Below are 117,869 nucleotides of genomic sequence, written 5' to 3'. Positions count from 1 at the left end.
GAACTTTTAGGGCATGTATTTGTTTTATAAAATTTATGTATATAGAACCTTTGCACTGGCTGTTCCCTCAAACTTCTATATACAGAATAGAGGTGTCTATGTATATAGAACCTTTGCACTGGTTGTTCTCTCAAACTTCTATATACAGAATAGGGATGTCTATGTATATAGAACCTTTGCACTGGTTGTTCTTTCAAACTTCTGTAAACAGAAGAGGGGGGTCAACGAGTACGCAAGTGCTCGAGTACCGCTCGGTAGTACCGAATATCGATCATACTCGACTTATCGGTGTCATATAAGAATGTTGTTGCTTTCTAATGCTTAGATAAATAAAAAAAAGTATTGAGAGCGCCTCCTATAGATATATGAACAAGAGTATTTTCAAAAGCTTATACTTTTAGTTAATATAAGTCATTCCATTGCCTCTGTAACGTCGTAGCATATGTTTTTCATCAGCAGGACGTTTAGTTACCTAACAAAGTTGAGAAATCGCCTTGTCGTAGTAAAATATGACAAGTAATAAATAAGAACAAAGTCGTTGCACTCTGTGTCGAACCATCAGAAAATAATTGTTGTAATCATCATGCACCCTTTTGTTTATCATTTAATGTTTTTTTTTATGATTTCCCAAATACTGTTGTTTGAATAATTATTTTTCTATAGATATCAATTAATTACTTGATAAGAATACATAATTAATACATGTAGTAATTGAGCTGTTAATTGTGTTATGACATTACTCGAACTATTATCTAGTCCTAGGTAAGAACACATAGAGGTAAGAACACATAGGGTTTTATGTTCATTTTGTGGTTCCATTTTGTAAATATTTTCCAAACGAGTACTCATGAATTGCTCGGTAAATCTAGGAGCAATCGATTTGTAAATCTCAACCGAGTTGACATCTCTTATCAAGAACATTTGGAACAGTGATTGTTCGGTCAGACGCCTGCATATAGAACCTTTAAAGCATGTGGTTGTTCTGTCTGATTACTGTATATAGAACATTTTAGATATTTGACTGTTCTGTTGAACATCTGTTTATAGAATCTTAATATAGTTTGGTTGTTTTGTCAGATATCTGCATTTAAAATCTTGAGAGCATTTGTTGTTCTGTCAGACTTCTGTATATATAACTGTAAGTGCATTTGTTGTTCTTTCAGACTTATGTATTTAGAACCTTGAGAGCATTTGTTGTTCTGTTAGACTACTGCATATAGAACCTTAAAAACATTTGGTTGTTCTGTCAGACTATTGTATACAGAACCTTTTAGATATTTGGCTGTTCTGTTAAACTTCTGTTTATAGAATCATTAAAGTATTTTGTTGTTCTGTTAAACTTCTGTTTATAGAATCATTAAATCATTTTGTTGTTTTGTTAAATTTCTGTATATAGAATCGTTAGTTCATTGGTTGTTCTGTAAGACTTCTGCATATAGAACCTACAAGGAATTAGTTGTTCTGTCAAACTCTATACATAGAAACTTTCGAACATTGGTTGTTATGTCAAACTTTTGTTTATAGAACCTTTAGAGCTTTGGTTGCGTCAGAAAGTATTCTGTACAGAGAATCATTAGAACATTTGGTGTTCTGTCAGACTTCTGTATATACAATTCTTAAAGCATTTGGTTGTTCTGTCGTTCTTCTGTATATAAAAATTTTAGAGCATTTTGGTGTCTATCAAAATTCTGTACAGAACCGTAAGAGCATTGGTTGTTCTGTCAGACTTCTTTGCATGGAAACGTTAGAGAATTGGTTGTTCTGTCAACGTTTTTACATAGAACCTTAAACACATTTGTTTTTTTGCTAACTTTTGTATATAGAACCTTTAAAGCAGTGTTTGTTCTGTAAGATAGCAGTACATAGAACATTTAGAACATTTGATTGTGTTTTCAGACGTCTGTATATAGAAATTTATGAGCGTAAGTTGTTTTGTCAGATTTCTGTTAATTACAAAAGTCTGACAGAACAACTAAATGATCTAAAGGTTCTAATTAAAATCTTTCGAACATTTGGTTGCTAAGACGAACTGCTGTATTCAGAACCTTTAGATGTATAGTTGTCCTGTCAGACTTCTATATATAGAATATTTTAAACACTTGTTTGTTCTGATAAACCTCTGTATTTGTAGATCCTTTAGAGCATACGTTGTTTTACTAAATTAACTCATCATATATACCAGGACTAAATTTTGTATATACGCCAGACGCGAGTTTCGTCTACAAGAGACTCATCAGTGACGCTCGAATCCAAAATAAAGTTCAAAAGGCCAAATAAAGAACGATGTTGAAGAGCATTAAGGACCAAAATTCCTAAAAGTTTTGCCAAATACAGCTAAGGTAATCTATGCCTGAGGTAGAAAAGACTGAGATTTTCAAAAATTCTAAACCTCTGTTTATAGAACATTTATACTATTAGTTGTTCTGTCAGACCTCTGTATACAAAACCTTTAAAACATTTGCGTGTTATTATAACGAATTGCTGTATATAAAACCTTTAAAGCACTCAGTCTGGTTGCTTTGTCGAACTTCTATATACAGAACCTTTAGAGCATTAGTTGTTCAGCCAGAATTCTAAATATAGAACATTGTGAGCATTGGTTGTTCTGTAAAACGTCTGTACATAGAACATTTAGAGCATTCGTTGTTCTGTCAGACTTCTATAAACAAAACATTAGAGCATTTGTCAATCTGTCAGACGTCTGTACAAAGAACCTTTAGACCATTGGTTGTTCGGTCAAACGTCTGTACATAGAACCTTTAGAGCATTGTTTTTATTCTGTCAAAATTCTATTCAAAGAACTCTAACTTAAGAGCATAAGTTCTCTGTCAATTGTGAAATTGACTACAGAGGCAATATGAGATAATTGGTATACAATTAGGCAGGCGGTACCAAAAGAAGGGTATAAGATACCAGAGGGACATAAAAACTCATAGTTCGAAAACAATCTGACAACGCCATGGCTTTAAAAGAAAAAAGACAGACAGACGAATAAAAGTATAGAAAACACAACATAGAATACTAAGACTAAGCAACACGAACGCAATAAAAATAAAAATAAATAAAGTGCTGCGGAAGGGTAAGTAGGTCGTGCTCTACATGTGGCTTCCTTCGTGTTGCTTATGTTATGACAAAGTCGATAAATTGTCTTATTCGGTGGAACATATTTTAATGAAAAATGAACAGGATTGTAGTTACATCATAAGGAACATATCCGGTATCATCTTTTTTGTTGTTAAACTTGTAGAAAATGACACATGCATTCGGAAATTGTCAAACTGATAAGTGGGTTAATTTTATTTTGGATGTATTGAATATTCTTAGATACATGATTTTTTTTAAGCAGTTATTTACTTTAAACAAGCTGGCAGTAACTGCAAGTTCTCCTAGATCTATACTAAGTGAATTATATTTATGAGGATAAATATCATGTTACATGCTATTACATCAATGTCTCAAGTCCAGAAAAGTTTGGGCACCCAAAACCACGATAAACAACACCACATTATGTATATGCCTGTCGATAGTCAGGAACCAGTAATTCCGTGGTTGTTGATTGTTCCTGTGTGTCAAATTTGTTTATCGTTTATTGTTTTGTACATAAACCTGTTAGCTTAACTCAATGTTGAAAATTGTTTTATCTTTGTCCTTTTGTGGCACTGTATGACTATGTGGAACGTATGTTGGTCATTATTGACATCCATATTATGAGCTTTAGTTGTTGAATTTGGTGTCCTTTTATCTGTTACGCTTTGCACGGTATTTGTTTTTTATCGACCATTTTGTTGCATTAATAAGACCAATTAATTCTACGTATTACTTACAAATTATGATTCCTCATTTAGCCAAAAAAAAAAAAAAAAATGCTACTTCTATTTAAAAGAATATTTTTTATCATATAATGAAGAGGTGATTCTGTATTTTTTATTCGTTTTTGTAATCGCAAGACATTACAAAAAACCCACCAAACATCTAATTGAAAAGTACAGACTGCTGAATGAATTTTGATAAAATTGGTACAAATTGAAAATGATTTGAGCATACTCATAATGTGCTGCGGTAACGATATATATTATGTTAGGTCGAGTCTTGAAGCCATTTTATAAATACCGTAGAACTGTAAGAGTACACAAAAATTCCAGCAATCAGATCGATATTGAAATATTTCCAAACATATCATATTTGAATTATTTTTTCATTATTGTCCATGTCTGTTTTAAAGGTTACCAAAAAGCCATTATAAAAATTATTTCTGCATCACAATGTTAGTTAACGTTTAAAGTGATTAAAATTTGTTATCGACAACAAAGTGGGACGAGAGATACCGGACGGAAAAATGAACAATTTGATTTGTTTTATTTTTTATTAAGCCTGCAGGGATTAAAAATTGTTATACAATGTATCATTGAAGTTGTCTGTGTCCCCGATAATTTTACCACGCTAAATTGAAAGTTTATGCACGAAAAAGCAATGTAATGTAATATGCATTATTTAATTTTCATTGTTTGAAAAATTGGCGTGTATGTTTATTTATGTCTTTGCTTTTGAAACGTTCTGCATACTGATATTATATTAGGAGATTTGATAAATCTATGAAAAGGGAATGAATCAGATATACAAATTTGAATTCAATCAAAGTGTTTTAAACCATGCACTAGTCAAGGGTGTGTTGAAAACGAAAGATACGTCGTCATAATATCATGCAAAGGGTTTTTGGGGGAAGGAAAAACGGCAGTGTTTGGGTCTTAAAGTTTGATTGAAACAAAACCGATAGTTTTGAAATAATCATGCGATTTATGCGTATTAATTTGCGCGTTTAATAAGTATTTTAATTGCCGACATGTTCGGAATAATGTATGTTGCATTTGCGGTAATAACATTAGTCTTTTGTTTTAGAAAATAGTTACAGAGACTCAGGGGAATATGCTAGTACTATTGTTCGGTTTATGTACTTAAATTTATTTTAACATAACCGTCTAACAGAAGTATGTGTAAAACTCTCTCTTTTATGTATTTCAAGAACTGTAAATCATTTTATAATTCAAATTTTATGATTTCAATTCTAACATTTTAAAATAGTATTAAAATAAAAATAAAAATCAAGAGGAGATAAAGGTGCTGTTTCTGGCAATCAAAACGAGTATTATTTGAATCAAAAGTAACAAAAAACACACAATTCAGATGTTGCTGGTATTGGTATGAAGGTGCTCGTTTTCTTGAAGGCATTGAAACATTTTGTGAACATTAGTTTAAAAAATTAACAATTGAAGGCGGGTTATCTAAAATTCATAACAAAAAAGTTGCAGCACAAAATAACCTTGTTACCAACTGTTTCTACTCTGCTGGTGGTTTGACTGTAGTACAAATGATGACAAAATATTGTCAATTTACAAAAATTGACAATCTTAAGCAGTGTGATATATGTATTTTTTTAAGTTAATTTAGGAGGAAACAAGTTTTATATGTGAAAAATATAAAATCAGTTATCTTAACATGCAATAACCAGTTTTTGTTTGTTCAAAGTGCATATATCTGACGTTCGGTACAAAAGTCGCCTAGATGAAAACAAAAACTCTGTCGCGCTTTGTTACAGTGACTTAGTTGAATACAAAACGTAAAGTATGTCTCATTGATAATCATACCATATCTTCTTATATACACATTAACAGAAAAACAGAAAAAAAAACCAGAAAAGATGATTCAATTTGTACTATTGTGTGATTGTTGAGTTCGCTGTCAATATGTGGTTATCTTGATAGAACATTATTTATAAAATCGTCATTCAATAATTAGATATTTTCTGTTTCCGTGTCCGTTGATGACAAACATCGAAAGTCACAATTTTTCGCGTTTATCAAAAGTCTGCACCGTAGGAAAATCTACAAAGAGGCTAACATGATAATATAATGTTTACTTTATGCAACTGGCATACAAGTGAGGGGTTTAGCGCTATAAAAACAGTTTCAATACACCAATTTCTACATTTGAAAATGCCTGTATCAAATATAAAAAAAGAAGATGTGGTATGTTTGCCAATGAGACAACTATCCACAAAAGACCAAAATGACACAGACATTAACAACTATAGGTCACCGTACGGCCTTCAATAATGAGCAAAGCCCATACCGCATAGTGATCCATAAAAGGCCCCGATAAGACAATGTAAAACAATTCAAACGAGAAAGCTAACGGCCTTATTTATGTAAAAAAATGAACGAAAAACAAATATGTAACACATAAACAAACGACAACCACTGAAATACAGGCTCCAAGTCAGGAATATGACAGTTGTTGTCCATTCGTTTGATGTGTTTTATCATTTGATTTTGCCATTTGATTAGAAACTTTCTGTTTTGAATATTTCTCAGAGATCAGTTTTTTGTGAGTTTACTTTTTATTCTTATTGTGACTTTAGACTGTCGTAAATTTTGATTAAACAACATTTAATTTTCAGATGAAGAATAAGTCGGTCACTCTAAAAAAAATTAACCATATCTGATATATTGAAGGTCGAAATTTAATGTGGGTTAAGGAAGTTTATCTAAATTTTAGTTATATTGGTATATATTACATGTATCATGTTTGAATAATTAATGATTTTGAAAAAAATATAATTACAAAAGGGAATTTAGATAAATGCTTTACATTTTTAAATGTTTATTTTTGTATGAATAACGTTATATGTGGTTAGCCGAATGCAACTACTTAGAAACAAAGTAGACTTTCATTCTATGTTATATTTAGAGTTTAGATATTGTACTTGGTATATTTACTGCATACAGATGAATTAGTGATTTATTTTAGTTAGAGGAATTCCCATTAACATGACATTTTTGTCATTTGAATAAATTAAAACACAATTTATAAGATTTAGTAAGGGAAGAAAACCCTATAACAGTTTATTTAATGAGTAAATAAGGAAATCATTAAAGCGCGCACGTGATGAATAAAATTTATATCATAAATATAATTTACACTATTTATATACTTTAAACAATTAATATTCGTTACTCTATAAATATACTTTACAAAACATATATACTTTCCACTATTAATATACTTTACTATCAGTGAAAATACACCTACTTCATGTAATTGCAGTAATTCCGAATATATTTATGGCCCAATTTCCCATGTTATAACAGAGATCTTAACATCGTTCAAGACCGAGAGTTAAAATCATTCCTCAGTAAAGGACCTAAATATCGTCCCCCGTCAATTATTAATTGGAATGAGTGTCGTAATATCATCCACGACTCACTCCATACTTACTGTATGAAATGGATAAAACGGGAAAAAGCTGACAAAAAATCTTTGGACTCTTTTTTTAATTCAGTAATGAAGATAGTTGATATACGTATTCAACATTTTAAAGAACATTTTACTATAAACCCTTACAACAATAAACCTATTTCTCGTATCAAACATAAACTAAAAGAACTAGCCAAGGAATTTGTTTTTGTCCCGGCAGATAAAGCTGCTAATAATATTATTATTGTTTGACGTAAATTTTACATTGAGGTTCTGAAAAAGGAAATCACCAATTCATCAACATTCCAACTGACTCCATTTTCAGAAAACGAAATCTGTAACAAACATAAACTTTTAGGCACCGCTTTACAAGCAGAGCCAAATACAATGAAAGTCCCAACTATGTATTGGCTTCCGAAGCTACACAAAACACCTTACAAATATAGATTTATTTCGTCTTCAAGCCATTGTTCAACTACTAAATTGTCTATTCTTCTTACCAGCACACTTGGTACAATTAAAAACCTGATAATAAATTGTTCAAATAAGGCCTTCGAAAATAGTGGAATAAATTACGTTTGGAGTGTCAAGAACTCGTTGGAAGTACTTGATAAATTGCATGCTTATATTGGTGATTTTGAATCTGTTCAAAGTTTTGATTTTTCTACCCTGTATACCACATTGCCTCACATTCTCATTAAGAAAAAATTCACACACCTCATTAAATGGGCATTCAAAAAATCAGAATGTGAATATATATGTTCAAACTCTTTTAGGTCATTTTTTAGTAGCAATAAACAAAAAAACTATGTTAATTGGACATGCTTTGATACTATATATGCCCTTGAATTTTTACTAGATAACATTTTTGTTCGCTTTGGGGATTCCGTATATCGTCAGATTATCAGAATTCCAATGGGGACTAACTGTGCACCACTTATTGCGGACCTGTTTTTGTATTGTTATGAGTTACAATTTATGACAAAAATAAGCAAAGACCCATCGAAACAACATCTGATAAACAAATTTAATAATACTTTTAGATATTTGGATGATATTTTGGCTCTCAATAATGACGACTTCAGTATGTATATTAATGAAATTTATCCTGTTGAACTTACTTTAAAAAAAGCTAATACTAACAATGACCACTGCCCTTTTCTCAATCTTGATATCTATATCACTAATGGAAAGCTGAATACTAAAATTTATGATAAAAGGGATGATTTTTCATTTCCTATCGTTAATTATCCGTTTTTAGATGGTGACGTTCCCTTGTCACCATCTTACGGTGTTTATATATCTCAACTTGTACGATTCGCTCGTGTATGTAACAATGTTTTAGATTTTAACGAGAGAAATTTATGTATTACTGAAAAATTATTACACCAGGGTTTTCGATATCACAAACTAGTCAAAACATTTACTAAATTTTATCATCGGTATAAAGACATTATTCGTAAATATAGCTCAACATGCAGACTTTTAATACGTTCAGGTATTTCACATCCAATTTTTTATGGTAATATTCTTTATAAAGCACAAAGGTGTCAGTATTCACCTCAGAAACTTACAAAACCTTTGAATAGACTTATTAAGAAGGGATATAATTACGATACTGTTGTCAAGTCATTAAAGATTGCATATTTTGGCGTTAATATTGAGTCATTGATAAGGTCTTTGCATCGGAACTAAACACATTTATTCTAAAAACAGTTGTTGGCATGACACGGGTTATGTTCTTCTCATATATGTTATGATGATATGATACTAAACCCCTAACGGGAAGGATTGTGCCTGATGTTCATATGATGAAATCATAATCTTTCAGTCAGTTTAGTTGAAGTCTGGAGCTGGCATGTCAGTTAACTGCTAGTAGTCTGTTGTTATTTATGTATTATTGTCATTTTGTTTATTTTCTTTGGTTACATCTTCTGACATCAGACTCGGATTTCTCTTAAACTAAATTTTAATGTGCGTATTGTTATGCGTTTACTTTACTACATTGGTTAGAGGTATAGGGGGAGGGTTGAGATCTCACAAACATGTTTAACCCCGCCGCATTTTTGCGCCTGTCCCAAGTCAGGAGCCTCTGGCCTTTGTTAGTCTTGTATTATTTTAATTTTAGTTTCTTGTGTACAATTTGGAATAAAATTAACGGTATCAATTTTCTTGCACCAGATGCGCATTTCGACAATACATGTCTCTTCAGTGATGCTCGTGGCCAAAATATTTGTAATCCAAAGCTTATATAAAAGATGAAGAGCTATAATCCAAAAGGTCCAAAAAGTATAGCCAAATCCGTGAAAGGAATCAGAGCTTTGCATGAGGGAGATACATTGGAAATTAGTATGGCGTTCATTATCACTGGACTAGTATATATTTGTTTAGGGGCCAGCTGAAGGACGCCTCCGGGTGCGGGAATTTCTCGCTACATTGAAGACCTGTTGGTGACCCTCTGCTGTTGTTTTTTATTTGGGCGGGTTGTTGTCTCTTTGACACATTCCCCATTTCCATTCTCAATTTTATTTACTCTATTAATATACTTTACTCTATTAATATACTTTAAACAACTAATATTCCTTAAAATATAATTATACTTTACAAAAGTGCTATACCATGTATACTTAAAAAAAGCGCTATAATAGTATAATTGTAACAAGCTTTCTTGAGAATAAAGAATATATTTGTTGTTAAAAATATAGAAATATGAGAATAGGAATGAGCAATATGTCAAAGAGAAAAATAATCCGACCAAAGAGCCAATAAAAACCGAAGGCCATTAACCGGTCTTCAATACATAAATAAAACCGGAAGTAGTTTTCAGCTGGCCCCTACATAAAAATGTGCATTAGTTCATTCAAAATGGATGTCATACCAAAATCCAAAACATATAAATAAATTAAGATAAAAGAACATAGAAGACTAACAATTTATATAATAATCAAATTGTATTATAGGGTTTATAGCTTCATTATATTGAAAATTATGTGTGAGGAATATAAATAGCATTGTCAAAGATAAGAATTCAGCTCACATCGTGTTCTGATATTAAACTATAAAATAAATAACTATTCCAACAAAGAAAAGAAAATAGCATTTAGACATTAAAAAGACAAAGTATATAAGCAGAAATGAAGGGTAAGGATAAAAACATAAACTTCAATACCCTTCCACGTCTTGTCCGTCTTAATGAGACACGTTTCTGCTGTCTATCGAAATGACAAGTTATGACCTTTTCAACTGATATTTAGTTTGTTCATGGTTCGTGCTGTTTTACAACTGCCCCAGGTTAGGAGAGGGTTAAACGCTGACATTCATGTTTAATCATGACACATATTATATGTGCCTGTCTCAGGTCAGAAGCCTGTTATCACTGATTGTCGTTAATTTGTAATTATCGTGTTTAAAAGAAAAGTAATTATAAATAAAAAAAACAATTGTTCAGAGAACAATTGAAGGCCTTCCCACATGAAAGACATTTTGAAAAGAAGCTTGTTTCTTCAGACTGATGCGATAAATAATGGTTTTGATATGCTTGTAAGTAAACTAAAGGAGATCATATGCTACTTCCGGTTAAATAAATGTTACTTTTGGTCTCATATGATAGCTTCTTTTACCATGATTCCAAAGATATATAGTTTCGATATACTTTTGCCTGTAAACCGGGATATAATTGACCACTTCCGGTTCCACTACAAAAACTCACTTCTAGTCTTTAGTGATAAGTCAATGTATTTAAATTAAAAAATATATGGATTCTGAGTACTTTGATGTAAAAAAGTGCAAACATAATTACTTCCGGTTTTCTCAAGGTCACTTCCGATTGTAAATTTTCAAGGTCATATGTCACCTAACCTTTTGTACCAGGTCATATGACTTGATAATAAATTTAATTGAAGTTATAATCAAATAACCTTATATTAAGACATTTCAGGGGCACTAACTCCTAATAGATGCCATTAACTTGTATCAGACCAAATGAAACATATCTTCATTACAATAAAGCAAACACTTTGCATTTGCTCTTTAATGTATATCTTTAAAAGTGTTGGAGAAAATCTCGAAACAAGGAAAAGTCAAAATTTTGAAATTGACCTGGACCTTTGACCTTGACCTCATTTTCTAAGTTAGGACCTAGGTTCCTCAAATAAAAATATTTCAGGGTTATAGGGTTAATAGTTGATGAGTTGAAAACATATACTGAAAAAAATTATACGTAGATAACTCCTATAAAATTTCATCGAATCGCTTCGATCTAAATTAGCCAAAAGTTTCTGAGGATGTAACAAACAATTTATAAAAAGAATTTTGTCGCTATCTTTTTTTGTTACGAAGGAGATGCACACAGATGGTAAACAGTGAATAGGGATATAACTCTTACAAAGAAAATTGTTTGTAAATTTGTAAAACTTAAAAGCGCATAAATGAAGGCAACAGTAGTATACCGTGTTTAAAACTTATAAATCCATGGACAAAAAACAAAATCGGGGTAACAAACTAAAACTGAGGGCAACGCAATAAAAATGAGAGAACAACGACACAACATTAAAATGTAACCCCCCCCCCCCCACACACACACACAGAAACGGACTAAGCATTAGACAAAATCCTATGAGAATAAAAAATATAACATCAAAACCAAATACATAAATTTGGGATGGATAAGTACCGTGACACGTCTTATGGTAATGTGAATTCACACTCAAAAATAAGAGAAAACAAACGACACAACGGAAACACAACGTTAAAATGTAACACACACAGAAACGAACTATAATATAACAATGGCCATATTCCTGACTTGTAACAGATTAGTTGTGGTATGAGTGCCAATGATACTATTTTATATTTAAGTCACAATTTATGAAAATAAACCATTATAGGTTAAAGTACGGTCTTCAACATGGAGCCTTGGCTCACACAGAAAAGTAAGCTTTATTCCATTTTCATGAATAAAGGCGAGAAAATTCAATATTAACTATATTTCAGTTTCCGGTAAAAGGAGTGATTCTTCAATATGAACCATGCTTTTATTTTTTTATTTTTTTTGGTAAAAGAAAGAAATTTAAATTTGAGCTATGTTCCACCATCAATTACTCTCGAGCACTTCTCTTTCAACTTGCACAACTTTTAAAAGGCCTTAATAATTCCTAAATATAATAGATAACGATTCAGTTTGTATTCCTTATTTGGTTTCTAGTTTATGCCCATGTACCTGTTATCTATTACATTATCAATTCTGAAGATTGCTGTGGTGCTTTTTATCGTTTTCATATAGTCCGTCTCTGTTTTATTTTGTCGTTTGTTTTTGTTTCTTTCCAGTGTTTCTGTTGATCTTTTGTTTCTAGCAATATCAAACATATGATTTTTAGGTGGCTTCCAAATGGCCTGACAACCCAGCAGAACCTTTTATATGAATGTGGTGTTTATATTTGTTACCTTTCTGTATAAGGGGTTCAGAAATGTAATCATGCCTGAATTTATCATTCTGTCGCAAGCTACACACTTTATTTTCGTCTACCAACACTGTAAAATTATGTAACAGTTATTGTTAATTTATTCTCGTCCGGATTATGCAAGACACATTTCAACTATATGCTATAACAATACCCAATCAAACAAAACCTGTATTACATTATTGTTGGCGTCTGTTGATCTTTTGAATCACATAAAATAAGGGTCACGGGCTAAATAGATAGTTGTTTCATTAATTATGATACCATATATCTTTCAATATATGTTTGCATACACGCACGGGTGTCAATAAACTCATCATAGATTCCAGAACTAAATTTTAAATTTTATAATACAATTAAATATGAATGCTCGGCGAGACGCGTTTTTCACTTGAGGTCAACACAGGGATGTGTATAAACACATGTGCACGTTGTAAATCACCATTTGTGAAATAGGTATTAGGGACAAAACTTGAACGAAATGATAATCAATATAACATCCTAAGATTTCGTGCAACCAATCATCCACATTACATTTATTGATCAACATTAATATACTCTCCGTCCAAACTTGTTTCGTCTTCTTAATTCTCTACCTATACGTGCTCTACGTAGAACTTGAGGACCACGTCGATAAATGCCTCTAAGATTTCTTGGTAAAATCGTGTAAGTGTCCATCATACCAGCTGACATATGTAATCCTAAATGACAATGAACAAACCACGTTCCTGGATTATCTGCAAACATTTCTACTGTTTCATATGCACCTGGAGCAACACCAATTACATCATCCCGGAAAGATGCTGAGGATGTTTTGATAAAAGTTTGTCCATGAAAATGATTTGAATGCACACCATTGGAATTACCAAATGAGTACGTGTACCATGCAATTGTATCTCCTACTACCATTTCTAGGTTCGGTATGTTAGAAAAAATAAATCCATTTATACTAAACTTATTATTGGATTGTTGGAACATAGGGTCATCCCGATTCATTCTGTTCGGTGCCCGTACTCGTACATTTTCGTCAAAGTAATGGCTGTCAGCTTCATTGAATATCACAAACGCTAACGCAAATTCTCTGTTTGTTTCATCCATTCTGTTGCCATAAACATCCAAAACACCTCTCTTACAAATAAGTAGCGGTCCAATCAAACCGGTTGCAATATCCTTGTGAGGATAAACTGGCGAATTATATGAATATCCAACACAGTTAGGCTCATTTTTACCAGGTCCGGATCGTTCTGGAACTCCCCAGCTGTAAACTTTCACATCTCCTGGTTTTAAACCATTTCGTAAGTCTTTAGACATTTCATTATCAAGTGGTAGATTCTTCAAGTATATTGAATTATCAAAAGAGCCCATATTTTTAAAAACTATTTCAATGACATCGCCAACTGCTGCCTTAATGAATGGTCCAAGTATTCCAAGATGGTTATCTTTTTCTGTACGCTGTATCTGTCTTGAGAATGTTCCATCATAGAATTCCCTATATACAGTCTTTTTATACTGTGTGCCAATGAACATGTCAGTATTACGAACATAAAGATTCCCCGGTCTAAAATATAAAAAAGTCATGTTAAATTAAAATTGATAAAATTGAGAATGGAAATGGGGAATGTGTCAAAGAGACAACAACCCGACCAAATAAAAAACAACAGCAGAGGGTCACCAACAGGTCTTCAGTGTAGCGAGAAATACCCGTACTCGGAGGCGTCATACTTGATAAATATGATAAAACAGATCACAAATATTCGGTGACTGAATAAACCCAAACTTTATGCAAGCGCTGCTATGTCCATGCATGATTGTTTCTCGGTACATAGTCATTGTGTTTTCTTATTAACATTGGGTTTTTCTTATAAGATCTAATATATCAATATGTGTAACCAAAACCAATCAATTATTATACATTTTACATTCTGAATAATTCTTCCCCAGCAGGTATAGTTTCTGGATATCTTCAAATATTAATAAAGTTTTTAATTTAATGCAAATGGAAAGCTTTTTAATCCATTCGTCCATTTCAATACATGATGATATCACCTAACTTACGTGTTTGGATCTCTGAGATCCCCCATTGTCACAATATTTATTTTTCTTGGTGCATAATCCCAGATAACATCCACCGCTGCTATAAAATATCTGCGAATCATAGTCTTCTTAAAGACAGGAACAGGCACAAACAGGGGGCGATTACACGTGTCTACATTATATCTGGTAACCATACCGTCTGTCTGAGATTGTAACTGACCAGCATGGATAAGCCAATTTCCTATAAATACAAATTTTTAAAACAATCAAGTAGTCTACATGCTACACAGAGGCACAAGTGGTCAGTATACTGGAGATTCCTATGGACAACAAGTTTGTTGAATTTGTCAACCAATTGTCGTTATTTTTATGGGGAAAATTGTGCGCCATTTCATGTCGAGCTCTTCTTTTATTGTATTGTATTTCTGATTATTTGATTTCACATTAAGATATATTCAAAGTTGTTGTGAAACTGACTATTTTAGAGGTGTCGCGAATCAGATTTAAATACTGAAAAAGATCCTTCAGAGTACATACAATATAAGACTCTTTCATCTTGTAATAGTATTAAATCATTTGACGTTTCTACCCTTTACATATCTATTCTCAATTTCAAAATAAAAAACAAATTGAAAGAGTTTGTATTGTTTTTTTTTCATAAAAAGGAATGGCCAACGTAGTTTCAAGTATCTTGTCTTAGGAAGGGATAAATCCTACTTTGTAATGAATTACTCCGATTCAAACAGAAAAAGATATGAAACGTGTTTTTCAACATATTATCGGCATTCCAATAGGAACCAAGTGTGCCCCTCTTCTTGCTGAATAGTTCCTTTATATTCATGAGGCTGGCTTCATACAGAAACTTCTTAGGAAGAAAGATAAGAAGTTGGCACTATCAGTTTTAGTTTGTAACCCGGATTTGTTTTTTCTCAATCGATTTGACAATTTTGTGTGATACATTTGAATGTTGTGTCGTTGTTCTCCTCTAATATTTAATGTGTTTCCCTCAGTTTTAGTTTGTTACCCCAATTTTGTTTTTTGTCTATAGATTTATGAGTTTTGAACAGCGGTATACTACTGTTGCCTTTATTAAACAGCGTTATACTACAGTTGCCTCCCTTAACTTCCGCTATATAGATAATGTTCTCTCGCTAAATAATTCATAAATTGTTGACTCATTAAATGGATCTTTCCCATCGAGATAGAGATAAAAGGTACAACGGATATTGCTTATTCTGCCTCATATCTTGACTGACATCTAGAAATTGAACATGAGGGTCGGTTGAAAACAAAACATTATGTAAAAAGATGATTTCAGTTTTCTAATTGTGAACCTTTCATGTCTATGTACAAACATTCAACCTGCGCCTGTATACGTAGTATATATCTCCCAATTGATACGATAGTCCCGGGCTTGTATTCCCTCATGATTTCGTTGATAAAGGCGTGTTGGTCAAGGAAGCAATTCAAAAAAGAGTTCCAAATGTAGTACAGTTGTAATCACGTTTTCGAAAGTTTTACGGACGCCTTTACGAGTTCGTTGTCCGTTATGGAATAACCGTTTCACAGATGATATCGAATATGTTCCTTACAAAGTGTGGGTCGTAAGTACAATCCCCTTCCCTTTTCACGAACGTGACGTACCGAATAAGATTATTTACCAGTAATAACATGATCAACACGACCGGTGCCACATGTGGAGCAAGATCTGCTTACCCTTCCGCAGTATTTGAGATCACCCCCAGTTTTTGATGGGGTTCGTGTTGCTTAGTCTTTAGTTTCCCATGTTGTGTTGTGTACTTTTATATGTTTGTTTGTCTTATTCCCTTGTAGCCATTGTATTGTCAGTTTATTTTAAAAGTTTGACTGGCCCTCTGGTATATTACGATCCTCTTTGATGATGTTCTTTCCATTACTAATTCAAAATGTCCAGATTGGTAAAAAAAAAATATATCCCTTAGAACTAGAAATTGAAGAAATAACAGACACGACATTTTTCCACATATTTTATCTCGAATTTGACATACACGGTCATCGTAGTACACGAATCTTTGACAAACGAGAAGATTTTTTTGTAATTTTCTAATATTTGCTACATATGAAATGGCTCTGTACTTAAAATCATCCTGTTATTGTATTATTGTGGTATGGTGATTTTTATTCTTGTCTTTCATTTTTGCTCATGAATGTACTGTGTCTACATGTATATAAATTTTGTGCATCTTTGTTACATATTTTGTTTTGTTTTTATATTAATTAACACAATGTTGACTGCGTGTCCCTATTTTTGACATTTTTACCTATTAGGTCTGTTTGTTTTGATCACACATCTTTACTTATATAATGGAATTTGATGCGACTGCCGTACAAGTGATAGGTTTAGCTAGCTTTAAAACAATATTTAGTCCACCATTTTCTACTTTCAAAAATGCCTATACCAAGTTAGAAAATGACAGTTGTTATCCCTCCATTGCATTCAGATATCGCAAATCGAATTTATTCGTTTATAGTGTATTAATTTAGTTTTTGTGATTGAGTTAAGCCTGCCAATTGATATTTTAATGTGTGTTGTTCTATGTTAGCATCTGTCCTAAGTCAGGAATCTGATGTACAGTAGTTGTCGTTTGTTTATGTAATTTAAACGTGTTTCTCGTTTCATGTTTTTTGATTTTATATAGATTAGACCATATGTTTTCCCGTTTGAATGGTTTTACACTAGTAATTTTGGGCTCTTTATAGCTTGTTGTTTGGTGTGAGCCAAGGCTCTGTGTTTAAGGCCGTACATTGACCTATAATGGTTTACTTTTTTTAAATTGTTATATGGATGGAGAGTTGTCTCATTGGCACTCACACCACATCTTCTATTTGTTTGACTAGTGACTTTTTGTTTAGAAGTTCCTTCGGAGCTCAGTAATTTTTGTGATTCTACCTTTTGTCCTTAAAACACTTATTAAAGCAATGTCGCCAGACTAATCATGTTGGTACGCATGACTTACAGTTACCATTGCCGTTTTAATCAAAATATTTTGTAGACATTTATGACTTAGGTCGTTGTAGATCATAATCCCTATCCTGCATCATTCTTATGGCTGCAAAATTATTCAAATTTTTGTTGCATTGTCTCAGCAAGATCAAAACGTAAAAAATGTTATCTAGATTTTTGTAGAGATCCAACAAAATGTTTCACGATGAAAAGAAAAAAAATCATAACATACGTTTAATTCTAGAGTCACGAAATTCGTACGACATCAACAATGCAGTATGCCCAAATGTCATAGGTAAGTCACGTTTTGATTTTTTGTAATCAGAATAACAGCATTGTAAGGATGAATAGTTAATAAAGAAGATTGATAATGATTTGATAAAACATAAAATGTGTGTTGCGTTGTTAAAGTCTGTATAGAACTATTTTACCTAGGGGAGAATAAATGAATAGACAAAAAATGATAGATTGGGCAACATAATGTCCGAAATTAACTAATTTAGAATAAGTTAATGAATGAAGTAATACTTATATGGTTAAAATACAAAACCGAATAATTGAAATTGATGAACTGTTCACTAAAATTTATTTTCAGAAAATATCATTTCAACGTATATTTAAAAAAAGTAAATCTAACGGTCTCATTATGAGGGAACCTAAACATATGTGTTTGTATTAGAAACATTACATTACATTAAATTTCTACGGAACCTAATCTTAACTTAGACTTTGTTGAAGAGTTTGAGATTTTGTCCACACTTGCATACTTGGTATCCTCCTGATGTTTATATTTACTGTTTTTTTGTATTATTGTGTAAATTTAACAATTAAGAAAATGATAAAAAAAAAATATGCACAAATAAAACTGCAAACAAATAAAAGACATCAGACATATGCATGAGGAAGATTTCCAATATAACAGAAAGATTTATTAAAAACAATATATGTATTTTCAGGTCATTATTTAAGGAATAACAGTACTGTAGTTGAAGAGTTGCCACCGTCAATAGAAGATTTCACGGTGGCAACTCTTCAACTACAGTACTGTTCTGATTATAATGCATTACAAACAATACGATTAAACTTGATAAAATGTCTAAATTTTACAAATGAAAAAAAATTCGCGAAACTTTATAAATGATTTCGGCGCATAGACGTCATGGGTAAATAGTTATCAGGTACCAGGATTATAATTTAGTACGCCAGACGCGCGTTTCGTCTACATAAGACTCATCAGTGACGCTCATATCAAAAAATATATAAAGCCAAACAAGTACAACGTTGAAGAGCATTGAGGATCCAAAATTACAAAAAGTTGTGCCAAATACATCTAAGGTAATCTATGCCTGGGATAAGAAAATCCTTAGTTTTTCGAAAACTTCAAAGGTTTGTAAACAGAAAATTTATAAAAATGACCTCATTATTGATTTTCATGTCAACACCGAAGTGTTGACTACTGGACTGGTGATACCCTCGTGACGTCATACAAATGAAAACTTACAAACTGGAGGTAAATACGTTACCTAATAAAACTTGCATTAGAATAAAATATTGGCTAATGGGCTTTCAGCAGAATTATCCATATTTTAGTTACATGTATTATAAATTCTTACAGTACAAATTTACTGCACATTTTTACAGTCTCGTTATTATTGTTCATTGCCAAAACATTTGAAAATCCCAACCTAATACATGTTATATACAAATAATTTAATTTTGGATGTAACGCGTCATTTGATTGGCTGACGTTGTTTTGTTATCAGCCCATAGACATAATTTAGTCATGTGACCGACGTCATCAACGTTTTTTATGGTTTTCTACAGTTTAAAATGGAATTTAGAATTGAATTATAAGAAATGACTGTAATATTTGTTCTGTCTATTCAACAATAATGTGGTGCACACTGTTCGCGCGTTATTCAGTGTGCACCAAATATTTTATGTTATTTCTTCATAGACAAAAATATTACAGTCATTCCTTAAATAAGAAAAAAGTTGAGAAAACATAAAAGGACCAAAAGTGAAATGTAAGTTAATCACGGAATCAGGACTATGTATACTATATATACTGTATATATCTATGTAGGTAATATTTGTCAATTATATCTCACATAGCATTTACATATTTTTTAAGATTACATATATGAGATACATGGAATATGTAAATGACCCAGACAACGATTAAAGGTGACGACACCAAATTCAAACTTGATCTGTGTTTTGCGGTAGTAAACATTGTGTATAAATTTTAAGACATTCGGTTAAAGCAAACTAAAGTAAGAGAACGAAAAGAAAGAAATCAACAACTTTTTGTATGAGACTTTACAAATGTTTATCTTGTGCAGTATAACTTAATAAACAGCAGAGTATATAAAGACTACAGTATCCAATAATATAACTGAAATTGGCAAACTAAATGCATATGCTGTAGAATAAGATAACGAGTAAAAGGACAGCTGTCACTGTATGGACAGGACATGCTGATAATTCCGGGGCACCTGGTTGTCGCAGGGTTTGTTCTGCTTTATATTTTATCTTCTATCTTCTAGTGGTTTGCTGACTGTTATATGTTTTGTTTGTAATTTGTCTTTTGAAAAAGGGTCTGTTTAATTGTCTCATAATAATGATTTAAAATTTCCTTTTGAAACTTTTGTCTTACAGTTTGTAATTGCATTTAAGATCAATTAAGCATATTACCTGGATTATCTGGAGTCATATAAGCAGTCTGACTAGTTCCTGGGTATACAGTCACGTGGTCAACCATTCGGCCATCATATTGGACATTGTTTCCTTCAAACACTGGATTCTGGTAATCAAACCTTTCACCAAAACCAAGAACATGCCAGGATACTCGGTCTCGAACACACATGTCAAAACCGCCAATATTGCCGAAAACTCGACCATTTATTGCTGTAACAAACATAATGCATGTTAAAACTATGCATTAATAGAGAAACATACAAACGTGTTAAAAGTAAATATATTTGTAGATAACAATAGATGGATAGCGACCAGACACGACATTTAGAATGTTGGGTCAGATAAAGTTAAGACAGTTACATGTAATCAAATAAGTATACAGTAACAAAAATAATCCTCATTACAGAAAATGTTTTAAATGTGACGCTCTGATGGACGCTGGCTCATTACCGTTATCCCATAATGTTGTTCAGGTCTTAGAATTACTTTCACAGATGCTTGGTGAAAGGGTATACCGTCATTGGGTCATCACAAACGAAAGATAAATAAACAATGAAATAATAATCTTTTTGTTTTGTCCTGTTGTATTTTATTCATTTTCCAGGCTATAGAATATTTTGAATCAAAACGGTACAACGCACCATAGGTATGTTTATAAACAGGATACATAACTTTTAAAGTGTTAACATCTCTAAACATATTTATAAACAGGATACATACCTCTTAAAGGGTTCATAGCTCTAAATATATTTATAAACAAGATACATACCTGTTAAAGTGTTATTATCTCTCAACATATTTATAAACAGGATACATACCTCTTAAAGTGTTCACATCTCTAAACATTGCATTTTCTTGGTCGACCATTTTACCATTCATCATGGCCAAAGATATACTTTGATTGAAGTACCAGCTATCTTGTTCAAACCAATTCATCATAGTTAGGAAAAATTCTTTGTTTATACCACGCTTTAAATTAAATATGAAAATTAAATTTTCTAATTATATTTTCTACTTGTTGATGATTTAACTAGACACTATAACGATACAACAGAAACACTAGAGGTGGGGCTTTATATTTGTTGATGACTTAACTAGACACTTTAACGATACAACAGTACCACTAGAGGTGGGGCTTTATATTTGTTGATGAATTAATTAGACACTATAACGATACTATAGTAACACTAGAGGTGGGGCTTTGTATTTGTTGATGAATTATATAGACTCTACAACGATACAACATTAACACTAGATGTGGGGCTTTATATTTGTTGATGAATTAACTTGACACTATAACGATAAAACAGTACCACTAGATGTGGGGCTTTATATTTGTTGATGAATTAACTAGACATTATAACGATACAACAGTACCACTAGGGGTGGGGCTTTATATTTGTTGAAAATTATATAGACTCTACAACGATACAACATTAACACTAGAGGTGGGGCTTTATATTTGTTGATGAATTATATAGACTCTACAACGATACAACAGATCCACTTGAGGTGGGCCTTTATATTTGTTGATAAATTATATAGACTCTACAACGATACAACATTAACACTAGAGGTGGGGCTTTATATTTGTTGATGAATTATATAGACTCTACAACGATACAACATTAACACTAGAGGTGGAGCTTTATATTTGTTGATGATAAATAAACCCATCATAGATACCAGGACTAAATCAATGATATAGACACTACAACGATACAACAGTACCGCTAGAGGTGGGGCTTTATATGTGTTGATGAATTTTATAGACATTACATCGATACAACAGAAACACTAGAGGTGGGGCTTTATATTTTTTAATGAATTACATAGACATTACAACGATACAACAGAACCACTAGAGGTGGGGCTTTATATGTGTTGATGATTTATATAGACACAATAACGATACAACAGAAACACTTGAGGTGGGGCTTTATATTTGTTGATGAATTACATAGACACTACAACGATACAACAGAAACAGTTGAGCCGGAGCTTTATATTTGTTGATGAATTATATAGACATTACAACGATACAACAGTACCATTAGAGGTGGGGCTTTATATTTGTTGATGAATTACATAGACACTACAACGATACAACAGAACCACTAGAGGTGGGGCTTTATATGTGTTGATGATTTATATAGACACTATAACGATACAATAGAAACACTTGAGGTGGGGCTTTATATGTGTTGATGAATTATATAGACACAATAACGATACAAAAGAAACACTAGAGGTTGGGCTTTAAATTTGTTGATGAATTTTATAGACATTACATCGATACAACAGTACCACTAGAGGTGGGGCTTTATATTTGTTGATGAATTACATAGACACTACAACGATACAACAGAACCACTATATGTGTTGATGAATTTGATAGACATTACAACGATACAACAGAACCACTAGAGGTGGGGCTTTATATGTGTTGATGAATTTTATAGACATTACAACGATACAACAGAACCACTAGAGATGGGGCTTTATATTTGTTGATGAATTACATAGACACTACAACGATACAACAGAACCACTAGAGGTGGGGCTTTATATGTGTTGATGAATTTTATAGACATTACAACGATACAACAGTACTACTAGAGGTGGGGCTTTATATTTGTTGATGAATTTTATAGACATTACAACGATACAAAAGAAACACTTGAGGTGGGGCTTTATATTTGTTGATGAATTATATAGATACATAAACGATACAACAGTACCACTAGAGGTGGGGCTTTATATTTGTTGATGAATTACATAGACACTACAACGATACAAAAGAAACACTTGAGGCGGAGCTTTATATTTGTTGATGAATTATATAGACATTACAACGATACAACAGTACCACTAAAGGTGGGGCTTTATATGTGTTGATAATTTATACAGACACTACAACGATATATACAACAGTACCACTAGAGGTGGGGCTTTATATGTGTTGATGAATTATACAGACACTACAAAAATACAACAGTACCAATAGAGGTGGGGCTTTATATTTGTTGATGAATTATATAGACTCTACAACGATACAACAGAACCACTTGAGGTGGGGCTTTATATTTGTGGATGAATTATATAGACACTACAACGATACAACAGAAACACTAGAAGTGGGGCTTTATATTTGTTGATGAATTATATAGACACTACAACGATACAATGAACCACTAGAGGTGGGGCTTTATATTTGTTGATGAATTATATAGACACTACAACGATACAACAGAACCACTAGAGGTGGGGCTTTATATTTGTTGATGAATTATATAGACATTACAACGATACAACAGAAACACTAGAGGTGGGGCTTTATATTTGTTGATGAATTATATAGACACTACAACGATACAACAGTACCACTAGAGGTGGGGCTTTATATTTGTTGATGAATTTTATAGACACAACAACGATACAACAGTACCACTAGAGGTGGGGCTTTATATGTGTTGATGAATTATATAGACTCTACAACGATATAACAGAACCACTAGAGGTGGGGCTTTATATGTGTTGATGAATTTTATAGACACTACACCGATACAACAGTACCACTAGAGCATGTAGAGGTGGGGTTTATATGTGTTGATGAATTATACAGACACTACAATGATACAATAGTACCACTAAAGGTGGGGCTTTATATGTGTTAATGAATTATACAGACACTACAATGATACAACAGTACTATTAGAGGTGGGGCTTTGTATGTGTTGATGAATTATATAGACACTATAACAATACAACAGTACCACTAGAGGTGGGGCTTTATATGTGTTGATGAATTTTATAGACATTACAACGATACAACAGTACCACTAGAGGTGGGGCTTTATATGTGTTGATAAATTTTATAGACATTACAACGATACAACAGAAACACTAGAGGAGGTGCTTTATATGTGTTGATGAATTATACAGACACTACAATGATACAACAATACCACTAGAGGTGAGGCTTGCTATTTATATTATAAAGACAATATTGTCATAGATCAATACCTCTAGATCCCCTTCTTTCTTATTGTTGAGGAATTATATAGACACTATTTTAAAACACTTTTTTGTCATTAGACATTTGCCTTTTTCTTTCTTGTTGTAGTACATAAACATTTTTTTGTCATTAGACATGGGCATTTATTTTTGTAACAGTTAACAACCAAACACACAACAATTATCAACTTAGTTTCCAAGGACGCCCACTGAATGGTCCCTGACTATCAAAAGACACATTCAAAATGTCGAGATGGTCAACATATAGATGAGTGCCCAGCCCTTACTTAACCAGGGTAAAATGGTTAAACAACACAGCCTGTGTGAACTGTACAAATCAGTTACAAATGGCCTGACTAATCAGATTGACATATAATGAACTAACAAAAAAAACCTAACCCTAACCCATGTTTCCGAGACTCAAAAGAATCAGTATACATCTGATGAAACGTTCAGTGAAAATATGTTGCTAATAGTCTGACAAACACATAACCTTAATAAACAATACTGAACTATAAATATTGGCAGGATGTCGGATTTAACTGCTATAAAACAATATCTTTATCAATGTATAAACATAGATGTATTATGTATAAGGTGATGATAGATGCTGTAATGTTAATGCTCATTATGTTAAAGGCGTTTGTATAATTTGTGTTGTTATCACTGCATAATGCATTAGACGCTTCTATATATGTTGTCTGTTTAAGTGCCACTTTATGTACAAGATGCTTCTATATGATGTCTTATTATTACAGGTTAAATATAGTACGTTGGTTGATTTTGTATTGTTATAACTGCATTATGCTTTAGACGCTTCTATATGTTGTCTTGTTTATATTACCAGTTTTATACAAGATGCTTCCATATGATGTCTAATTGTTATATATAAATTATGGTACGTTGGTAGATTTTGTCTTGCTATTGCTCATTATGTATGAGACGTTGTTTGATGCCGTCGTATTATTGCTCAATATGTTAAGACATTGGTAGAGGGTGTCTTGTTATTACTGGATTATATTAAGACATTGGTAGATAATGTCTTGTTATTGCTGCATTATCTTAAGACATTGGTAGATGGTGTCTTGTTATTACTGGATTATATTAAGACATTGGTAGATGGTGTCTTGTTATTGCTGCATTATCTTAAGACATTGGTAGATGGTGTCTTATTATTGCTGCGCTATGTTTAGACATTGATAGATGATGTCTTGTAAATGTTGTATTATTTCAAGACATTGGTAGATTGTGTCTTGTTATTGCTGCGTTATCTTAAGACATTGGCAGATGGTGTCTTGTTATTTCTGCGTTATGATTAGACATTCGTAGATGGTGTCTTGTTATTACTGGATTATATTAAGACATTGGTAGATGCTGTCTTGTTACTACTGGATTATATTAAGACATTGGTAGATGGTGTCTTGTTATTGCTGCATTATGTTAAAATATTGGTAGATGGTGTCTTGTTATTACTGGATTATATTAAGACATTGGTAGATGGTGTCTTGTTATTGCTGCATTATGTATAAAACGTTGGTAGATGCTATTGTATTATTATTCATTATGTTGAGGCATTGGTAGAAACGTATACTGTCTTGCTATTGTCAATTATATTGAAGACGTTTACAGATGAGTGTACATGTTGTTTGGTTATTGCCTAGCTGCTATAAGACTTTAGTATCTACTGTCTTCTTATTGCACGTTATTTCAGAGTTATTGATAAGTTATTTATCTCGGCGGATCATAAGATATAAAACACGAGCAAGAAATATGACCCTCATTCAATGTCTAATATGTTACATTAGATATATGACACTGACCCAGAAAATGAGCCATAATCCCCTGTAAAAGGTGACTCGGTAGATATATTACACGGACAGGAAATATAGGCCCATATTACATATCCAGAGTAGTGCATAAGATTTCAAGCACCAAGAGAAAATATGTTATACTCACTGACATGGTATGGGTTAAAATAGTTAGTCAGTTAGTGTTTTATTATAAATCAACTATCGTAATTCAAAAAGCCGAAACACAGCCATACTGTTTAATGTTTACTTCATGTATATTCTGAATGCAAAGTATATTTCCTACACTGACATCAACCATGGAGCAATAAGTAAAACGCTACATCATAACTACAGCTGTATTCACATACCCGTGGGTGAACCAGGAGATAAACCGAGTATGTTATAAGTTATATGATATGACAATAGACTTTACTAAGCTTCTTACCTGCCTTCCGTTAGCGTTTAAAGAGCCTGGTTTACATATAAGTAGTGGACCAATCAAACCGGAGTACTGATCCCTAGAATAATCAACAAATGATTGGTAGGTTTCTGTTACACATTGTGGATCTTCTTTTGTTGGTCCATAATCCCATGGTACAGTGAAGATATATCGACGGTGTTGTCCAGGCATTGCAGCAACACCCGTGACTTCACTGCCTGAAAGATTAATGATCAATACGTGTCGAATGTATTTTAATACGGTCAATAAAGATATACATGTCCGCTATATTTCATTTTATTTTAAACTTCATAGGTACGTGTTATTAGAATGCTATTTTGCTAAACGTTTAATTTAGAGATATCTGTCGTATGTATGTAAAGTAAGTAAAGAGTTACCTGTAGATGTATGCCATTTTATGAAACAAAGCAAATACTGCAATTGAAATGGCCAAAACTCAACATAATAATTTAATGGGAATGAGGTGCGAGTATGTTTCAAAAAGGGCATAAAAGATATTATTGAATTACCATTTGTTGTTCTGATTAAAATAATCTAATCATACCAATATATTTTAAATTTGCAAATTAAAGAAAAATCATGATGACTAGTAAATCCAGAAAGTAACAATGCTGATACTGCAGAACCTACTAACATTGGCTTACTCATACTTACAACTAATCTAAAAGTGTTGATGATTAAGGTCATTCAACATTTAACATATATCAGATGATAGTTTAAAGATTAACAAGATATCTCGCTATATTTTAAAAGTTATCAAATGATTATTGGTCAGGTTTGTTTTGTTGATAATAAATTTTTCGGTGCATGTAATCAAATGTCCGTGGATTGGTATGCTTCTATTGTTTAACAAAAAAAAAGAAAATAAAATAAGCTCGAAAGGATTTATTCGAGACGTTACTAAAGTGTTATTGCGTAACATTATAGAAATACCAACTACAGACCAAAAACGGTCCTTGTTCTAAAATATCAGATTATAATTTAACATACATAAAGATTAATTTTCACGAGTATCGGATACAAATATATTTTTGTATGTGTAAACCAGTAAGTTGTCAGCCAGTTATTAGTATAGTGTAAATATTGAGTAGACTGCCAATTCCTAAGCTTGTTTTTTGTCAGGCATTACGTCTAGCATAGCAATTAAGAGTACTCTCGGTTATCAAGGGAAGTTATTTATCATTTATGGGCAGGTAGTCAAGAATACATATTAAATTCACTCCAAATTACTACAGGTATATTTTGTCAGGCGGTTATTCAGACGATTCTGTACTCGTAAGGGTATAATTCATTACGCAGTCAGTGTACAACGGACAGTAAAATACTCTCAATTCTTATGGGTCTAATTTGACAAGTGGTTAGTCTGTCATAATGCATCCTACCAATAAAGAGAAATCATATGAGTATCATTTGTCAGGCAGTAAGTCTATCATGTTTATTCAGAGGACTGCACATCTCAAATGATTTATTTCGTGAGGCAGTTAGTCTTACATGTTTATGTAGAAGATTCTCAATTTGTAAGGGTATAATTCATCAGGTAGCTTGTCTAGAATGGATATCTAAGCACATAATTCGTGCAGTAGCTAATCAATCATAAATATTCAAAAGGCCCCCAATTTCTACAGTTTAAATTCGCCAAACAGTTAGTCTATCAATGATAATAAGACGACTATTAATTCCTAATGGTATAGTTTGTTGAACAGTTAGTCTTTCATATATATTCAACAGACTCCTAATTCATAAAGATCTTTTTCGCAATGCAGTTAGTCTAGTGTGCATATTTAAAATACTCTTATTTCTTAAGGATTCATCAGACTGTATTCTAGTCTTGTATTTCTGAAAATTATTACACCAGGGTTTTCTATATCACAAACTAGTCAAACCATTTAATAAACGTTATAATCGAGACTGGGACATCATTCATACATATAATTCAACATGCAAAGAACTTATACGTTCAGGTATTTCACATCCAATTTTGTTTGGTTACATTCATTACAAAGCACAGAAATATCGGCATGCACCTCAAAAGCTAAAAAAACCTTTAAACAGACTAATTAAGAAAGAATATAGTTACGGTACTGTTGTCAGGTCATTAAAGATTGCATATGTTGGCTTTAATATTGTTTCACTTATAAGGTCTCTACATCGGAAATAAATGCATTTATTCTAAAAACCAGTTTTTTGGCATGATACAGGTTGTGTTCTTCTCATATATTTTATGATAGTATAATACTTAACCCCTAACGGGAGCGATTGCACTTGATATTTATATGTTGAAGACGTAATTTTTCAATCAGTTTAATTAGGTTTGCAGCTGACATGCTAGTAGTCCTTTGTTAATTTGTGTATCATTGTCAATTTGTTTAGTACCTATTGTTACCCATTCGGACATCGTACTCGGACTTCTTTTGAACTGAGTTTTACTGTGTGTATTGTTGTGTGATTGTTTGTTCTACATTGGCTAGAGGTATAGGGGAGGGTTGGGATCTAAAAACGTGTTTAACCCCGTCTCAATTTTATACCCAGTTTGACAACCAGTTCCTTATTAATTATTATATGATAATAAACAGGGCGAAATGGTTATCTAGATTTTGCATACACTAGATTTTATTTCTTTTAAAAACTATGAAAACCAAACAAGTTTTTGTATAGATTTGAAACAAATAGCTTATAAAAATGTATCCAATAAAATTGAAAAAGAAATCTTGGGGTTAGCGAATAGTTTTTAAATGGCATCAAATGCAAAAAAAAACCCAGAATATTCCGAATAATCGACCAAAAACAAAAACAACAAAAAACATGTAATGTGAACATTCATATCTGAAGAAGAGGTTATTCCAAAGTCGTGTATCATACGTTTTTTTTTGTATTTCATTTAAAAACAAGAATGTGTCCATAGTACACGGATGCCCCACTCGTACTATAATTTTCCATGTTCAGTGGACCGTGAAATAGGGGTCAAAACTTTAGTTTGGAATTAAAATAAAAAAGATCATATCATAGGGAACATGTGTAGTAAGTTTCAAGTAGATGTGACTTTAATTTCATCAAAACTACCTTGACCAAAAACTTTAACCTGAACTTCGCACTTTCATTTCCTATGTTCAGTTGACCATGAAATTGGGGTCAAAACTATAATTTGGCATTCAAATTAGAAAGATCTTATCATGGGGAACATGTGTACTAAGTTTCAAGTGGATTGGACTTCAACTTCATCAAAAACTACCTTGACCAAAAACTTTAACCTGAAGTGGGACGAACGTACGAACGGACGAACGAACGAACGAACGGACGAACAAACGGAGGCACAGACAGAAAACATAATGCCCCTCTACTATCGTAGGTGGGGCATAAAAATCATTTAATTTATTTGTTATTGTCCATATCAACACTAAGGTCAAACCGACAATCAATTATAATAAATTAGTGTCAACAGGTAAACTGGACATGGAAACATGGAAACATTGTCATAACTTCGTGTCTTATGAATTACCTTTTACGTTCTCACATACTTATATAACAGAAGAAAAATGTGTTTAATAGATACTTGTCGTTATGATGAGCTATAATTATCATCGTTTATTGTAATGAAACTTACTGTGTCTATCGTTTTTATAAAATGCTCCTTCGTTATCTTTAGTGAATGAAAGACCAAATGGATTAAAGGAATAAGGCCGGCTTGCTTTATTTAAAAGTATAATTTCTAGCATTTCTCCTACTTCAACTCGAACTGGAGGTCCAAGTATCCCCAAATGCTTCTCGTCTTTATTGCGCAGTTTTCGTCTTTGAAATGTTCCGTCTGTATACTCAATAAAAACTGCCTTAACAAAACGGCCCCCAACAGCTCCATCGCTTATGAAGAATCGTTCCTCTATCCTAAAAATATGTTATAGTTTTGATATGTAATAAACTGTTACTGTCAAAACGTCGTCTCAATATAGATAACTATAAAACAAGTACAATGAGTGAATCGATATCATATTCAATTAACAATTCTTTCAGATGTTATGGCAAATAATTATATATTTTCTCGTCAAGGTTGTAAATCATGGAAAAGGGACTTTTATCGTACACACAGTATTTGTGCATTAATGGTCATAAATGTGATCATTAACTACCATAATTATAGGCTGATTTGTTTACAACATGATGTTTGTTATTGTTCATTTTACTCTTGCACAACGCTGAACCAAAATATAACAAATATTCATTGATGAAGATTCAAACAAAAAGAGAAATAACAAAAATACCGAACTCCAAGGAAAATTCCAACTTAAAAAATCTCTTATCAAATTGCGAAATCAAAAGCTAATATATATATTGTTTTCAATTTCAAGCTGGTTATATAACGGGTCGATGGATCATATAATTATGACACAGTACACTACACAGTATAATATATAACCAGTCTAAAAGGGTACACCATCACCAAAAATATCATTAGAATGAACAAATGCTAGATATTTCGGATAACAGATATCCTTCATCAGTATGAATTATGTCAATCTATTCTATTTATAAAACTATCACAATCTTGAATATATATACAAAAAAAAAACAGTTTAAGAGAACATCAGAGACTCTGGTACAATGTTCCAAACACGACACAAAGACTGCAAATGTATGACGAATAAAAATAGTAATTTTCGATATGAACTGGCACAACGTTCTAAAAAAATTATTCTAAAGGTGACAACAGTTAAGATGTTAAAACAACTGTGAGGAAAAACAGTCCGAATAAACAGCCGTGGCCGATAACAAACAACTGTGAGGAAAAACAGTCCCAATAAACAGCCGTGGCCGATAACAAACAATTGGAAATCAATTGTCATCTTTCTGACTTGATACAAGCATTTCCTTAATATAAGAAGCCCCACGAGACATTAGGTTTAACCTCGTTAGTCCGTCACCCAAAATGTAAGACACCCATTTGCCCAACACCTTTACGCCTAATGTGTTGTTTTCCAAACTTTAAGTACGTTATACGTATTCTTTTGAAATATATATATACATATATTAGATATAATAGATGGCAAGGCTCCGTGTTGAAGACAGTACTTTGACCTACAATGGTTTCTTTTGTACAAATTTTGACTTGGATGGAGAGTTGTCTCATTGGCACTCATACAACGTCTTCTTATAATTACATATGTGTAGTGTATAATTTTGGATTCTGATAAAACGTATATCATTTTTATTAGGTTTTACTGTTTATCCAATCGAAGATTAACTCATTATACAACAAACATATGGCAATGTTGAAATTCGAATTCATGATAAACATTACGAAACATGATTTCATAACGACGGTCATAATGTATATCCAAATGCAACCATTGATCGATACTCACATATCAGATATTAACATCCAACCGTTACCAATGATCCGATACTCACAAATTTGAAGTTAACTTCCAACCGCCACCAATGATCCGATAATCACGTAGAGGTTAACTTTCAACCGTTATCAGTGATTTTAAACTCACACATTTGAGGTCAACTTCCAACCGTTACCAGTAATTCGATACACACATACTTGAAGTCAACTTCCAACCGCTACAAATGATCCGATACGCACATACCAGAAGTTAATTTCCATCTGCTGCCAATGATCCGATACTCACATCCCAGATGTTAACTCACAACTTTTACCAGTAATTTAATACTCACATACTTGAGGTCAACTTTCAACAACTACCAGTGATCCGAAACTCACATACCAATGGTCAACTTCCAACCGCTACCAGTGATTCGATACTCACATACTTGAGGTCAACTGCCAACCGTTACCAGTAATTTGATACTCACTTACTCGAAGTCAACTTCAAACCACTTCCAGTGATCCGATACTCACATACCTGAGGTAAACTTCCAACCGTTACCAGTAATTCAATACTCAAATACCTGAGGTCAACTTCCAACCACTACCTGCAGGGATCCGATACTCACATACCAGAAGTTAACTCCCAACCGTTACCAATGATTCGACACTCGCATTCTCGAGGTGACCTACCACTTTTTATCAGTGATTCTACCCCCACATTCTGGAGGTGAAATTTCAGCCGTTACAAATGATTACGTGCTCACAGTCTCGAGATTTATTTGTGTAAATGGTAGATTGTTTGGTATGTTCTTAATAGCGGTTAAAATATGATTATCCCAAAAACTTGTATCCTATTCAATTTTTGACTATATTTGATAAATAGGTGTTCTCTATATAAAACAGTTGAAATGTTTACCATTAAACACTAATATATATCACCCTTCACTAGGTAAGCTTACGTAGATCTTTCAGTTGAACCTTTACCAACTCGTGCCAACACTCTACCAGACGGTCGGTAGTCCCACACAACTTCCTCTACAGCAATGAAATAACGACGTGTTCTTCTTATTATAGTTGGTGGTAGTATTCCTGGTCTTGACACCACATTTACAAAAGCTGCCATTCCATCTATAATATCAAATAAAGTATTATTACTTCATTAATCATATTATTAAGTATCGTGATACTAAAATAGTATTTTATCAATAACATTCGTTTCTATTTCGGATTTGTAAACCCCATATGAATCCTTACGAATTCAGGTTCAGATTTTGCTATACAAGAACATTTTGAAGATATGGTTGTAAACTGTTTGTATTCATAATTTAATTTTTTATTTATTAACTTTTTAATATATTAGATTTGGTATTTTATTACTGTAACAGTTGCATTCTATGAACATTCCACAAAACTTAAGTATGACTCACGATTAAAATGGTAGTTGACTTTACAAAATATCATCCATCTACCAGGGTTTCTGGCTGTCATGTAAAACCCTTCAAACCATGCTATACCAAAAACAACAGCATGCATTCTGAAAAAGTAAGAAGACAATAAAGCAAGCATTAGGTCTGATGGACATAATGAATATGAGAAAAAGAACAAAAGAAATGAAGTTAAAACAGTTCAGAGACATACATAAGTCATTAACGTATAGTACCACAAGGGAACGTTTGCGCGATGCCAACACATTGAAATCAAATAATGTACCACATAAAGTCAAATGATCTTTAAAAAAAACATCCAATAGCGCTATTACAACGGATGATAATTTTATATAGTATCACAAACACAAAAAATGATACCTAAGGGAACGTCCATTGGAGATTCCAATATATAAGAAGTAAATTATGGTCCACATAAAGTCAAACTTTACCGTTACAGAACGTCTTGTAACAGAAAGTGTATACCCAAAGAAAACATCTAGTAACAGTCCTTACACAGTGGAAGGTAATACAATTATAGAAAAAAAAACAAAAAAAAAACAATTGATTTCCTTTGGAACGTCTTAATACAGTTATACATAATATGACAGTTGCTCTTTGCAGCCTGATTTATTGTATGTCGGTGTTTGCTTTTGGTGTAGTTAAGTGGTTCAGTTGTTCTGTTTTTCCGCCTATTAAATTGAGAATGGAAATGGGGAATGTGCAAAAGAGACAACAACCCGACCATAGAAAAAAACAACAGCAGAAGGTCACCAACAGGTCTTCAATGTAGCGAGAAATTCCTGGAGGCGTCCTTCAACTGGCCCTAAATAAATATATACTAGTTCAGTGATAATGAACGCCATACTAATTTCCAAATTGTACACAAGAAACTAAAATTAAAATAATACAAAACTAACAAAGGTCAGAGGCTCCTGACTTGGGACAGGCGCAAAAATGCGGCGGGGTTAAACATGTTTGTGAGATCTCAACCCTCCCCCTATACCTCTAGCCAATGTAGAAAAGTAAACACATAACAATACGCACATGTACATATACATGTAGTTGGTGTGCTTCCATCTGTTTTAGTTTGTTACTAATGTTACTAAGATTTAGTTTTGTTCTTGATCAAATTATGACGTTTGACGGGCAATAAATTATACTATTATAGAATTATAAAATTAGTGTTGCCTTCACTTAACTCAAAATATTTTTCTTTATATGAACATGTACTGACTCACAACTGCACCAAACAAGTATTCACATTAATCTCAAAATATCCACAATTTTATTAATCATGGTAAGAACCTGAAACCAAATAAATAAATATGAATAAAGCCTATAATAGCAAAATGATACCCACGGAAACGTCCAGTTGCTGAACAGTATTTGTTATTGATAATAAACACGTTCTGATAAAACTTCTGATCAAATCAACATAATAAGAAAGAAACATCTTTCTCTATTTGTAGCGATGTTTGCTGGCCTGACCTATCATTATATAAAACACTATATATTAAAGTAACAGACCTTTTACCCTTAAATATCAATGACTGTCCTTGAACACCAAAGACATGCAGTCCTAAGTTCAATCCCATGGCATAAAATGCTACCCGTTCTCCTTCATATACAGGGAAGTCAGGCAAATTTCCATAAATATACCCGTTTATCTAGAAATATTGAAAACAATTAAAGAATTACTGATAATCGAAATAATATAAACATAAATCGAGTCTATTACGATACTGGATTTCATGGTTATCAAGTCAATACATTATCTAGATTCTGACTTTTTGAATTGAGATCAAAACAATTATTTTCTCACTATATAATTTTGATAATAATGTTAACAAAATGTTTGGTTTCAACTGAGGCTTGTATTCCTCAAAGTCAATTCTTAACACAAACTAATTCGTAATTATGTGTACACGTACTGAATCAAAACGTCACCCAACATCGTAATTATGTGTACATGTACTGAATCAAAACGTCACAAAACAAGTATTAATATTAATCTGTAATGTCAACTATATCAAAAATAGGATGCAACAGAAAGAAAATCATAAAATCATTAAAAGGTTTAACAATCCATTTTCCCATAAATATGAGATATTTAAAATTGTACGCTTGGGAATGCAAAAAGTAAAATCTGAAAAATGCTGAACTCTGATGAAAATTCAAAACGAAAATTCCCTTATCAAATGACGAATTATTACGTCAACATATATATTGATTTACGGGTCGAATTCATACAACTTTTTCCAGATATTAATACTTGTAACAACATATTAATTTAAAATATCTAAATGACTGAAAAGCGGTCAAACAGAAAGAATAATAATAATATGATAATATTACAAAAGGTTTGTTGTACTGTTATACAACTGTCACAGGTTAGGGGAGGGTTGGGATCCCGCTAACATGTTTAACCCCGCCACATTATGTTAGTAGGTGCCTGTTCTAAGTCAGAAGCCTGTAATTCAGTGATAGTCGTTTGTTTATGTGTAACATATTTGGTTTATGTTAATTTTTTGTACATAAATAAGGCCGTTAATTTCTCATTTCGGGGGCTTTTTATAGCTGATTATGCGGTGGTATGGGCTTTGCTCATTGTTGAAGGCCGTACGGTGACCTATAGTTGTTAATTTCTGTATCATTTTTGTCTCTTGTGGTGAGTTGTCTCATTTGAAAGCACACCACATCTTCTTTTTTTTTATATTTAAAAGGTATATAAAATTATCTCATCAAAATCAAATATTGACTACAACGTTACATTGTTATGTGTTACAAATTTTTTTATTCTGTTTTTCGAAACTTACCGAATACATTAGCGTGTCCACAATAAAGGCCGCATTTTTCTCGTTGAAAAGTTGTCGACATCTTTGTGGATTTAGACACAGATTTAAGCTCTGGTCTATCAACCAACTATTAGTTTCATTGACTGTGTCAGCATACAGAACAAACTCTCTATCCACATCCTTCCTGGAGTTATCTGGATTCAATATTCCTGTCATATATTTGTCATATGTTAATGCTTACCTAGAGTTATCTTGATCTAATTTTTCTGTTATGTATATGTCACGTGTCAATGTTTTACAGAATGATCACTGAAGTAATTTCGAAAATTTTAATTTACAGGTGTACTTCATGTTTATTAGCATTGGTTTATTGGTTATTAGTATGAAGCGCCAATACCGTATGTTATCTACATAGGCTGTACACTAGCGTGAAGTTTCAATACCGTATGTTATCTACATAGGCTGTACACTATCGTGAAGTGTCAATACCGTATGTTATCTACATAGGCTGTACACTAGCGTGAAGTGTCAATACCGTATGTTATCTACATAGGCTGTACACTAGCATGAAGTGTCAATACCGTATGTTATCTACATAGGCTGTACACTAGCGTAAAGTGTCAATACCGTATGTTATCTACATAGGCTGTACACAAGCGTGAAGTGTCAATACCGTATGTTATCAACATAGGGTGTACACTAGCGTGAAGTGTCAATACCGTATGTTATCAACATAGGGTGTACACTAGCGTGAAGCGCCAATACCGTATGTTATCTACATAGGCTGTACACTAGCGTGAAGTGTCAATACCGTATGTTATCTAAATAGGCTGTACACTAGCGTGAAGTGTCAATACCGTATGTTATCTACATAGGCTGTACACTAGCGTGAAGTGTCAAAACCGTATGTTATCTACATAGGCTGTACACTAGCGTGAAGTGTCAATACCGTATGTTATCTACATAGGCTGTACACTAGCGTGAAGTGTCAATACCGTATGTTATCTACATAGGCTGTACACTAGCGTGAAGTGTCAATACCGTATGTTATCTACATAGGCTGTACACTAGCGTGAAGTGTCAATACCGTATGTTATCTACATAGGCTGTACACTAGCGTGAAGTGTCAATACCGTATGTTATCTACATAGGCTGTACACTAGCGTGAAGTGTCAATACCGTATGTTATCTACATAGGCTGTACACTAGCGTGAAGTGTCAATACCGTATGTTATCTACATAGGCTGTACACTAGCGTGAAGTGTCAATACCGTATGTTATCTACATAGGCTGTACACTAGCGTGAAGTGTCAATACCGTATGTTATCTACATAGGCTGTACACTAGCGTGAAGTGTCAATACGGTATGTTATCTACATAGGCTGTACACTAGCGTGAAGTGTCAATACCGTATGTTATCTACATAGGCTGTACACTAGCGTGAAGTGTCAATACCGTATGTTATCTACATAGGCTGTAAACTAGCGTGAATTGTCAATACTGTATGTTATCTACATAGGCTGTACACTAGCGTGAAGTGTCAATACCGTATGTTATCTACATAGGCTGTACACTTATGTGAGTGAAGCGCCAATACCGTTTGTTATCTACATAGGCTGTACACTAGTGTGAAGCGCCAATATCGTATGTTATCTACATAGGCTGTACACTAGTGTGAGTGAAGTGCCAATACCGTATGTTATCTACATAGGCTGTACACTAGTATGAAGTGCCAATACTGTATGTTATCTACATAGGCTGTACACTAGTGTGAAGTGTCAATACCGTATAATATCTACATAGGCTGTACACTAGTATGAAGTGCCAATACCGTATGTTATCTACATAGGCTGTACACAAGTGTGAAGTGCCAATACCGTATGTTATCTACATAGGCTGTACACTAGTATGAAGCGCCAATACCGTATGTTATCTACATAGGCTATACACTAGTATGAAGCGCCAATACACCGTATGTTATCTACATAGGCTGTACACTAGTATGAAGCGCCAATACCGTATGTTATCTATATAGGTTGTACACTAGTGTGAATGAAGTGCCAAGTATGGTTGATATCCACAGAGGAACCTTTGTATGCACAGCTGTTGCACGTTTGTTTGAAGTGTCAAGAAAAATAAACGGAACAGTAGTATACCGCAGTTCGAAATTCATGAATCGATTGACGATCAATTGGAAGTTTGGCATCCACAGAGGTTGTATACTATTCGCACTTCTTTTATAGACTCATTCAAATGTTATTCGTTTTGCAACAAATTTTCTTATACAGAAAGTAAGACACTCAATATCTTCCTGGTATTACTTTTCCATTAAACTTGATGTAATACAGTAATCCAACTTGTTTTCACGTGTACTTTTTTCGCGTTTAACCATTACCAGCCAATTTCGCGGCTATTGAATTTCGCGACTTTCAGAATTGATTTATGCAATTAATTTTGAAAAGTCCAAGTTTTACAAATTCGCGACAATTCATTATTGCGTAATTTTTCTACTCGCAAGATTCACGAAAATAAGTCACTCGCGAAATTTAGTTGGTTTACAGTATATATCTCCTTAAATTTTCGTTTCTGAAGGAACATACGTTATTTAACTGATAAGTGGGGTGGTTTGTTTTAAACAAACTGTGAGTTTTGGTATGATTATCACATACTACCAACGAACTAGAGATCATCATGCGGGATTCGACAATAAGAAAGATCACCTTTGATAACTATCTTCAGCATGTTAGCACAATGTGTGATAATTTGTAGAAGTATACACAGGTGATAAATATAAGATAAAACTTCTCCTTTCAGAACTTATCATTTCAATTGTAAGAAAATAATAACCCTAAAATAAAACATGCTCTTCCGTTTAGAAAGGGGACGTTGAATTCAATGTTGTGCGTTGTCAAAGTTACACTATCTGCGCGTAAATAGTATAATAACAAAAATTAATTCAAACCAAAAATTACTATATCAAAAGCTTAGACTCACAAAATGAATGAACAACAACTGTCATATTCCTGACCTGGCATAGGCATTTTCGTATGTACAAAATGGTGGGATAAACCTGGTTTTATGGCTAACTAAACATCTCACTGTTAATACAGTAAGAAAATGGATTCATTAGTGAATAGTGTTCTACTAAACTTAATCACAAAAGTCTTGTTTTTTAATGGACATCAATTTGGTTTATGTTTGTCGTGAAAACTATACCCGTATCAATTAGTAATTATACAGTGAAAACTATACCCGTATCAATTATACAAATATGATGTAATCAACGAAAACTATACTCGTATCAATAAGTAATTATACAAATATGATGTAATCAACGAAAACTATACCCGTATCAATAAGTAATTATACAAATATGATGTAATCAACGAAAACTATACCCGTATCTATAAGTAATTATACAAATATGATGTAATTAACGAAAACTATACTCGTGTCAATAAGTAATTATACAAATATGATGTAATCAATGAAAACTATACCCGTATCAATAAGTAATTATACAAATATGATGTAATCAACGAAAACTATACCCGTATCAATAAGTAATTATACAAATATGATGTAATCAACGAAAATTATACCCGTATCAATAAGTAATTATACAAATATGATGTAATCAACGGCAACTATACCCGTATCAATAAGTAATTATACAAATATGATGTAATCAACGGCAACTTTATCACATGTTGTATGAGAATAATTAATCACACAAAATCACGACACGCAATTCATAAGAAAATATTAACAAAGAAGCAATTGAATGATTTTCTTCATCTCAAACTAAAGAAGCTCTCAACATCCAGCAGAGGCTAACACATTAGTGAAAAAAATAAATACGTACCAGATATGATAAATTTACTTGCTTACACCATTTTATTTAACTGATATGAATACATATTCATTCGTTGATACCAATATTACGTTTTTAGATATGAATACATTCACTTACTGACGTTGACCCATTATGATAGACAATCTTACCAGGCTTACATATCAATAAGATCCCTACCAACCCAGTATCAATGTCTTTGTTTGATCTAACATGTGGATGGTAGCCAACAGGGATACAGTTGTCATCATCTTCTGTAGGAGCAAACGAATTAAGCATGGACCATCTGTATGTATACGTCTGTCCTGGTGGTACAGAATCATCAAACTTATCTCTACCGGAAGTCCCATCCATGTACAACGAACCTATTTAACACATGAATGTTAAACCTTTATTCTATGATTATGTACTGTATAATGTATGTACATTTGTTAATGTCAAATTTCAGTCCAAGTATCAGTTGTTTTACACACGCATGCAACTTGCCAATAGATGTTAAGCAACCAACCATAATGTTTGACCTTTAAATCCTAGATTGGATGATAACGTTTGACCCCTTAATCCTAGATTAGATGATCATTTTTTACCTGAATCCTAATTAAATGATAATGATTGACCACTTAACCCTTGATTGGCTGATAATGTTTTATTCCTGAATCCTAGATTGGATGATCATGTCTGACCCCTGAATCCTAGATTGGATGATCATGTCTGACCCCTTAATCCTAGATTGGATGATCATGTCCGACCCCTGAATCCTAGATTGGATGATCATGTCTGACCCCTTAATCCTAGATTGGATGATCATGTCTGACCCCTTAATCCTAGATTGGATGATCATGTCTGACCCCTTAATCCTAGATTGGATGATCATGTCTGACCCCTGAATCCTAGATTGGATGATCTTGTCCGACCCCTGAATCCTAGATTGGATGATCATGTCTGACCCCTTAATCCTAGATTGGATTATCATGTCTGACCCCTGAATCCTAGATTGGATGATCATGTCTGACCCCTTAATCCTAGATTGGATGATCATGTCTGACCCCTTAATCCTAGATTGGATTATCATGTCTGACCCATCAATCCTAAATTGGATGATCAGGTGTGACCCCTGAATCCTAGATTGGATGAAATGTCTGACCCATCAATCCTAGATTGGATGATCATGTCTGACCCCTGAATCCTAGATTGGATGAAATGTCTGACCCATCAATCCTAGATTGGATGATCATGTCTGACCCCTGAATCCTAGATTGGATGAAATGTCTGACCCATCAATCCTAGATTGGATGATCATGTCTGACCCCTTAATCCTAGATTGGATGATCATGTCTGACCCCTTAATCCTAGATTGGATGATCATGTCTGACCCCTTAATCCTAGATTGGATTATCATGTCTGACCCATCAATCCTAAATTGGATGATCATGTCTGACCCCTTAATCCTAGATTGGATAATCATGTCTGACCCATCAATCCTAAATTGAATGATCATGTCCGACCCCTGAATCCTAGATTGGATGATCATGTCTGACCCCTTAATCCTAGATTGGATTATCATGTCTGACCCCTGAATCCTAGATTGGATGATCATGTCTGACCCCTTAATCCTAGATTGGATGATCATGTCTGACCCCTTAATCCTAGATTGGATTATCATGTCTGACCCCTGAATCCTAGATTGGATGAAATGTCTGACCCCTGAAATCTAGATTGGATGATCATGTCTGACCCCTGAATCCTAGATTGGATGATCATGTCTGACCCCTTAATCCTAGATTGGATGATCATGTCCGACCCCTGAATCCTAGATTGGATGATCATGTCTGACCCCTTAATCCTAGATTGGATGATCATGTCTGACCCCTTAATCCTAGATTGGATGATCATGTCTGACCCCTTAATCCTAGATTGGATGATCATGTCTGACCCCTGAATCCTAGATTGGATGATCTTGTCCGACCCCTGAATCCTAGATTGGATGATCATGTCTGACCCCTTAATCCTAGATTGGATTATCATGTCTGACCCCTGAATCCTAGATTGGATGATCATGTCTGACCCCTTAATCCTAGATTGGATGATCATGTCTGACCCCTTAATCCTAGATTGGATTATCATGTCTGACCCATCAATCCTGAATTGGATGATCAGGTGTGACCCCTGAATCCTAGATTGGATGAAATGTCTGACCCATCAATCCTAGATTGGATGATCATGTCTGACCCCTGAATCCTAGATTGGATGAAATGTCTGACCCATCAATCCTAGATTGGATGATCATGTCTGACCCCTGAATCCTAGATTGGATGAAATGTCTGACCCATCAATCCTAGATTGGATGATCATGTCTGACCCTTGAATCCTAGATTGGATGATCATGTCTGACCCCTTAATCCTAGATTGGATTATCATGTCTGACCCATCAATCCTAAATTGGATGATCATGTCTGACCCCTTAATCCTAGATTGGATAATCATGTCTGACCCATCAATCCTAAATTGAATGATCATGTCCGACCCCTGAATCCTAGATTGGATGATCATGTCTGACCCCTTAATCCTAGATTGGATGATCATGTCTGACCCTTGAATCCTAGATTGGATGATCATGTCTGACCCCTTAATCCTAGATTGGATGATCATGTCTGACCCCTGAAATCTAGATTGGATGATCATGTCTGACCCCTTAATCCTAGATTGGATGATCATGTCTGACCCCTGAAATCTAGATTGGATGAAATGTCTGACCCTTGAATCCTAGATTGGATGATCATGTCTGACCCCTGAATCCTAGATTGGATGAAATGTCTGACCCTTGAATCCTAGATTGGATGATCATGTCTGACCCCTTAATCCTAGATTGGATGATCATGTCTGACCCCTGAAATCTAGATTGGATGATCATGTCTGACCCCTGAATCCTAGATTGGATGATATTGTTGACTTCATTAGTGCAGACATATAGTAAATGACATATTAATAGTTATCAAAGGTAACAGGATTATAATTTAGTACGCCAGACGCGCGTTTCGTCTACATAAGACTCATCAGTGACGCTCATATCAAAATATTTATAAAGCCAAAAAAGTACAAAGTTGAAGAGCATTGAGGATCCAAAATTCCCAAAAGTTTTGCCAAATACGGCTAAGGTAATCTATGCCTGGGATAAGAACATCCTTAGTTTTTCGAAAAATTCAAAGTTTTGTAAACAGGAAATTTATAAAAATGACCACATTATTGATATTCATGTCAACACCGGAGTGTTGACTACTGGGCTGGTGATACCCTCGGGGACGAAACGTCCACCAGCAGTGGCATGGACCCAGTGGTGTAAATAGTTATCAAAGGTACCAGGATTATAATTTAGTACGCCAGACGCGCGTTTCGTCTACATAAGACTAATCAGTGACGCTCATATCAAAATATTTATAAAGCCAAAAAAGTACAAAGTTGAAGAGCATTGAGGATCCAAAATTCCCAAAGGTTGTGCCAAATACGGCTAAGGTAATCTATGCATGGGATAAGAAAATCCTTAGTTTTTCGAAAAATTCAAAGTTTTGTAAACAGGAAATTTATAAAAATGACCACATTTTTGATATTCATATTAACCGTGTCATGTCCAGTTTTGACAAGGATATGACTTTTTTTAATTCTTATAGTATATAGTCTGCCTTGTAAGATATAAGATATATCAAAACAGTTCTATTTATCATTTAATCCATATTCCGTCTATGTCTGTCCAAAGTCAGGATCCTGTAATTCATTTTTGTTTGGGGGGTATGTTTGTCATATTCGCTTTTAGGCCAAATATTTTGTTAAAATTAGGTCAATATTGTCACAGATTTTTTTTTAATGACACGATGGTAAGGGGTTTTCTCAATGTTGAAGGCCGTACGGTTGTCTAGATCTATTATCAATTTTGCTGACGTACAATTAATTTAATTTTTTTGGGTTGATAATTGTCTCATCCGTAATCAAACCGTATAAATCTTTCTATAAAAGGTAAAAATAAAATAATTATAAAACAAAACTCCAAGAAAAATAAAAATCCCTTTTTAAATAGCAAAATCTAAAGCTCAAACACATCAAATGGATGGCAACAACTGTCATATTCCTGAAATGGTGCATGCATATCATTATGCAGAAAATTTGGGATTGAACATGGTATTAAATAAACTCATTATAGATACCAGGACTAAATTTAGTATATACGCCAGACGCGCGGTTCGTCTACAAAAGACTCATCAGTGAAGCTCGAATCCAAAAAAGTTAAAAGTCAAAAGCAAATGAACTTCAATAAGTACCTTCACTGTCTTTAAAGTATTGTACCCCATGAGGATGCAGTCCATAAGGCCTTGATGCTAAGTTCCGGAAGTGAACATACAATACATCACCAGTTTCTCCTTTAATCGTAGGGCCGATATAACCCATCCATGGTGCTGGTTTTATTTCCCTTTTGAAGGAACCATCAGTGAACTGTTTTAACATCACTTTCTTATAAACACTTCCTATCCTGTCCTCTGTTGTTTGTATAAGTCTATCTGATATACTGAATGAATAATTAAAGGTGTCAACAATATCTAATATTGCAGAAATTTTATTTATAAGTCTATCTGATATTATTAATACATAAATAAATACGTAAAAAATATCTAGCTTTGCAGAAACTATATGTCTATTAAATTCTATTAAAATTATCAAAAAATAAATAATATCAAAACAATGAATATAAGTTTATGTTACTGAATAACTTGATAAAAACGTGACTAATATCTGACTTTAAAAAGACTGCATATATAATATTATCAGATATACTGAATAGATAAATATAAACGTGAACAATGACTAACAATGGAGAGACTGTATGTATAACGGAATACTGAATAAAACTGTGAAAATTATCTAAAATTTGAAAGATTGAGCTTCACTGATTAATCTTATGTAAACGAAACACACGTTTGGCATATTCAATCATAAGCCTGATACATTTTATAACTATTAGCATGTCATTATGTTCTATTGTATTGTTAATCTGTATATTTCTCTGTCCTGAATGTTCTTCATTTATATGTATTGAAGTCCTGTCATATAATGTTGTAAATTGAGTGTTATATTTAATATTACCATAACAGCGGGAGGTTTGGCTAGCCACACAACCAGGTTCAATCTACCATTTCTTATCAATATTTCCTGTACCAAATTAGGAACAAGACATTTTTTATCTTATAATTTGTTTCTGTGTGTGTTGCATTGTCGTTTGTATTTTTGTTCGCTTAAGTGTTTTTGTTGTTTCGTTGTTTTCCTCTTATATTTGATGTGGTTCCCTCACTTTTAGTTTGTAGCCCGGATTTGTTTTCTCTCAATCGAATTATGATTTCCTAACAGCAGTATATATACTACTGTTGCCTTTGTTTATGTATAAATCTATCTAACATACTAAATACATAAAAAACATACTATATTTAAGTAGGTCTGATATACTGAATAAAAGAGAACAATATGGTGCATTTAACTATATGTAAAAGTCATTTTGATATACTGAAAAACTTTAGCAAAATTTTATATTGGGGACACTTTTTGATGATTATGATAAACTGAAACACTTTAAAAAAAAATCATAACATTGAATACACTGTAATGTGTCATGATATTTGATATATAAACATGTAAAACTGACGGTAGATAGACGACGAATACATGTGTTCATTTCAATATTTACCTCAAAGTAACATATTATAAAACTTATCTTGCCACGGCAATTCATATCATCTTGATATTTTTATGAAACAACCCACAATATTTTACACTATCAGTATTACAAAACAAATGTAACAAGGCTGTAATACTTATTTAGCTTTTTACAGCTTTTCTATAAAAGCATGCAAAACAAAATGTTGATCGACTTGCTTGCTGTGTTTATTTGGATGTTTGGAAACAATAGGTAGGCAGAGTCTATTTGGGATATACTTGGATTTGATTGAATAATAAACATTAATAAAATCAACGGTACTAATTTTGTTGCACCAGATGCGCATTTCGACAAAATATGTCTCTTCAGTGATGCTCGTGGCCAAAATATTTGAAATCCAAAGCTTATATAAAAGATGAAGAGCTATAATCCAAAAGGTTCAAAAAGTATAGTCAAAGTCGGGAAAGGAATCAGAGCTTTGCATGAGGGAGATACATTCCTTAATTTATAATAATTTCTAATATTTTGGAACAGCAAATTTAAATAACACAAAAAATCCGTATTTTCATGCCAGTACCGAAGTACTGGCTACTGGGCTGGTGATACCCTCGGGGACTAATAGTCCACCAGTAGAGGCATCGACCCAGTGGTAGTAATAAAATCAACGGTACTAATTTTGTTGCACCAGATGCGCATTTCGACAAAATATGTCTCTTCAGTGATGCTCGTGGCCAAAATATTTGAAATCCAAAGCTTATATAAAAGATGAAGAGCTATAATCCAAAAGGTCCAAAAAGTATAGTCAAAGTCGGGAAAGGAATCAGAGCTTTGCATGAGGGAGATACATTCCTTAATTTATAATAATTTCTAATATTTTGGAACAGCAAATTTAAATAACACAAAAAATCCGTATTTTCATGCCAGTACCGAAGTACTGGCTACTGGGCTGGTGATACCCTCGGGGACTAATAGTCCACCAGCAGAGGCATCGACCCAGTGGTAGTAATAAAATCAACGGTACTAATTTTGTTGCACCAGATGCGCATTTCGACAAAATATGTCTCTTCAGTGATGCTCGTGGCCAAAATATTTGAAATCCAAAGCTTATATAAAAGATGAAGAGCTATAATCCAAAAGGTCCAAAAAGTATAGTCAAAGTCGGGAAAGGAATCAGAGCTTTGCATGAGGGAGATACATTCCTTAATTTATAATAATTTCTAATATTTTGGAACAGCAAATTTAAATAACACAAAAAATCCGTATTTTCATGCCAGTACCGAAGTACTGGCTACTGGGCTGGTGATACCCTCGGGGACTAATAGTCCACCAGCAGAGGCATCGACCCAGTGGTAGTAATAAAATCAACGGTACTAATTTTGTTGCACCAGATGCGCATTTCGACAAAATATGTCTCTTCAGTGATGCTCGTGGCCAAAATATTTGAAATCCAAAGCTTATATAAAAGATGAAGAGCTATAATCCAAAAGGTCCAAAAAGTATAGTCAAAGTCGGGAAAGGAATCAGAGCTTTGCATGAGGGAGATACATTCCTTAATTTATAATAATTTCTAATATTTTGGAACAGCAAATTTAAATAACACAAAAAATCCGTATTTTCATGCCAGTACCGAAGTACTGGCTACTGGGCTGGTGAAACCCTCGGGGACTAATAGTCCACCAGCAGAGGCATCGACCCAGTGGTAGTAATAAAATCAACGGTACTAATTTTGTTGCACCAGATGCGCATTTCGACAAAATATGTCTCTTCAGTGATGCTCGTGGCCAAAATATTTGAAATCCAAAGCTTATATAAAAGATGAAGAGCTATAATCCAAAAGGTCCAAAAAGTATAGTCAAAGTCGGGAAAGGAATCAGAGCTTTGCATGAGGGAGATACATTCATTAACCTTCACTGTGGAACTTAAATAAAGGCAACAGTAGTATACCGCTGTTCAAAACTCATAAATCCATGGACAAAAAACAAAATCGGGATAACAAACTAAAACCGAGGGAAACGCATTAAATATAAGAGGAGAACAACGACATAACACTAAAATTAACGTTGAATGAAGTTAATGTTTATTGCCCAATTACATTCCAGTATATAGTAAACAGACTGCCTACCTGCTGTTAAGCAAAAATAATATTTGTCACAAACACAAACCAAAGGGAAATCAACAATTATAAGAGGAAAATAACGGTACAACAGAAACACTTAACAACAACTGAAACATGCATAGAAAATAATTGTGGATAAGAATTGTTTAAGTGATATCCATTTGACGTAACTCTGTAGTTTTTAGATGGTGAGACAGTGATGACTGTTGTATCCATATTTTGACTATTTTACCTTTTATGTCTGTTTTGTTCACGCATCGTTCTAAATATGATGAAATTTGATGTAAAAGTAATACAAGTGAGAGGTTTAGCGCTATAAGACCAGGTTTAATCCACCATTTTCTACATTTTATAATGCCTGTACCAATTCAGGAATATGACAGTTGTTATCCATTCGTTTGTTGTATATTATCTTTGCCATTTGATTAGGGACTTTCCGTTTTGAATATTCCTCGGAGTTCAGTGTTTTTGATATTTTAAATTTTCAAAATTCTATCATTGTGTTATTGTTCTTTGGTAAACTTTCGTATTCTTGTCTTTTATTTTTGCTAATTTGCTTTGTCTATATGCCTAGTTTGTTTAATACATAATTCTGACGTGGCTCTGAACATCTAATCGTTGTCACAGTGTTATTGTGCTACTGTATAAAAAAAATGTATTCTTGTCTGTCGCTTTTGCTAACGTGCTCTGTCTAGTTGCCTTTTTGTACTTCTTTTTAACATATTGGTTTGTTTTGTAATGGTTAAGATTGTAACACAGTAATCATGGCTGTGGTGCCTTATTTTTAACCAGTTTGTCTATAAGGTTTAATTGTTTTGCTTACGCACCCTTGTCAATGTGATGAAATGTATACGACTGTATATCTCTCAATATGCCTAACATTCCGTTGTCTCTTTTAATATACCTAACATAACGTTGTCTCTCTCAATATGCATAATATATTATAATATAAAAATATTACAACGGAATGTTAGGCATATAACATAAAGTTGTCTCTCTCAATATGCATAATATATTACAATATAAAAATATTACAACGGAATGTTAGGCATATCATGCATATTAAAAGAGACAATGGAATGTTAGGTATATTGAGAGAGACAACGGACTGTTAGGCATAATGAGAGAGACAACGGAATGTTAGTCATATTGAGAGAGACAACGGAATGTTAGGTATATTGAGAGAGACAACGGAATGTTAGGCATATTGAGAGAGACAACGGACTGTTAGGCATAAAGAGAGAGACAACGGAATGTTAGGCATATTGAGAGAGACAACGGAATGTTAGGCATATTGAGAGAGACAACGAAATGTAAAGTATATTGAGAGAGACAACGGACTGTTAGGCATATTGAGAGAGACAACGGAATGTTAGGTATATTGAGAGAGACAACGGAATGTTAGGCATATTGAGAAAGACAACGGAATGTTAGGTATATTGAGAGAGACAACGGAATGTTAGGTATATTGAGAGGGACAACGGAATGTTAGGTATATTGAGAGAGACAACGGAATGTTAGGAATATTGAGAGGGACAACGGAATGTTAGGTATATTGAGAGAGACAACGGAATGTTAGGCATATTGAGAGAGACAACGGAATGTTAGGTATATTGAGAGAGACAACGGAATGTTAGGTATATTGAGAGAAACAACGGAATGTTAGGTATATTGAGAGAGACAACGGAATGTTAGGCATATTGAGAGAAACAATGGAATGTTAGGCATATTGAGAGAGACAACGAAGTGTTAGGTATATTGAGAGAGACATCGGAATGTTAGATATATTGAGAGAGACAACGGAATGTTAGGTATATTGAGAGGGACAACGAAGTGTTAGGTATATTGAGAGAGACAACGGAATGTTAGGTATATTGAGAGAGACAACGGAATGTAAGGTATATTGAGAGAAACAACGGACTGTTAGGCATATTGAGAGAGACAACGGAATGTTAGGTATATTGAGAGAAACAACGGAATGTTAGGTATATTGAGATAGACAACGGAATGTTAGGAATATTGAGAGGGACAACGGAATGTTAGGCATATTGAGAGAGACAACGGAATGTTAGGTATATTGAGAGAGACAACGGAATGTTAGGTATATTGAGAGAGACAACGGAATGTTAGGCATATTGAGAAAGACAACGGAATGTTAGGTATATTGAGAGAGACAACGGAATGCTAGGTATATTGAGAGGGACAACGGAATGTTAGGTATATTGAGAGAGACAACGGAATGTTAGGAATATTGAGAGGGACAACGGAATGTTAGGTATATTGAGAGAGACAACGGAATGTTAGGCATATTGAGAGAGACAACGGAATGTTAGGTATATTGAGAGAGACAACGGAATGTTAGGTATATTGAGAGAAACAACGGAATGTTAGGTATATTGAGAGAGACAACGGAATGTTAGGCATATTGAGAGAAACAATGGAATGTTAGGCATATTGAGAGATACAACGAAGTGTTAGGTATATTGAGATAGACAATGGAATGTTAGGTTTATTGAGAGGGACAACGAAGTGTTAGGTATATTGAGAGAGACAATGGAATGTTAGGCATATTGAGAGAGACAACGGAATGTTAGGTATATTGAGAGAGACAACGGAATGTTAGGCATATTGAGAGAAACAACGGACTGTTAGGCATATTGAGAGAGACAACGGAATGTTAGGTATATTGAGAGAGACAACGGAATATTAGGTATATTGAGAGAGACAACGGAATGTTAGGCATATTGAGAAAGACAACGGAATGTTAGGTATATTGAGAGAGACAACGGAATGTTAGGTATATTGAGAGGGACAACGGAATGTTAGGTATATTGAGAGAGACAACGGAATGTTAGGAATATTGAGAGGGACAACGGAATGTTAGGTATATTGAGAGAGACAACGGAATGTTAGGCATATTGAGAGAGACAACGGAATGTTAGGTATATTGAGAGAGACAACGGAATGTTAGGTATATTGAGAGAAACAACGGAATGTTAGGTATATTGAGAGAGACAACGGAATGTTAGGCATATTGAGAGAAACAATGGAATGTTAGGCATATTGAGAGAGACAACGAAGTGTTAGGTATATTGAGATAGACAATGGAATGTTAGGTTTATTGAGAGGGACAACGAAGTGTTAGGTATATTGAGAGAGACAACGGAATGTTAGGTATATTGAGAGAGACAACGGAATGTAAGGTATATTGAGAGAAACAACGGACTGTTAGGCATATTGAGAGAGACAACGGAATGTTAGGTATATTGAGAGAAACAACGGAATGTTAGGTATATTGAGATAGACAACGGAATGTTAGGAATATTGAGAGGGACAACGGAATGTTAGGCATATTGAGAGAGACAACGGAATGTAAGGTATATTGAGAGAGACAACGGAATGTTAGGTATATTGAGAGAAACAACGGAATGTAAGGTATATTGAGAGAGACAACGGAATGTTAGGTATATTGAGAGAGACAACGGAATGTTAGGTATATTGAGAGGGACAACGGAATGTTAGGCATATTGAGAGAGACAACGGAATGTAAGGTATATTGAGAGAGACAACGGAATGTTAGGTATATTGAGAGAGACAACGGAATGTTAGGTATATTGAGAGAAACAACGGACTGTTAGGCATAAAGAGAGAAACAACGAAATGTAAGGTATATTGATAGAGACAACGGAATGTTAGGCATATTGAGAGAGACAACGGAATGTTAGGTATATTGAGAGAAACAACGGAATGTAAGGTATATTGAGAGAGACAACGAAGTGTTAGGTATATTGAGAGAGACAACGGAATGTTAGGTATATTGAGAGAGACAATGGAATGTTAGGCATATTGAGAGAGACAACGGAATGTTAGGTATATTGAGAGAGACAACGGAATGTTAGGAATATTGAGAGAGACAACGGAATGTTAGGTATATTGAGAGAAACAACGGAACGTTAGGCATATTGAGAGAGACAACGGACTGTTAGGCATATTGAGAGAGACAACGGAATGTTAGGTATATTTAGAGAGACAACGGAATGTTAGGCATATTGAGAGAGACAACGGAATGTTAGGTATATTGAGAGAGACAACGGAATGTAAGGTATATTGAGAGAGACAACGGAATGTTAGGCATATTGAGAGAGACAACGGAATGTTAGATATATTGAGAGAGACAACGGAATGTTAGGTATATTGAGAGAGACAACGGAATGTTAGGTATATTGAGAGGGACAACGGAATGTAAGGTATATTGAGAGGGACAATGGAATGTTAGGCATATTGAGAGGGACAACGAAGTGTTAGGTATATTGAGAGAGACAACGAAGTGTTAGGCATATTGAGAGAGACAACGGAATGTTAGGTATATTGAGAGAGACAACGGAATGTTAGGTATATTGAGAGAGACAACGGAATGTTAGGTATATTGAGAGAGACAATGGAATGTTAGGTATATTGAGAGAGACAACGGAATGTTAGGTATATTGAGAGAGACAACGGAATGTTAGATATATTGAGAGAGACAACGGAATGTTAGGTATATTGAGAGAGACAACGGAATGTTAGCAATATTGAGAGGGACAACGGAATGTCAGGCATATTGAGAGAGACAATGGAATGTTAGGCATATTGAGAGAAACAACGGAGTGTTAGGTATATTGAGAGAGACAACGGAATGTTAGGTATATTGAGAGGGACAACGGAATGTAAGGTATATTGAGAGGGACAATGGAATGTTAGGCATATTAAGAGAGACAATGGAATGTTAGGCATATTGAGAGAAACAACGGACTGTTAGGTATATTGATAGAGACAACGGAAAGTTGAAAATATTGAGAGAGACAACGGAATGTTATGCATATTGAGAGATACAACGGAATGTTAGGTATATTGAGAGAAACAACGGAATGTTAGGCATATTGAGAGAGACAACGGAATGTTAGGCATATTGAGAGAGACAACGGAATTTTAGGTATATTGAGAGAAACAACGGAATGTTAGGCATATTTAGAGAGACAACAGAATGTTAGGTATATTGAGAGAGACAACGGAATGTTATGCATATTGAGAGAGACAATGGAATGTTAGGTATATTGAGAGAGACATCGGAATGTTAGGCATATTGAGAGAAACAATGGAATGTTAGGCATATTGAGAGAAACAATGGAATGTTAGGCATATTGAGAGAGACAACGAAGTGTTAGGTATATTGAGAGAGACAACGGAATGTTAGGTATATTGAGAGAGACAACGGAATGTTAGGTATATTGAGAGAAACAATGGAATGTTAGGCATATTGAGAGAGACAACGAAGTGTTAGGTATATTGAGAGAGACAACGGAATGTTAGGTTTATTGAGAGGGACAACGAAGTGTTAGGTATATTGAGAGAGACAACGGAATGTTAGGTATATTGAGAGAGACAATGGAATGTTAGGTATATTGAGAGAAACAACGGAATGTTAGGTATATTGAGATAGACAACGGAATGTTATGCATATTGAGAGAGACAATGGAATGTTAGGTATATTGAGAGAGACATCGGAATGTTAGGTATATTGAGAGAGACAATGGAATGTTATGTATATTGAGAGGGACAACGGAATGTTAGGCATATTGAGAGAAACAACGGAATGTTAGGTATATTGAGAGAGACAACGGAATGTTAGGTATATTGAGAGAGACAACGGAATGTTAGGTATATTGAGAGAAACAACGGAATGTTAGGCATATTGAAAGAGACAACGGACTGTTAGGCATATTGAGAGAGACAACGGAATGTTAGGTATATTGAGAGAGACAACGGAATGTTAGGCATATTGAGAGAGACAACGGAATGTTAGGTATATTGAGAGAGACAACGGAATGTAAGGTATATTGAGAGAGACAACGGAATGTTAGGCATATTGAGAGAGACAACGGAATGTTAGATATATTGAGAGAGACAACGGAATGTTAGGTATATTGAGAGAGACAACGGAATGTTAGGTATATTGAGAGAGACAACGGAATGTTAGATATATTGAGAGAGACAACGGAATGTTAGGTATATTGAGAGAGACAACGGAATGTTAGGAATATTGAGAGGGACAACGGAATGTTAGGCATATTGAGAGAGACAATGGAATGTTAGGCATATTGAGAGAAACAACGGAGTGTTAGGTATATTGAGAGAGACAACGGAATGTTAGGTATATTGAGAGGGACAACGGAATGTAAGGTATATTGAGAGGGACAATGGAATGTTAGGCATATTGAGAGGGACAACGAAGTGTTAGGTATATTGAGAGAGACAACGAAGTGTTAGGCATATTGAGAGAGACAACGGAATGTTAGGTATATTGAGAGAGACAACGGAATGTTAGGTATATTGAGAGAGACAACGGAATGTTAGGCATATTGAGAGAAACAACGGACTGTTAGGCATATTGAGAGAGACAACGGAATGTTAGGTATATTGAGAGAGACAACGGAATGTTAGGTATATTGAGAGAGACAACGGAATGTTAGGCATATTGAGAAAGACAACGGAATGTTAGGTATATTGAGAGAGACAACGGAATGTTAGGTATATTGAGAGGGACAACGGAATGTTATGTATATTGAGAGAGACAACGGAATGTTAGGAATATTGAGAGGGACAACGGAATGTTAGGTATATTGAGAGAGACAACGGAATGTTAGGCATATTGAGAGAGACAACGGAATGTTAGGTATATTGAGAGAGACAATGGAATGTTAGGTATATTGAGAGAAACAACGGAATAATAGGTATATTGAGAGAGACAACGGAATGTTAGGCATATTGAGAGAAACAATGGAATGTTAGGCATATTGAGAGAGACAACGAAGTGTTAGGTATATTGAGATAGACAATGGAATGTTAGGTTTATTGAGAGGGACAACGAAGTGTTAGGTATATTGAGAGAGACAACGGAATGTTAGGTATATTGAGAGAGACAACGGAATGTAAGGTATATTGAGAGAAACAACGGACTGTTAGGCATATTGAGAGAGACAACGGAATGTTAGGTATATTGAGAGAAACAACGGAATGTTAGGTATATTGAGATAGACAACGGAATGTTAGGAATATTGAGAGGGACAACGGAATGTTAGGCATATTGAGAGAGACAACGGAATGTAAGGTATATTGAGAGAGACAACGGAATGTTAGGTATATTGAGAGAAACAACGGAATGTAAGGTATATTGAGAGAGACAACGGAATGTTAGGTATATTGAGAGAGACAACGGAATGTTAGGTATATTGAGAGGGACAACGGAATGTTAGGCATATTGAGAGAGACAACGGAATGTAAGGTATATTGAGAGAGACAACGGAATGTTAGGTATATTAAGAGAGACAACGGAATGTTAGGTATATTGAGAGAAACAACGGACTGTTAGGCATAAAGAGAGAAACAACGAAATGTAAGGTATATTGATAGAGACAACGGAATGTTAGGCATATTGAGAGAGACAACGGAATGTTAGGTATATTGAGAGAAACAACGGAATGTAAGGTATATTGAGAGAGACAACGAAGTGTTAGGTATATTGAGAGAGACAACGGAATGTTAGGTATATTGAGAGAGACAATGGAATGTTAGGCATATTGAGAGAGACAACGGAATGTTAGGTATATTGAGAGAGACAACGGAATGTTAGGAATATTGAGAGAGACAACGGAATGTTAGGTATATTGAGAGAAACAACGGAACGTTAGGCATATTGAGAGAGACAACGGACTGTTAGGCATATTGAGAGAGACAACGGAATGTTAGGTATATTTAGAGAGACAACGGAATGTTAGGCATATTGAGAGAGACAACGGAATGTAAGGTATATTGAGAGAGACAACGGAATGTAAGGTATATTGAGAGAGACAACGGAATGTTAGGCATATTGAGAGAGACAACGGAATGTTAGATATATTGAGAGAGACAACTGAATGTTAGGTATATTGAGAGAGACAACGGAATGTTAGGTATATTGAGAGGGACAACGGAATGTAAGGTATATTGAGAGGGACAATGGAATGTTAGGCATATTGAGAGGGACAACGAAGTGTTAGGTATATTGAGAGAGATAACGAAGTGTTAGGCATATTGAGAGAGACAACGGAATGTTAGGTATATTGAGAGAGACAACGGAATGTTAGGTATATTGAGAGAGACAACGGAATGTTAGGTATATTGAGAGGGACAACGGAATGTAAGGTATATTGAGAGGGACAATGGAATGTTAGGCATATTGAGAGAGACAATGGAATGTTAGGCATATTGAGAGAAACAACGGACTGTTAGGTATATTGATAGAGACAACGGAAAGTTGAAAATATTGAGAGAGACAACGGAATGTTATGCAAATTGAGAGATACAACGGAATGTTAGGTATATTGAGAGAAACAACGGAATGTTAGGCATATTGAGAGAGACAACGGAATGTTAGGCATATTGAGAGAGACAACGGAATGTTAGGTAAATTGAGAGAAACAACGGAATGTTAGGCATATTTAGAGAGACAACAGAATGTTAGGTATATTGAGAGAGACAACGGAATGTTATGCATATTGAGAGAGACAATGGAATGTTAGGTATATTGAGAGAGACATCGGAATGTTAGGCATATTGAGAGAAACAATGGAATGTTAGGCATATTGAGAGAAACAATGGAATGTTAGGCATATTGAGAGAGACAACGAAGTGTTAGGTATATTGAGAGAGACAACGGAATGTTAGGTATATTGAGAGAGACAACGGAATGTTAGGTATATTGAGAGAAACAATGGAATGTTAGGCATATTGAGAGAGACAACGAAGTGTTAGGTATATTGAGAGAGACAACGGAATGTTAGGTTTATTGAGAGGGACAACGAAGTGTTAGGTATATTGAGAGAGACAACGGAATGTTAGGTATATTGAGAGAGACAATGGAATGTTAGGTATATTGAGAGAAACAACGGAATGTTAGGTATATTGAGATAGACAACGGAATGTTATGCATATTGAGAGAGACAATGGAATGTTAGGTATATTGAGAGAGACATCGGAATGTTAGGTATATTGAGAGAGACAATGGAATGTTATGTATATTGAGAGGGACAACGGAATGTTAGGCATATTGAGAGAAACAACGGAATGTTAGGTATATTGAGAGAGACAACGGAATGTTAGGTATATTGAGAGAGACAACGGAATGTTAGGTATATTGAGAGAAACAACGGAATGTTAGGCATATTGAGAGAGACAACGGACTGTTAGGCATATTGAGAGAGACAACGGAATGTTAGGTATATTGAGAGAGACAACGGAATGTTAGGCATATTGAGAGAGACAACGGAATGTTAGGTATATTGAGAGAGACAACGGAATGTAAGGTATATTGAGAGAGACAACGGAATGTTAGGCATATTGAGAGAGACAACGGAATGTTAGATATATTGAGAGAGACAACGGAATGTTAGGTATATTGAGAGAGACAACGGAATGTTAGGTATATTGAGAGAGACAACGGAATGTTAGATATATTGAGAGAGACAACGGAATGTTAGGTATATTGAGAGAGACAACGGAATGTTAGGAATATTGAGAGGGACAACGGAATGTTAGGCATATTGAGAGAGACAATGGAATGTTAGGCATATTGAGAGAAACAACGGAGTGTTAGGTATATTGAGAGAGACAACAGAATGTTAGGTATATTGAGAGGGACAACGGAATGTAAGGTATATTGAGAGGGACAATGGAATGTTAGGCATATTGAGAGGGACAACGAAGTGTTAGGTATATTGAGAGAGACAACGAAGTGTTAGGCATATTGAGAGAGACAACGGAATGTTAGGTATATTGAGAGAGACAACGGAATGTTAGGTATATTGAGAGAGACAACGGAATGTTAGGTATATTGAGAGAGACAATGGAATGTTAGATATATTGAGAGAGACAACGGAATGTTAGGTATATTGAGAGAGACAACGGAATGTTAGATATATTGAGAGAGACAACGGAATGTTAGGTATATTGAGAGAGACAACGGAATGTTAGGAATATTGAGAGGGACAACGGAATGTTAGGCATATTGAGAGAGACAATGGAATGTTAGGCATATTGAGAGAAACAACGGAGTGTTAGGTATATTGAGAGAGACAACGGAATGTTAGGTATATTGAGAGGGACAACGGAATGTAAGGTATATTGAGAGGGACAATGGAATGTTAGGCATATTGAGAGAGACAATGGAATGTTAGGCATATTGAGAGAAACAACGGACTGTTAGGTATATTGATAGAGACAACGGAAAGTTGAAAATATTGAGAGAGACAACGGAATGTTATGCATATTGAGAGATACAACGGAATGTTAGGTATATTGAGAGAAACAACGGAATGTTAGGCATATTGAGAGAGACAACGGAATGTTAGGCATATTGAGAGAGACAACGGAATGTTAGGTATATTGAGAGAAACAACGGAATGTTAGGCATATTAAGAGAGACAACAGAATGTTAGGTATATTGAGAGATACAACGTAATGTTATGCATATTGAGAGAGACAATGGAATGTTAGGTATATTGAGAGAGACATCGGAATGTTAGGCATATTGAGAGAAACAATGGAATGTTAGGCATATTGAGAGAAACAATGGAATGTTAGGCATATTGAGAGAGACAACGAAGTGTTAGGTATATTGAGAGAGACAACGGAATGTTAGGTATATTGAGAGAGACAACGGAATGTTAGGTATATTGAGAGAAACAATGGAATGTTAGGCATATTGAGAGAGACAACGAAGTGTTAGGTATATTGAGAGAGACAACGGAATGTTAGGTTTATTGAGAGGGACAACGAAGTGTTAGGTATATTGAGAGAGACAACGGAATGTTAGGTATATTGAGAGAGACAATGGAATGTTAGGTATATTGAGAGAAACAACGGAATGTTAGGTATATTGAGATAGACAACGGAATGTTATGCATATTGAGAGAGACAATGGAATGTTAGGTATATTGAGAGAGACATCGGAATGTTAGGTATATTGAGAGAGACAATGGAATGTTATGTATATTGAGAGGGACAACGGAATGTTAGGCATATTGAGAGAAACAACGGAATGTTAGGTATATTGAGAGAGACAACGGAATGTTAGGTATATTGAGAGAGACAACGGAATGTTAGGCATATTGAGAGAAACAACGAAGTGTTAGGTATATTGAGAGAGACAACGGAATGTTAGGCATATTGAGAGAAACAATGGAATGTTAGGCATATTGAGAAAAACAATGGAATGTTAGGCATATTGAGAGAAACAATGGAATGTTAGGCATATTGAGAGAGAAAACTAAAAGTTGAACATATTGATAGAGACAACGGAATGTTAGGCATATTGAGAGAGACAACGGAATGTTAGGCATATTGAGAGAGACAACGGATTGTTAGGCATATTGAGAGAAACAATGGAATGTTAGGTATATTGAGAGAGACCACGGAATGTTAGGTATATTGAGAGAAACAACGAAGTGTTAGGTATATTGAGAGAGACAACGGAATGTTAGGCATATTGAGAGAAACAATGGAATGTTAGGCATATTGAGAGAAACAATGGAATGTTAGGCATATTGAGAGAAACAATGGAATGTTAGGCATATTGAGAGAGAAAACTAAAAGTTGAACATATTGATAGAGACAACGGAATGTTAGGCATATTGAGAGAGACAACGGCATATTGAGAGAGACAACGGATTGTTAGGCATATTGAGAGAAACAATGGAATGTTAGGTATATTGAGAGAGACAACGGAATGTTAGGTATATTGAGAGAGACAACGGAATGTTAGGTATATTGAGAGAAACAACGGAATGTTAGGTATATTGAGAGAGACAACGGAATGTTAGGCATATTGAGAGAGACAACGGAATGTTAGGTATATTGAGAGAAACAACGGAATGTTAGGCATATTAAGAGAGACAACAGAATGTTAGGTATATTGAGAGAGACAACGGAATGTTATGCATATTGAGAGAGACAATGGAATGTTAGGTATATTGAGAGAGACATCGGAATGTTAGGCATATTGAGAGAAACAATGGAATGTTAGGCATATTGAGAGAAACAATGGAATGTTAGGCATATTGAGAGAGACAACGAAGTGTTAGGTATATTGAGAGAGACAACGCAATGTTAGGTATATTGAGAGAGACAACGGAATGTTAGGTATATTGAGAGAAACAATGGAATGTTAGGCATATTGAGAGAGACAACGAAGTGTTAGGTATATTGAGAGAGACAACGGAATGTTAGGTTTATTGAGAGGGACAACGAAGTGTTAGGTATATTGAGAGAGACAACGGAATGTTAGGTATATTGAGAGAGACAATGGAATGTTAGGTATATTGAGAGAAACAACGGAATGTTAGGTATATTGAGATAGACAACGGAATGTTATGCATATTGAGAGAGACAATGGAATGTTAGGTATATTGAGAGAGACATCGGAATGTTAGGTATATTGAGAGAGACAATGGAATGTTATGTATATTGAGAGAGACAACGGAATGTTAGGCATATTGAGAGAGACAACGGAATGTTAGGTATATTGAGAGAAACAACGGAATGTTAGGCATATTAAGAGAGACAACAGAATGTTAGGTATATTGAGAGAGACAACGGAATGTTATGCATATTGAGAGAGACAATGGAATGTTAGGTATATTGAGAGAGACATCGGAATGTTAGGCATATTGAGAGAAACAATGGAATGTTAGGCATATTGAGAGAAACAATGGAATGTTAGGCATATTGAGAGAGACAACGAAGTGTTAGGTATATTGAGAGAGACAACGGAATGTTAGGTATATTGAGAGAGACAACGGAATGTTAGGTATATTGAGAGAAACAATGGAATGTTAGGCATATTGAGAGAGACAACGAAGTGTTAGGTATATTGAGAGAGACAACGGAATGTTAGGTTTATTGAGAGGGACAACGAAGTGTTAGGTATATTGAGAGAGACAACGGAATGTTAGGTATATTGAGAGAGACAATGGAATGTTAGGTATATTGAGAGAAACAACGGAATGTTAGGTATATTGAGATAGACAACGGAATGTTATGCATATTGAGAGAGACAATGGAATGTTAGGTATATTGAGAGAGACATCGGAATGTTAGGTATATTGAGAGAGACAATGGAATGTTATGTATATTGAGAGGGACAACGGAATGTTAGGCATATTGAGAGAAACAACGGAATGTTAGGTATATTGAGAGAGACAACGGAATGTTAGGTATATTGAGAGAGACAACGGAATGTTAGGCATATTGAGAGAAACAACGAAGTGTTAGGTATATTGAGAGAGACAACGGAATGTTAGGCATATTGAGAGAAACAATGGAATGTTAGGCATATTGAGAGAAACAATGGAATGTTAGGCATATTGAGAGAAACAATGGAATGTTAGGCATATTGAGAGAGAAAACTAAAAGTTGAACATATTGATAGAGACAACGGAATGTTAGGCATATTGAGAGAGACAACGGAATGTTAGGCATATTGAGAGAGACAACGGATTGTTAGGCATATTGAGAGAAACAATGGAATGTTAGGTATATTGAGAGAGACCACGGAATGTTAGGTATATTGAGAGAAACAACGAAGTGTTAGGTATATTGAGAGAGACAACGGAATGTTAGGCATATTGAGAGAAACAATGGAATGTTAGGCATATTGAGAGAAACAATGAAATGTTAGGCATATTGAGAGAAACAATGGAATGTTAGGCATATTGAGAGAGAAAACTAAAAGTTGAACATATTGATAGAGACAACGGAATGTTAGGCATATTGAGAGAGACAACGGCATATTGAGAGAGACAACGGATTGTTAGGCATATTGAGAGAAACAATGGAATGTTAGGTATATTGAGAGAGACAACGGAATGTTAGGTATATTGAGAGAGACAACGGAATGTTAGGTATATTGAGAGAAACAACGGAATGTTAGGCATATTGAGAGAGACAACGGAATGTTAGGCATATTGAGAGAGACAACGGAATGTTAGGTATATTGAGAGAAACAACGGAATGTTAGGCATATTAAGAGAGACAACAGAATGTTAGGTATATTGAGAGAGACAACGGAATGTTATGCATATTGAGAGAGACAATGGAATGTTAGGTATATTGAGAGAGACATCGGAATGTTAGGCATATTGAGAGAAACAATGGAATGTTAGGCATATTGAGAGAAACAATGGAATGTTAGGCATATTGAGAGAGACAACGAAGTGTTAGGTATATTGAGAGAGACAACGGAATGTTAGGTATATTGAGAGAGACAACGGAATGTTAGGTATATTGAGAGAAACAATGGAATGTTAGGCATATTGAGAGAGACAACGAAGTGTTAGGTATATTGAGAGAGACAACGGAATGTTAGGTTTATTGAGAGGGACAACGAAGTGTTAGGTATATTGAGAGAGACAACGGAATGTTAGGTATATTGAGAGAGACAATGGAATGTTAGGTATATTGAGAGAAACAACGGAATGTTAGGTATATTGAGATAGACAACGGAATGTTATGCATATTGAGAGAGACAATGGAATGTTAGGTATATTGAGAGAGACATCGGAATGTTAGGTATATTGAGAGAGACAATGGAATGTTATGTATATTGAGAGGGACAACGGAATGTTAGGCATATTGAGAGAAACAACGGAATGTTAGGTATATTGAGAGAGACAACGGAATGTTAGGTATATTGAGAGAGACAACGGAATGTTAGGCATATTGAGAGAAACAACGAAGTGTTAGGTATATTGAGAGAGACAACGGAATGTTAGGCATATTGAGAGAAACAATGGAATGTTAGGCATATTGAGAGAAACAATGGAATGTTAGGCATATTGAGAGAAACAATGGAATGTTAGGCATATTGAGAGAGCAAACTAAAAGTTGAACATATTGATAGAGACAACGGAATGTTAGGCATATTGAGAGAGACAACGGAATGTTAGGCATATTGAGAGAGACAACGGATTGTTAGGCATATTGAGAGAAACAATGGAATGTTAGGTATATTGAGAGAGACAACGGAATGTTAGGTATATTGAGAGAAACAACGAAGTGCTAGGTATATTGAGAGAGACAACGGAATGTTAGGCATATTGAGAGAAACAATGGAATGTTAGGCATATTGAGAGAAACAATGGAATGTTAGGCATATTGAGAGAAACAATGGAATGTTAGGCATATTGAGAGAGAAAACTAAAAGTTGAACATATTGATAGAGACAACGGAATGTTAGGCATATTGAGAGAGACAACGGCATATTGAGAGAGACAACGGATTGTTAGGCATATTGAGAGAAACAATGGAATGTTAGGTATATTGAGAGAGACAACGGAATGTTAGGTATATTGAGAGAGACAACGGAATGTTAGGTATATTGAGAGAGACAACGGAATGTTAGGTATATTGAGAGAGACAACGGAATGTTAGGTATATTGAGAGAGACAACGGAATGTTAGGTATATTGAGAGAGACAACGGACTGTTAGGTATATTGAGAGAGTCAACGAAGCGTTAGGTATATTGATAGAGACAACAGAAAGTTGAACATATTGAGGGAGACAACGGAATGTTATGCATATTGAGAGATACAACGGAATGTTAGGTATATTGAGAGAAACAACGGAATGTTAGGCATTTTGAGATAGACAACGGAATGTTAGGCATATTGAGAGGGACAACGGAATGTTAGGTATATTGAGAGAAACAACGGAATGTTAGGCATATTGAGATAGACAACGGAATGTTAGGCATATTGAGATAGACAACGGACTGTTAGGTATATTGATAGAGACAACGGAATGTTAGGTATATTGAGATAGACAACGGAATGTTATGCATATTGAGAGAGACAATGGAATGTTAGGTATATTGAGAGAGACATCGGAATGTTAGGTATATTGAGAGAGACAATGGAATGTTATGTATATTGAGAGGGACAACGGAATGTTAGGTATATTGAGAGAGACAACGGAATGTTAGGTATATTGAGAGAAACAACGGAATGTTAGGCATATTGAGAGAGACAACGGACTGTTAGGCATATTGAGAGAGACAACGGAATGTTAGGTATATTGAGAGAGACAACGGAATGTTAGGCATATTGAGAGAGACAACGGAATGTTAGGTATATTGAGAGAGACAATGGAATGTTAGGTATATTGAGAGAAACAACGGAATGTTAGGTATATTGAGATAGACAACGGAATGTTATGCATATTGAGAGAGACAATGGAATGTTAGGTATATTGAGAGAGACATCGGAATGTTAGGTATATTGAGAGAGACAATGGAATGTTATGTATATTGAGAGGGACAACGGAATGTTAGGCATATTGAGAGAAACAACGGAATGTTAGGTATATTGAGAGAGACAACGGAATGTTAGGTATATTGAGAGAGACAACGGAATGTTAGGCATATTGAGAGAAACAACGAAGTGTTAGGTATATTGAGAGAGACAACGGAATGTTAGGCATATTGAGAGAAACAATGGAATGTTAGGCATATTGAGAGAAACAATGGAATGTTAGGCATATTGAGAGAGACAACGGAATGTTAGGTATATTGAGAGAGACAACGGAATGTTAGGTATATTGAGAGAGACAACGGCATGTTAGGTATATTGAGAGAGACAACGGACTGTTATGCATATTGAGAGATACAACGGAATGTTAGGTATATTGAGAGAAACAACGGAATGTTAGGCATTTTGAGATAGACAACGGAATGTTAGGCATATTGAGAGGGACAACGGAATGTTAGGTATATTGAGAGAGACAACGGAATGTTAGGTATATTGAGAGAAACAATGGAATGTTAGGCATATTGAGAGAGACAACGGAATGTTAGGTATATTGAGAGAGACAACGGAATGTTAGGTATATTGAGAGAGACAACGGAATGTTAGGTATATTGAGAGAGACAACGGACTGTTATGCATATTGAGAGATACAACGGAATGTTAGGTATATTGAGAGAAACAACGGAATGTTAGGCATTTTGAGATAGACAACGGAATGTTAGGCATATTGAGAGGGACAACGGAATGTTAGGTATATTGAGAGAAACAACGGAATGTTAGGTATATTGAGAGAGACAACGGAATGTAAGGTATATTGAGAGAGACAACGGAATGTTAGGTATATTGAGAGAGACAACGGAATGTTAGGCATATTGAGAGAGACAACGAAATGTAAAGTATATTGAGAGAGACAACGGAATGTTAGGTATATTGAGAGGGACAACGGATTGTTAGGAATATTAAGAGGGACAACGGAATGTTAGGCATATTGAGAGAGACAACGGAATGTTAGGTATATTGAGAGAGACAACGGAAAGATAGGCATATTTAGAGACAACAGAAAGATAGGTATATTGAGAGAGACAACGGAATGTAAGGTATATTGAGAGGGACAACGGAATGTTAGGTATATTGAGAGAGACAATGGAATGTTAGGTATATTGAGAGAGACAACGGAATGTTAGGTATATTGAGAGGGACAACGGAATGTTAGGTATATTGAGAGAGACAACGGAATGTTAGGTATATTGAGAGAAACAACGGAATGTTAGGCATATTGAGAGAGACAACGGACTGTTAGGCATATTGAGAGAGACAACGGAATGTTAGGTATATTGAGAGAGACAACGGATTGTTAGGAATATTGAGAGGGACAACGGAATGTTAGGCATATTGAGAGAGACAACGGAATGTTAGGTATATTGAGAGGGACAACGGAATGTTAGGTATATTAAGAGAGACAATGGAATGTTAGATATATTGAGAGGGACAACGGAATGTTAGGTATATTGAGAGAGACAATGGAATGATAGGTATATTGAGAGGGACAACGGAATGTTAGGCATATTGAGAGAAACAACGGAATGTTAGGCATATTGGGAGAAACAACGGAATGTTAGGTATATTGAGAGAGACAACGGAAAGATAGGCATATTTAGAGACAACAGAAAGATAGGTATATTGAGAGAGACAACGGAATGTAAGGTATATTGAGAGGGACAACGGAATGTTAGGTATATTGAGAGAGACAATGGAATGTTAGGTATATTGAGAGAGACAACGGAAAGATAGGCATATTTAGAGAGACAACAGAAAGATAGGTATATTGAGAGAGACAACGGAATGTAAGGTATATTGAGAGAGACAACGAAGTGTTAGGCATATTGAGAGAGACAACGGAATGTTAGGTATATTGAGAGAGACAACGGAATGTTAGGCATATTGAGAGAAACAACGAAGTGTTAGGTATATTGAGAGAGACAACGGAATGTTAGGTATATTGAGAGAGATAACTGAAAGTTGGACATATTGAGAGAGAGACAACAGAATGTTAGGCATATTGAGAGAGACAACGGACTGTTAGGTATATTGAGAGAGACAACGGAATGTTAAGTGTATTGAGAGAGACAACGGAATGTAAGGTATATTGAGAGAGACATTGGAATGTTAGGCATATCAGAGAGATAACGGAAAGTTTGACATATTGAGAGAGACCACGGAATGTTAGGAAATATTGAGAGAGACAAAGAAATGTTAGGCATAATGAGAGAGACAACGGAAAGTTACGCATATTGAAATTGTTGCGTCAGTCGTTAATAATGAAAATACCTCTACTGAACTTTTTATATGCATTCTCTACATGGTCAGTGCTATCTATAATATGTTTTGTGAGGTTTAATTTGATAGACTATTATGTGATTTAAATAGAATAGAATGGGTTTTTAATCAAGAGCCATATTGAAAGTTAAATTTGTGTCTATCTCATTGACATTCTCACAGTATATTTGTATTCATAAAACAAAAAAACAAACAACCGCAGACATCCATTTACTTTTCCGTCTTTTATGCGTTCAATCGAATACACGTTTTAGTGCATTGTCGGACACGGATGTGTAAGACTTTGATAAATGAAGTAATCACTGTCTAATTTATATGCAGCATTAAAGGCCATAGAAACTAAGGGCAAAACACAAATAACAATAAAAAAAAAAAGAGATACAAAAAAATAGGTTGAAGATTTATTTGTCTGAAGTTTGTATATCAAACTCGATACAAGACATCTATCAAAAAAGTCTCCCATTAACGTGTATCATTTAATTGTGTTTGAATACAATACAGGAGTTGTAATAAAATTTGGAAAAAAAGTTGAATAAATGAGTTCATATTATCATATAGTAAAAATCTGGTTATCATATTTTAACAAATGCATAGAAAAGTCTTTTAATTAGTATGAGAAACAGTATTTATAACGAGTGTTCGGTTAATTTTAACATACAAAGCATAAAAATTATAAGATGTGGCATGATTGCCTTCCTCGCTAGATGCATATCTCCGTATATTATAATTCTATGGTGAGATTTCAGGACTGAAAATTAACTTAGACAAAACAAACGTTATTTGGATAGGTGGTAAAAAACATAGTCAAGACAAAATATGTGTAAAGTGGGGACTGAAATGGGGTTTCAGTACCTTCAAATTATTGGGTATCACTTTCTGGATGATTTAGATAGAATATTAAATCTAAATTATGCTCCTCGAATACAAAAAATAGAAAAAATATTACAAAAAAGGTCAAAACAGTCACTTACCCCGTGTGGTAAAATAACAATTATAAAGTCATTAATTATATCAAAATTTAATCATCTGTTCCTGTCCATCCCAGGTCCAGATGATAATATGATATGTCAACGTAATAGTAAAATTTATTCATTCATTTGGAATGATAAGCCTGACAAGATAAAGCGGGGTCTTCTATGTCAGGAATACTTCCGAGGGGGCCTAAATTTGATGATTAATTTGAGAAATTTTATACAAGGGTTAAAACTTACTAAGGTTAGAAGATTATTTAAGTCAAAATCTAAATGGATTCAATTATTTACCTCCACCCAAAATATAAATTTTACAGAGTTGGCTTATTTTGCAATTATTAAAAAAATCAAAAAACTAATTTTGGGATGAAGTTTTTCATGCCTGGAAAACTATGCCAAACTCAGACATCCATTTTATTTTGAGGAAGTCATTTTTCATCTATATGGCATAACGAGCATATTAAAATTGATAATGTCAGCGCTTACTATAAAAATTGGGCACATCATGGGGTATGGACTGTAAATGACCTGTAAGATGAACATGGAAATATATTAACGTATGAAAATTTTGAAATTATGTATAATTTCAAACCCATGTTTCTACAGTTTTATGGACTTACATTAGCACTAAACAAGTGGCTACAGGACATTGGAATCAACACTGAAAGAGAAAAAAAACTCTGGCTATTATACCTTTTAACCATAATATTTTCTTCAAGTCGGAAAAGGGCTCAAAGGACATGTATACTATTTTAAATCAAGGAATTTATTCTTATCGAAATTCCACTTAATTTGTCATTTTTCGCCTCTATGAAAATTATAAACTGAATTTTATTAAAAATAAAGTTATCTTACTGACGAAGTACTTTATTTACAGATGTTAAGATGCAAGACATAAAACCTAATATTAAAGGTCTTCAAAATTACATAAAAGAAAACTTGATTTTAGAGAAAAATATTTCTTCAAAATACTTAAGTGTGGAAGAACACAACTTGTACTGGAATCCCTGGGCTAAGGTCATTAATTAAATTTAAAAATAAAATTGAGAATGGAAATGGGGAATGTGTCAAAGAGACAACAACCCGCCTGAATAAAAAACAACAGCAGAGGGTCACCAACAGGTCTTCAATGTAGCGAGAAATTCCCGCACCCGGAGGCGTCCTTCAGCTGGCCCCTAAACAAATATATACTAGTCCAGTGATAATGAACGCCATACTAATTTCCAAATTGTACACAAGAAACTAAAATTAAAATAATACAAGACTAACAAAGGCCAGAGGCTCCTGACTTGGGACAGGCGCAAAAATGCGGCGGGGTTAAACATGTTTGTGAGATCTCAACCCTCCCCCTATACCCCTAACCAATGTACTAAAGTAAACGCATAACAATACGCACATTAAAATTCAGTTCAAGAGAAATCCGAGTCTGATGTCAGAAGATATAACCAAAGAAAATAAACAAAATGACAATAATACATAAATAACAACAGACTACTAGCAGTTAACTGACATGCCAAGACTAACAAAAATGTATGTATATGAGCATTTACGTTTTTTGATTGAGGTAAGCCTTCCAATTGATATTTTATCGTGTGGTTTTCTACGTTGTGATGTTATGCTATTGTTTCAGAAAAGGGAGAATGTTTGGTACAATTAAAACGTTTAATCCCGCTGCAAATGTTTGCACCTGTCCTAAGTCTGGAATCTGATGTACAGGAGTTGTCGTTTGTTTATGTAATTTATACGTGTTTCTCGTTTCTCGTTTTTTATATAGATTAGACCGTTGATTTTCCCGTTTGGGTGGTTTTACACTAGTAATTTTGGGGCTCTTTATAGATTTTTGTTCGGTGTGAGCCAAGGATCCGTGTTGAAGGCCGTACATTGACCTATAATGGTTCTTGTTGTACTTTTATAAATTGTTATTTGGATGGAGAGTTGTCTCATTGGTACTCACACCACATCTTCCTATATCTATTTGAAATTATTTGTGTACTGTTATACCATACCATATGTAGTATGCTCATATATTTCTTGCACTACTATTACTATATTAATGAAAATGTTATTACTATACTTAATCCATAGATTTCTAAGCGTTAGTTCATAGAATGCTTAATATGCTTATTTGTTTTGCTTGCTTATTGTGCCACAAGATAAACATATGTTGATACTTATAAATTCATGAAGAAAAAAAAATGATTGCCTAAGAGACATCAACCAATCAGAAAGCCGACTGTGTATTCAGAATCCATATGTTGCTATGATTGATACTGTATTAGCACGTGGTTGTATATGTTAAAAAACAGCAGTAATCTATGTTAAAGTTTCGTTAATATATTTTTAAAACAAAAACCATGACCAACAGAAAAAATACACTACTAAGAAATTTAAGACGGTAAGAAAGGCTGCGTGAGAGCGCGTGTAGTGTTAATAGATCATCAGTCATGCAAATCAAGACTCATTGAAAAGGCCACAATAGGGGATACTATTTTTAAATCTTTAAAATTGTGAAGTTTCAGTCTCACACCTAGGTTCCCCTAGTCTTTATTGTATGGATGTTACAAGTAAAAGAGACATTGATAACTTCATTTATCCGTCTCACACCTAAGTTCCCATAGCCTTTGTTGTATGGACGTTACAAGTAAACATGGTAAAAGAGACACTTGTCAGTTTCCACCAATCCACCTCATGTTACCCATGTATCTGTGTCTGAGTGTTCAAATAAAATCTTGAAAATCTTGGTATTTTTTTATATTACACATAAAATACTGAAAGGTAACGGATTTCCATATCTGCATTATAATTATTTCCCCCTTATGGAAATACTTGGAAAATAAGATTCTCAAGATAACTGGTTACTACTAAAATGGTAACAAACATTACTCTTGGATTATAGACTTCATTATACAAAATGCTTTTTCAATCCAGTAAATCATAATCAATCTTCTCAAGACCTGTTTTACATACCGCTGACCATGCACAGAATGTATACATTTAAGCAGTAGACTTGTTTTACATACCGCAGACCATGCACAGAATGTATAACCTGCTTCCATTATCAATGACTGACGCATCCAATTCAATATGCATATCATTCATTTGTCTCTCATTTCCAATGCAAAACTGACAATTGATCAATCATACGATTTATTTATATGTTCAGTATTTCAAAACTGTTTTACCTTATTACAAACATAACAATAAAATCAATGAATAAATCAAAGTTACATTGTAATACCTTTCTATATTTTGGCAGCAATATTTGAACGTGCATTTTTTTTTTTATAATTTTGCAAAGTAAATCTACTACCATAGCTTACATATATGTTAATTTCATTTGTAGTTTGAAGGTTTATTCTTATATAAAAATGCAAAACACAAAGGTTACTGACAATTCAAAATAAACACATACAGATATAAAAGAATTACATGCATAAAAGTAATGATGGGATGAGATTACAAATTAAAAGATATACAGTTACAAAGAAAAAAATGTATATTCATACAAGAATGTGTCCCCAGTACACGGATGCCCCATCTCTATTTTGGCATTAAAATTAAAAAGATCATATCATAGGGAACATGTGTACTACGTTTCGGATTGACTGGACTTCATCAAAATCTACCTCGACCAAAACCTTTTAACCTGAAACGGGATAGACGGACGAACGGACAGACGAATGGACGGACGGACGAACGGACAGACGAATGGACGGACGGACGAACGAACAGACAGACGGACGCACAGACGGGCCAGAAAACATAATGCCCATAAATGGGGCATAAAAAGAATATGCTGTATGATTTCCATTGTGACAACCCTCTACAACAGATCAAATGATACAGACGTTAGCAGCTATAAGTTAACCGTACGGCCTTCAACAATGAGCAGAGCCTATACTGCATAGTCAGATATAAAGGGCCCGATATCCAAAATTTAAATCAATTCAAACGAAAAAACTAACGGCCTATTTAATGTACAGATATTTAACATAGCAGCACACGACAACCCACTTTAAGAAATAATTTAAGTGCACAATTATGATAAAATTTGATAGACATGGCAGAAGATGTCATTTATTTTGACACGTATGAAATTGAAAGCATTCTAAGAATGTTCAAACATTTAACACAGCAGCACTTTAAGAAATAATTTAAGTGCACAATTATGATAAAATTTGATAAGACATGATGGTAGAACGTGTAATTTATTTTGACACGTATGAAATTGAAAGCATTCTGAGAACATTGTTTTGTTTTTTTGGCATTACATAAACGTGGGATATCTTAAAGCATTATGTCTGAGTACTACTTCATTTAGTATAAACCTTCGCCTGTCAACTTCTTTTAAAAGTAGGACAAAAAAATATATACATGGATATCGCCGGCGTCCAAATTTTGAATGTTTTTGATAGAGGGGCGAACGATACCAGACGGACATTCAAACGCATGGCGTAAAAAGAAAAAGACAAACAGACACATAATAATACACAAGACACAACATTAAAAACTAATGACTAAGCAACACGAACCCATCGAAAACTGGGGGTGATTTTAGGTGCTCCGGAAGGGTAAACAGATCCTGCTTACATGTTGAACCCCTCGTGTTGCTCATGTTATTATAAATCTTGCAAACCTGGTAAATAGTTTTATTTGGTAGGTCACATTTGTGAAAGCTGTAGGTTTAAGAATGTATATTTAGATAATGAGTTGCTTAACATTCATTTGTTGAATGACACGTTGCATTGACCAAAACAGGCTTATACAGTTTCAGTGGCAGATGGTGTTCAACATATTCGGAAAATGGAATTCAATTTTACGTCAAAAGTGAAGCTATATTAATCGCAAACAAAATACAGATAACAAAAAAAAACGTTGGTTTTCCCGTTTGAATGATTTTACACTAGTCATTTTTGGCGCTCTTTATAGCTTGCTACGATGCGAGCCAGGCTCCGTGTTGAACCTATAATGGTTAACTTTTACAACTTGAATTGTCTTATTTGCACTCATACTTCATCTTCTAATATCTATTTGGTTGAGATATATTATAGGGGATATGCTTCAAAAGAAAGCTATTATCGAATCAACTATTAGATAACAGGTCCTTTCTTTTACTTCATTATAATTAAAATTATATTAAAAAGAGATATGAGTGGCACATATCTTTTAGACATTATCACTTTTCATTTCGAAAATGGAGGTAAAATTCCATAAGACTGTTAAAAGTTAAACAAACTATCGTCATCATCATCATCATATTTTGTGAAATTATTATTTCTCCCCCCACTAGATATTAAATCATCGCACAATGAAGTTGCTTGAATTCTAACCACAAGGTTTCATAGTATATCATTTTTTTCAGTACAAAGTAACTGTTTGCTTGTTTGTTCACCACAATTATAAGATTGTGTTTTACGCTGTTAAATGTTCTAAGAAATGTTACAGTATATGGGTTTTATTTGTTCTTTACACAATTAAATTATTATTACATATCTTCGTTGCACTATATGCTTATTTGCATTGGGCTGTGTACTAGTTAAAAGGTGTTAATGAGTTATCATAGAACATATATAAATGTCAAGTACAGATATACAATTATATAGCAAATGAAAAAAAAGAAGAATATAAATAGGAAATGACAAATATCTACATATTCCGATGTTACAAAACAAAGAAGTACTAAAACGATATCAAAATTTTCCCAAATTAGATGAAATGAAAGGAAAAATCTCAGTTTAGGAACGTACTGATGCCATATTAAATACTAGTATCGAATTATTTAAATAAAGTTTCATATTTAGATGGACGTAATGTTGAAAACAAAACGGAATTATATTATATAATGTATATATATAATTGTATCTGTTTTCAATTTCTGCAATGACAAATGCTTATTTTCAAATTCACAAATAAGTAATAGCGATATCATTGATGTATGATAACAATGAAGATACACTTTTTTCGAATTAATTACCGTCAAGTAAATCTGTTAAACTGCGATGTCAAATTATTAGCTTATGCATATGCTCAAAGATATAAAATAGTATTACCAAATATGATTAATGCTGTAAATAACCGATGACTAACAAACAGCTTTAAAAATGTGTAAAGCTAATATCAGATTAGACGAAGAAGAAATTAACATTATTAGATAAAATGATAGCTAGAAAATTAATTTTGTTCTTGCAAATTTAACTTATATTGCGTCACACATGTACATAGCAAATGCAATTATACAAGATTAATAAGTTTTATCTATAATTTCATATAGAATGGGAAAGAGATATAGAGCTGAACGAACAACAGTATGTAAATAATATTTGGAAGGCTGTATCGACATCGACAGTTACCTCAAAGCACTAAGAAACGTAGATGGCAAGTTTAGCAATTTGATTGGACTAGAATAAGGGTAATTATTACTTATTATGCAACAGATTAAAACATGTCACTCAATGTCCAAGGTTAAAATTAACACATCAAAGCATGTTGAATAAAGTGACATCAGCAAAAAACAAGACAAAATATATATTAAAAAAGAAATATTGTTTCACACATTTATTCAAGCAGAATTATCAGAATATTTAGTTTTTGCAACTTTACTAATGCATTATTGACATGCACACATGTGTATACAAAATGGCAATCCTGCTATCTATGATGAATTTAAATGCATTCTCACTATAAAAGTAAGACCTTTAGTAGAGATGGGCAATATGCAGGTGGTTAGATTATGTAAAGGGGAACAAGATATAAAATTCATGTCCACCGATTTTATCAAAATTCTCATATTTGGTTTATTAGTGTGTAATACATTTATTCAAATTGAAATAAATAATTAACAGGGCATGGCCTCGCAAAAATGTAGCTTCGTTTCGTGTGTATTTTATATATAAAAGAGAAGATGTGGTATGATTGCAAATGAGACAACTCTCCATAGCAGACCAAAATGACACAGAAATTAATAACTGTAGGTCACCATACGACATTCAATAATAAGCAAAGCCCATACCGCATAGTCAGCTATTAAAGGCCCCGAAATTAGTATTGAAACCATGTAATTAACTATCGAGTTGACCTCCAAAGACCACCGATTCTATATCATATAAAAAAGAAGATGTGGTATGTTTGCCAATGAAACAAATATCCACAAAAGACCAAAATGACACAGACATTAACAACTATAGGTCACCGTACGGTCTTCAACAATGAGCAAAGCCCATATTGCATAGTCAGCTATAATAGGCCCATATTAAGAAGATATATAAATCTTTGTTTTTACCTGTATAAAAATTATTTTCTTGTAGATCGAATAAGTCAATCATATGATTTACCTTTGTTACACTTTTCAATGTTGACATTCGTTTCCTTTAGATAACCGAACACGTACAATTCATGCGTTATCCATATCTAGCTAAGGTGATACATCGAAATTCACATGAAGAAGGATTCAATGAGGTAAAATTATTCACTTGCAAGTGACTAATTCCTAACCTTTTTTTTTTAACTCAATTTGTAAACATTTACCCATACTGGTTGCTTATAGCGAATTATAATGTCATTTGTTCACCTTCATTTTAATAATTGAACAAAAAAAAAATCATACTTTAGATTTGTTTGTAAATATCGTAGCCTGTAACCCTTTAAAAAGATCGTATTTGTTTGGGGAAAATATATTGTTTAAAAAAGAAAATTAAGGCTCGTTTGTTTGGTGAAAGGGATTCAATGTAAGTTAAAGACTATTTACTGCTTAAAATATATTAAAATAAAGCTAATCAAGCTAACTAGGTTTTATACATACGTTCTGTCGTTGGTAATAAGATTCTGTTTACTTGGTGCATAGTCCCACCATTGTTCCTCAGCTGTTATAAAATAATCTCGTCTTAGACAGCAAATTGACGAGAATATCGATATTAAAATACTCCATTGGAGCACAGATTGGACCATGGCCACAGTGATACATACAATGATAGGTATGCTTTGCTTTGATGATTTCCCTTTTTAACATAAATGACAGTTTTTGTGTACAAAAATTAACAAGTGACATGATTGTGATTAATGACGTATTATTCATTGTAAAATTAGATAAAAAGTCTGAAATACATAAGAAAATTAATAACTATTTATCATCGTATATAATACGTTCCATTAGTCAAAGGGGGTTACACTTATTTGGTCAACTTATGATTGGTTGCAATCATAATATAAAGCTAATCAACCTTACATAAAGGTTTGTTAACCTATCGAAGAATGAATTCAATGTTCTATAAAACAGGACAGAGAATGAATGCAATGTTCTATACAACAGGACAGAGAAGGAATTCAATCTTCTATACACAGGACAGAGAATGAATTCAATGGTCTATACAACAGGACAGAGAAGGAATTCAATGTTCTATACAATAGGACAGAGAATGAATTCAATGGTCTATACAACAGGACAGAGAATGAATTCAATGTTCTATAAAACTGGACAGAGAATGAATTCAATGTTCTATACAACAGGACAGAGAATGAATTCAATGTTCTATACAACATGACAGAGAATGAATTCAATGTTCTATACAACAGGACAGAGAATGAATTCAATGTTCTATACAACAGGACAGAGAATGAATTCAATGTTCTATAAAACAGGACAGAGAATGAATTCAATGTTCTATACAACAGGACAGAGAAGGAATTCAATGTTCTATACAACAGGACAGAGAATGAATGAATTCAATGTTCTATACAACAGTACAGAGAATGAATTCAATGTTCTATACACCAGGACAGAGAATGAATTCAATGTTCTATATAACAGGACAGAGAAGGAAGGAATTCAATGTTCTATACAACAGGACAGAGAAGGAATTCAATGTTCTATACAACAGGACAGAGAATGAATGCAATGTTCTATACAACATGACAGAGAATGAATGAATTCAATGTTCTATAAAACAGGACAGAGAAGGAATTCAATGTTCTATCCATCAGGACAGAGAATGAATTCAATGTTCTATACAACAGGACAGAGAATGAATTCAATGTTCTATAAAACAAGACAGAGAAGGAATTCAATGTTCTATACAACAGGACAGAGAATGAATTCAATGTTCTATACAACAGGACAGAGAATGAATTCAATGTTCTATACAACAGGACAGAGAATGAATTCAATGTTCTATACAACAGGACAGAGAATGAATTCAATGTTCTATACAACAGGACAGAGAATGAATGAAATCAATGTTTTATACAACAGTACAGAGAAGGAATTCAATGTCCTATACAACAGGACAGAGAATGAATTCAATGTTGTATACAACAGGGCAGAGAAGGAATTCAATGTTCTATAAAACAAGACAGAGAAGGAATTCAATGTTCTATACAACAGGACAAAGAATGAATGAATTCAATGTTCTATACAACAGGACAGAGAATGAATTCAATGTTCTATACAACAGGACAGAGAATGAATGAAATCAATGTTTTATACAACAGTTCAGAGAAGGAATTCAATGTTCTATACAACAGGACAGAGAATGAATTCAATGTTGTATACAACAGGACAGAGAATGAATTCAATGTTCAATACAACAGGACAGAGAATGAATTCAATGTTCTATACAACAGGACAGAGAATGAATTCAATGTTCTCTAAAACAGGACAGAGAAGGAATTCAATGTTCTATACAACAGGACAGAGAATGAATTCAATGTTCTATATAACAGGACAGAGAATGAATTCAATGTTCTATACAACAGGACAGAGAATGAATGCAATGTTCTATACAACAGGACAGAGAATAAATGCAATGTTCTATACAACAGGACAGAGAATGAATTCAATGTTCTATACAACAGGACAGAGAATGAATTCAATGTTGTATACAACAGGACAGAGAATGAATTCAATGTTCTATACAACAGGACAGAGAATAAATTCAATGTTATATACAACAGGACAGAGAATGAATGCACTGTTCTATACAACAGGACAGAGAATGAATTCAATGTTCTATACAACAGGACAGAGAATGAATGCACTGTTCTATACAACAGGACAGAGAATGAATTCAATGTTCTATACACCAGGACAGAGAATGAATTCAATGTTCTGTATGTACAACAGGTCAGAGAATGATTTCAATGTTTTATACAACAGGACAGAGAATGAAGGCAATGATCTATACAACATGATAGAGAATGAATTCAATGTTCTATACAACAGGAAAGATAGTGAATTCAATGTTCTATACAACAGAACAGAGAATGAATTCAATGTTCTATACAACAGAACAGAGAATGAATTCAATGTTTTATACAACAGGACAGAGAATGAGTTCAATGTTCTATACAACAGGACAGAGAATAAATTCAATGTTCTATACAACAGGACAGAGAATGAATTCAATGTTCTATACAACAGGACAGAGAATAAATTCAATGTTCTATACAACGGGACAGAGAATGAATTCAATGTTCTATTCAACGGGACAGAGAATGAATTCAATGTTCTATACAACGGGACAGAGAATGAATTCAATGTTCTATACAACAGGACAGAGAATGAATTCAATATTCTATATACAACAGGACAGAGAATGAATTCAATGTTCTATACAACAGGACAGAGAATGAATTGAATGTTCTATATAACAGGACAGAGAATGAATGAATTCAATGTTCTATACAACAGGACAGAGAAGGAATTCAATGTTCTATACAACAGGACAGAGAATGAATGCAATGTTTTATACAACATGACAGAGAATGAATGAATTCAATGTTCTATAAAACAGGACAGAGAAGGAATTCAATGTTCTATACAACAAGACAGAGAAGGAATGAATTCAATGTTCTATACAACAGGACAGAGAAAGAATGAATTCAATGTTCTATACAACAGGACAGAGAATGAATTCAATGTTCTATACAACAGGACAGAGAAGGAATTAAATGTTCTATACAACAGGACAGAGAAGGAATTAAATGTTCTATACAACAGGACAGAGAATGAATGCACTGTTTTATACAACAGGACAGAGAATGAATTCAATGTTCTATACAACAGGACAGAGAATGAATGAATTCAATGTTCTATACAACAGTACAGAGAATGAATTCAATGTTCTATACAACAGGACAGAGAATGAATTCAATGTTCTATATAACAGGACAGAGAAGGAAGGAATTCAATGTTCTATACAACAGGACAGAGAATGAATTCAATGTTCTATACAACAGGACAGAGAATGAATGCAATGTTCTATACAACATGACAGAGAATGAATGAATTCAAAGTTCTATAAAACAGAATAGAGAAGGAATTCAATGTTCTATACAACAGGACAGAGAAGGAATGAATTCAATGTTCTATACAACAGGACAGAGAATGAATTCAATGTTCTATATAACAAGACAGAGAATGAATTCAATGTTCTATACAACAGGACAGAGAATGAATTCAATGTTCTATACAACAGGACAGAGAATGAATTCAATGTTCTATACAACAGGACAGAGAATGAATGAAATCAATGTTTTATACAACAGTACAAAGAAGGAATTCAATGTTCTATACAACAGGACAGAGAATGAATTCAATGTTGTATACAACAGGGCAGAGAATGAATTCAATGTTCTATACAACAGGACAGAGAATGAATTCAATGTTCTATAAAACAAGACAGAGAAGGAATTCAATGTTCTATACAACAGGACAGAGAATGAATGAATTCAATGTTCTATACAACAGGACAGAGAATGAATTCAATGTTCTATACAACAGGACAGAGAATGAATGAAATCAATGTTTTATACAACAGTACAGAGAAGGAATTCAATGTTCTATACAACAGGACAGAGAATGAATTCAATGTTGTATACAACAGGGCAGAGAATGAATTCAATGTTCTATACAACAGGACAGAGAATGAATTCAATGTTCTATACAACAGGACAGAGAAGGAATTAAATGTTCTATACAACAGGACAGAGAAGGAATTAAATGTTCTATACAACAGGACAGAGAATGAATGCACTGTTTTATACAACAGGACAGAGAATGAATTCAATGTTCTATACAACAGGACAGAGAATGAATGAATTCAATGTTCCATACAACAGGACAGAGAATGAATTCAATGTTCTATACAACAGGACAGAGAATGAATTCAATGTTCTATATAACAGGACAGAGAAGGAAGGAATTCAATGTTCTATACAACAGGACAGAGAATGAATTCAATGTTCTATACAACAGGACAGAGAATGAATGCAATGTTCTATACAACATGACAGAGAATGAATGAATTCAAAGTTCTATAAAACAGGACAGAGAAGGAATTCAATGTTCTATACAACAGGACAGAGAAGGAATGAATTCAATGTTCTATACAACAGGACAGAGAATGAATTCAATGTTCTATATAACAAGACAGAGAATGAATTCAATGTTCTATTCAACAGGACAGAGAATGAATTCAATGTTCTATACAACAGGACAGAGAATGAATTCAATGTTCTATACAACAGGACAGAGAATGAATTCAATGTTCTATACAACAGGACAGAGAATGAATGAAATCAATGTTTTATACAACAGTACAAAGAAGGAATTCAATGTTCTATACAACAGGACAGAGAATGAATTCAATGTTGTATACAACAGGGCAGAGAATGAATTCAATGTTCTATACAACAGGACAGAGAATGAATTCAATGTTCTATAAAACAAGACAGAGAAGGAATTCAATGTTCTATACAACAGGACAGAGAATGAATGAATTCAATGTTCTATACAACAGGACAGAGAATGAATTCAATGTTCTATACAACAGGACAGAGAATGAATGAAATCAATGTTTTATACAACAGTACAGAGAAGGAATTCAATGTTCTATACAACAGGACAGAGAATGAATTCAATGTTGTATACAACAGGGCAGAGAATGAATTCAATGTTCTTTACAACAGGACAGAGAATGAATTCAATGTTCTATACAACAGGACAGAGAATGAATGCAATGTTCTATACAACAGGACAGAGAATGAATTCAATGTTCTATACAACAGGACAGAGAATGAATGAAATCAATGTTTTATACAACAGTTCAGAGAAGGAATTCAATGTTCTATACAACAGGACAGAGAATGAATTCAATGTTGTATACAACAGGGCAGAGAATGAATTCAATGTTCAATAAAACAGGACAGAGAATGAATTCAATGTTCTATACAACAGGACAGAGAATGAATTCAAGGTTCTCTAAAACAGGACAGAGAAGGAATTCAATGTTCTATACAACAGGACAGAGAATGAATTCAATGTTCTATACAACAGGACAGAGAATGAATTCAATGTTCTTTTCAACGGGACAGAGAATGAATTCAATGTTCTATACAACGGGACGGAGAATGACTTCAATGTTCTATACAACAGGACAGAGAATGAATTCAATATTCTATACAACAGGACAGAGAATGAATTCAGTGTTCTATACAACAGGACAGAGAATGAATTGAATGTTCTATATAACAGGACAGAGAATGAATGAATTTAATGTTCTATACAACAGGACAGAGAAGGAATTCAATGTTCTATACAACAGGACAGAGAATGAATGCAATGTTCTATACAACATGACAGAGAATGAATGAATTAAATGTTTTATAAAACAGGACAGAGAAGGAATTCAATGTTCTATACAACAAGACAGAGAAGGAATGAATTCAATGTTGTATACAACAGGACAGAGAATGAATTCAATGTTCTATACAACAGGACAGGGAAGGAATTCAATGTTCTATACAACAGGACAGAGAAGGAATTCAATGTTCTATAAAATAGGACAGAGAAGGAATTCAATGTTCTATACAACAGGACAGAGAATGAATGAATTCAATGTTCTATACAACAGGACAGAGAATGAATTCAATGTTCTATACAACAGGACAGAGAATGAATTCAATGTTCTATACAACAGGACAGAGAATGAATTCAATGTTCTATACAACAGGACAGAGAATGAATTCAATGTTGTATACAACAGGACAGAGAAGGAATTAAATGTTCTATACAACAGGCCAGAGAATGAATGCAATGTTCTATACAACAGGACAGAGAATGAATTCAATGTTCTATACAACAGGACAGAGAATGAATTCAATGTTCTATACAACATGATAGAGAATGAATTCAATGTTCTATACAACATGACAGAGAATGAATGAAATCAATGTGTTATACAACAGTACAGAGAAGGAATTCAATGTTCTATACAACAGGACAGAGAATGAATTCAATGTTCTATACAACATGATAGAGAATGAATTCAATGTTCTATACAACAGTACAGAGAATGAATGAAATCAATGTGTTATACAACAGTACAGAGAAGGAATTCAATGTTCTATACAACAGGACAGAGAATGAATTCAATGTTCTATACAACAGGACAGAGAATGAATTCAATGTTCTGTATGTACAACAGGACAGAGAATGAATTCAATGTTCTATACAACAGGACAGAGACTGAATTCAATGTTGTATACAACAGGGCAGAGAATGAATTCAATGTTCTATACAACAGGACAGAGAATGAATTCAATGTTCTATACAACAGGACAGAGAATGAATTCAATGTTCTATACAACAGGACAGAGAATGAATGAATTCAATGTTCTATACAACAGGACAGATAAGGAATTCAATATTCTATACAACAGGACAGATAAGGAATTCAATGTTCTATAAAACAAGACAGAGAAGGAATTCAATGTTCTATACAACAGGACAGAGAATGAATGAATTCAATGTTGTATACAACAGGGCAGAGAAGGAATTCAATGTTCTATAAAACAAGACAGAGAAGGAATTCAATGTTCTATACAACAGGACAGAGAATGAATGAATTCAATGTTCTATACAACAGGACAGAGAATGAATTCAATGTTCTATACAACAGGACAGAGAATGAATGAAATCAATGTTTTATACAACAGTACAGAGAAGGAATTCAATGTTCTATACAACAGGACAGAGAATGAATTCAATGTTGTATACAACAGGACAGAGAATGAATTCAATGTTGTATACAACAGGACAGAGAATGAATTCAATGTTCTACACAACAGGACAGAGAATGAATTCAATGTTCTATACAACAGGACAGAGAATGAATGAAATCAATGTTTTATACAACAGTACAGAGAAGGAATTCAATGTTCTATACAACAGGACAGAGAATGAATTCAATGTTGTATACAACAGGGCAGAGAATGAATTCAATGTTCAATAAAACAGGACAGGGAATCAATTCAATGTTCTATACAACAGGACAGAGAATGAATTCAATGTTCTCTAAAACAGGACAGAGAAGGAATTCAATGTTCTATACAACAGGACAGAGAAGGAATTCAATGTTCTATACCACAGGACAGAGAATGAATGCAATGTTCTATACAACAGGACAGAGAATGAATGCAATGTTCTATACAACAGGACAGAGAATGAATTCAATGTTCTATACAACAGGACAGAGAATGAATTCAATTTTCTATACAACAGGACAGAGAATGAATTCAATGTTGTATACAACAGGACAGAGAATGAATGCACTGTTCTATACAACAGGACAGAGAATGAATGCAATGGTCTATACAACAGGGCAGAGAATGAATTCAATGTTCTATACAACAGGACAGAGAATGAATTCAATGTTCTATAAAACAAGACAGAGAAGGAATTCAATGTTCTATACAACAGGACAGAGAATGAATGAATTCAATGTTCTATACAACAGGACAGAGAATGAATTCAATGTTCTATACAACAGGACAGAGAATGAATGAAATCAATGTTTTATACAACAGTACAGAGAAGGAATTCAATGTTCTATACAACAGGACAGAGAATGAATTCAATGTTGTATACAACAGGGCAGAGAATGAATTCAATGTTCTTTACAACAGGACAGAGAATGAATTCAATGTTCTATACAACAGGACAGAGAATGAATGCAATGTTCTATACAACAGGACAGAGAATGAATTCAATGTTCTATACAACAGGACAGAGAATGAATGAAATCAATGTTTTATACAACAGTTCAGAGAAGGAATTCAATGTTCTATACAACAGGACAGAGAATGAATTCAATGTTGTATACAACAGGGCAGAGAATGAATTCAATGTTCAATAAAACAGGACAGAGAATGAATTCAATGTTCTATACAACAGGACAGAGAATGAATTCAAGGTTCTCTAAAACAGGACAGAGAAGGAATTCAATGTTCTATACAACAGGACAGAGAATGAATTCAATGTTCTATACAACAGGACAGAGAATGAATTCAATGTTCTATTCAACGGGACAGAGAATGAATTCAATGTTCTATACAACGGGACAGAGAATGACTTCAATGTTCTATACAACAGGACAGAGAATGAATTCAATATTCTATACAACAGGACAGAGAATGAATTCAGTGTTCTATACAACAGGACAGAGAATGAATTGAATGTTCTATATAACAGGACAGAGAATGAATGAATTTAATGTTCTATACAACAGGACAGAGAAGGAATTCAATGTTCTATACAACAGGACAGAGAATGAATGCAATGTTCTATACAACATGACAGAGAATGAATGAATTAAATGTTCTATAAAACAGGACAGAGAAGGAATTCAATGTTCTATACAACAAGACAGAGAAGGAATGAATTCAATGTTGTATACAACAGGACAGAGAATGAATTCAATGTTCTATACAACAGGACAGGGAAGGAATTCAATGTTCTATACAACAGGACAGAGAAGGAATTCAATGTTCTATAAAATAGGACAGAGAAGGAATTCAATGTTCTATACAACAGGACAGAGAATGAATGAATTCAATGTTCTATACAACAGGACAGAGAATGAATTCAATGTTCTATACAACAGGACAGAGAATGAATTCAATGTTCTATACAACAGGACAGAGAATGAATTCAATGTTCTATACAACAGGACAGAGAATGAATTCAATGTTCTATACAACAGGACAGAGAATGAATTCAATGTTGTATACAACAGGACAGAGAAGGAATTAAATGTTCTATACAACAGGCCAGAGAATGAATGCAATGTTCTATACAACAGGACAGAGAATGAATTCAATGTTCTATACAACAGGACAGAGAATTATTGCACTGTTCTATACAACAGGACAGAGAATGAATTCAATGTTCTATACAACAGGACAGAGAATGAATTCAATGTTCTATACAACAGTACAGAGAATGAATGAAATCAATGTGTTATACAACAGTACAGAGAAGGAATTCAATGTTCTATACAACAGGACAGAGAATGAATTCAATGTTCTATACAACAGGACAGAGAATGAATTCAATGTTCTGTATGTACAACAGGACAGAGAATGAATTCAATGTTCTATACAACAGGACAGAGACTGAATTCAATGTTGTATACAACAGGGCAGAGAATGAATTCAATGTTCTATACAACAGGACAGAGAATGAATTCAATGTTCTATACAACAGGACAGAGAATGAATTCAATGTTCTATACAACAGGACAGAGAATGAATGAATTCAATGTTCTATACAACAGGACAGATAAGGAATTCAATATTCTATACAACAGGACAGATAAGGAATTCAATGTTCTATAAAACAAGACAGAGAAGGAATTCAATGTTCTATACAACAGGACAGAGAATGAATGAATTCAATGTTGTATACAACAGGGCAGAGAAGGAATTCAATGTTCTATAAAACAAGACAGAGAAGGAATTCAATGTTCTATACAACAGGACAGAGAATGAATGAATTCAATGTTCTATACAACAGGACAGAGAATGAATTCAATGTTCTATACAACAGGACAGAGAATGAATGAAATCAATGTTTTATACAACAGTACAGAGAAGGAATTCAATGTTCTATACAACAGGACAGATAATGAATTCAATGTTCTATTCAACGGGACAGAGAATGAATTCAATGTTCTATACAACGGGACAGAGAATGACTTCAATGTTCTATACAACAGGACAGAGAATGAATTCAATATTCTATACAACAGGACAGAGAATGAATTCAGTGTTCTATACAACAGGACAGAGAATGAATTGAATGTTCTATATAACAGGACAGAGAATGAATGAATTCAATGTTCTATACAACAGGACAGAGAAGGAATTCAATGTTCTATACAACAGGACAGAGAATGAATGCAATGTTCTATACAACATGACAGAGAATGAATGAATTCAATGTTCTATAAAACAGGACAGAGAAGGAATGAATTCAATGTTCTATACAACAGGACAGAGAATGAATTCAATGTTCTATACAACAGGACAGAGAATGAATGAAATCAATGTTTTATACAACAGTACAGAGAAGGAATTCAATGTTCTATACAACAGGACAGAGAATGAATTCAATGTTGTATACAACAGGGCAGAGAATGAATTCAATGTTCAATAAAACAGGACAGAGAATGAATTCAATGTTCTATAAAACCGGACAGAGAATGAGTTCAATGTTCTCTAAAACAGGACAGAGAAGGAATTCAATGTTCTATACAACAGGACAGAGAAGAAATTCAATGTTCTATACAACAGGACAGAGAATGAATGCAATGTTCTATACAACAGTACAGAGAATAAATGCAATGTTCTATACAACAGGACAGAGAAGGAATTCAATGTTCTATACAACAGGACAGAGAATGAATTCAATGTTCTATACAACAGGACAGAGAAGGAATTCAATGTTCTATACAACAGGACAGAGAATGAATTCAATGTTGTATACAACAGGGCAGAGAATGAATTCAATGTTCATTAAAACAGGACAGGGAATGAATTCAATGTTCTATACAACAGGACAGAGAATGAATTCAATGTTCTCTAAAACAGGACAGAGAAGGAATTCAATGTTCTATACAACAGGACAGAGAAGGAATTCAATGTTCTATACCACAGGACAGAGAATGAATGCAATGTTCTATACAACAGGACAGAGAATGAATGCAATGTTCTATACAACAGGACAGAGAATGAATTCAATGTTCTATACAACAGGACAGAGAATGAATTCAATGTTCTATACAACAGGACAGAGAATGAATTCAATGTTGTATACAACAGGACAGAGAATGAATGCACTGTTCTATACAACAGGACAGAGAATGAATGCAATGGTCTATACAACAGGACAGAGAATGAATGCAATGTTCTATACAACAGGACAGAGAATGAATGCACTGTTCTATACAACAGGACAGAGAATGAATTCAATGTTCTATACAACAGGACAGAGAATGAATGAATTCAATGTTCTATAAAACAGGACAGAGAAGGAATTCAATGTTCTATACAACAGGACAGAGAAGGAATGAATTCAATGTTCTATACAAGAGGACAGAGAATGAATTCAATGTTCTATTCAACGGGACAGAGAATGAATTCAATGTTCTATACAACGGGACAGAGAATGACTTCAATGTTCTATACAACAGGACAGAGAATGAATTCAATATTCTATACAACAGGACAGAGAATGAATTCAGTGTTTTATACAACAGGACAGAGAATGAATTGAATGTTCTATATAACAGGACAGAGAATGAATGAATTCAATGTTCTATACAACAGGACAGAGAAGGAATTCAATGTTCTATACAACAGGACAGAGAATGAATGCAATGTTCTATACAACATGACAGAGAATGAATGAATTCAATGTTCTATAAAACAGGACAGAGAAGGAATGAATTCAATGTTCTATACAACAGGACAGAGAATGAATTCAATGTTCTATACAACAGGACAGGGAAGGAATTCAATGTTCTATACAACAGGACAGAGAAGGAATTCAATGTTCTATAAAATAGGACAGAGAAGGAATTCAATGTTCTATACAACAGGACAGAGAATGAATGAATTTAATGTTCTATACAACAGGACAGAGAATGAATTCAATGTTCTATACAACAGGACAGAGAATGAAATTGAATTCAATGTTCTATACAACAGGACAGAGAAGGAATTCAATGTTCTATACAACAGGACAGAGAAGGAATTCAATGTTCTATAAAACAAGACAGAGAAGGAATTCAATGTTCTATACAACAGGACAGAGAATGAATGAATTCAATGTTCTATACAACAGGACAGAGAATGAATGAATTCAATGTTCTATACAACAGGACAGAGAATGAATTCAATGTTCTATACAACAGGACAGAGAATGAATGAAATCAATGTTTTATACAACAGTACAGAGAAGGAATTCAATGTTCTATACAACAGGACAGAGAATGAATTCAATGTTGTATACAACAGGGCAGAGAATGAATTCAATGTTCAATAAAACAGGACAGAGAATGAATTCAATGTTCTATAAAACCGGACAGAGAATGAGTTCAATGTTCTCTAAAACAGGACAGAGAAGGAATTCAATGTTCTATACAACAGGACAGAGAAGAAATTCAATGTTCTATACAACAGGACAGAGAATGAATGCAATGTTCTATACAACAGGACAGAGAATAAATGCAATGTTCTATACAACAGGACAGAGAAGGAATTCAATGTTCTATACAACAGGACAGAGAATGAATTCAATGTTCTATAAAACAGGACAGAGAAGGAATTCAATGTTGTATACAACAGGACAGAGAAGGAATTAAATGTTCTATACAACAGGACAGAGAATGAATGCAATGTTCTATACAACAGGACAGAGAATGAATTCAATGTTCTATACAACAGGACAGATAATGAATGCACTGTTCTATACAACAGGACAGAGAATGAATTCAATGTTCTATACAACAGGACAGCGAATGAATTCAATGTTCTGTATGTACAACAGGTCAGAGAATGAATTCAATGTTCTATACAACAGGACAGAGAATGAAGGCAATGATCTATACAACATGATAGAGAATGAATTCAATGTTCTATACAACAGGAAAGATAATGAATTCAATGTTCTATACAACAGGACAGAGAATGAATTCAATGTTCTATACAACAGGACAGAGAATGAATTCAATTTTCTATACAACAGGACAGAGAATGAATTCAATGTTCTATTCAACGGGACAGAGAATGAATTTAATGTTCTATACAACGGGACAGAGAATGAATTCAATGTTCTATACAACAGGACAGAGAATGAATTCAATATTCTATACAACAGGACAGAGAATGAATTCAATGTTCTATACAACAGGACAGAGAATGAATTGAATTTTCTATTAAAACGGGACAGAGAATGAATGCAATGTTCTATACCACAGGACATAGAATGAATGCAATGTTCTATACCACAGGACAGAGAATAAATTCAATGTTCTATACAACTGGACAGAGAATGAATTCAATGTTCTATACAACAGGACAGAGAATGAATGCAATGTTCGATACAACAGGACAGAGAATGAATTCAATGTTCTATACAACATGACAGAGAATGAATTCAATGTTCTATACAACAGGACAGAGAATGAATTCAATGTTGTATACAACAGGACAGAGAATGAATTCAATGTTCTATACAACAAGACAGAGAATGAATGCACTGTTCTATACAACAGGACAGAGAATGATTGTAATGTTCTATAAAACAGGACAGAGAATGAATTCAATGTTCTATACAACAGGACAGAGAATGAATTCAATGTTCTATACAACATGACAGAGAATGAATTCAATGTTGTATACAACAGGACAGAGAATGAATTCAATGTTCTATACAACAGGACAGGGAAGGAATTCAATGTTCTATACAACAGGACAGAGAAGGAATTCAATGTTCTATAAAATAGGACAGAGAAGGAATTCAATGTTCTATACAACAGGACAGAGAATGAATGAATTCAATGTTCTATACAACAGGACAGAGAATGAATTCAATGTTCTATACAACAGGACAGAGAATGAATTCAACGTTCTATACAACAGGACAGAGAATGAATTCAATGTTGTATACAACAGGACAGAGAAGGAATTAAATGTTCTATACAACAGGCCAGAGAATGAATGCAATGTTCTATACAACAGGACAGAGAATGAATTTAATGTTCTATACAACAGGACAGAGAATTATTGCACTGTTCTATACAACAGGACAGAGAATGAATTCAATGTTCTATACAACAGGACAGAGAATGAATTCAATGTTCTATACAACAGTACAGAGAATGAATGAAATCAATGTTTTATACAACAGTACAGAGAAGGAATTCAATGTTCTATACAACAGGACAGAGAATGAATTCAATGTTCTATACAACAAGACAGAGAATGAATGCACTGTTCTATACAACAGGACAGAGAATGAATTCAATGTTCTATACAACAGGACAGAGAATGAATTCAATGTTCTATACAACAGGACAGATAATGAATTCAATGTTCTATACAACATGACAGAGAGTGAATTCAATGTTCTATACAACAGGACAGAGAATGAATTCAATGTTGTATACAACAGGACAGAGAATGAATTCAATGTTCTATACAACAAGACAGAGAATGAATGCACTGTTCTATACAACAGTACAGAGAATGATTGTAATGTTCTATAAAACAGGACAGAGAATGAATTCAATGTTGTATACAACAGGACAGAGAATGAATTCAATGTTCTATACAACAAGACAGAGAATGAATGCACTGTTCTATACAACAGGACAGAGAATAATTGTAATGTTCTATAAAACAGGACAGAGAATGAATTCAATGTTCTATACAACAGGACAGAGAATGAATTCAATGTTCTATAGAACAGGACACAGAATGAATGCAATTGTTCTATACAACAGGACAGAAAATGAATTCAATGTTCTATACAACAGGACAGAGAATGAATTCAATGTTCTATAAAACAGGACAGAGAATGAACTCAATGTACTATAAAACAGGACAGTTTTATTTTTGAATTATCCTAACCCACAGATACTCCATTAAATGTTTACAAAAGTTTGGTTTTGATCGAAATACAAAGGACTTCCTAACCCGAGAATAACAAGATTATTTGAGTGTTATTTGGCAAAACGTTCCGGTAATTGATTTCCTCAATGTTCTCCAATTTCGTACTTTCAATTGTTTTTTTCGTATGTTGTTGATAAGTCTTGTTTTTTTCTGATGTTGTTGGTAAGTCTTTTGTAGACTGAAGAGCGTTTGGCGTACACTTTGTAATATTTGGATAAATTTATCTATGACATCTATGAGGAGTTTATTTAAGTACATAAATTTATACTCTGTTTTGTGTTTGTTTGTTTGTTTATTTCTTATTTCCTGTAATTTTGTGTTACATTATTTACATTTTTAACGTCTCAAAAATCAGAGTGTATTTAACTCGGCTTAGATTGTCTGTTTTTTGTTTGTTTGTTGAAGTAGGCCGTTATCATGGAGTAAATAGGAGAGATAGAAGGGGAATCTCTGTGCTTTGAATACCACTGCAGATGAATTCCATTTTGTTTTAGAATGTGAATACTATAGAGACTTAAGGAGACAGTTTATTAAACCTTATTATTATAGACGTCCATCGTCGTTTAAATTAGTTCAACTTCTCGGAAATGAAATTGTCAAAGATTTTCTTAATTTGTGTAAATTCTTGTGTAATGAATTTAATCATAGGACCCAACTTCTCTGATGTATTATGTCATGTTGTGTTATAAAAAACTGTATTTGTATCTATTGCACTGATAATCATAATTAGCTAAAAGTAATAAAGAATTGAATTAAGTTTCTTTGCTTTTTTTTTTAGCCATGCTCTGTTTACTATCCATTTCTTAGTACTGAGAAATTAACAATGGATCTAATTCGCAATTATGAAACGAACACATAAACTTCTATTGAACGATAAAATTTCTTTTTTGTGACGTTTGGATTTTTGACGCCCAATACGCGAAACAAGGAATGTGTTTTAAATTTGATAGAGTTTTTTTGTATATATTTGTTTGTCTTGAGATTGTAACACAGTGATGACTGCTGTAATCATATTTTGACTATTTTACCGATTATGTCTGTTTTGTTCAAGCATCGTTGTAAATACATGTATAACGGAATTTGATGCGACTGTCATAAAAGTGTGTGGTTTAGCGCTATAAAACCAGGTTCAATCCACCATTTTCTACATTTGAAAATGCCTGTACCAAGTCAGTAATATGACAGTTGTTGTCCATTCGTTTCATGTGTGTAATCCTTTGATTTTGCTATTTGTTTGGACACTTTCCGTTTTAAATTTTACTTTGAGTTCAGTATTTTTGTGATTTTACTTTTTTCTAAATGTATCTTAATTATTTCTTTGTAAACATATATCTATTCGATCTAAAACAATCTACTTCGGCTAACGTATCATTAAATTAAAACAATTCAAAGGTTATGTTTTTTCATGATATAGTTTTACACTAATGCATATTTTTTTTTATATCTTGTTACTTCTAAGATTGTCTATATCATAGCAAGTCACAAAACCTGAATGAAAATAATTACTAATGTACAAGTATAACCATGATCATGATTTAAAGCAGTATCAGTTAGTACAATCATGATAATGATTTAAAGCAGGATAAGACAGTAGACTCATGATTATGATTTAAAGGAAGATAAGACAGTAGACTCATGATTATGATTTAAAGTAGAATGAGACAGTAGACTCATGATTATGATTTAAAGCAGGATAAGACAGTATACTCATGATTATGATTTAAAGCAGGATAAGACAGTAGACTCATGACTATGATTTAAAGCAGGATAAGACAGTAGACTCATGATTATGATTAAAGCAGGATAAGACAGTAGACTCATGATTATGATTTAAGACAGTATACTCATGATAATAATTTAAAGCAGGATAAGACAGTAGACTCATGATTATGATTTACAGCAGGATAAGACAGTGATTAAAAGCATGATAAGACAGTAGACTCATGATTATGATTTGAAGCAGGATAAGACAGTAGACTCATGATTATGATTTAAAGCAGGATAAGACAGTAGACTCATGATTATGATTTAAAGCAGGATAGGACAGTAGACTCATGATTATGATTTAAAGCAGGATAAGACAGTAGACTCATGATAATGATTAAAAGCATGATAAGACAGTAGACTCATGACTATGATTTAAAGCAGGATAAGACAGTAGACTCATGATTATGATTTAAAGCAGGATAAGACAGTAGACTCATGATTATGATTTAAAGCAGGATAAGACAGTAGACTCATGATTATGATTTAAAGCAGGATAAGACAGTAGACTCATGATTATGGATTAAAGCAGGATAGGACAGTAGACTCGTGATATTGATTTGAAGCAGGATAAGACAGTAGACTCATGATTATGATTTAAAGCAGAATAAGACAGTAGACTCATGATTATGATTTAAAGCAGGATAAGACAGTAGACTCATGATTATGATTTAAAGCAGAATAAGACAGTAGACTCATGATTATGATTTGAAGCAGGATAAGACAGTAGACTCATGATTATGATTTGAAGCAAGATAAGACAGTAGACTCATGATTATGATTTAAAGCAGGATAAGACAGTAGACTCATGATTATGATTTGAAGCAGGATAAGACAGTAGACTCATGATTATGATTTAAAGCAGGATAAGACAGTAGACTCATGATTATGATTTAAAGTAGGATAGGACAGTAGACTCATGATTATGATTTAAAGCAGGATAAGACAGTAGACTCATGATAATGATTAGAAGCATGATAAGACAATAGACTCATGACTATGATTTAAAGCAGGATAAGACAGTAGACTCATGATTATGATTTAAAGCAGGATAAGACAGTAGACTCATGATTATGATTTAAAGCAGGATAAGACAATAGACTCATGATTATGATTTAAAGCAGGATACGACAGTAGACTCATGATTATGGATTAAAGCAGGATAGGACAGTAGACTCAAGATATTGATTTGAAGCAGGATAAGACAGTAGACTCATGATTATGATTTAAAGCAGGATAAGACAGTAGACTCATGATTATGATTTAAAGCAGAATAAGACAGTAGACTCATGATTATGATTTGAAGCAGGATAAGACAGTAGACTCATGTTTATGATTTGAAGCAAGATAAGACAGTAGACTCATGATTATGATTTAAAGCAGGATAAGACAGTAGACTCATGATTATGATTTGAAGCAAGATAAGTCAGTAGACTCATGATTATGATTTAAAGCAGGATAATACAGTAGACTCATGATTATGATTTAAAGTAGGATAGGACAGTAGACTCATGATTATGATTTAAAGCAGGATAAGACAGTAGACTCATGATAATGATTAGAAGCATGATAAGACAGTAGACTCATGACTATGATTTAAAGCAGGATAAGACAGTAGACTCATGATTATGATTTAAAGCAGGATAAGACAGTAGACTCATGATTATGATTTAAAGCAGGATAAGACAATAGACTCATGATTATGATTTAAAGCAGGATACGACAGTAGACTCATGATTATGGATTAAAGCAGGATAGGACAGTAGACTCAAGATATTGATTTGAAGCAGGATAAGACAGTAGACTCATGATTATGATTTAAAGCAGAATAAGACAGTAGACTCATGATTATGATTTAAAGCAGGATAAGACAGTAGACTCATGATTATGATTTAAAGCAGGATAAGACAGTAGACTCATGATTATGATTTAAAGCAGGATAAGACAGTAGACTCATGATTATGGATTAAAGCAGGATAGGACAGTAGACTCGTGATATTGATTTGAAGCAGGATAAGACAGTAGACTCATGATTATGATTTAAAGCAGAATAAGACAGTAGACTCATGATTATGATTTAAAGCAGGATAAGACAGTAGACTCATGATTATGATTTAAAGCAGAATAAGACAGTAGACTCATGATTATGATTTGAAGCAGGATAAGACAGTAGACTCATGATTATGATTTGAAGCAAGATAAGACAGTAGACTCATGATTATGATTTAAAGCAGGATAAGACAGTAGACTCATGATTATGATTTGAAGCAAGATAAGACAGTAGACTCATGATTATGATTTAAAGCAGGATAAGACAGTAGACTCATGATTATGATTTAAAGTAGGATAGGACAGTAGACTCATGATTATGATTTAAAGCAGGATAAGACAGTAGACTCATGATAATGATTAGAAGCATGATAAGACAGTAGACTCATGACTATGATTTAAAGCAGGATAAGACAGTAGACTCATGATTATGATTTAAAGCAGGATAAGACAGTAGACTCATGATTATGATTTAAAGCAGGATAAGACAATAGACTCATGACTATGATTTAAAGCAGGATAAGACAGTAGACTCATGATTATGATTTAAGACAGTATACTCATGATAATAATTTAAAGCAGGATAAGACAGTAGACTCATGATTATGATTTACAGCAGGATAAGACAGTGATTAAAAGCATGATAAGACAGTAGACTCATGATTATGATTTGAAGCAGGATAAGACAGTAGACTCATGATTATGATTTAAAGCAGGATAAGACAGTAGACTCATGATTATGATTTAAAGCAGGATAGGACAGTAGACTCATGATTATGATTTAAAGCAGGATAAGACAGTAGACTCATGATAATGATTAAAAGCATGATAAGACAGTAGACTCATGACTATGATTTAAAGCAGGATAAGACAGTAGACTCATGATTATGATTTAAAGCAGGATAAGACAGTAGACTCATGATTATGATTTAAAGCAGGATAAGACAGTAGACTCATGATTATGATTTAAAGCAGGATACGACAGTAGACTCATGATTATGGATTAAAGCAGGATAGGACAGTAGACTCGTGATATTGATTTGAAGCAGGATAAGACAGTAGACTCATGATTATGATTTAAAGCAGAATAAGACAGTAGACTCATGATTATGATTTAAAGCAGGATAAGACAGTAGACTCATGATTATGATTTAAAGCAGAATAAGACAGTAGACTCATGATTATGATTTGAAGCAGGATAAGACAGTAGACTCATGATTATGATTTGAAGCAACAAATGGAAGTTTTTAACGACCTTGACTGGCTATACAGCCCTTGCACGGTCGGCAAGCTAAGATAAGACAGTAGACTCATGATTATGATTTAAAGCAGGATAAGACAGTAGACTCATGATTATGATTTGAAGCAGGATAAGACAGTAGACTCATGATTATGATTTAAAGCAGGATAAGACAGTAGACTCATGATTATGATTTAAAGTAGGATAGGACAGTAGACTCATGATTATGATTTAAAGCAGGATAAGACAGTAGACTCATGATAATGATTAGAAGCATGATAAGACAATAGACTCATGACTATGATTTAAAGCAGGATAAGACAGTAGACTCATGATTATGATTTAAAGCAGGATAAGACAGTAGACTCATGATTATGATTTAAAGCAGGATAAGACAATAGACTCATGATTATGATTTAAAGCAGGATACGACAGTAGACTCATGATTATGGATTAAAGCAGGATAGGACAGTAGACTCAAGATATTGATTTGAAGCAGGATAAGACAGTAGACTCATGATTATGATTTAAAGCAGGATAAGACAGTAGACTCATGATTATGATTTAAAGCAGAATAAGACAGTAGACTCATGATTATGATTTGAAGCAGGATAAGACAGTAGACTCATGATTATGATTTGAAGCAAGATAAGACAGTAGACTCATGATTATGATTTAAAGCAGGATAAGACAGTAGACTCATGATTATGATTTGAAGCAAGATAAGTCAGTAGACTCATGATTATGATTTAAAGCAGGATAATACAGTAGACTCATGATTATGATTTAAAGTAGGATAGGACAGTAGACTCATGATTATGATTTAAAGCAGGATAAGACAGTAGACTCATGATAATGATTAGAAGCATGATAAGACAGTAGACTCATGACTATGATTTAAAGCAGGATAAGACAGTAGACTCATGATTATGATTTAAAGCAGGATAAGACAGTAGACTCATGATTATGATTTAAAGCAGGATAAGACAATAGACTCATGATTATGATTTAAAGCAGGATACGACAGTAGACTCATGATTATGGATTAAAGCAGGATAGGACAGTAGACTCAAGATATTGATTTGAAGCAGGATAAGACAGTAGACTCATGATTATGATTTAAAGCAGAATAAGACAGTAGACTCATGATTATGATTTAAAGCAGGATAAGACAGTAGACTCATGATTATGATTTAAAGCAGAATAAGACAGTAGACTCATGATTATGATTTGAAGCAGGATAAGACAGTAGACTCATGATTATGATTTGAAGCAAGATAAGACAGTAGACTCATGATTATGATTTAAAGCAGGATAAGACAGTAGACTCATGATTATGATTTGAAGCAGGATAAGACAGTAGACTCATGATTATGATTTAAAGCAGGATAAGACAGTAGACTCATGATTATGATTTAAAGTAGGATAGGACAGTAGACTCATGATTATGATTTAAAGCAGGATAAGACAGTAGACTCATGATAATGATTAGAAGCATGATAAGACAATAGACTCATGACTATGATTTAAAGCAGGATAAGACAGTAGACTCATGATTATGATTTAAAGCAGGATAAGACAGTAGACTCATGATTATGATTTAAAGCAGGATAAGACAATAGACTCATGATTATGATTTAAAGCAGGATACGACAGTAGACTCATGATTATGGATTAAAGCAGGATAGGACAGTAGACTCAAGATATTGATTTGAAGCAGGATAAGACAGTAGACTCATGATTATGATTTAAAGCAGGATAAGACAGTAGACTCATGATTATGATTTAAAGCAGAATAAGACAGTAGACTCATGATTATGATTTGAAGCAGGATAAGACAGTAGACTCATGATTATGATTTGAAGCAAGATAAGACAGTAGACTCATGATTATGATTTAAAGCAGGATAAGACAGTAGACTCATGATTATGATTTGAAGCAAGATAAGTCAGTAGACTCATGATTATGATTTAAAGCAGGATAATACAGTAGACTCATGATTATGATTTAAAGTAGGATAGGACAGTAGACTCATGATTATGATTTAAAGCAGGATAAGACAGTAGACTCATGATAATGATTAGAAGCATGATAAGACAGTAGACTCATGACTATGATTTAAAGCAGGATAAGACAGTAGACTCATGATTATGATTTAAAGCAGGATAAGACAGTAGACTCATGATTATGATTTAAAGCAGGATAAGACAATAGACTCATGATTATGATTTAAAGCAGGATACGACAGTAGACTCATGATTATGGATTAAAGCAGGATAGGACAGTAGACTCAAGATATTGATTTGAAGCAGGATAAGACAGTAGACTCATGATTATGATTTAAAGCAGAATAAGACAGTAGACTCATGATTATGATTTAAAGCAGGATAAGACAGTAGACTCATGATTATGATTTAAAGCAGGATAAGACAGTAGACTCATGATTATGATTTAAAGCAGGATAAGACAGTAGACTCATGATTATGGATTAAAGCAGGATAGGACAGTAGACTCGTGATATTGATTTGAAGCAGGATAAGACAGTAGACTCATGATTATGATTTAAAGCAGAATAAGACAGTAGACTCATGATTATGATTTAAAGCAGGATAAGACAGTAGACTCATGATTATGATTTAAAGCAGAATAAGACAGTAGACTCATGATTATGATTTGAAGCAGGATAAGACAGTAGACTCATGATTATGATTTGAAGCAAGATAAGACAGTAGACTCATGATTATGATTTAAAGCAGGATAAGACAGTAGACTCATGATTATGATTTGAAGCAAGATAAGACAGTAGACTCATGATTATGATTTAAAGCAGGATAAGACAGTAGACTCATGATTATGATTTAAAGTAGGATAGGACAGTAGACTCATGATTATGATTTAAAGCAGGATAAGACAGTAGACTCATGATAATGATTAGAAGCATGATAAGACAGTAGACTCATGACTATGATTTAAAGCAGGATAAGACAGTAGACTCATGATTATGATTTAAAGCAGGATAAGACAGTAGACTCATGATTATGATTTAAAGCAGGATAATACAATAGACTCATGACTATGATTTAAAGCAGGATAAGACAGTAGACTCATGATTATGATTTAAGACAGTATACTCATGATAATAATTTAAAGCAGGATAAGACAGTAGACTCATGATTATGATTTACAGCAGGATAAGACAGTGATTAAAAGCATGATAAGACAGTAGACTCATGATTATGATTTGAAGCAGGATAAGACAGTAGACTCATGATTATGATTTAAAGCAGGATAAGACAGTAGACTCATGATTATGATTTAAAGCAGGATAGGACAGTAGACTCATGATTATGATTTAAAGCAGGATAAGACAGTAGACTCATGATAATGATTAAAAGCATGATAAGACAGTAGACTCATGACTATGATTTAAAGCAGGATAAGACAGTAGACTCATGATTATGATTTAAAGCAGGATAAGACAGTAGACTCATGATTATGATTTAAAGCAGGATAAGACAGTAGACTCATGATTATGATTTAAAGCAGGATAAGACAGTAGACTCATGATTATGGATTAAAGCAGGATAGGACAGTAGACTCGTGATATTGATTTGAAGCAGGATAAGACAGTAGACTCATGATTATGATTTAAAGCAGAATAAGACAGTAGACTCATGATTATGATTTAAAGCAGGATAAGACAGTAGACTCATGATTATGATTTAAAGCAGAATAAGACAGTAGACTCATGATTATGATTTGAAGCAGGATAAGACAGTAGACTCATGATTATGATTTGAAGCAAGATAAGACAGTAGACTCATGATTATGATTTAAAGCAGGATAAGACAGTAGACTCATGATTATGATTTGAAGCAGGATAAGACAGTAGACTCATGATTATGATTTGAAGCAAGATAAGACAGTAGACTCATGATTATGATTTAAAGCAGGATAAGACAGTAGACTCATGATTATGATTTAAAGCAGGATAAGACAGTAGACTCATGATTATGATTTAAAGCAGAATAAGACAGTAGACTCATGATTATGATTTGAAGCAGGATAAGACAGTAGACTCATGATTATGATTTGAAGCAAGATAAGACAGTAGACTCATGATTATGATTTAAAGCAGGATAAGACAGTAGACTCATGATTATGATTTGAAGCAAGATAAGACAGTAGACTCATGATTATGATTTAAAGCAGGATAAGACAGTAGACTCATGATTATGATTTAAAGTAGGATAGGACAGTAGACTCATGATTATGATTTAAAGCAGGATAAGACAGTAGACTCATGATAATGATTAGAAGCATGATAAGACAGTAGACTCATGACTATGATTTAAAGCAGGATAAGACAGTAGACTCATGATTATGATTTAAAGCAGGATAAGACAGTAGACTCATGATTATGATTTAAAGCAGGATAAGACAATAGACTCATGATTATGATTTAAAGCAGGATACGACAGTAGACTCATGATTATGGATTAAAGCAGGATAGGACAGTAGACTCAAGATATTGATTTGAAGCAGGATAAGACAGTAGACTCATGATTATGATTTAAAGCAGGATAAGACAGTAGACTCATGATTATGATTTAAAGCAGAATAAGACAGTAGACTCATGATTATGATTTGAAGCAGGATAAGACAGTAGACTCATGATTATGATTTGAAGCAAGATAAGACAGTAGACTCATGATTATGATTTAAAGCAGGATAAGACAGTAGACTCATGATTATGATTTGAAGCAAGATAAGACAGTAGACTCATGATTATGATTTAAAGCAGGATAAGACAGTAGACTCATGATTATGATTTAAAGCAGGATAAGACAGTAGACTCATGATAATGATTAGAAGCATGATAAGGCAGTAGACTCATGACTATGATTTAAAGCAGGATAAGACAGTAGACTCATGATTATGATTTAAAGCAGGATAAGACAGTAGACTCATGATTATGATTTAAAGCAGGATAAGACAATAGACTCATGATTATGATTTAAAGCAGGATACGACAGTAGACTCATGATTATGGATTAAAGCAGGATAGGACAGTAGACTCAAGATATTGATTTGAAGCAGGATAAGACAGTAGACTCATGATTATGATTTAAAGCAGAATAAGACAGTAGACTCATGATTATGATTTAAAGCAGGATAAGACAGTAGACTCATGATGATGATTTAGAGCAGAATAAGACAGTAGACTCATGATTATGATTTAAAGCAGGATAAGACAGTAGACTCATGATTATGATTTAAAGCAGGATAAGACAGTAGACTCATGATTATGATTTAAAGCAGGATAGTACAGTAGACTCATGATAATGATTTGAAGCAGGATAAGACAGTAGACTCATGATTATGATTTAAAGCAGGATAAGACAGTAGAATCATGATTATGATTTAAAGCAGGATAAGACAGTAGACTCATGATTATGATTTAAAGCAGGATAAGACAGTAGACTCATGATTATGATTTAAAGCAGGCTTAGCAAGTAAAATTACGATAATTGTTTAAATCAAGAACATAAAGTATAATCATGTTGATGATTTGAAGCAGTATCATTCAGTAGAATTATGATGATTTAAAGCCTGATAAGTAGTGGACGATATATAAGAAAATATGTAAAAATGTAGGTATGTATAAACTATTTAAAATAGAATTAATGACAGATCGGTAATATTAATTACGCACCAATTAATTGGAAATCACTTACCATACACAAGCAAGCATTTTACGGGACTCGGAAAAATAGCCTTCATAGCTAAATACAAATATTCAACTTTCACAAAGGTAAAAGCCGAACAATAAATTTCATTCAGGAGTCAACTTCTACGTCAATAAAATGGGAACGTCGTATAAAAATTGAATTTGTAAATTCTGTCAAACTACAGTACATAGAACCTTTAAAGCATTTGTTTCTTCTACCAAACATCTGTATAAAGAACCTTTAACGCGTTGGTTGTTTTACAAAACTGCTGTACATATAATTTTTATAGCATTAAACAAACTGCTGTATAAAACCTTTATAGCATTTGATTGTTCTGTTAAACTTCTGTATTTAGAACATTTAGAGCATTGGTTGTTTTGTCAAACTACTGTATAAAACCTTTATAGCATTTGATTGTTCTGTTCAACTTCTGTATTTAGAACATTTAGAGCATTGGTTGTTTTGTCAAACTACTGTATAAAACCTTTATAGCATTTGATTGTTCTGTTCAACTTCTGTATATAGAACATTTAGAGCATTGGTTGTTTTGTCAAACTACTGTATAAAACCTTTATAGCATTTGATTGTTCTGTTCAACTTCTGTATTTAGAACATTTAGAGCATTGGTTGTTTTGTCAAACTACTGTATAAAACCTTTATAGCATTTGGTTGTTCTGTTTAACATCTGTATTTAGAACATTAAGAGCATTGGTTGTTTTGTCAAACTTCTGTATAAAACCTTTATAACATTTGATTGTTCTGTTAAACTTCTGTATATAGAACATTTAGAGCATTGGTTGTTTTGTCAAACTACTGTATAAAACCTTTATAGCATTTGGTTGTTCTGTTTAACATCTGTATTTAGAACATTAAGAGCATTGGTTGTTTTGTCAAACTTCTGTATAAAACCTTTATAACATTTGATTGTTCTGTTAAACTTCTGTATATAGAACATTTAGAGCATTGGCTGTTTTGTCAAACTGCTGTATAAAACCTTTATAGCATTTGATTGTTCTGTTTAACATCTGTATTTAGAACATTAAGAGCATTGGTTGTTTTGTCAAACTACTGTATAAAACCTTTATAGCATTTGATTGTTCTGTTTAACATCTGTATTTAGAACATTTAGAGCATTGGTTGTTTTGTCAAACTACTGTATAAAACCTTTATAGCATTTGATTGTTCTGTTCAACTTCTGTATTTAGAACATTTAGAGCATTGGTTGTTTTGTCAAACTACTGTATAAAACCTTTATAGCATTTGGTTGTTCTGTTTAACTTCTGTATATAGAACATTTAGAGCATTGGTTGTTTTGTCAAACTTCTGTATTTAGAACATTAAGAGCATTGGTTGTTTTGTCAAACTACTGTATAAAACCTTTATAGCATTTGATTGTTCTGTTCAACTTCTGTATTTAGAACATTTAGAGCATTGGTTGTTTTGTCAAACTACTGTATAAAACCTTTATAGCATTTGGTTGTTCTGTTTAACTTCTGTATATAGAACATTTAGAGCATTGGTTGTTTTGTCAAACTACTGTATAAAACCTTTATAGCATTTGATTGTTCTGTTAAACTTATGTACATAGAACATTTAGAGCATTGGTTGTTTTGTCAAACTTCTGTATATAGAACATTCAGAGCATTAGTTGTTTTACCAAACTGCTGTACAAAACCTTTATAATATTTGGTTGTTCTGTTAAACTTCTGTATATAGAACATTTAGAGCATTGGTTGATCTGTTCAACTTCTGTACATAGAACATTTAGAGCATTGGTTGTTTTGTCAAACTACTGTATAAAACCTTTATAGCATTTGATTGTTCTGTTCAACTTCTGTATATAGAACATTTAGAGCATTGGTTGTTTTGTCAAACTACTGTATAAAACCTTTATAGCATTTGATTGTTCTGTTCAACTTCTGCATTTAGAACATTTAGAGCATTGGTTGTTTTGTCAAACTACTGTATAAAACCTTTATAGCATTTGATTGTTCTGTTCAACTTCTGTATATAGAACATTTAGAGCATTGGTTGTTTTGTCAAACTACTGTATAAAACCTTTATAGCATTTGATTGTTCTGTTCAACTTCTGTATTTAGAACATTTAGAGCATTGGTTGTTTTGTCAAACTACTGTATAAAACCTTTATAGCATTTGGTTGTTCTGTTCAACTTCTGTATTTAGAACATTTAGAGCATTGGTTGTTTTGTCAAACTACTGTATAAAACCTTTATAGCATTTGATTGTTCTGTTCAACTTCTGTATTTAGAACATTTAGAGCATTGGTTGTTTTGTCAAACTACTGTATAAAACCTTTATAGCATTTGATTGTTCTGTTCAACTTCTGTATTTAGAACATTTAGAGCATTGGTTGTTTTGTCAAACTGCTGTATAAAACCTTTATAGCATTTGATTGTTCTGTTCAACTTCTGTATTTAGAACATTTAGAGCATTGGTTGATCTGTTAAACTTCTGTATTTAGAACATTTAGAGCATTGGTTGTTTTACCAAACTGATGTAATTAGACTTTTTAGAGAATTGGTTGTTTTATCAAACTGATGTAATTAGACTTTTTATAGAATTGGTTGTTTTATCAAACTGATGTAATTAGACTTTTAGAGAATAGGTTGTTTTGTCAAACTGATGTAATTAGACCTTTATAGCATTGGTTGTTCTATAAAACTTATATGCATAAGTGCAGGAATTGACCTTATTCAAGCTGAATTTTGTAAAAATATCTCTATTATTTCTATTTTACATAAATTATTTAACTTATGTATCAGTTCTGGTAATGTACCAAATATATGGAATAAGGGAATTATAACCCCAATACCAAAATGTTCTACATCAGATCCTAGAGACCCTTTATCTTATAGGGGCATAACTCTAGCCCCATTCACATACAAGATGTATTGTAGTATTTTAAATGAAAGATAAGTCAAATGGTTAGATGAAAGGGAAATAATTAACGACGAGCAAAACAGTTTTATGAAAGGCAAAAGTACAATTGATCATATAAGCACTATAACATCAATAACAGAAACCAGGAAAAAGTGTAAATTGTCAACATATGTAGCTTTTATAGACTTTAAGAAAGCATATGACTCAATTAATAGAGTTTTTTGTTTAACAAACTAGAAAATTTAGGTATTAGTTCAAAATTTATGTATTCTTTAAAAGCTTTATACTCTAATGTAGAATGTAGTGTACGTATTAATGGTAATATGACTGAATGGTTTAATGTAGATTCTGGATTGAAACAAGGTTGTGTTTTATCATCTATAATGTTTAATATATATATAAATAATTTGGTTGAGGATATTAATGCTTTGAATATTGGTATTAACATAGATGAAGAAAAATTAGCTATATTGTTATATGCTGATGATGTTATTTTAATGGCAGAGAATGAAGAAGATTTGCAAAAAATGTTGAATGTGCTTAATACATGGTGTCTCAACAATGAGCTGACAGTTAATATAAATAAATCTAAGATCATGCATTTTAAAAATCCAGCTGTTTTACAAACTAAATGTACTTTTTCTATTGGTGGTAATGGTTTGGAATGTGTAAAAAGTTACCAATATTTAGGCTTATTACTGACTGAATTTTTAGATTATCAGTTAATGGCTAAGGCAGTAGCGAAGTCAGCCAGTAGAGCATTAGGATTATTAATTGTAAAGAGTAAAACGCATGGTGGTTTCCAAAGCTGTATGATACAATGGTATGGTCAGTTATTAGTTATGGTGCAGGTATTTGGGGAACCAGAGACTTTTCCTGCATAAATGCAGTCCAAAACAGGGCCATGAGATTTTTCATGGGGGTTGGCAAATACACTCCAAATGATGCCATAGCAGGTGATATGGGCTGGAAACATCCATGCGTTAAACAATGGTCAAGTGTCTTGAGACATTGGGCTAGGTGCTCCATAATGGACCCACACAGGATAAATTTTAAAATTTTTAAGTGGTCTATACGAAAGTGTAATACTAGAATTAAAAACTGGAGTTTTAGAGTTATAGAAATATTAAAATTGTATAATTATGAGCAATATTGTAATTTTGAATTAAATGTATTGAACAAAAATTGTATTAAACAAATTGAAGAAGATGTATTTGATAATTTTAAATCAAATTGGTGAGGGCCCTCATGGGGTTTTTGATTATGTGATTACTTGGCCGTTTTTTTAATAATTATTTGATTATTAAGCCAAATATTTCATGATTATTTGATTACCTAGGACTGTATTTTTAGTTTATGATTATTTGATTACTAAAGATAAGCAAATATTTAATGATTATGTGATTATATTGGCAAAAAAATGGTGATTATGTGATTACTAGGACCCCCCATGAGGGGCCTCATTGGTGTACAAGAGTTGCTGCATATGCAGAGGGAAGTAAATTGAGGACTTACAAATTGTTTAAAAATAACTATTGTACTGAAAATTATTTGAAAAATATTATGTCATTAAAAAACAAAAGTTCATTTGCTAAATTTAGATGTGGGATAGCTCCACTGAAAATAGAAACTGGAAGATATGAAAGGAAAGAAGTCCACGAGAGGACATGTTTTAACTGTAGCTCTATTGTTGAAGATGAACTACATGTCATTTTAAAATGCCCATTGTATGTGGATCTAAGACAAATCATGATACATGAAGCGGTACATTTTAATGAAAATTTTAACCTTTTATCAGATAATGAAAAATTTATATTTTCATTTAGTAATGGCAATGTTGCTGCTATAGTTGCCAAAACCTGCAACAATATTTTATTAAGAAGAAATAGTATTTTATTTCACTAGTTCTTAATGTAACAAATGTTTTAATATCATTAAGTAAAAATGTATATTGTGAATTTTAATTATAAATTGTAAAAATATGTTTATATGTATATAATACAATGTATATCTTAAAAGTCTCTCATAAATCTTTTTAAGATTGGTACATGCAATGCAAATGTTTTAATGTTTTAAACCTATGTATGTGAATCTCATTTTATGTTTGTATGTGGTGAGACTATAATAATAAAATATTGAATCTGAAATCTGCATAAATAGTAATCAAAGGTACATGTACCAGGATTATAATTTTATACGCCAGACGCGGGTTTCTTCTACATAAGACTCATCAGTGACGCTCAGATTAAAATAGTTAGAGAGCCAAACAATTACAAAGTTCAAGAGCATTGAGGACCCAAAATTGCTGTAAATAGACTGACACGTAACGTTTATTCAAATAAGCATATATGTACACAATAACAGAAAAAAACGTGATATTCGATGATTTGATATGTACTTTTGTATGATTTTAAAGTTCGATGTATAATATTGCTGACACTAGTTGGTTTTATTTGTAGCAAAATAACTGTTCCCGTGTCAGATGATAAATAAAGCATCACAAACTCACACTTTAATGCATTTACCTCTATCATTGATATATTAACTTGTGTCTGTTTGTTTTGTTCACACATCGTTGTCAATATATGGAATTTTCTGTAATACAAGTGAGAAATTTAGCTAGCTATATAATACCAGGTTGAATCCACCATTTTCTACATAAGAAATTGCTTGTACCAAGTCAGGAATATGACAGTTGGTATCCTTTTGATGTGTTTGAACTTTTGATTTAGACATTTGTTTTTTTCCTTTTTAAATTTCCATCGGAAATCAATATTATTGTGATTTTACTCTTAAAACTGCTGTGAAGTAAATCCATGAAACTCTAAAAATTAAAAAAAATTAAAGATTAAAATGAGAGACATGTTTTATTTGTCACTGCTCTACTGCCGACCACCAATTAGTAATTAAAAGCAACCACCCTTCCAAAAAACAATATTGATAACACATAAACAAATGTGACACAATAGAAATATGATGCATAAAGAAGTATCACTTGGTGTACTAGAAAATAATGATTTTATTATGTTTGCAATGTTATATTTTTTCAAATGATATTTTGGAAAATATGATAAATGTGTAATTTCATGCTAATTAGGGAAATTTATCTTAATTTGAATTATGTTATTGTTATAAATGATCTTGTTAAAACAATAATTAATGATAAAAATGTAAATCTTTTTTCAAAGGGAAATTTAGATAAATGTTCTTAATTTTTAAATGTTTATTTTTTAATGAATATCATTATGATATGTGGTTAGCTGAAAAACAGACTACGCATTTACTTAACAAATATTTGAGGGCTTTCATTTTATGTTATATTTAGATTTTGTAATTAATAGAATCACTGCATACATATTTATCAAAACATATATTTAAGTTGAAGGCATTTACGTAAGCATGCTATTTGTCTTTGCAATTAATTAAAACACAATTATTTCGTAAGAGAAACAAAACCATATCAATGCATAAGGACTTAACATCCTTAAGGAAGAAAGAAAACCATGTACCAGTCAATGAATAAGGACTTAACATCCTTAAGAAAGAAAGAAAACCATGTACCATGTCAATGCATAAGGACTTAACATCCTTAAGAAAGAAAGAAAACCATGTACCATGTCAATGCATAAGGACTTAACATCCTTAAGGAAGAAAGAAGACCATGTGCCAGTCAATGCATAAGGACTTAATATCCTTAAGGAAGAAAGAAAACCATGTACCAGTCAATGCATAAAGACTTAACATCCTTAAGGAAGAAAGAAAACCATGTACCATGTCAATGCATAAGGACTTAACATCCTTAAGGAAGAAAGAAAACCATGTACCAGTCAATGCATAAAGACTTAACATCCTTAAGGAAGAAAGAAAACCATGTACCATGTCAATGCATAAGGACTTAACATCCTTAAGAAAGAAAGAAAACCATGTACCATGTCAATGCATAAGGACTTAACATCCTTAAGAAAGAAAGAAAACCATGTACCATGTCAATGCATAAGGACTTAACATCCTTAAGAAAGAAAGAAAACCATGTACCATGTCAATGCATAAGGACTTAACATCCTTAAGGAAGAAAGAAGACCATGTGCCAGTCAATGCATAAGGACTTAATATCCTTAAGGAAGAAAGAAAACCATGTACCAGTCAATGCATAAAGACTTAACATCCTTAAGGAAGAAAGAAAACCATGTACCATGTCAATGCATAAAGACTTAACATCCTTAAGGAAGAAAGAAAACCATGTACCAGTCAATGCATAAGGACTTAACATCCTTAAGGAAGAAAGAAAACCATGTACCAGTCAATGCATAAAGACTTAACATCCTTAAGGAAGAAAGAAGACCATGTACCAGTCAATGCATAAGGACTTAACATCCTTAAGGAAGAAAGAAAACCATGTACCGGTCAATGCATAAGGACTTAACATCCTTAAGGAAGAAAGAAAACCATGTACCATGTCAATGCATAAGGACTTAACATCCTTAAGGAAGAAAGAAAACCATGTACCAGTCAATGCATAAGGATTTAACATCCTTAAGGAAGAAAGAAAACCATGTACCATGTCAATGCATAAGGACTTAACATCCTTAAGGAAGAAAGAAAACCATGTATCGATCAATGCATAAGGACTTAACATCCTTAAGGAAGAAAGAAAACCATGTACCAGTCAATGCATAAGGACTTAACATCCTTAAGGAAGAAAGAAAACCATGTACCAGTCAATGCATAAGGACTTAACATCCTTAAGGAAGAAAGGAGACCATGTACCAGTCAATGCATAAGGACTTAACATCCTTAAGGAAGAAAGAAAACCATGTACCAGTCAATGCATAAGGACTTAACATCCTTAAGGAAGAAAGAAAACCATGTACCAGTCAATGCATAAGGACTTAACATCCTTAAGGAAGAAAGAAAACCATGTACCAGTCAATGCATAAGGACTTAACATCCTTAAGGAAGAAAGAAAACCATGTACCAGTCAATGCATAAGGACTTAACATCCTTAAGGAAGAAAGAAGACCATGTACCAGTCAATGCAAAAGGACTTAACATCCTTAAGGAAGAAAGAAAACCATGTACCAGTCAATGCATAAGGACTTAACATCCTTAAGGAAGAAAGAAAACCATGTACCAGTCAATGCATAAGGACTTAACATCCTTAAGGAAGAAAGAAAACCATGTACCAAGCAATGGATAAGGACTTAACATCCTTAAGGAAGAAAGAAAACCATGTACCAGTCAATGCATAAGGACTTAACATCCTTAAGGAAGAAAGGAGACCATGTACCAGTCAATGCATAAGGACTTAACATCCTTAAGGAAGAAAGAAAACCATATACCAGTCAATGCATAAGGACTTAACATCCTTAAGGAAGAAAGAAAACCATGTACCAGTCAATGCATAAGGACTTAACATCCTTAAGGAAGAAAGAAAACCATGTACCAGTCAATGCATAAGGACTTAACATCCTTAAGGAAGAAAGAAAACCATGTACCAGTCAATGCATAAGGACTTAACATCCTTAAGGAAGAAAGAAAACCATGTACCAGTCAATGCATAAGGACTTAACATCCTTAAGGAAGAAAGAAGACCATGTACCAGTCAATGCATAAGGACTTAACATCCTTAAGGAAGAAAGGAGACCATGTACCAGTCAATGCATAAGGACTTAACATCCTTAAGGAAGAAAGAAAACCATGTACCAGTCAATGCATAAGGACTTAACATCCTTAAGGAAGAAAGAAAACCATGTACCAGTCAATGCATAAAGACTTAACATCCTTAAGGAAGAAAGAAAACCATGTACCATGTCAATGCATAAGGACTTAACATCCTTAAGGAAGAAAGAAGACCATGTACCAGTCAATGCATAAGGACTTAACATCCTTAAGGAAGAAAGAAAACCATGTACCAGTCAATGCATAAGGACTTAACATCCTTAAGGAAGAAAGGAGACCATGTACCAGTCAATGCATAAGGACTTAACATCCTTAAGGAAGAAAGAAAACCATGTACCAGTCAATGCATAAAGACTTAACATCCTTAAGGAAGAAAGAAAACCATATACCAGTCAATGCATAAGGACTTAACATCCTTAAGGAAGAAAGAAAACCATGTACCAGTCAATGCATAAGGACTTAACATCCTTAAGGAAGAAAGAAAACCATGTACCGGTCAATGTATAAGGACTTAACATCCTTAAGGAAGAAAGAAAACCATGTACCAGTCAATGCATAAGGACTTAACATCCTTAAGGAAGAAAGAAAACCATGTACCAGTCAAAGCATAAGGACTTAACATCCTTAAGGAAGAAAGGAGACCATGTACCAGTCAATGCATAAGGACTTAACATCCTTAAGGAAGAAAGAAAACCATGTACCAATCAATGTATAAGGACTTAACATCCTTAAGGAAGAAAGAAAACCATGTACCAGTCAATGCATAAAGACTTAACATCCTTAAGGAAGAAAGAAAACCATGTACCAGTCAATGCATAAGGACTTAACATCCTTAAGGAAGAAAGAAAACCATGTACCGGTCAATGTATAAGGACTTAACATCCTTAAGGAAGAAAGAAAACCATGTACCAGTCAATGCATAAGGACTTAACATCCTTAAGGAAGAAAGGAGACCATGTACCAGTCAATGCATAAAGACTTAACATCCTTAAGGAAGAAAGAAAACCATGTACCAGTCAATGCATAAGGACTTAACATCCTTAAGGAAGAAAGAAAACCATGTACCAGTCAATGCATAAGGACTTAACATCCTTAAGGAAGAAAGAAGACCATGTACCGGTCAATGCATAAGGACTTAACATCCTTAAGGAAGAAAGAAAACCATGTACCAGTCAATGCATAAAGACTTAACATCCTTAAGGAAGAAAGAAGACCATGTACCAGTCAATGCATAAAGACTTAACATCCTTAAGGAAGAAAGAAAACCATGTACCATGTCAATGCATAAGGACTTAACATCCTTAAGGAAGAAAGAAAACCATGTACCAGTCAATGCATAAGGACTTAACATCCTTAAGGAAGAAAGAAAACCATATACCAGTCAATGCAAAAGGACTTAACATCCTTAAGGAAGAAAGAAAACCATGTACCAGTCAATGCATAAGGACTTAACATCCTTAAGGAAGAAAGAAAACCATGTACCAGTCAATGCATAAAGACTTAACATCCTTAAGGAAGAAAGAAAACCATGTACCATGTCAATGCATAAGGACTTAACATCCTTAAGGAAGAAAGAAGACCATGTACCAGTCAATGCATAAGGACTTAACATCCTTAAGGAAGAAAGAAAACCATGTACCAGTCAATGCATAAAGACTTAACATCCTTAAGGAAGAAAGAAGACCATGTACCAGTCAATGCATAAGGACTTAACATCCTTAAGGAAGAAAGAAAACCATGTACCATGTCAATGCATAAGGACTTAACATCCTTAAGGAAGAAAGAAGACCATGTACCAGTCAATGCATAAGGACTTAACATCCTTAAGGAAGAAAGAAAACCATGTGCCGGTCAATGCATAAGGACTTAACATCCTTAAGGAAGAAAGAAAACCATGTACCGGTCAATGCATAAGGACTTAACATCCTTAAGGAAGAAAGAAAACCATGTACCAGTCAATGCATAAGGACTTAACATCCTTAAGGAAGAAAGAAAACCATGTACCAGTCAATGCATAAAGACTTAACATCCTTAAGGAAGAAAGGAGACCATGTACCAGTCAATGCATAAGGACTTAACATCCTTAAGGAAGAAAGAAAACCATATACCAGTGAATGCATAAGGACTTAACATCCTTAAGGAAGAAAGAAAACCATGTACCAGTCAATGCATAAGGACTTAACATCCTTAAGGAAGAAAGAAAACCATGTACCAGTCAATGCATAAGGACTTAACATCCTTAAGGAAGAAAGAAAACCATGTACCAGTCAATGCATAAGGACTTAACATCCTTAAGGAAGAAAGAAAACCATGTACCAGTCAATGCATAAGGACTTAACATCCTTAAGGAAGAAAGAAAACCATGTACCAGTCAATGCATAAGGACTTAACATCCTTAAGGAAGAAAGAAAACCATGTACCAGTCAATGCATAAGGACTTAACATCCTTAAGAAAGAAAGAAAACCATGTACCGATCAATGCATAAGGACTTAACATCCTTAAGGAAGAAAGAAAACCATGTACCGGTCAATGCATAAGGACTTAACATCCTTAAGGAAGATAGAAAACCATGTACAAGTCAATGCATAAGGACTTAACATCCTTAAGGAAGAAAGAAAACCATGTACCGGTCAATGCATAAGGACTTAACATCCTTAAGGAAGAAAGAAAACCATGTACCAGTCAATGCATAAGGACTTAACATCCTTAAGGAAGAAAGAAAACCATGTACCAGTCAATAAATAAGGACTTAACATCCTTAAGAAAGAAAACCATGTACCAGTCAATGCATAAGGACTTAACATCCTTAAGGAAGAAAGAAAACCATGTACCGATCAATGCATAAGGACTTAACATCCTTAAGGAAGAAAGAAAACCATGTACCAGTCAATGCATAAGGACTTAACATCCTTAAGGAAGAAAGAAAACCATGTACCAGTCAATGCATAAGGACTTAACATCCTTAAGGAAGAAAGAAAACCATGTACCGGTCAATGCATAAGGACTTAACATCCTTAAGGAAGAAAGAAAACCATGTACCAGTCAATGCATAAGGACTTAACATCCTTAAGGAAGAAAGAAGACCATGTACCAGTCAATGCATAAGGACTTAACATCCTTAAGGAAGAAAGAAAACCATGTACCAGTCAATGCATAAGGACTTAACATCCTTAAGGAAGAAAGAAAACCATGTACCGGTCAATGCATAAGGACTTAACATCCTTAAGGAAGAGAGAAAACCATGTACCGGTCAATGCATAAGGACTTAACATCCTTAAGGAAGAAAGAAAACCATGTACCGGTCAATGGATAAGGACTTAACATCCTTAAGGAAGAAAGAAAACCATGTACCAGTCAATGCATAAGGACTTAACATCCTTAAGGAAGAAAGAAAACCATGTACCAGTCAATGCATAAGGACTTAACATCCTTAAGGAAGAAAGAAAACCATGTACCGATCAATGCATAAGGACTTAACATCCTTAAGGAAGAAAGAAAACCATGTACCAGTCAATGCATAAGGACTTAACATCCTTAAGGAAGAAAGAAAACCATGTACCAGTCAATGCATAAGGACTTAACATCCTTAAGGAAGAAAGGAGACCATGTACCAGTCAATGCATAAGGACTTAACATCCTTAAGGAAGAAAGAAGACCATGTACCAGTCAATGCATAAGGACTTAACATCCTTAAGGAAGAAAGAAAACCATGTACCAGTCAATGCATAAGGACTTAACATCCTTAAGGAAGAAAGAAAACCATGTACCAGTCAATGTATAAGGACTTAACATCCTTAAGGAAGAAAGAAAACCATGTACCGATCAATGCATAAGGACTTAACATCCTTAAGGAAGAAAGAAAACCATGTACCAGTCAATGCATAAGGACTTAACATCCTTAAGGAAGAAAGAAAACCATGTACCAGTCAATGCATAAGGACTTAACATCCTTAAGGAAGAAAGAAAACCATGTACCGGTCAATGCATAAGGACTTAACATCCTTAAGGAAGAAAGAAAACCATGTACCAGTCAATGCATAAGGACTTAACATCCTTAAGGAAGAAAACAGACCATGTACCAGTCAATGCATAAGGACTTAACATCCTTAAGGAAGAAAGAAAACCATGTACCAGTCAATGCATAAGGACTTAACATCCTTAAGGAAGAAAGAAAACCATGTATCGATCAATGCATAAGGACTTAACATCCTTAAGGAAGAAAGAAAACCATGTACCAGTCAATGCATAAGGACTTAACATCCTTAAGGAAGAAAGAAAACCATGTACCAGTCAATGCATAAGGACTTAACATCCTTAAGGAAGAAAGAAAACCATGTACCGATCAATGCATAAGGACTTAACATCCTTAAGGAAGAAAGAAAACCATGTACCGGTCAATGCATAAGGACTTAACATCCTTAAGGAAGAAAGAAAACCATGTACCAGTCAATGCATTAGGACTTAACATCCTTAAGGAAGAAAGAAAACCATGTAGCAGTCAATGCATAAGGACTTAACATCCTTAAGGAAGAAAGAAAACCATGTACCAGTCAATGCATAAGGACTTAACATCCTTAAGGAAGAAAGAAGACCATGTACCAGTCAATGCATAAAGACTTAACATCCTTAAGGAAGAAAGAAGACCATGTACCGGTCAATGCATAAGGACTTAACATCCTTAAGGAAGAAAGAAAACCATGTACCAGTCAATGCATAAGGACTTAACATCCTTAAGGAAGAAAGAAAACCATGTACCGGTCAATGCATAAGGACTTAACATCCTTAAGGAAGAAAGAAAACCATGTACCAGTCAATGCATAAGGACTTAACATCCTTAAGGAAGAAAGAAAACCATTTACCGGTCAATGCATAAGGACTTAACATCCTTAAGGAAGAAAGAAAACCATGTACCAGTCAATGCATAAGGACTTAACATCCTTAAGGAAGAAAGAAAACCATGTACCATGTCAATGCATAAGGACTTAACATCCTTAAGGAAGAAAGAAAACCATGTACCATGTCAATGCATAAGGACTTAACATCCTTAAGGAAGAAAGAAAACCATGTACCAGTCAATGCATAAGGACTTAACATCCTTAAGGAAGAAAGAAAACCATGTACCAGTCAATGCATAAGGACTTAACATCCTTAAGGAAGAAAGAAGACCATGTACCAGTCAATGCATAAGGACTTAACATCCTTAAGGAAGAAAGAAAACCATGTACCATGTCAATGCATAAGGACTTAACATCCTTAAGGAAGAAAGAAAACCATGTACCAGTCAATGCATAAGGACTTAACATCCTTAAGGAAGAGAGAAAACCATGTACCGGTCAATGCATAAGGACTTAACATCCTTAAGGAAGAAAGACAACCATGTACCAGTCAATGCATAAAGACTTAACATCCTTAAGGAAGAAAGACAACCATGTACCAGTCAATGCATAAGGACTTAACATCCTTAAGGAAGAAAGAAAACCATATACCAGTCAATGCATAAGGACTTAACATCCTTAAGGAAGAAAGAAAACCATGTACCAGTCAATGCATAAGGACTTAACATCCTTAAGGAAGAAAGAAAACCATGTACCAGTCAATGCATAAGGACTTAACATCCTTAAGGAAGAAAGAAAACCATGTACCAGTCAATGCATAAAGACTTAACATCCTTAAGGAAGAAAGAAAACCATGTACCAGTCAATGCATAAAGACTTAACATCCTTAAGGAAGAAAGAAAACCATATACCAGTCAATGCATAAAGACTTAACATCCTTAAGGAAGAAAGAAAACCATGTACCAGTCAATGCATAAGGACTTAACATCCTTAAGGAAGAAAGAAGACCATGTACCAGTCAATGCATAAAGACTTAACATCCTTAAGGAAGAAAGAAGACCATGTACCAGTCAATGCATAAGGACTTAACATCCTTAAGGAAGAAAGAAAACCATGTACCGGTCAATGCATAAAGACTTAACATCCTTAAGGAAGAAAGAAAACCATGTACCGGTCAATGCATAAGGACTTAACATCCTTAAGGAAGAAAGAAAACCATGTACCAGTCAATGCATAAAGACTTAACATCCTGAAGGAAGAAAGAAAACCATGTACCAGTCAATGCATAAAGACTTAACATCCTGAAGGAAGAAAGAAAACCATGTACCAGTCAATGCATAAGGACTTAACATCCTGAAGGAAGAAAGAAAACCATGTACCAGTCAATGCAATAGGACTTAACATCCTTAAGGAAGAAAGAAAACCATGTACCAGTCAATGCATAAGGACTTAACATCCTTAAGGAAGAAAGAAAACCATGTACCAGTCAATGCATAAAGACTTAACATCCTTAAGGAAGAAAGAAAACCATGTACCAGTCAATGCATAAAGACTTAACATCCTTAAGGAAGAAAGAAAACCATGTACCAGTCAATGCATAAAGACTTAACATCCTTAAGGAAGAAAGAAAACCATGTACCAGTCAATGCATAAGGACTTAATTCCTTAAGGAAGAAAGAAAACCATGTACCAGTCAATGCATAAGGACTTAACATCCTTAAGGAAGAAAGAAAACCATGTACCAGTCAATGCATAAAGACTTAACATCCTTAAGGAAGAAAGAAGACCATGTACCAGTCAATGCATAAAGACTTAACATCCTTAAGGAAGAAAGAAGACCATGTACCAGTCAATGCATAAAGACTTAACATCCTTAAGGAAGAAAGAAAACCATGTACCAGTCAATGCATAAAGACTTAACATCCTTAAGGAAGAAAGAAAACCATGTACCAGTCAATGCATAAGGACTTAACATCCTTAAGGAAGAAAGAAAACCATGTACCAGTCAATGCATAAGGACTTAACATCCTTAAGGAAGAAAGAAAACCATGTACCAGTCAATGCATAAGGACTTAACATCCTTAAGGAAGAAAGAAAACCATGTACCGATCAATGCATAAGGACTTAACATCCTTAAGGAAGAAAGAAAACCATGTACCAGTCAATGCATAAGGACTTAACATCCTTAAGGAAGAAAGAAAACCATGTACCAGTCAATGCATAAAGACTTAACATCCTTAAGGAAGAAAGAAAACCATGTACCAGTCAATGCATAAAGACTTAACATCCTTAAGGAAGAAAGAAAACCATGTACCAAGCAATGGATAAGGACTTAACATCCTTAAGGAAGAAAGAAGACCATGTACCAGTCAATGCATAAGGACTTAGCATCCTTAAGGAAGAAAGAAAACCATGTACCAGTCAATGCATAAGGACTTAACATCCTTAAGGAAGAAAGAAGACCATGTACCAGTCAAAGCATAAGGACTTAACATCCTTAAGGAAGAAAGACAACCATGTACCAGTCAATGCAGTAGGACTTAACATCCTTAAGGAAGAAAGAAGACCATGTACCGGTCAATGCATAAGGACTTAACATCCTTAAGGAAGAAAGAAAACCATGTACCAGTCAATGCACAAGGATTTAACATCCTTAAGGAAGAAAGAAAACCATGTACCATGTCAATGCATAAGGACTTAACATCCTTAAGGAAGAAAGAAAACCATGTACCAGTCAATGCATAAGGACTTAACATCCTTAAGGAAGAAAGAAAACCATGTACCAGTCAATGCATAAGGACTTAACATCCTTAAGGAAGAAAGAAAACCATGTACCGATCAATGCATAAGGACTTAACATCCTTAAGGAAGAAAGAAAACCATGTACCAGTCAATGCATAAGGACTTAACATCCTTAAGGAAGAAAGAAAACCATGTACCAAGCAATGGATAAGGACTTAACATCCTTAAGGAAGAAAGAAAACCATGTACCAGTCAAAGCATAAGGACTTAATATCCTTAAGGAAGAAAGAAAACCATGTACCATGTCAATGCATAAGGACTTAACATCCTT

General features: G+C 33.8%; 1 protein-coding gene across 1 annotated transcript; it reads right to left on the bottom strand.

Annotated features, from left to right (window-relative positions):
- Nucleotides 1-13,212: 13,212 nt before the first annotated feature.
- On the bottom strand, nt 13,213-75,577 carry LOC139518708 (ferroxidase HEPHL1-like). The gene is made up of 13 exons (XM_071310179.1): nt 75,387-75,577; nt 44,406-44,650; nt 40,248-40,460; nt 36,264-36,451; nt 34,975-35,114; nt 33,448-33,554; nt 32,980-33,148; nt 30,296-30,573; nt 26,680-26,891; nt 21,246-21,396; nt 20,425-20,637; nt 14,766-14,985; nt 13,213-14,268 (listed from the first exon to the last, which is right to left on the bottom strand). Exons 1-13 carry the CDS (start codon nt 75,530-75,532, stop codon nt 13,260-13,262), a joined length of 3,291 nt encoding a protein of 1,096 aa, XP_071166280.1. The 5' UTR covers nt 75,533-75,577; the 3' UTR covers nt 13,213-13,259.
- Nucleotides 75,578-117,869: the final 42,292 nt, after the last annotated feature.

Source organism: Mytilus edulis, chromosome 4 (assembly GCF_963676685.1).
Source record: "Mytilus edulis chromosome 4, xbMytEdul2.2, whole genome shotgun sequence".
Lineage (NCBI taxonomy): Eukaryota > Metazoa > Mollusca > Bivalvia > Mytilida > Mytilidae > Mytilus > Mytilus edulis.
Note: the sequence above shows the minus strand (reverse complement) of the source record. Positions and strands in the feature narration are given on the sequence as shown.

What these genes read in the sequence shown, in the direction of transcription:
- LOC139518708 (XM_071310179.1), bottom strand. Translation starts at nt 75,532, where the DNA reads ATGGTCCAATCTGTGCTCCAATGGAGTATTTTAATATCGATATTCTCG. An exon ending in GGTTCAACTGAAAGATCTAC is followed by an intron (nt 30,574 to 32,979) that starts GTAAGCTTACCT and finishes ACATATTTTTAG; the next exon opens with GATAGAGGAACGATTCTTCA. An exon ending in TTATAAAAACGATAGACACA is followed by an intron (nt 26,892 to 30,295) that starts GTAAGTTTCATT and finishes TTAATCTTTCAG; the next exon opens with GCAGTGAAGTCACGGGTGTT.